This window comes from Pinus tabuliformis, chromosome Q, assembly GCF_031772625.1.
Source record: "Pinus tabuliformis cultivar Carrire ecotype Pingquan chromosome Q, CPIR1, whole genome shotgun sequence".
Classification (NCBI taxonomy): domain Eukaryota; kingdom Viridiplantae; phylum Streptophyta; class Pinopsida; order Pinales; family Pinaceae; genus Pinus; species Pinus tabuliformis.
Genome location: NC_142296.1, coordinates 846,867,328 through 847,011,506, shown reverse-complemented (window position 1 = coordinate 847,011,506; position 144,179 = coordinate 846,867,328).

Genomic DNA, 144,179 nt, shown 5'->3' with positions numbered 1-144,179 from the left:
CTAGATCTCTTTCTTTTTCAGATATTCAAGACTTTTCAGTGCACTTTCCTAATGATCTTCTTCTCCTTATATAGCCTTAGGCCCTTCACAATACCACGGTCCAAAACCATAGTAACACAATACCATCAACTTCAAAACTAGGGATCAACACGTCTGTCGAGATACCTTGGTCAAAAACATAGGCTCAAGTACCAAGGACTAACTACCACGGACCAAAGGGAAGCTTCTCGACATGTACGCTCTTTTCTGTTCATGAAACTGCGTGTATACGCGACTTCGTATATAGCGGGCCTGCTTATCCGCGACTTAGTATATAGCATACCAGCATGTATACGCAACTTGGGCTTAATGAACCTGCGTATATGAAATTTCTCTTCATTCTTGTAGTCTGGACTGAGATTTGTCATCAAAGAGAGTTGCCATCAAGGACAACACCTGAACCGTAGCGCCACACCTGTGCCAAAATGCCAACATAGTTTTGGTGTGATAACGATTTAGTGAGGGTGGAGGTGGTTTACCCTCTGGATTCCCTTGGTTGTTTTTGGATTGGTTTATTCATGAGATCCCACATTCATGCTTGGAATATGGAATGGGGGTGACTGGCTGAAAGAAATATTTGGCTCAACCATGTCTACAATTGGGTGGTACATGGAACACTCAAATGTGGTCAGATTTTCCTATGATTAATGTAAGATAATTTGTCTTGATTTTTGTACTTGTTTATATGTGGATTTAATGGTTTTTATATCTCTGTTATTTCCATGGTTTTATTTGGGTTATAAGCATGGTTAATTGACTGGGTCATGTCATGGTTATTTCATGTATTTAATTATAATGGTTAAATGATGGATGAAAGACCTAATTGATGTCATAACAGTTCAAGGGAGAAGGTGGTGATCCTTCTTGTCAAGCTTCTGAGAGTTTTCAGTCATTCATGCATTGTCTTGTATTCTAGACATGTAAATTGAATTGATACCAAGTGTTTGACATAATGCCAGTCTTGGTTGGGGATGGTCAGGCCTAGTCCTAAGGTTTATTTTTGGTTTATTAGCTTTGTTATCATGTGTTTGATGGATTTTGGAAGTTATAGGAAGTTCTGGGTGGTGGCGATAGTTCTAGGCTTGAAAAGTGCTTTAAATTCTACGGACACTGGTATAGGTCTACTGGGAAACGTCCCTCGACGTCAGGGAAAATTTTAAGAAGCCCCCCTAAATTTACATGTATAATAAATGGGCGAATCTCCATGGTATATAGGAAAAATGGAAGGCGATTTTATCAATAATATGATATGTATATATAATTTTTTGGCGAATCTCTCACCAGGCATGGCGAATATTTTACTCAATTATAAAATCTTGTGTTTATTGAATACACAAATGAAATCATTGCATTTCTTTAAAATATATTTTGAAATCAAAATTACCGATATTTGATATTTGATACCTTTCAGCGGTTAGTAGATCCAGAGTAAAGATGGATCTATGTTGGTTTAATTCCCCCATTTAAATAGGCTAAATTCCAGGTGAATACCATGGGTCAATACCATGTGCCATTTTGGTGAATACCATGGGTCAATACCATGTGCCATTTTTATTTTTATTAATACTAATATTAGGGTTAATAATGTTTTTTTGCATGGTATTTGTCCATGGTATTTGTCCCATAGTATTTTGCCCATAGGTTTCACCTAAATATAAAACATTTTTTGAGTGTTCATAAATATAAGGTGACTTATGGAGTAAATATAAAAAAATGTTTTATTTGTTTACCATACCTCTCGTTTATTTATATTTTTATTAATTTACCATACCTCTTTTACAAATATGGTATATGGCCCATAGGATTCACTTAAATAAAACCTCTTTCTTGATGCTTCATAAATAGAACGAGGGTTATGGATTAAATATAAAAAGAGGTTTTATTTATTTACCATGCATCTAGTTTATTTATATTTTTATTTATTTACCATACCTTTTGAGTAAGTATAAAAATGTTAATACATTTACTGCATAACATGAATAATTACTAAGAGGAATAAATATAAAAATAACCAGCAACAACCATAAACACATAAACACAAATGTTTATCCAGGAAAACCCCAAATCTGGTGAAAAACTCAACCTAATAAGATCTCATTAGCATTGGCCAAAACCCTGGCCAATCCGACCAAGTGATCCTTCGCCGCTCACCTCCAGGTCTTGCATTACAATAAGGCTCACCTCCAGGTCTTGCATTACATGCATTACAATAAGGCTCACCTCCAGGTCTTGCATTACAATGAAGTCCTTCCAGTCTTTTATAAGCTCCATTACATATAATACCACGGGCATAATACTATGGGTGCACAATACCATGTGCCCCAAAACCATCACTGTTTAACCTCGTCAACTTTGACTCTATCCCGAGTCAAGTTTACCTAACAAAAAAAAACATTTTATTTATTTACCATACCTCCACTTTACTTATATTTTTATTTGTTTACACCCTTGCATGTATATAAGGTGATTTATGGAGTAAATATAAATTTTATATTTATTTATTTACCATACTTCTCATTTATTTATATTTTTATTAATTTACCATACCTCTTTTATAAATATGGTATTTGGGCCTTTGGCCCATAGGATTCACTTAAATAAAACCTATTCTTGAAAATGGGCGAATGGATTCACTTAAATAAAACCTATTCTTGAAAATGGGCGAATGGAAGGTTGTAACTCCTAATTTCAAGGGCTAAACTTACCTTTTTTACCCTCTCCCTTAAAAGAAGGTGGGCTATTTGAGGTGATTTGTAAAAGTGTACTATGATACAAAATAATCGCCCACTAAAAATTTAAAACTCCTTAATTTCGCCAAAGGGCGAACATTCGCCCCTAAAATCACCCCTACTCGACGTAGGCAAGCAAGTGCGTGAGAGCTTCTAGAGGTCCTTGGACACTGGAATTCCCATAGCATGAGAGTGTCTGGAGGTCAAGAGTTTTAAAAAGTCAGTGGAACCCAGGGGCAGGATGCTTGAGTGGCTGGGATGCCTCCTCAGAGTATTGTTGCTAATGTGGAAGGTCTGGTTGATGTGTTTCTATCGATTCCATTTCCTTAAGGTCACCAAGGAGGTTGAATCATATCATAGTATCCTATCGTCACATGTTTACCCAGGTTGGTTGGTTACTTGGGTAGATGTGGGAGGAGGGTGGTTACACCTACTCACGCCAGATTTAATCCAAATTCCATTTCTTAGGGCATTATGTCAGTGAAAAAGGAAAATAAAAACCTCCCTTGACCTCTATACAGTTGTCGACATGAAAGGTATTGGCTGGTTGGATAAGTTGAGGTGGTGTTATCCAACATTAACATTCCTCTCTCCAAAAGGGATTTTTTCACCTCTCATGTTTTTCCTTTCCTAAGAAAGTGGACCGTTTCTCTAGCCATGACATCTTGGTGAAATGGTAGCCTCTCTAACTTGTGAGATGAATTTTCTTCATTGTAATAATCAAAATTGGAAAGTGTCACTTACATTTGTTCACTATAAGGGATTATCGAGAAAAAAGAGGGAAGAGTTTTATTCACCACTTAGAATAATTAGGTGCATGTCATCATGAAAAATGTGCAACCAACATCTAACATTGTAAAACTGCATTGTGTTGATTCCTATTCAACTTCTATATGTGTTATCTAGGATTTTAGAAATAATAAAAAGGCTTCACATTCCATACATCTTAGTTGGTAATAGAACCAATCTCTACAAAGTGTTTCTGGTCTGTTCTTATGTAAAAGGATCCCATTTTTTCTCCTGCGGGTGAAGGAATAATGCACATATGATGGCCTACATGACATTCATCTATGTTATCAAGGGTTGATAAATAATAAGAAGGTTTCATAGCATCTCCATCGCACTGGGTGCTAGAACTAAGATGTTCAATGATCTTTATTTTTTATTATTGAGAAGATCATTTCCCCTATAGTTGAAATAATAATGCACGCATAATGGCATGTACTACATATTTATAAGCATTAATGACCCAAGGAGACTCTTCTCCTAGTTTACTTTTTTCATTAGTAGTTTATTCTTCAACAGAAATCTCCTTTAACCATCAATATAAAAAATAATGCACATAATGGGACATCTTAACAAACAAAGTGGGTTGTCACCACAAGTGAAAGGTGGAACGACTGAAATTATACTATGTAAAGACACCTTAATAATTGCTATAATTAGCACAGAGGATATGACTTATCAATTTTTTACTTGGGCTTGGAATAAAACCCCTATTGTCTAAATTCAGAAGTTTATTTATTTTAATTGTGTTGAAGTTTACAAATACTCAAAATTACATCAACAATGAAAGTTTTGAGAAACTTCTATTAGAATCAGACAAAATGGGCAACTCAAATCTGAATGGGTGCAACAATTCTTATTCAATTTGCAAACCAATCGGTAGACAATGATCACAAACAATTCTTCTATAAATAGTGAAATTGTCTCCAAAAATAGATGGTGTCTTCTTACCATTCAAATTCAAACCCTTAACAAAATTCATATAGTAAATCACTATATAAATTAAGTGAGGGATACTTTTGAAGAGGTGATATAGGTTTAGTTTTTTTCTTTCTTTCTATTAATTTACTTCTCTCTTTTGAGATGGGGATCACGCTCAATTTTGACTTGGTTGTGTTAGCAGGTTAGGGTTTAACTACCTAGTTGAGTAACTTGATCTAACTAGTGGAAACAAACCAACTCAATCCCTCTTCTCACTAAGATTTTGGCAAGTCAATAACCAATTCAACCCCTTTCTTCACTGAGTTGTGTCAATCTACACCTTGAGTAGGAATTTTATTAGTATGAAATTGATCAATATGCACCTAATACTTCATGTGTTCAAATTCATAAAAAAAATGCAAGGTAAGGAAAAACCACTGGCTTGTAGGAAATTAAAAATATGGCAAAAGCTACCCTAGCTTTGTTGCCTCTTTTTGTTTCTTGATTACAATAGAGTGATAAGTATTGCAAATTGACAACACCAAGGTGGGTATTTGATTTAAGTACCATGAAATTGTATGTTCTATATTGTTCTTATAGCCATGGGATCAGGTTCCTCTACAAATACCACAATTTAGTAAAGCATGTTGATATCCCAAAGAAAAATTATGCTTGGAATGTTTCATACAAATGGTGTGATCCACAAATTAGACTTGGAAATACACTGGGAATAGTTAAATTACAATGAAATTATAATTTGGAGTATAGGGTATGGGATCTTTAAACAAAAACTCAACTTTCTTACCTAAGGTTGGGTTCCCAAATCTCCAAGACATAGAGAGAAGTGGTTTTAATGATTGTGTAAATACATGCGTCTTGAATAGAATGCCCCATAATTGGTTTGGATGAATCCTAAGAGATCATGAATGTTATGTATAGGTCCTGTTATCACCCCAAGAAACTCACCTAGGTTGCATATCAGTGATGCTCGGGAACATTACAAAATCAACAAAATGTTGAAAAATGGTGGATGAATGAAAAAATGCTACATATTCAAGCCAGATAACCACTTCTACTATCATTACCCCAGACATGGGTGAACACCCCTAGAATACAAGGCTTTTAACCACCAATTACTCACAGTTTGAGGATAAGGTGATAATGGAGAAGACTGACCACACCAGCAGATGCACAAGACCCTGTGATGGCCGGTTGCAACCAGTTAAAAGGTCTGTAAATCTATCTTCTAATGCTCAGACAGGATGATAGCTCTCTGGCATTAAAACAACAAGAACCTACATGCAATTTCAGTGAAACTAACTAGATTTTAACACAGAGGTGGGATGATAGCCCCTCTGATGCTAAACATTAGCAGCACATGGACAAATGCATACAAGCACAGCCTAGAACATAGAAGAAGTGACAAATGAGAAATTGACAGCAAAAGAAGCTTGTCTTAGTTGGAAATGAAGACCAGAAGCTGCAGGTTACAAAGTAGTTACAGTCTCCAGAAATTGAAGTTTACACCAGAATTACATTCATCAGCCTGGTTACACCGTTTTTCTGGATATATATAGAATTTTTTTACAAAATATCTCTGCTAGGCTATGTGTGTAATTGACCACCAACCGCATTGATAGTTAGATATGGGTCTTCTGCTACAATCTGATCATTTTAACGAACAAAATGGCTCTTTCTATACTTTGATGTCCTTTCTGAGCATGAGGAATGTAATGTGTACAAGGCTCCATGACTAATTTATACGGTTATCTTCTCGAGCCCTGTACTACTTGTCCTTCAGTCATTTTGCCTTTAAATGCAATAGATGAGATTTAACTGTGCAATATACAAAGAGTTGATGGCTTGATTTCTCCTTCGTGCGCGCGAAATAGGCCGAAAATATTGCAGAATACACTGAAAATGGACGATGGCCTCCGAAAGGATGTTGACCGTTGGATGTCAAAATGGACGGTCTAGATCTGTTTGGAGTGGTTTACCAGGAGTATACGGGAGTGGAGCATCGTGGATCATTAGATCATACATATGGACAGATGAGATTAGTTTATGGAGGCTATCGGAAGATGGACAATTGGGATAAATGAGGGTCATCAGATCATAATTGGGGAGATACGACCGTTGACGGGCGACAGAGATGCGAGCGCATTAATGAGCGTGCAGCCGGGTATGGTGGCGGGAAGTGGTTTCCCCACACTGCTTATGGGCAATGATGGTTTCTGTATATGGAAGAGCGATACAATGGAATGGTGACACGTGTCTGATGGGACGGTGGGGAAACCGCTTTCCCCGCTGCTTAATGGATGAGTAGTTCACGGGAGCAGGGGTTGCGAAAAGCATCAGATTATGAAGTGGGGGCGATCAGATGGTTGAGGTAATGAACCTGTGCTCCGGGGTTGAAGTGACAGGCAAGGGGCGGGCCCAGTTATGATTTTATTATGTGAGCAGTTAGAATGGCTTAACAAAGGTTTGTGTTGGGGATTAAATGAAAATACATTTGAACAAAGTTTTTTTAAAGGTTTACAAATGGGGTACGCCCAAAGCCGTAAAACATAGGTAAATGTGGGGCTCAAATGGTTTTTGGGCTTTTATAAAGGGTAACCGGGTTTAATGGGTTTTAATCAAAAAGAGGCCTGAGAACCCGAAAAGGGTTTATGAAGGGTTTTGAGGCCAAAACATGGATAACGAGTTTAGAGGGAAATAAGGAAAAAAGAAAGGGAAGGATGAAATGGAGGAATAAGGAGTTAAAATAGCATAATGCAAATGGAAGGGGAAAGATTGAATGAACTGCTGCTAGCCCCTCCTTTTTATAAAACCCCAAGGCCAGGCTGTCTTTGACCCTAAAAAATGCTCAAACATGTAGCAGTGCTAACAGGTCCAATTAATGTGTCAGTGTCTCATAGAGTCTCATAATAAAAGTGATAAGAGGCTTGGAAACACCATTATTACAAATATCTATTAGAGAAACCTTATCATAGGTACCGAGTTAAAGGAATTATTGAAGTCAACAAAACAACACTAGACATTAGAATATTGTTGCCTAGATTATTCAATGATTGTTTGGAGAGTGAAGACCAGAATATGTGGTACATAATCTGATAATATTTCCTAAATGTTTCTTTCCCCTTTCCTATGAAATGGCCCTTATCCAACAAATCAAATAGGAATTTTTTAGAGCTTAAAATGAATGGAACACTGGTGGTGGCTTAATATTCCGTCAACCTCACTAATGAATTTCCATCATGTTGGCTAGTATTATATGCTTTTTAAGTGGACAAAGTACTTCAACCTATGACTATGTTCTATCATTTGATATAATTTCATTTATAAAATGAGCCATTGTGTCATTTTCTATATGGTAAAACCATGAACTATGGCATCATATTTGTGGTACTAGATTGATTGCAACTCTTTTATAGAATCAAGTGGTGGTACAATATCATTATAGGGAAATTTGGGCTAGGAAAAATGGATAGCTACCATATATATGCTTTTAATGTCTACACTTCACCATACAAACACAATCACTCAACAACAAAACATTGTCACTTAATGTGATTATTGCCACCTGGAATCAAGAAGTGCATATGGTATTGAGAAATGGTACATGTTTAACAATCTCACTTACAAATTTCTATGAAACTCAGAAATGGCATGAAACAGTAATTAATGTGTAAATGAAAAGCTACTATAAATGCATTGCAAAGTAACTAGTTTGATAAAAGACTATAGGAATAACAAAAATTTTGAAAACAATATAGATATTATTGCCCACATTTACTATGGGAACATGTTTTGAATCAACTTTTTAATTACAAAATCCTCCACGTATATTGTAAGGACTTAGCCAACATGCAAAATTTTGGAGCCACAACCTCTTTTATTGTGTATTTCTAGGAATCTTCTTAGGATTGAGTAGGTATAGGGGTTTATGTTGTCTTGATAGAAAGCTATTTCCGTAGTATAGCACATGAGAGTCCATTAGGGCATAAATAATCTAGGCTTATTTTATTAAGCATATATATGGATGATCATCATTAACTCCAATTTGTCATTATTTCTGACATATAATTTTGGTACCCTGTGACTATGTTTGACATTTTCCTATTTGACTACTATTTACATAATCGTAGTCTTATTTTCTATGTGACTTCCATAATTTGGAAAATCCTTAATTTGATGATTTCTAGTTGGCCAGACAAAGGAGCTTTTCAAATCTTGTCACCTCTCTTTTATTTCATGCATTGTCTTTTCCCTTCTAAAACCATATTTGTTGGGTATTTTTATCTTTTAACATTGTTTCATAGATTATAGCTTTTATGCACATTTGTAAATCTCCTTTTAGTGGAAAATATACAAGAAATAATTACGAGTTTTTGAAGTCCCATGTGTAGCAGATCAGAGTGTTCGTATCTCTATCATTTTGCCTCAGTAAATTTTACAAGCAGTATAGGCTTTCATAATTCTAGTTAGTTTGCCTTTTCTTTTCAAATTCTAGCTTTTAGTTCGACCTTTTTTGGCATTTCTTAACTTCCCCCATGTCTTTCATCGTAGCAAATGTTCTAATATATAATACTTGGCATTGTCTTTCTTCCTTATTTTTGAGTCTTTATCACCTACATTTTTATCCTTATCATTAGATGGTTATTATGCCTTCAAATATTATATATTTTGTATGAAATATATAACATGATCGTAATTTTACTTGTAACCCACAAAGCATACACTAATGTGTTTGGCTAGTTTTTTTATTTCACCCTCTCATTGATGATATGCATAAAATATTTGTAATAGTGTTATTTTTGAAAAAAAAAAATCATTCTTTTTATTTGACTTATTTTGCTCCTCTACAAGGTTAATCTTGTAAATTTGTAATTCCCAAGAATTTTTTATTACAAATATACATGTCTATCAGAACTCTCAAAGGTCCTTGCAAGAAAAAATATAATCTCCATCTCGATCTCCCCTACTATGCTTGAAAAATGTAACATGTACTGAGGATTAGTGAAAATAATATATTCAATTAAATGTGTTGAGAATTAGTGAGAATCATATATTCAATTAACATACATGTATTTTATTTAACATGTAGTATTGATGTCTAGAAATATTTCCTCAGGAATTAGGGTCATTCCATTACCTAACCAATTTATAAGTATTGATTAGTAAATGTTGTATTTTGGTTGTATAGAGTGGAATTTCACTAAAAACGATATTGACACTCAGTGGATTGAAGTGTTTGAAATAATTAGTCATACTATTCTATTGACGATGCAATCAAAGCCCTCCAAAATTTCTCCTACACTTGAATTTTGGAGCCTATTGAGGATCTTATGATCTGTTGTTCTATGATAATTTCATTGTTGATTGATGTTGTGCTAAGTTTTTTAGTCTTCTTCCCGATTTATAACTATCAAAGTCACTTTCTAACACATGATCACTCCTTGATGCATTCGTAAGTGCACTTCCTTTATGCAAGCTTGAATAGGCATAACATCGTCCATCAAGATAGTGCTTGCGTTATGTTCAATCTATGTTGAAAGTTAGTGCACACTCACTATGTTATGAAACCAGCTCACAAAAAGATAGATCAATGATATAAAAATAAACCTCTTCGAGGGGGAAACCTCCTTTACATTACACAAATGAACAAGTCTTGGATGATACAAATGACAAGACCTCCTTTCTATATATAGGAGTCTAAGGGGTCCCAATAAAATCAGAGACTACATAACAATAATATTGTAGGGGCACAAAAATAACAATAGTGGGATTATATGGGGCATAATAATAACAACATGGGGACTATATGGGCACAATGATGTGGGAACCTCTAGTGAACATAATTGTGAAATTACGCTTCGTTGTTCTTTCTTTAGAAGCTTTGTCATGCTGTTAGAGATGATTATCTTTTCTGGTTTCCCTTAAATGCCCCTTAATCCAACTTCCTTTCCTTCCAAAAAAAAGTTCAATAAAAGTTATTAAAAATTAAAATCTATCGTACACGTAGGCCAAAAAATTCTCTGATGTGATTTCTATCGAAATACTTTATTTAATTCATTATGGATCACAAAATCTTGAATACAGAAAACAAAAGCTATCGTACCCAAAGATTGTAGCCATTGGACTCCTAGTACAACATCTGCACCACCCATTGGAATGGAAAGCATTGGACTATTCAAGACATATTCTCCCATGAATAGCTTGATATTTTGGCACTTTCCAGAGAAATTTATGGTTCCTCCATTTGCAACCATTACTTGACACTCTGGTGTTGGATATAGGAAGAAATTCAATTCCTTGGTTATCTTACAATGAATAAAATTATGGGTAATACCTGAATCAATCAACAATATTATCTTTTTCTTCTTCATATGCCCTTCTATCTCGAGAGTTTTAGGAGTGGTAATTCCTGTCAATGAATTACAAGATATGGTTAGATTCTTTTCTTCTTTCTCAGGGATTGGTTCCTGGTTTATATCCTTTTATTTTGATGTTTCTTGTTTCTTTTCTTGCTCCTCTTCCCTATATATGTAAATTAATTTCTTCTCAGTGCACTTATGACCTTTAGTGTATTTTCTATCACCATTGTAACAAAGCCCTTTTGCTCTTTTTTCTTCCAATTATTGTGGTGTCAATGTCGTAGGTGGTAAAAGGCTAGGAGAAATAACACTTCCATCTTTATAGCTGTGAGTGGTAGGCTTCCTTGTTGCCATAATTTTACTTTCCATTTTTGTTTCCAACCTGAATGCCTTCTCCAATTATCAGGTTCCCAAAGGAGAACCTCATGTTGGATGTTATTATTTAAAGTCCCTATGAAAACATCAATCCTATGCTCCTCTGGAATATCTTTTACCCTTATATTCAATTTTTCGAAGTCCTCAATGTGCTCCATCATTGAACCCTTTTGTTTGAGATTTATCAATTGGATAAAAAATGTGTTTCTTTTTGTATCCTCATAATGTGCTATCATTTCTTCCATAAAAATTTCCCAAGTGAAAATTTTTTTTATGAGAGCAAATCCATCAATACTATACAAACTAATTTGGTTCCAAATATAAAGTTTCAATGCAAACCTTTTGTGTGTTTTGCACATTATGGAGATCGAAATATTTATCCATCTGTAGTATCCATGTTATGGGATCCTTGCCATCAAACTTCCTCATATCGATCTTTGGAACATTTTGGGTCTTCAATCCAATGTTAGAGTCTATGAAATCATGATTAACATTTCTTTTGTTCTCGTCATGAGTTTCCTTTACTACCCTTTCACCATTAGTAAGAATTTCTTGTAGAAACTTTGTCAAATTTGTCTTCAAATATTCCATGATTCCTTTAATTTTTTCTTCTATACCATCCATCTTAGATTCCACGCCCTTTGAATTCCTTCAAACTAATTTTTCAACCAAAATTATGAAAAGCTTTAATAAAACTACACACCTTTTTTCAATTTGTAGGACCTCGACATTGAATCTATTGTACCTCTGTAATTTTATATCTCCAAGGTCTACAATTGTATCCTACACTAACCCTCTGAGTCCTCTTTCCAACGCCACAATTCTGATCAATATTGGAATTTCCAAGGAAGAGTTATGATAATTCTCTCGCAACGACCTGAATATAGACTCCTTCAGTAAAGAAAACTTGTATGAAGTGCCACATGTCATTGCTTCGACGTTAGGACCTGAAACCAATACCCAGAAAGCTACATGGCATCCTATTTCTGTAAATGTTTACCAAATTTCAATTTGATGCTTAGACAAAATGTTATGACAATTTTCCCTAGGTCACCTGTTTGGGATGTAATGCAGGAACCTGTGAAAACCCTAAATAACTTGGACCATATCTCAAAACGTATAGTGAAAAATGATTTAATATTTGGGCCCACTCTTCATCAAGATTTTAGCACAAATGGGTTTTAATTTAAGAGTCTGAACCTTATATAAAAAATCGTATAGCGAAAATTCCACGATGACCTGTTTGCGATGGAATTATGGAGCTTACAAAAACCCTAACTTCCTCAGATCATATCTCTGCAAATATAGCGAGATAAGATCTGAAATTCAGACCCGATGTTTAGAACGATTTTAGCTCAAAAGGGTTTTTTTTAGCTTCTAAAACTTTATAGAGAAAAAGTTATATCGAAAATTACACAATGACCCATTTGGAGTAGCAAAACCATAGAATCCAAAGCTCTGATACCAAATGTTATGAAACTAGATCACAAAAAGATAGAAAAGATAGATTAATGATTTAAAAATAAGCCTCTTTGATGGGGAAACCTCCTTTACGTTACAAAAATGAAAAATTCTTAGATGATACAAATGACAAGACCTCATTTCTATATATAGGAGTCTAGGGGGTCCCAATACAATCAAAGCCTACATAACAATAATATTATAGGGTCACAACAATAACAATAGTGGGCTTATATGGGGCATAATAATAAAAACATGGGGACTATATCGGCACAATAATACAATAAGGGGATTGCACTAATAACAATAATGGGTTACACTAGTAGTATAGGGACCTGTACAAATGGGGTTAAAATCCGACAGCTATTAATTAGATATTTGACTTATTGGTGTCGACAATTCAACAAATTGGTGTTTATCAAATCATCGTTGGAATTATGTTGAATACTTGATAGTTTAGTCATCGTTAGATATGAAATGGTACAAATGTTGATTGTCCGACACACAAAAAAGCTGAAATGGTCATTAAAAAGCCGATGTTTATAAGATGGTTTTACAATGCTACAAATTGTCAGATATCTAATGGTTATAAAGTCAAATATTCGGCAGGTCATGCACTAGTAAGCCGTCATATATTCAATGCATAGGCCATTCTATCTAATGGAACAAACCGACATTGTGGCATCGGGTAATAAATGACATAAGAAAATTGTGCAACATAAGTGTTTTCTCTCTAAAACTTCCAAACTGAAAGTGACGTATTACATATGCAACAAATAGTTGACACATAGGTCGGTTTCTCTGATGGAACAAATCAACGTTGATTTGTGAGGTAATCGATGGAATAGGTAAATTTTTCCACAGAAGTGTTTCACTCTGATGATTTCAAGTTGACGGCTAAGCCTTGGATAAGCGATGGATGATATTTTTTTCTAATGGGAGTGTTAAGGTATTGACTCTTGCGTTCATTAATTTGGTCGTTGAGTATCCGACGAGTACTCTGATTGATAGTTGTCGAATATTCGACGAACTACCTATGTATAAGGAACATAGATCGTGAGTTTTCTTAGTGACTCTGCTCCCTTATACATTTGATTCTTGCAACAAACGCAAGGATTTATCAGTGCCTTTTCTCCCCACATTAAATGGACTATATAGAGACATACATTACAAGAATTTCTATATCACATCAAAAATAACCAAGTATTGGTGATAATCCAACATCTAAGAAAAAAAAATAAGCCCAATCGAGATTGGTTTCATCAAATATGTTGTTCATGTACCAAAAGTGTACTATGAAACATTACAACCATAAATTAAAATCCATAAAAGATCACAATTTTTTACCATTTGTACTAAAAAAGTATTAAGATTCAAGAAATGGTTGGAATTAAAATGTGGAACATCACTTGTGTATACTAGTTTTTTCCACAAATACGATGAGTTGGTCAGAATGACCACACATGGATTCCAAACAAGTTTCTCCTTTGGTGGACAAGTAGCTTTGTCAATAGAAGATAGCCACAAATAAGCATTACTCTTTTAACACAGTGAAAAAAAATTAGCAAGCCTGCAAACATAGGTAGTGTCTGGGTGACTTTCATGAATGGAGGTACTCGTTTATGTACTCCAACTTTATTTTTTATCACATAACATGGTTCAAAATTCACTTGATTTCACTTGAAATGTTTTGTTACTCATGCAGTATTTTCATTTTTTCTAAAGATCCCATTCAAGTGGAGTCCTTTATCCTGTTACCATATCAACAAAAAAATGAACTACCACAAATATTATGTCAATCTAAAGCATAAAACTAAAATCATTTACTAAAACTAACACAATTTACAAAGACAAACATGCTGATTCAATGGCTATAAAAGAAAAATTAACATGACCAATTCTCACAATTTAAATTGTTAGACTAGAAATTGGAAGATGAACAACCCCTAAGGCATAGTGAGGAATTATAACATGTAAAATATATGCAATGAGAACAAGACTAATTATGGCCAACTTGTAATCCTAATGTGCCCTTTCTCGAACAATACTTTTTACAATTTCCATATGCACATCAATAATGATCCAACAACTAATATTACTTAGGTTTGATTGAAATTGGATCGTTAAACAATATGGATAATGATAGATTGGTTAGTCTCAACTTGACTAGGAAAATGGAACTTTAGCATGACCGAAACCAACTCACTCAAACCAAATCATGATACTAGAATTTGAACTACCCACAAGGCCTAGTGAAGTAATATAATGTGTATAATGTGCAACAAAAACAAGACTACATGTGCTAAACTTGAAATCCTAATGTACCGTCTCTAAAATTATGCTTGCTACAATTTCGAAATGCACATTAATACCTATCCAAGAACTACTATTGAGTAATATTGGACCATATTGACCAAAGTGGATGATGCAATTCTGTGCCTCAATTGTACTTGATGTGAATGTGAGGAGAATATGACTAACAAACCATTAAAAAAAATATAATACATAATTTTGTTCACTGACGATGGAGATATGCATTAAAAAATGTATATATAATACACAATACTATTTTGAAGACTAAGAATTCCATCACACATAACATCCTTCATTGTTGATCACCCAGAGTTGAGGCTAGAGGATATTGTGGCTTATAGAGTTATGGTTATAAACAATGATTAGAAGAGAGAGTATTTTGTGCGATGGAAATATACTCTAGAACAAAAGAATGTGTAAAAATGTTTTTTCCATAAAAGCCCATGTATATAAACCTAGTTATGTAAATTATGTTTTTGTGAAAATAAATTGATGACTTTCCTGAATGGAGGGACATATGAATCCAAATTTCTAAGAGGGAAAGTCTATTGTAGATCGTTGCATGGACATTGAATTCATGTTGCACATTGGTTGGTTTCCCTATGGCGTGTCATGAGAAGGCCCATACAAACCACCCTTAATTATCATAACTATCTACCTAATAAAGTACTTACCTACACTGACAAGCATTGAAGTCATAATGGGCAACCTCAGTGGGGGATGGCATCATACTGCACCCTCTCCTTATGAAATGTGGACAAAGAGAAAGAAAGCGGTGGAAAGAAAAGGCCCTAAGTGTGACGGAAGAAGGATTGAGAAACTTTAGTCTTCTGGCATTGTGGAGAGGATAATGGTCAAAGTGTGTAGAGAAGGCATAGATAAACTGGTACAAAAAGTTTACTATGCAGAGAGCACTTAAACTAGTTTAGTATGAGAAAAAATATTTATAATCATGCCTCAAATCATGAATTGGTCATTGAGTTTGGGTGAGCACCCCAAACCATGAATTATCATGTGTGATGAGTGGGTGTGTTTAGTTAAAAGCACACCCCAACCAACACTTCAGTGAATGGTTCTGTATATTGGATGGAGGAGATGCGTGATGGCCAAAAAGTTTTGGTGATTCAACTTACATAGGTGTCGTGTGTCAACCCCATAGGAATTTAAGGGATATGACCCTTTTCTCTACATACACCCCATATATATAGCCAAGAATGTGGAGAGGAGAAGGCATAAGAACTTGGTGGATCACATAAAATTTCACATTTGGTTCATGGTGAAGAAGGATGCCTATTGTCTTGTAACAAATTGAATTTTGTTGTGGCGATAGTTCGAGAGTTTTTGGGCATGTAATTAAAATCACTCTTCAACCTAAGGTGCATATTGGTTGGAGAAGGGGACCAATAGCAAGTATAAAACATGTGTTTTTTTAGTAGCTCTATGCTAGTGAGAGCTGTTGTTTAGTGGTGCATGTAGCTGAGTGGAAAATTAATTGGAGCACGACCCAAGTTTTATTTGTAGGTATTGCAGGTAGGTAAAGTGAGACCAGAGCCCTTGTTATTTTCATTGTTTTGTATTTATATGGAGTTTTAGGTTGTGAGATTATTCATATAATTTGTTTTTAAAAAATTCACATTAAGATACTATTAGTGTAGAAAACATCGTGGTCACATGGAGCCACCTAGGAATATCACACTGAAAGTGTGATGTGCTACATGCCATGTAAATGGACGTGGATACTGTTGTGTCAATAATGATGTGCAAAACCCACATAGGATGAACCCAAATAGAGTGTGACATGGAAACATAAATATCTATTGACATGTCACTTGTGATGTGGAATTTTGGGTAGGATTTGGTGTCATGGTGTGTTGTTGTGGCATGTTGACAACGAATTCAAAATTTCATAGATTTGACTCATTGATTGCAGTAAAATCTTGAAGATATGAGAAGAGTGAGTTGGAATAAAAATAAAACCATGCATCTAGATGGATTCAAAATTTTTGGAAATCTTAGATGTGATAAAGTGGAAATTTGGAAGATCGAATATCTATAAATTTTATAAATGGAATTTACATAAACTATGTGATATGAATGGATCAAATAGGATGAAATTTCTAACTAAATATGTAGCCTTATGAGGAAGCGACATGTGGGCAAGGAAGATGACACATGTTACCTAATGTGGCATTGTACTGTGTTGACACAGGGCCAAAGCATTGCCATGTGGATCTAGATGAGTTTATAGGAACTTGTCATAACTAATATCAAGATACCAGATAACTTGGATATGTTTTACAACATGATTTAATGAATAAAGTGAATACATTATTTATTAATAATATCATTTTTTATTGGGTTTCATGCAAAAATCATTTAAATCTGGAATAAAGGCATGTTATACATAATGTAAATCTACCATATGTACACATATTAGATATATTGTATTGTCCTAGTTTTTATGTTATATCTAGATCTAGATCTTGTAAGGAATGATTTACATGAAAACGTTCCCGATTATGATTATTTTCCCCTTTTTCTTCAATCCACATCCGGTGATATTATTAAAAGAATGCTTCATGTTCTTTAATATCATTGGATACAAGGTACATTTGCATAATATTACATTTGGACCTAGGTCAAAACAAAAATGATTACACATGTTTTAGTCTAGATACTTTTGAGTTCCAGATAACTATCAAGCTTCATATATTTACTTTACCATGGACTTTTGTCATTTTCTGACAAATATATGGAAGTATAGCTTTTTGAAAAGAAGGGTCTTTTAGAATTTCCTAGGATTTGAATATGATTTGTGAGAATGTGGCATGGTGATGGGAAACCTGGAAGTTCATATATTTGACTGATTGACTATAGTGAATACATTAGTGTGCCATGTAAGTCAAATTCGTACCTAGTTCCACGTCACTATGATATGCCATCATGCCACATAATCACCAGTTAACACAATCATGCCACATAGTCACTAGCTGCATTTTCTTATTCGAGATACCTATTTTGAGATCGTTTCTTCACATTTTATTCATGGTACACCAAGGGCGGTTCCGTTAAAACTAATAAGAACTCATTCATGCAAAGGAATTCCACATGATAACATTATAATACATACATGATTGCCATATAAATCTCGATATGGCTTTACAACTTTCCAAGCTTTTGTTTCATCTTTAAGTTCATTCTAAATTTTTTCCATAGCATTTATTACAAGCTTAATAAAGAAATATTTTGGAACCTCTCCATAAGTAAGAAATGCGATCAAAAATCTTGAAAGGGATGGTGTGCTCAACTTATAGCTCGTTCCACATATTTCCAAGGAGTTGATACTTGGGTAATGAACATAATTCGAATATATTTCAACTTTTATCATCGACTCTCAAAAATGGATTGTTTTACATGGAAATATTTTGTTAACAAAAAATGTTCCTTTGACTGCATAACCATTATAGAAAAGACAACACTAAATCAGAAAGGGGAAGGACTATGAAATCTAATTTCTTAAATGTTTTCCTTCAAATACATTTTTTGGGTAGTGTGACGCCAAATTTTTATTGAGTCAAAGTCAAAGTCATTTTTGTAAGACACCCTTCTTGTGATCCTTAAGGTCAAGAAATGAATCATGTTTTTGTGTCTAAATATCTCCTCCACCAAATCAATTCCTTCTCCCAAAAGTATTACCATTCATCCTTCAAATCTAGTATCCAAAGAGAAGATAATCAAGTTGACCTTCAATACAAGCCTACAAGTTGGGTTCAAGTCAAATTGTTCATTTCGGCTCAAATGTACAATGACCAATAAGTGTAAATAACCTACTATTTCACCATTTGAAGGAGAGAAGTGAGTCATTCATTCAATAAATAAGAGAAACTATTACATGATGAAGAAATGGAGAGGAAGCAGAGAAACTTAGAAGACTATTATTACAGAGAGGAAGCTAAAAATGTGAATTGTTAAAACAATTACAAGGAGACTAAAGTTCCTTGTTGCAGATATGATTACAAGAAGGGATGTGACTATTGCAGAATCAAGGCCAAGATTCTAAAGCATGAAGGCCAAGATTTCTAAAGTAGGATGGCTGAGACTATTGCAAAAGGAGGGTTGAAATTTTGAAGTTGAAATAGAAGGAGACAAGAACCATGATTGTAGGAGCAACTCGTATGGTGATTAGAGTAAGTCTATTTCTTTAGTCAAAGGGTGTTGGCTTGTTGGGGCCTAACCCAGGTTCAAAGTTAATTAGCCAAACAAATCCTTGTACTACTGGCCCTTTCGGCAAAAGTCCGTGGAGCACAGACTGAAGTCTCACACGAAGTAATATGGGGGGGTGCTGGAACCAGGTTTCTACACCCTTGAGATATCTGAGGGGTTGATTCAGTCCAACTGTCAGTCCCTACATGCAGGTTACTTCACACACTTCCCTGGCCTTTGTGCCCTAATATATTCACCTTCATGCAGTCCTATCTAAGGTTGTGGGGTTTTCACACTGTTGGAGTAGTGCTCTACACTATTTCCCTAAGTCACATCCACGATCTTATTTATTTTCTTACACCAGTTAGTTATCTTCACGTAAATGGATGCCTTATGCTATTTTATTTATACAGTACATTCATATGAGGTCACGCAACAAATAAACAGTACACTTGAAAATTATACCCAATAATACATAAAATAGGAAAAGATAGACAGAAATATGATAAAACTTCTCTTTATTAATTCTTACCATGGTTACGGACTTGACTTGCCCTGCGCACTCAGCTGCAGGGATCCATGCACTCAACTATAGATTACTAGGCCTCTACGCACACAACTGCAGAGCCCTCTCCTACTCCATGACCCAAAGACACCCTTTACACTTCGACTCAATCCCTTAGACTCATCATGCTTCTCTCTTTCTACTTTTCTTTTCTACACTTAGAGCCTCACTCTATTTATACAATCCCATGGTCTGCGAACCATGGTTAGATATTTCAAGCTGACATTACATTACAAAACCAAGGGCAAACAACCTGTGACTCTATTATGACTTCGAGCTCTCGCGGAGTATTTACAATGGACTTCGTAAAAACTTGGGCTTTACATCCCAAAACATGTCTTGAGCAAGGATAATTTTAGGGGCAAATGTTCTCCCTTTGGCGAAATTAAGGGGTTTTAAATTTTTAGTGGGCGAATATTTTATATCATAGTACATTTTTACAAATCACCTCAAATAGCCCACCTTATTTTAAGGGAGAGGGTAAAAAAGGTAAATTTAGCCCTTGAAATTAGGACTTACAACCTTCCATTCGCCCCATTTTCAAGAATAGGTTTTATTTAAGTGAATCCTATGGGCCAAATACCATATTTATAAAAGAGGTATGGTAAATTAATAAAAATATAAATAAATGAGGTATGGTAAATAAATAAAACATTTTTTATCTTTACTCCATAAGTCACCTTATATACATGTAAGGGTGTAAACAAATAAAAATATAAGTAAAGTGGAGGTATGGTAAATAAATAAAACGTCTTTTTATTCTTACTCAAAAGGTATGGTAAATAAATAAAAATATAAATAAACTAGACGTATCGTAAATAAATAAAACCTCTTTTTATATTTAGTCCATAACCCTCGTTCTATTTATGAAGGCTCAAGAAAGAGGTTTTATTTAAGTGAATCCTATGGGCCAAATATCATATTTGTAAAAGAGCTATGGTAAATTAATAAAAATATAAATAAACGAGAGGTATGGTAAACAAATAAAACATTTTTTTATATTTACTCCATAAGTCACCTTATATTTACGAACACTCAAAAAATGGGTTATATTTAGGTGAAACCTATGGCCAAAATACTATGGGACAAATACCATGGACTAGATTGTTATTAATACCATGCAAAAAACCATTATTAACCCTAATATTAGAATTAATAAAAATAAAAATGGCACATGGTATTGACCCATGGTATTCACCTGGAATGTAGCCTATTTAAATGGGGGAATTAAACCAGCATGTAGCCTATGCTAAGATTCACTAGGACTTTACAAATTTTTATTATTTAGTGAAAGACTCGCCAAGATCTTACAAGATTTTATAATTGAGTAAAATATTCGCCATGTCTGGTGAGAGATTTGCCAAAACATTATATATACATATTATATTATTGATAAAATCGCCTTCCATTTTTCCTATATACCATGGAGATTCGCCCATTTATTATATTTATAAATTTAGGGGGGGTTCTTAAAATTTTCCCTGGTCTTGAGGGGGATTCCATGCCCAACAGGCCCTAAACACAAACATCTTGACTCACCCTCGAGTCAGTCTATCGGTGCGGAGATCTTCACCCAAGTCCCTCCAACTCTGCTCGAACTGCTGCAAAGTCAGCAACACACTAAGCAGTTGCCTGCAGAATCTCTTGTACCCGTTGTTCTGAGATCACGGTGTCGGAACTACTTCCTCGAATCAGTTCCTGTGTCCCCTACACTTGTGTGAGCTTGTCTTCAATTGTTGATGTAATGGTGAAGGCCTCATCAATCCAAGGTTGAATGCGCGCCTTCAAAACTACTTTGTGTCGTGCTGCTTCCACTTGCTCTTTCAGCGCTTTGGCCTGTTGCATTTGTGTGAGCCTCTAGTGAGGGTCACTGTCTGCGTGGTTCCTTTGACGTTGGCATACTACTGCTGGAGCTCATATGCATCTCACTCTAATGGCTTCATGTTATGGTCCTCCTGCAGATTTGTGAGGACCTCAAATTACTCCTCCAACATTCTGGTGTAGTCCCTTACTGCACTGCCGATCTCTTCGAGCCCTGATGTAATAGTGCTGCCGCATTGTTCTCTTACTTCTAGAGGGATGGACGGTTGCACCTTCAACCACAGCTTGGATATCTAAAGGTTCAGCTCCAGCTGAACCTTGGTCACTTTGTCTCGTGCCTCATGCACCCCTACCGCTAGTTTGTGGATGTGCGCCTCTACTGATGCATTTGTTGGGATGGCCAACTTAGGGACCCTCTGACAGGCTTCTTCTAGTACCTGTACCATCTGCCTGTTATGTGACACCACTTCGTCACACTACAAGCTCAACTGCTCCATGTTGATCTTTTGCTCACTCAACACTTGCAGCGCGTGGCTCTCCCTAGCCCGTATTTCTGTGGTAATCCCATCCTATAAAACATATAGCGTCTCCCATGGGAGTGCGTCCATGTTTATCGTGATACCTTTCAGTGTGATAATCGTAGGCCTGTCAGCTTCACTTGTTGTAACGAGTGCCCCTTCTAGCAGCACTATTGTATTTGTTGTCCGAGCGCGCAACATTTGCTCTGCTGCAGTTCTCCCTATTGCGAGGTTGGTGGTGAGCACCAGTATTGCAGCAATAATGTTGCAACTCCTGGGGCTTCCTACTTTACTTTTATCAACCCGGTAGTTTGTAACAAACTTGGAAGCGACGATGTTGTATGCACAAGTACTAGTTCTTACTTCAGGCTACCACTTGGTCAGCTGGTGCAAGATCACTAGGAACTCAAGTCAACTTCTATGAATTCCAGAAGAAGCTTTAAATGTGATGAAATAAAGCTAACTCTACAAAGGCTATTCTACTTACAGAAAGAGAAAGAAGACTAGAATGTAAAGCAAAACCTAGCAAACTCTAATTTACCAACTAACCCTAATTTTTCAGAAAGAGAGGTGAAAACCTATGAAATGAATGTCATTACCTATTAAGGGAGTAAACTACATCTATTCAAGCTATTCCTAGAAGGAAATAAGAAAAAACATCCCTTTTGGATTTTTATGTATTTTATGAGAAATTTTTATGTATGTAATTGATTTTTTTGTGGATATGGCAACGATTAGGTGGTGATGGAGGGCGACTTTGGGATCTGAAGAGGTGTAGGAAGGTGTGGATGGGTTCTAGGAGGCCACTAGTAACCTTCTGGATGATTCCCTTGCAATCAGACTTAAAAAAGCCACGTACAGGAAATTCTACAGGAGGCTGTAGGGGATCTACAAGAGGATCTATAGGAGGATGCCGAGGGTTGTTCTTGGAGGTGTTAAAGGTGGAAAAATGGTGGAAAAGGGGAGCTGAAGACCAGAGGGATGTGTTAATGTGTCCAAAGTTCCCCGAGGAGGTTTAGGAATGAAAATGATAGTTGGATTTGTTCAAGAAACGAGAGGAAAGTTTATGAGAAAAGTGCAGAAATTAGGGAAGACTTGTGAAGGGTTGTGAATGACCTGTGAACATGTAGTAGAGGAGATGGTGATGGCTGATTTATTGATTTATTATGAGCAAAGATGTTCTATAAGAGAGCTGCAAGTCAAAATACTGAAACTGAGCAGGAAAAGAGCTAGCTATACCAAAATCGGAATTATATCTCATGTTAACCTAAATTCTGACCTAGGAACAAAAAATGTTGAACAACGCTATATGGAAAGGAAAGCATGTAAAGAGATTTATTGCAGAAACATAAATGAGTATGGAAAAATGGATCTGAAGCAAAACATTAACCTCTGAATCAAACTGTAACACTAGAAATTGCGTGGAGGAAGAAAAACTGTGTTTTTGTGGAAACAAGAGTGTCTTGACCTCAGCTCATGGTCCCAAAGGGAAGAAAGGAGGTAAAGGCTCTAATGATGGCCTTTTTGTATCTTTCTCCTATCACTATTTAACCTACTTCAGCAAACTGAAATAGAAACAACTATGTAACTCACCAAAAGCAACCTATTCTAACCAAGAAAAAACTATCTAACAACAACTTATTCATGAACTGAAACAAAAACATATGAATACAAACCAAGAGGTGCTGGGCAACTTGGGTTGGGCCCTAACCCAAGATCTTCAACCCTCTAGAAGAGCTCAGTGCTGGCTCAAAAAATATTTCATCTCTATTATCATAATAATAGTCACATTACATAAAACTATCCACAAAAATTAAGCTCAAAATGAGTTGAGAAAGAGCTGCAACAAAAGTGCAAAAATTTGACTAACATCCAAATAAAATACTAAGCACCTAAGCCCTCCTATTTATACAACTGGAGCCTCCAATAACTCTCCTAAAATCAAGGAGGCTTGGCTCCCAATACTAGAGATAGATAGTAGTTCTTCTTCACTTGCTCGGCTTCCCGTTTGATGCATTGATGTGGCTGCATGTGCTCCAAGTTTTCTGAAGGAGGATTTGAGGTAGGGGGACATAAATGAGGGGGACACCCTCCTACCAATCCTCTCCCTTGTTTTCCTCGAATATTGGCTACCAAATTCTCATTAAACCTTTGACTTTGTCTCAAAATTGACCAAAAATCTGCATAAAGCACACATTAGACTTCATGCCATAATGACTAACCAAATTCACTCTATTAGCATAAATATAATAAAAAATATGAAATAAAATAATGAGAATGGTGGATTAAGCTGAGTTAGGAGGCAAAATGAGCCCATATAATTACCCATTTATGGGGCTCATCATCACCCCCTATTGAATGTGTTGCTCATCCTTTGAGCAACTAGTCAATATCCTCATCTTTGATGGCCCTGATGGTCTCCCTGACATCCCATGCCTCTGATGTGAGATTATCTTCCCTATCATGGAATCTAGCCTTTCTGTCCACCTCTTCCCACTATTGTTTCTCTTCTTCCTCTTTTCTTCCCTCTAGCAGTCCTAGGCAGCAATGGGGGACTTAGTTTGAGGCCAATCCAATTGACCTTCAAACTCTGCATAGAGTGCTTGTATAGTGCCACTCTTCTTAATTCTTATTTCATCCTTGTTGGGGAGTGATATTCCCTGATCTGCAAGCTGTGTGGTAAGGTATTCCACCTCCTCATACAAGCATGAATACAGTTATCCCCAAGTAATCTTTCCATATCCTAAAAGTGTGCAATGGCCTATGCTTGATCATTTATATATCTAGGGGCAATTTGAGGATTATTTGCAAGCAGCTGGTGTGTTTGGTTGGTGATCAGGTTCTTGTGGCTCTGTAGCTTCCTCCTTCTGTCTCTTTTTTTTATCTTTGTTTGCTTTGTTTTTTCATTTTCTGTCTCTTCATCCTCCTCCTCTTCTATCTTATTTTCTTCCTCCTCCTTTTCTTGTCCGTCTAAGTCATTAGTTGCTTCACCTTCTCATAAACCCTCCTATCATTTTGTTTATGCTTCCTTGGAAAACCAACTATGGAAATGGAGAGAATTTTTTTTGAAGAAAAACAGAGAGACAGAGACTGTATTTTATTTTATTTTATTTTATTTTTTATTTTTTTTTTAACAATAAGCAACAATTTTTTTATGAATTTCCTCCACCCAATAGTTCTATTTTCTCCTAAAAAGCTAAACCATTGTTATCATATTTTGGTATTCAATTGAGGTATGCCAAGAACCTACCTTTGCAGCCCGAGAATTGTGCTAAATATCCAAAACAATTTACTGGCCCTCCTATAGAACTGGCTGTAGGTGCTCCCGTAGGACTTGTTAATACTCCTATAGAACAACGATATCAGAATGATGACTGAGAGGAATGGAGAATGATGGTTTTGAGGCTGTGGGGTGACAACGAGCTTATTGCAGCTAAGTGGATGAGGATGGAATGAAAGATAAGGTGGTGAGAGTGTTTTTAGGAGGAGTACTTATGGTTGTTTATGGATATTTCCGGTGATGGAGGGTGAGCTGGACAAGTGTACATTGGCCCCATTCGGACTGTTGGTCCCCACTATTGTGTCATCATGAATTCTCATGACTTTTTCCCACAATCACTTCCCATCATTTGCATCAGATTTTATACACCCGCCACTACCCGTCCTTTGGAATTTCTGTGAGCTGACTAGGCACACGTGTGGTGGTATCTCTGGATGAGCGCAGTTGACTGGATGAGTGTGGCCAGTTAACTGGCCACCTTTCTTGTCCAGCCCTAACCATATCATTCATTTATGCATTTTTTGAATTACACAAATGCAATAGAGGAGAGGGCTAGACACTTACCTACAAGTCGAATGGTCGTGCTGCGATGCTACTTGGTTCTTTTGCTACTGCATGCTCATATTCAGTTGTTGTATGCCTATATCCCTTATGCTGTAAGCTTTTTATTGTCTGATGTGTGGCTGTCTTTCTTGTGCAGGTATCTTCTGGCTGGATCTAAACTGCAGGAGTCTGCTTCAACCTTTAGATTTGCACCCTCATACTGCTGATGCTAGATTTTAATGGGATAGTGACTTGGTTTGTCCAAATCTCCCAAACGGTAGATTGGATTGACCTGAAATTTTCTGAGCATGTTTCCAACATCATTGTGCACCTCCCATAGAAAAATTTTGGTCAATTGATGCATAGATTCCGAGAAAAGTTGAAAATGGCTGAAGGTGATGGAGGTCGATTTCTTGGAAACTGTGCACTAGAATTGGCTGAAATTGCTTGGACATGTTACCATCATCCATATGCATCTCCCCATGAAACAATTTTTTAAATGGATGAACAGATATGGAGAAAATGAAAAAATGGCTGAAGGTGATGGAGGCCAATTTCTTGGTAACCGTGCACTGGAATTTGCTTAAATTGCTTGAACATGTTACCATCATCCATATGTAACTCCCCATGAAACAATATTTTTAAATGGCTACACATATGTTGAGAAAATGCAAAAATGGCTGAAGGTGATGGAGGCCAATTTCTTGGTAATTGTGCACTGGAATTTGCTGAAATTGCTTGAGCATGTTACCATCATCCATATGAAACTCCCCATGAAACAGTTTTTTTAAATGGATGCACGGTTTTCAAGTTAGAGAAAAAGCAAATTTCTGCTCTATGTATTTTTGCATCAGAGCATCCTGCAGTTTTTGGACAGTAAAAAAATGATCTTGGGCTATAATGTAGACTTGGAAATGATGGAAGAGAGGTTTGAAGACTACAGGAGGATTTATAAACCCTTGATGAAGCTTCCCTATTCCCCAAACTGCTTTTAAAGTCCATTTCTAGGTCTCTGTAATTTGTACAGGAGCCTCCTGTAGAAAACATAGTTTTTAGAGAATATGCACAATGAGGTGGAAAAAATGTCAAGAATGATGGAGAAAGGTGAGGGAAGGTAGGATAGGTGATGTTATTGGTTTCAGAGCTTTTTTGGCACTTGCTGATGCATCCTGAAGTTCTCTTGTAAACCTGCAATACAACTGGAAATTCATTTTTTTCTTTTTTTTTTCCTTTTTTTTTTTTGAAAACAACCAGGGCACCTCAAGGAGGTTTTCACCCTAATTGCCTACCTTAGGCACCTCCAAGGGAGGTTTTTACCCAGGGATCTTATTCTCTTTTTCTTTTCTCTTCTTTCCAACCCATTGACCGCCTCATGGAGGCTTTCAATCAATAAGCCAATTTGAGGCGCCTCCGAGGAGGTTTTCACCTTATATTTTTATTTTTACTCTTATTTTTCATTTTTCTTTTTTCTTTTTTCTCTACCCTACCCTACTTGAAAAACAAAATCATTTTCAAGTATAAGAATACTTCCAATGGAGCCATGTGCACATCGAGATGATAGAAAAAATGTTGTGGAGGCTTGAAATGATTGCTTTGACATGTATCCAGATTTCAGAGACCAAATGATTTGAATTTGAAGGGATCAAGCATAGTTGAGGAAGAGAGTACTGTTGCAACTTAATCACTATCTGGAACCATATTTGAATATAATTGTGATGTCCTTGGTCTGTTTTCTGATTTGGATCATTCTTCATGTCTTCTTCTATCATGACCTTCACATCTTCCTCTTCTTGCTGATTTTTCTCTTGAATACATGGACAATTTGATTGTAACCATGAGGGAGCTCTCTCGATCTCTGATTCTGATGTCTTGTCTTCATCAAGTGCAGCCTATGGTTCTTTGATCTTCTCTTTTTCATCTTCTTCAGCTGGCTGTGGTCCTTCAATGATATCAATATAATCTTTTTTTTGCAATACTCTTCCTGAGCTATGGTGAATATCATTGAGCTCAAAAGGAGTTGTTTGGAAGTGTTGTACCGAAGTATTGTAATTGGGTTGAGCTACTCCAATGTGTGGGTTTGGAAATGGTGGTTCCCCACTATATACTTGTTGGGCCTATCTGTTGTTAAGGTTCAGGTTCGGCTGGGCAAGCATTTGGGATCGCCTTGGTGGAGCAGGAGGCAATGGTTTTGGTTGAACAGGTGGTGGAGGCAAAAGAGCGGGAGGAGAGTTGTACTGGGGCCTCCACCCCTAATGAGATGCATTCCACTGAGCTTGCAGATGAGCATAGGGTTTGCATGAATGGGTGGCTGTTTGGGCATGATATGGAGATGTGAAGGACTAAGGAGGAGGCATGGACTAGGAAGGATGAGCACGGGGGCCCCAAGAAGGTATGGATGTGACTTGGTTGGGGTTGTAGTATGCCTTAGATGTCCCTTGCATCCACTGTTGGTATGGTCTAGGTCCATGTGGCCTCTTTTGGTTTATGTAATAGATCTGTTCAGTGACTCCTTCGGCCCCTTGGTATACAGCTTTAAGTCTGAGCAAGGATGGGCACTTGTTTGTAGAATGATTTTCTTGACAGATTGAACAAACCTTTATAGAGTTCAATGGGCATTCATTCCTAGGATGCCTCCTAGTGCATCTAGGGTAAAAAATGGCCAAAACCCTCTCTTCTTCCTCTTGTTTCCTTTTGATATGTAAGGCATCCATTTTCATGGCAAGAATCTACAACATCTCACTCTTGAGGTCTTCCAGCATGCTTCCAATTTTACTTTTAATGGATGAACTGGAAGAAAAAGTACTGCTCCCAACATTTCTATCTTTAGCCATTGGCTCTAGAGGAATGATTTCTTCTTCTTCTTCCCCTGTAGGTTCTTCAAATATTTCTGGTTGTTACCTAAGGGTTTTTCTTGATTACAGCCACTGAAGAAGAGAGAAGGTTGGTTGTGTGAAGCAGTGGGGGTGTTGGGAAAACATTTTCCCGAATTATCTCTATTCCTACGAGGCATGAAAGGAAATATTTTTGGTTAGTTTTTGTTTCTTTTTCCCCACACTGATAGTACCTGCAAAAATGAAATTGATTGAACAAAACAAATTGCAACTAATTGAAATGAAATTGCGGAACCGAAGAGGAGAGCAATTGAAATGAAATCAGTGAAATGACTAATCTACTTTTTCTGAAATAGAAATTGCAGAATTGAAATGGCTAATCTACTTTTGTTGGAATGGAAATTGTAGAATTGAAATGAAAGCAAGGAAATGCAGAAATTGAAAGAAACAACTACTCTACTTTTGTTGAAATGAACTACTTAGCATAATGTTGTAGTGGAAAATAGAAGAAAAACAGTAATCACAAAATACTCTGATGCTTTCCCGGCAACTGTGCCAAAATGTTGTGAGCACTAGTATTGCAACAATAATGCTGCAACTCCTGGGGCTTCCTACTTTACTTTTATCAACCTGGTAGTTTGTAACAAACTTGGAAGCAACGGTGCTATATGCACAAGTACTAGTTCTTACTGCAGGTTGTCACTTGGTCAGCTGGCTCAAGATCACTAGGAGCTTAATCCAACTTCTATGAATTCCAGAAGAAGCTTTAAATGTGATGAAAGAAAGCTAACTCTACAGAGGTTATTCTACTTGCAAAAAGAGAAAGAAGACTGGAATGTAAAGCAAAACCTAGCAAACCCTAATTTACCAACTAACCCTACTTTTGCAGAAAGAGAGGTGAAAACCTATGAAATGAATGCCATTACCTATTGAGGGAGTAAACTACATCTATTCAAGCTATTCCTATAAGGAAATAAGAAAAAACATCCCTTTTGGATTTTTATGTATTTTATGAGAAATTTTTATGTATGTAATTGATTTTTTTGTGGATGTGGCAGCGATTAGGTGGCGATGGAGGGTGACTTTGGGATTTGTGGAGGTGTATAAAGGTGTGGAGGGGTTCTAGGAGGCCTTTGGTAACCTTCTGGAGGCTTTCCCTACAATCGAACTTCAAAAAGCCACATATAGGAAATTCTACAGGAGGTTGCAGGGGGATCTACAGGAGGATCTAGAGGGGGATGCCGAGGGTTGTTTTTGGAGGTGTTAAACGTGGAAAAATGGTGGAAAAGGGGAGCTAAAGACTAGAGGGATGTGTTAACGTGTTTGAAGATCCCCAAGGAGGTTTAGGAAAGCAAATGATGGTTGGATATTTTCAAGAGACGAGAGGAAATTTTACGAGAAAAGTGCAGAAATTAGGGCAAATTTGCAAAGGCTTGTGCATGACCTATGAACATGTAGCAGAGGAGATGGTGATGGCTGACTTATTGATTTATTATGACCAAAGATGTTATTGTAATAGCGTTGCAAGTCAAAACACTGAAACTAAGCAGGAAAAGAACTAACTGTACCAAAAAAACATAATTATATCTCATGTTAACCTAAATTCTAACCTAGGAACATAAAATGTTGAACAACACTATATGGAAGGGAAAGCATGTAAAGATATTTATTGCACAAACATAAAAGAGTATGGAAAAATGGATCTGAAGCGAAACATTAACCTCTGAATCAAACTGTAACAGTAGAAATTGCATGGAGGAAGAAAAACTGTGTTTTTGTGGCAACAAGAGTGTCTTGACCTCAGCTCATGGTCCCAAAGGGAAGAAAGGAGGTCAAGGCTCTAATGGTGGCCTTTTTGTATCTTTATCCTATCACTATTTAACCTAATTCAGCAAACTAAAATAGAAACAACTATGTAACTCACCAAAAGCAACCTATTCTAACCAAGAAAACATTATCTAACAAAAACTAATTCATGAACTGAAACAAAAACATATGAATACAAAGAAAGAGGTGTTATGTTTCTTGGGTTGGGCCCTAACCCAAGAGCTTCAGCCCTCTAGAAGAACTTAGTGCTAGCTCAGAAAATATTTCATCTCCATTATCAAAATAATAGTCACATTACATAAAACTATCCACAAAAAGTAAGCTTGAAATGAGCTGAGCAAGAGCTGCAACAAAAGTGTGAAAACCTGACTAACATCCAGCTAAAATACTGAGCACCCAAACCCTCCTATTTATACGACTAGAGCCTCCAATAGCTCTCCTAAAATCAAGGAGTCTTGGCTCCCAAGACCAGAGATAGACAACAATTCTTCTTCACTTGCTTGGCTGCCCCTTTGATGCATTGATGTGGTTGCTTTTTCTCCAAGATTTTTAAAGAAGTATTTGAGGTAGGGGGTCATAAATGATGGGGAACACCCTCCTAAAAATCCTCTCCCTCATTTTCCTCAAATATTGGCTGCCAAATGCTCATTAAACCTTTGACTTTGTCTCAAAATTGACAAAAAATCTGCATAAAGTACACATTAGACTTCATGGCATAATGACTAACCCAATTCACTCTATTAGCATAAATATAATTAAAAACATGCAATAAACTAATGATAATGGTGGATTAAGCTGAGTTAGGAGGCCAAATGAGCCCATATAATTACCCATTTATGGGGCTCATCAACTGGTCGAAAGGGTACTAGCATGAGGAGTGCGCACCTGCAACTCTTGCAGCTGCGCTCTGAGGGCCCCCAACACAATCTGGTTCTCTTGCATGAAGCTCTAGAGGGCCTTGAAGGTGATGTCACACATTGCCTCACCAATGTCATGCAGATCACCCTTAGTAAGGGTGATCAGGTCGATAGACAACTTTGATGCCTTAACCTTCTTGCGTGGCCTTATCCGCTCACTCGGAAGCTAGCGCTTCAGTTGTGTTGACGTGGTTTGTGGGTCCACGCCACCCTCCTCTTCCTCTATTTCCTACCCATGCGAAGGCGACTTCTAGCCTTTGCGCACCTTCTCAGCTACCTCCTGTGCTGTTGTTGCTGCTGCCTTTTTCTGTTCTACTGTTGTCTGCGCAGCATCTCGCGCCTCCTGCGCTTTTGTTGCCATGGCTTCCTGCCTTCTCTTCTCTGCCAACTGCACCATGTACAGTTTGGCCTACTCTTTCTTCTTCTGCACCACAGAATTCTCTACCGCCGCAATTTCCAGGGCGCGCCACTCTAGCGGCCACATCTCTAGTACATAGAAAATTACGTCATCCATGGCTACGAAGGGTAGCTCGCTCCATTTCTTAGCTGGGTCCTTATGCGCTCTGATATATATGCTATGGAGATCCACTTTAAATTCTGAAAAACTTTGCAAGTTGTTGTAGAAAGTGGGTGATAACCCCGGCTTGTAGTTAATCCCCATTCTGATGTTCATTTCCATGAACACCTAGAATATCTTACTGTCGTGGATCTATTTCACGTCTTTCATGACCCACAACAAAGCATACTTCGCGGCCTCTAGTAGATCCCTGTCAACTGTGGGGAACTAACTATCCTATGGGAATTCCCTTGCCACGAGCACTATGGACAGCATAAGCCATGCATAGTGGAACATTTTGCCTTGTTCCTGGGCCTCGCGGAAATTTTCCAGGAACTCCTTACATAGGAACTGAGACGAGTTAAACTAGATCCCCTCCGCACACTTCTTAGCAAGTGCCACCATAGGCATGGGTACCTCATTTGTGCGGCACTTGCACATAACTTTACTCACCAATATTTGGGTTTCCACTTAACTTCTTTCTTGTTGATGTTGGATATGATGTAGCCCATTTTCTTCTTCTCCATCTTGTACTTCTTCTTCATGGCCAAGTCACCGCTCTTCCCCTCTGAGATGTCTGCGGGGTCCTCTCCTTTTCATGGAAGCCAAGTAATGCAATGGATTAAGTGGTACATGATGGGGATGGGCTCCTCCAGCCACAAACACCCACCATGCACCAAGAAAAGTAGCTGCCTGATGATGAATATTGTTATTGGGGCACAATGGAAATGCAGCACCTAGAGCAAGTTTAATAACCCTACCTTTTCTACCCTGCATAACCACTTTCGTGGCTCCAATTTGATAACCCCACCATGGTGTTCTGCTTGGGCTTCATGAGCTATGTGGTCTCTAGATTAGGGAACTTCTCGTGGTCAACGAGATACCAATCTTTAAATTTCAAGCTTGACACCTGTCCCAGGTGCGTGCCCTTAAAGATGATGTTGTCCAGGAGGAGTGGAGTCTGGAGAGAGCACTTTCTCTCATCGAGGTCCTTGGGCACTTTTTCCTTCCCCTTTCTTGGGGGGATATAGGCAGGCAACATTGTTGGAGGGTGTGCAAGCTTAGTTTCTTCCTCCATGCCTTTGTCTTCATCTTCTTCAATTATAAGGTCCTCAAGGTCTTCCTCCTCCTTGTTAGTTTCCAAATTAACTTCTTTCCCTTTCTCTTCCATCGTTAACTTGGTGTGCAACAGGTTTCTAGGGGACACATGTAAATGAATCATTGACTATTTGTATTTCTTTCTCCTCAGCGTACACGATGATTTAGGGATTTCTGCCACAATCCCAGTGCCTTCAGGGGAATCCCCCATAGTCAGGGCCTACGCAGCCTCTTCAGTAGTCATTTCTGCAATTTCCATAACTTCCTCAGTTGCTGCCATCTTGCTTGTCCCTAAACCTATCAATCGCGTAATCAGGGGCTCAATCAACACTCTGCATGGGTCAAACAAGTCGTTGTTCAAAATATGCGGGGTATACAACAACTCAATTCACAAATGACCAAGTGTTTTTTGTTGGGCAGCCCTTTGTAATTTATAGTGCCTTTTGAATTTGAATTCAACCATTCCCCCCAAATCTGATTCATTAATGCTCCCTTGGTGGCAGATTTTCCCAAATCCTGTCCATAAATTGCATCTTAAATTCTTGCCACCCACTCCATTTGGTCTCAAGTCGATCATGACATTGTGAATAGTGACTCCAATGGTTAATTTCGGTCAACCCGTGCGGCAGCGCAACCCCCCTTGTGCGGTCATGGACCTTGTGACACTTTTCTTCTGCGCATAGCGCCAACATCGCGTAGCTCCTAGGCAGAGTAGTTTATAGTCCCGTGGCTCCTTTCAACTACTTAGATCACTGAGACTGTGCTTCTCACGGCTAGTCAGGTGACCATGCCACCTGTATATGGTTTCATCCGATCATCCATCACTTTTCATGGAAAATACCCACCTTTTATTTGTTACTAGCTATGTCGCACACTTTATCATCGGCATCGCGCCACCATGGTTGATCCATTTAGTAATATGCAGTCTAATCCAAGGCATCAAGCTGATCAATTCTTGGCGATAGTCCCCCAATTCGTTGATGTGATCGTGTGCACCATTTTTTACCACCTTGGTCTTCTTATCGAGAAAATTTTCCTTTATCTCGTCCTCAAGATTCTTGACTTCGCTTCCACCAAAACACTTTTCTCCCTTAATCACACCCTTTCTTTCCTAAGTTCTTGGAGCCGAAGATCACCCTGTCAGATATCTTCCTCAGGTCCCAAGTGTTCTACTTCATTCAGCTATGTGATCCCTTATTCCAAGGCTCTACGAACCATCGTATCGACCGGTGCTGCTATGTGCAGACTAGGCATTTTATACTCTATGGGGATTATAGCGTTCAACCCATACTCTAGCCTCAGAGGCACCTGCATCGTTAGTTTCTTGCACATGGTCCTATAAGCCCATAGAACCGCTGGTATGCGTAGGTCCCAATCAATCCATTGTGCATTGTGTACCTTGTTTAGCGCTTCCAATACTTCGTTAAAGGCTTCGGTATGGATAAAATTCTACACACTTGGTCTTTCCATACTCTATTGTTCCAACTGAAGGGTTCATTCACGCCATTGCCTTACCCACACCTGCTTACTAACCATGTCTCCTGACGCGAAGGCTGTGTGCATCTGTGCAGGTTTCATACCATATGCCTATATCCATCTGGACAAGTGGGAGCACAGACCGTTTCGTCCAAAAATCTTGTATTTTAATCTCATCTGAGGCTTCCCAAACCATATGCACATCATTCTCCTGCATTCGCACTAGTCCCCAAAGCTTTCTTGGTGCGTGCCCCACCACCTCACGGGTGTACCGCGTAGCACCCATTTCAAAGCTTCAAAGCATTTCTATTCCGACACCTAACTTTCAAATCTGTTCAGGAAGTTATCTACCTCACTTAACCCATCATATGTAGGTAGATCCCTTACCTCCATTGATATGCAGCGCAACAATCTCATCATCATGTTACAGTTCAGTCTGGTTACCTTGTGTAACTGGTTCTGTCATCATTCTATCTCCTCTTCAGAATCCGATGTGCAGGGGATTTCGCACTCCCATGAGATTCATCCATCCATGGTTGGATTTACCCAGTTTTTCTCTCGCGTGGTTATCTTGTAGATGTAGTCCAAGTCATCATTGCTTTCATATTCACGCATTGGCTCTGTGTGGCGTGATCCTTCTGCAAGGTCCAAATGTGCAACTATGCGCAGAATTGTTTTCTCAAAATCATCTTGTGCTTCTTTAGATTTATCACCCCATTCATATTAGTGGCCCAATCTATTCCTAATAGCACAGGGTAGGGATTGCTATCATCAACAATATCTATCACTTCGAAATCTGATAGCGCGCTTGCTCCTTCGATATCCACTGTGATTTCATGCAATCTTCCCATAGGTAGTATCTTTTTTTGGTTTACCATTCGCAGTTGGATAGGATACCATTGCAGTGTAGGCCTTCCCATGCACTCCCATGTTTGCTTTGACAGAATGTTCGCATCTGATCCTAGGACCAGAATCACTTCGTCCATTTCATATTCCATGATCTGCGCAGTCAATTGCATCTCTCATCCTGTCCTCGTTGCATGCTTTCCGATCTTTTGGACTACGTGTGGTTCTCTTGGTGTGGTCCCAGCGCATCTATTTATGAGTTCCTGTAGCTCCTTTATAGCCTTGCTATTGCATAATAGCTTCATGCATGTTTCCAAGAACATTGTGAGCATCTATGGGTGCATTTTCGGCTCGAGTCTGTCTTTGCTTCCTAAAGTGGATGCATCAGCGAAGCTCTTCCTAGCTTCCATGCGGGTTTCCTTAGCATGCTCCAAATCAAAATCTGGCTCTTTCGTTGGAGCCTTGCAAATCCAAGTATTCTCTTCAGGTTGCTTGCCTTTGTCATCCCCTATTGTAATCCCATTTCGGAGCACAATATTCACATTAGGGTCTTCCTCGTGCAGCTCAGACCTCATCATTTGTAGGTTCTGAGTCAGGGGAGGTTGGAGCACTACCTTATCGCACAACCTCGCTATTAGTGTGGGACAATCCTCTGTCTCATGATCAAACAATGTACAATACAAGCATGAGGGACGCATTGGTTTCGTATAATACTGGGCATAATGTCTTAGCCCTCCACAATTGTAACATATCAGTTGTCTGCAACCTCTTCCAGGTCCTCCTCCACCTTGGCATCGCCTGTGCCCTTGAAATTTGATGCGCGCCATCCTGATGTTCTAGTCAAGGGGCCGCGTTTCAGCCTGAACTCTGGAGGTAGGAGTCCTATCCATCATCAACTCATAACTTCTACAAGTGTGCTCATCATCTTCCATTGATTTATAGAAGTTACAGAACAACTGCCACGAATTCTGTGTGTACTTCTGCAATAGATGGTAGTTGTCTGTAGCATACTTTCCTCCTATTTGACAAATCGCGCACCACAATGTAGGCACTATGCTAGATCCTTCGTATGCCTTTGGTCTTAGTGGCATTGGTCCTCCTCCCGTGAGGTAATTCGTGAACACCAAGCAGTGGTCCTTGTCATGTCCTTGACCCTTGCACTTTACACACCACACCTTGTCACACACTTCTGGGCGAGTTGTCCTGTCTTGTTTCAGACTCTGCATCTCAAGGCACAAGTTTTTCAACTTGTTGATGCCCCGAAATTCGTTGCAACAACATCGGGGAAACCACCCGGTCCGGAACTTAGTGCAGCTCCTTTTCCGTTTGGAATAGTGGCTCCGACTGGGGATAACGGGACCAGTTTCCCAAAGATTATAAGTGAACGGGATGGATGGATGATTTAAGATATGAAATGATAATAAACAAATAACTAAACTATAAAAGAAATACAAAAACTATAAGCTAATCCCGGGACTTATCAATTCAGACAGTACAGCGTTTGATAAACTATGCTTAATGACAGGCATATAGATGACACTAACAACAAGCATAGATGTTTAATCATTTGAGATTGCTCTGCGTAAGTAGTTACGCAGAGCTATAATAGCGAATTACTGCACTCAGTCATTTATATCATTGATACATACATGAGTGAAAGATAACAAATCACAAAACATTCAATAGTGATATGAAATGCAGACTTGTTGTTGTATTACATACATGTATTCAATAATAGCAAAGTAATAACACAGCAATTCATATAACTGAAAAGAGAACAGATACAGATAATAGTACCATGCAAGCTGTTTGATCAATCCAATATATTAATCGCTATGTCGCAGTCCTTCCTTCCAACCAGAAAGCATTCCAAGCAAACGACAATAGTGCACAATTTACTTAAACAGCATTCCAAGTAAAATTAAGGACCAGTGGTCGAGTTTCAAAAAAGAATATAGACCGAAGCACAATAGTGCAAACTTCAGCCTTTTAGTCTTTTACAAAATTTTACGACCCTTTCCAAAACAATGAAAGGGTCTATAAATACTATGCTAATCTAACTACTAAATATCTAAAAACTGTAAACTAAGAAATCGGCATCAACAAATATCATTTTGCATTTGGGTGATTCGGCAGTCGGCGACGATGCTTCAGTCAGCTGTCTCTTTGCCTTTACTCTTTCGCTGACATATCGCCAGCATTGGCTCTACTTCTGGTGGAGTATTGAGGCGAGAAGTCAGCTGTGCATCATATGTGGCATCTTGGAAATCGGCGATCAGGTATCGGAGGGCGTCGGTTAGGCAGTTAAGAGCCGACCTTTGAGAATGCGGTTTAATCAGGAAAAGCCAGTATGCATCGGAGGTCAAGGTATTCACTCCAGAGATTAACCGCCCTTGTTCTTCCAGCTTAAGATAATTCTTGTGCTCCAGCATATTCGCGGTTGTTATGTTTCCAGGTGTGCATTGTGAAATCATGTTAGCCAGATACAATGTATCATTGACTATATTGATCATGTTTTTGGAAATTGTTTTGCACCTGGATGCTGCCCTCTCTGCCTTCATTACCTGTGTTTCCCATTCCATGAAAAGTATGTTCTTGTATGTTTCACTGATTCGGGCTAAATTAGCAGCTTGCCCTTCTGGAGTATCTTGCCATTCAATATATTCTATTATTTCATCTTCGGCCTGATCCAAGTTAGTCCTGGCTTTCTCGATTTGCCCACATACTGCTGTAGATATATCACAAAGTGACTCAGCTTCAACTAGCTGTTGGCACAAAAGTCTGATCTGAGATATCAAAGCGCCATTTATCAGAGTTGCCTCTGCTCTGAAATCTTCAATACTCTTGGCACCTTTGATACCTTCAAGCTGTGCTGAGAGTTGAACTATTTGATCCTCTTTTGATTTCATTAACAGCTCATTTGATGCCTCCAACTGTGATAATGCCTCTGCCAATTCTCGTGCTTTAATGTCACTTTGGTCTATCCTTAGTGTTTCAATTTGCTGGGTTAACAAATGATTCTCTTGTTGTTGAGCCAGCAATTGTTCTTCTGCCTGTGTCGCCTTATTCTTTGCCTCTATCAATTCTGCTTGCAATGCATATACCTCATGCTCTTTAGTCTTCAAAAGAAGACTCACTTCGGATGCTTTATCAATGGTTGCTGCTGAATAAGCTCCCGCAAATTGCGACAGCTTTGTTAAGTCTTCAGAGGGACTTAATTCTCCCTTCCAGACGACATTGCCCGTGACTGTTTGCTCATTTGAGACAGAAGGTTGATCAAGCCTTCGCCTCTTCCTTGAGCGTCTTACAACGGCTTTATGCTTAGGGCTGTAGAAAATGTCTAGAGGAGGAATTTCCTCTACCTGAAGATCAACTAAATCAGATGGATTCTGAGTAACTTCTTCAACGTTCTGTACAGTGGGTGGGCCGCTGGTTCCTTCAAGAACCGGAGAAACAGTAGTATCGGGAGTCTTTAAGGCATCTGAGTCTTTAGAGGCTTCTTTACCACTTATAATGGAATCAAATTGATTCCATTCCTTAATCAATTCAGTATCAACAGAGATTTGCTTACTCTGTTCTTTTTCTTTTTCAATTCTCTGCTGTTCTTCGTTTGCCTCCCGCTGTTGCTCCTCTTGCACTCTCTGTTGCTGTTCTTCCAATTCCTTTTTCTGCATATCTTCCAGTTCTTTCCTTATTTTTTCTTCTTCCTCTCGTTTCCTCTGTTCTTCTATTTCTCTCTGTCTCTGTTCTTCTATCTCCCTTTGTCTTCTTTGCTCTTCTTGCTCCCTTTGCCTTCTTTGCTCTTGTTCAATTTGTGCTTTTTGCTGCCTTTCTATTTGTTCTCTTCTATGACTTTCTGCCTGCAGCTTTCTTTGACTTTCCTCTTGTTCTCTAATTGTAACGGGAGGTGAATTTATTTCTGGCTGATCAGGCTCGCTTGAGGATGAAGTTGGGGTTGTAGATAATAACTTTAGAGGCAAAGTTTGCAACCTTTGCTTTCTAAGTTTATTGAATTCAGTTAATTCCACATCTTCATATCTCATCGCAGCAAGTTGTTTGACTTGGCTTATTGAATCAGCACCCATGAACAGGTCGTCAAACTGGTCTTCTTGGTGAACAACCTTTGTCAGCTTAGCCTGTTCCAAGGCAATGAAAGCAGTCTTTTTCGGGTCATAGAGTCTGTTGGGAATAGAAACTAGAGATAGCATTTGGAGTTTTGCTGCTTCCTTTTCTGCATGCTTATAATTTAACAGCGTATAAACTCCAATTCTTAAAGGAAACGATGGCCATCCTCTCTTCTTCTCCTCTTTGAGAGTTTGGGTAACATCTTCAGACATGATCTGATAGGAGATTTCCCGGGCTAGCAATTTGTCTGGCATGTATAAGGGGAGAACATGTGGCCTGGCCTTGCTTCCAAAAACTCTGATATAAGAAAAACATTCTTCGCCGAACCAATGGGCTACGGCTGGTAGGTCAAAAGAGGCTTCATAGGAAATCCTAGGGATAGGCCTGTCAAAAATAGAATAGTGAACGGGAACCATAAAACCGTTGCAAATTTGGTACAAATGGTCTTTGTGAGAAGGTTTCCACAATTTACGATGATACAAATGAATAGGTGTTGGGTCATGGGTTGTCCATCTCCAACCAAGGACAGGAAACTCAGAATTAAAACAAAGGGCATCCATAATGTATGCAGAGTAATAAAATGGTGGGATTTTCCTTTCAGTGACTCTGGTTTTGGCCCTAAACTCACGAATAGCTAAGACCAACTTATCAGACAGGATAGTGGCCCAATCCATGATTATACTATTAACGGCCGCTTCCATTAAGGGAACCATATCAACATGGATATTTGCAGAATCATGAAATCCCCACAATCTACACATCATAATTCCAGCGTAGCAGTAAGGTGAAGCCAAAGAGACATTGGAGTACTTACCCGACATATCCTGCTTGTGTTTTGCTGGATTTTGCCTCCAATCTCGGAGAGGTTCGGCTGGTGATTCATTCTCTCTGGCGAATTTCTCCACAAATGCTCTGTTATAGACTTGCTCGGGATTGGGCAAATGATACATTCGTCTCAAGTCGTCAGGCTTGAAGGAGCCGAAAATCCTTCCATCCTTAGAAACGAAGGTTCTATTAGTGAGAGGAATTTCTTCAATTGCCCAACGTACCACATCAGTATAAGGCAAGACTTGTTCCCTGGCTGCTATTCTGTGCAGAAAAGAATCAGCCAAATCTTTAAGAGTTGCCTCAGACTTTCTTAGTTCATCCGCACTTGCCTCCATTACTGTCGCTTCTGGTTGTTCTCCTTCTAGCAAATTGTATGTCCCTTGCCATGTAGTACCAGTAAGACCAGTGCATGTAGTATCTGAGATTAAGCCTTTCCTTGAAGCTGTAGCAGCTTGGCCTGAGGCAGGTGTCGCAGTAGAACCTGCCACCTTCTTGAACTTCTTTCCCATCATATTCAGACTTTTCTCAGTAGTCGAATTCTACACAGTGCAAGAGAAATTGTAACAAAGAAATAACAATGACAATCCATAACGGGATAAATATATGATTTGAAGCGTGGCGAGATTATTCCTAAAAGAGGCTGCGGATCTAATGATTTGAGAAGGCACCGTAGATGAATAATGGTGATTTTACGGCCTGCAGCTTCATAAATGACCATTACTTAAGTTATTAAACCGAATGACCCCTTAAAGCGTGTAATAGATTTTTTCAAAGGTCTAATCGTAATTGCTCGTTAATTCGAAGGGGCAAAGCTTTAAATACGCATGCATTACCTTATCCCTTTACTTAACGTCATTTTGAAATCCGTGATTTTGTCAAATCGATTTTAAATATAACTTTAATGCTTTGAAATAATCACCTTTTGAAACTGAGGTCATCATTAAGCGTCATCATATCGCATCGGAAGTGTGTGTGTGGCGTTATCACTTGGGAAAGTTCTTTAGCGAACGCCGATTGCGATATCGCATTCGGCGCGCGAACATAACCCCTGAATGTGTATCAATTGCTTTTAGCGAATGCCGATAGCGATATCGCATCGGGGAAAGGATATAAACGTCTCATGAAAATGCGTAGAATTGTACCGATTGCCGATATGCGATATCGCATCGGGCCGGAGTGTTAAAACATTTTTCACAAGACATAGTGCCGTGCCGATAGCCGATTGCCGATATCGCGTCGCATCGGGGAAAAGGTATGTGCCCTTTTGTGTGTGCATTGGCTATTGCCGATGGCCGATAGCGATATCGCATCGGGAAAAACCAAGATGGCAACCGAACTTGTGATTACTTTTTTGGACTTAACCAAAAATTGCTTATCATTTGTTCAACAAGGGTTTTTTGCATAAATTCATTTGATTATCATACCTTATTTGAACAAGTTTATTGATGCCAATTAAAAATTTAAAAGGGACCCATTTCATATGTAAATTGTTTGTGATAAAAATGTTATGAAATGGGGGGTTGTTGTAGGGCACAACACAACTGCACATGAATCTTCTTAACTCCCAGGTTGGGATCCTGTATCGGGGTCTCATACAGCCTCATCGTGATCTCCAAGGCCTCGACTTGAGTTGTTAGCCTCTGTTGTGATAACACATTTCTTAAATGTGGCTTTAATGATGCTACAAACCATTCGCGGTGTTGTCCATCCATCAATGTCATGTTAGCTCCATAAATTGTGCACTTCAATCTCTGATCTAACTCCCAAGGAGTCTCACTTGGTAGCATTTTGATTTCATTGAACCTAACTATCCACTGTGCCTCTGACATTGGCATGCTAAATTCTTTGTTTAGCATACTTTGGATATCCATGATCCCTGCATTCGGATTGTCAGTGGAATGCTTAATGTACTAGGTCAGCACGTGGTCCTACAAAGCACTGACCAATTTTTCCTTCTTTATATTGTCATCTGTGACTCCCTGTGCTTCCCATACAACCTTTATCACAAACCAAAACTGGTCCAGATCTCCATTTCCTACTCCCTTGAACACTCACAACTTTATTGCGCTTGCCATATTGACTCGCGATGGTGGGGGAGGTGGTATGGGTGAAGACAGTGAAAATGGTGGTGGTGTGGATGGGGATGGTAGGAATCCTCTACCTTATCAAATTTATCACACTTCTTGGTGATAACTTTGCGAGATCTACCTTGTCCCCTCGCGGAGGTGAAATCAAGGGGCTAGTTTCTAGTTCTGCAATACCTTCGTGTCGCTCCAAACATCAATTTATTCTCATAACCTGCTTTTCACACAGTAGCATTTTAATCCAAGTGTTCAAAGACTTAACGTACTTACCTCATGGTCCTTTAAGGAAGCGCCGCTCTTTCTTGCTGTAGTTGACTGAAGATCTACCACGAATTCAGTGATGAATCCTTCTATAATTCAACCGAGACAGTGATTAACAACATGCATGATCTTATCCTCTGATGCTTCCAATCTGTGAACTAATTATGGTGTCCACACAATAGGTCTGTTGAGCTTGCACCTTCCTTGGCTATCTGCTAGCTTTGTGATCCACTCGTACAGCTCAGTAGGGAAAGATGTGAAGAAAATTTCATGGATCTCTATGTACTGGTAGCAGTCTAACGACTCTTCTTTTGATAGTCGTGGGTTCCTGTTCCCCTGCACTGCGAACTTGTGAATCTTCCTATCCAACCAATCTCCTATTCCTTTATTTTCTGGATTACAGTGATACGACATCAAACATATCTATGCAGATCCCACTCCAAGAAAAAGAACCATTTGTTGGCTTGTTGGGGCCTGACCCAGGTTCAAATTTAATTAACCAAACAAATCCCTGTACTATTGGCCCTTTTGGCAACAGTCCACGGAGCACGAACTGAGGTCTCACTCGAAGTAATATGGGGGGGTGTTGGAACCCGGTTTCCTCACCCTTGAGATGTCTAATGGGTTGATTCGGTTCAAATCTCAGTCCCTACATGTAGGTTACTTCGCGTACTTCCTTGGCCTTTGCGCCTTGATATATTCGCCTTTGCGTAGTACTATCCGAGGCTATGGGGTTTTAGCACTACTGAAGTAGTGCTATGAACTATTTCCCTAAGTCACACTCGCTATCTTACTTATTTTATACACCAATTAGTTATATTCACATATATAGATAAATTATGTTATTTTATTTATACAACACATTCATATGAGTTCGCACAACAAATAAATAGTACACTTGCAAATTATACCCAATAATACATAAAATAGGAAAAGATACACAAAAATATGATAAAACTTCTCTTTATTAATTCTTCCCATGGTTACAGACTCGACCTGCCTTGTGCACTCAGCTGCGGACTACTAGGCCTCTGCGCACATAGCTGCAGAGCCTTCTCCTACTATACAACCCAAAGACACCCTTTACACTTCGACTCAATCCCTTAGACTTATCATGCTTCTCTCTTTTTACTTTTCTTTTCTACACTTAGAGCCTCGCTTTATTTATACAATCCCATGGTCCGTGGACCATGGGTATATCTTTCAAGTCGACATTACATTACAAAAATAAGGGTGGACAACCCTGTGACTCTATTATGAATTCGCGCTCCACGCCCAAAAATCGCGGAGTCTTTACAATGGAATTGGTCAAAACTTGGGCTTTACGCCCCAAAACATGTCTTGGGGGGGATTCCATGCCCAACAAAGGGTCAAGTGTGGATGTGCACTTACATCTTGTGTTCTTGTCTTCGTGATCTTCATGTTGGAATTTATTTGATGAAAGGAACACTAACATAATCAACATATAATTTCACAAGTAAACATTAAGATAATAGAAATCAAATTGAATAATCTAACTCACACAATGCTCTCTATTTCTCAATAAAGGAGTGTTATTGGACCTCATTTGACTCATATAGGTAATTTGGTCTCTTCAAGACATTTGAGGAAAATTTAGAGCAAGAAAGAGGTGAAGGATAGTGAGGAAATAAACAAGGTCTATTTTTTTGGATTGTGCATCAATTCTTTGTTTGGAAATCTCACACATATGGGAAGAAAGTTATCTTTGTTTAGATTTTGAGCTAGAGAAGAGCAAAAAACTAAGTTATAGAGAGAATCATCGTTGTTTGGGTGGATGGCCTATCACTTGGTGAGTTTCCTTATTCAAATTTCTTGGAATTATTCCTTAAATTTTTATAAGAAGAGAAGTTTTTGGGTTTTCCCCCATGGAGGGGTTCTGTCATGGCCTGGATCCTATTTCTTGTGTTGTTGTTTGCATTATGATCTTATTTTTTGGCATTGTCTTGATGATGAAAACAAAATAATGATGATGATGAACTAACATTATATCACAAGAATTGTCAATATAATAAGAGAAAACATTATAAAAGAAACCCTAACTCCATTTTCCCTAGTTTTTCTCAACATCTATGGTCTTGGAAGATCTACAATGTAGAAATAAAAAATTTCTTGAAATTAAATGCAATACAAAAATAAATCACACAACTGGTAGCCAAGCACTTGGTGGGATAAAGTTTAGTAGTACTTCTATGAGTTTTTTTAGCATATATGACTCCAACCATAGTTAATATTTCAAATCCAGATATGCAAATGAAAGTACTTGCAAAGCAATGGAAGGATGAGAAGTTAGATGAGATAAATGATTAATAAAATAGAAGAAATATCATACCAATGCCTTATTCCCAATTAATAGAGTAAGTGTTGCTCCTAGTTCCCTACATGAAAAATCACAGTTTATGGTCTTTCACTCAAATAAAAGCACAAATTTCAAAGAAATACAAATACTACATGTTTTTTTTCATGGAAAAGTTCGTTAGTTATTTTAAAAATTTATGTAACTCCCACTTAGCCAAGAAATACAAGAAAAATATCAAACAAATTTTGTTGTCTCACCTAAACCCTTACCATTTTGATCTCTTTTCTTCAAATAATTATTCCACTTCAACATTCAAATTAAAACTAGTTCTCTAACACATATTCATGAGACCGATGAGGCAAAATTAGATTAAATTTGACCAAATGCTAAAATTAATTGCTTGAATAAATAATTAAAAATACTTGTGTGCATGAATACCTGAATTAGATCCTCTTGGTTTTGAGAATAAATTGTTTGAGTAGTTTAATCTTGGAGCAAACCTCCCTCCACTCGACAAAGTAGCAACGAAGTCAACATTGACTTTGTTGTTGCTTTGTTGGATTGAGGGTGTTTTATACAATATTATCGAAATCATAATGTATATTCTTTACTGAATAGGAAAACCACGTGAAGGTGGAATCTCTCATGGCCCCTTCCCCCCTACCACATCACTCTCAATTCCCCAGTACCCAATCTATCTACTATATAGGAAATAGTTGAAAGAAAAAAATTATGATACATAAAAAAACAAACAGAAAACATTCATTCATAAATTTATAGAATATGTTAGCACCTATATCTGCCTTAGGCTGAAGGAAGGCAAAATTCAGGTTAACCACAAACCACACTCAGTCTGGTAGCTAGCCCAACCAGAACAGGAGAAGGCTCTCTCCGGGTCACGCTCAGTGAAGAATAAGAAAATAGGGTCTGAGGATGACTTAAAATGAATATTGATTTTAGGCTAGTAAACAAATATGGATACAAGAAGCAATTTTTTATGAATGACTTAGTTTATGGGATGTTATGGGACCAACGGGCAGCAATGAGCAGAGAATTTAATACAAAGGCACAGATTACTTCGTGAGGCAAGGCAGGCTGAAAGTATAGCAATTTAGTTTGAAATAACGCGGAATGGAGGAATTTCTTCGGAGGGTGAAAAGGGCATAAGTACATGAATCCTTTTCAATAGAAGAAAAACACTGAACATGAAATTTTCCCACAGGCAGAGGAATAAAAATGAATTCTACCTTATCTAACTTAGAAAATTTCACTGGAAATGAATATGAAATGAACTGTGAAACATAACGAAATGCATATGAAACATAAGAGACACATTTGCTACACTCACAACCACATGAATCTCATGAAACAGGGCCACTGCCTTTCATTAATCCTCTGTCAAAATATACAATGAAGAACTGAGTTTCTCTCCCACAGTCTCCTAGAAATTACAAGCCAACCAACCTTTTGCAAATAGTTTGCATAAAATATATAGAATGTGCCATGAAGAGATAGAACGCCCAAGGGTTGGGGAGTTACTCGAATCATTACAAAATGGAGGTGGAAAGCCAACCATTAGTTACAAGTGCAGCGTTACAAACATGACAAATGGCTTGGGTGAATGTTTGCCTTCCTTCGCCACTTGGACAGAAGCCAATATGGAGTGAAAATAATTTAAACACCACCTTAGGTGCCGAAAAAGTGAAATGTAGATGAGCAAGCCCAATTGGAGAAGTTGTGAATCAAAATTTCGCGAAACGAAGGTTAAATTGGCCCTTTTCCCTATATGCGCCGCGCCATTTTCTATATGCGCCGTGACACTTTGGAGCCTATTTTGAGGCACTTGCAGGAGTCCAAAATGTGCCCAAGTGTGCTTGTTGGAAATACTGGCCTGTCTACTTTCCAATGAAAGTGGAATTTTTGAATTTGGTGCTCATTTGCCCCTCCAAATCTTCATTCTCCCAACCCTGCTTCCTGTGTGTCAAAATAAGGGCAGAGAGGTCATGTTTTGAGTGTTTTTGACCTCCTGGAGACTCAAATCATGCCCAAATTTCTTGTCCAAGCACCAGCAGTCATGATTTTGCATGTTGAATACAAAAATGCAAACCATTTGTGATTTGGAGGTACCAATCCTAAGCGCCACGTCATTGGGAGGAAAAACCTGTGTTGTGACCAAAAATTTGCCATGTGACCAAAATTTCCCCAAATTTCTTGAAATTTGGGCTGGAGGTTCTCTATGAAGTGATAACTGGGCGAAAGAGGCTTCGTCCAATATCTGAAGTCGATCAAGCTCCCTTTGTCTCTTTTGCTTCTTGATTTCCTTCCTCAAATTAGCCTTCAAATTCCTGATTCGGGCCTTGCATACTTTGTTTCGTGCCATGTGTCTCAGCAGTGCATGGTCCTTGTCGACCTTGTCCAGTAGCCTCTCCAAGTGCATGTTAACTCTCTCGAGGTTGGCCTCCTGATCCTCATTAATCTCTTGCTCCAATGACGTGAGCTCAACTCTTCTCCTTTGTACAGCTTGGCGATGCTCACGAATGTTTTGTAGCTCCATGATTGCTTGTTGATCCTCAAGTTGTTTGTTCCTTTGCTCTAGATATTTCATGTTCCACTTAGCCCTCTCCAAGTCAAGGGATAAGGCTTCGATCTCTGATTGCTACTCCTGGATGATCTCTTGAGTTGTGCACTTGTTGGTTCCGTATCTGTATCATCATCATGAAGGAGAACGAATTCGGTCTCTCGTTTAGCTGATGGCTCACCTGAAGGCCCCTCATCATGCATTGGCTCCTTACCTCTGTCCTGTACTTGTAGTGCTGATGTCGGAATCAAGGCCCCTTCCACCCTGGGTGGAGATAACACTCGCTTTGCTGCTTCAAACAAATGTCTACTGCCTCTTTGATAGGTGATGAATACTGGCATAGTAGTGGTCTCATGGTGCTCATACTGATGAGAAGGACCACCTATCTCATTTTCAACCTTTGACTCTACCTGTGAAGTGCTGAAGAGGTCACGGGAGATGAAGTAATCCCAAGTAATGCCCTGCAATCCCAACTGATGATCCACCAAAATATTAATAAAAGCAAAGTGATAAAAACTGTTAAGTTGCTGCTGAGGGGTCTTGTGCTGCATGAAGGTGTTCATCCTCTCTATGTTCCTGCAAATGAAAAATGGGATGTTCATCATCCGTACCCTGGTAAAGTGCATGAGCAACCTGATGTTATAGGCATATAGACGAGAGAACCTTCCCTCACAGCTGAAGTACTTCATGATCAACTTCATGAGTGGAGCATATTCATCTTTCAAATATCTGAATGGAAAGACTCTTGTGAGATACCTCAAGCAACTGGCCTTAATGTAAGGCTCATAATGTTGCCGATCAGCTTTCTATTTCTTGTGCCATGGTTCTCCAACATTCGGTATACCGATTGCTAATGAGATAGTTTCGGGTGACAGTGTGAAGGTGACCCCGGCCAAGATAGAGTGATCTCCATGTAGGTGAAGCACAAAAAGACGGGCCAACTCATGATGAACTCGAACATTAGCCACTCTTTGACAAAATTCAAAACATGATAGATGCTGGAAGCATGACATGGCAAGAGGGTAGGCCTGCAATTCAGTGAGGGTAGTGGGCTCATCCCTAACATGTTTGCCACTCTTGTGATGTCTCCTGGGAGCCTGCTCTTCCGAGGATGAGTCACTTTGTGTCTCCATCTCATACTATAATGAATGTTGTGATGCCATGACTACTGTGTGTACTGTATTTATGCTTCCCTTTGATGGTGGTGTGAAGCTGGGTCCTTTTGTGATATCTGCCACCAAGGGGAACAATGAAACAAAAGGGAGTATTAGGAGGGGAGTAATGTGATGGGAATAGGGGTTATGGGGAGAATTTTGTTTAGGGATATGTAGGGGGTTTGGGTATTTGATAGGGTAGCTTTTGGGGTGTTATGTTGACAAATAAGAGGAGAGGAAAGAGAATAGGGTTTGGTAGTGTTTTAGGGTAGGGATAATAGGAAAAATGAGAAAGGGAGGATAGGGAAAAATGGTAGGTGAGGAAAAAATGGTGGGTGAAAATGGAACCTTGGCCTCAATACCACAATTATGCAACCCTAGCAGCAATGGCCTTTGGTGTCTTCTTGTGGTTGATTTTATGAGTTTTTTTGCATTCAAACATAGCCATAAACCACCATATAATTTATAAACTTTGATGAACAAGTCATGTCATAGAGCCTACCTGTCAATTTGAGGGGCTTCACAAGAAATTTGAGGAAATTTGGCACAGTTTTTGCCCTTTGTGGGTGTGCGCCACGCGCAAAACCCAATGTGTCGTGCCCAGGGTGTGCGCTACGCCCATTGAAAAAATACACTGAGGGGTGGATCTGTGTGCGCCATGCCCTCTGTGTGTATGCGCCGCGCCCTGAAAACTTCCTCCAACCTTGCTCCAAACACGCACGATGCACACTTAAACACTTTGCAATGTTTCCCTATGCATTTGATTTGCACAATGACTTTGATTTTGGTGGAAACTTTTATATAAAGACTTGGAAGTCATGGGTTGAATTTTTGCTTCTTCAAAAACCCATTTTTGTAATGTTATGTTTTGACACTTTTTCACTGACTTAAAGCAACACTGATTTTCACTTTCCCTTTGAAATTTTAGCTCAAATGATGAAATTTTCAGCACTCTTTGCAGGGATTTCATGACAAGACATTTGGCCATGGAAACCATGCCCACATCTGAAGAAATCAACTGACAACTTTTTTGAAAATTTTATCACCAATGACACTGTTTGAATTTTTTTCATAACAGAGTTTTGAAGAACAGTCGAAGTTTATCAATATGACGATGAAACTCTCTGAATCATTACTTTGTAAGGGCCTCACTCTGGTCTGCATGGCTTTACTGGACATATTTAAAGACCAAATTGATTAATTCCTAGACCTAATTATCGAAAATGACTTTTGTCCATTAAAGGACCAGACCTTGACTGTCATGGACTTTGGTGATCATTGACAAAAGAGCTAAGCCAGCAGGAGCTAGACATGGGGGGAAATGACTAGCAATGACTTTTTCCATCAGATTATGGCGTGCTCCTAGTGGAATGCAGCTGAGTGAATGGAGCGGGACTCCTAAAAAATGAAATGCACAAAGAGTTTTGATCTCTGACGGAGGACTGACCAGACCGACTCTAATATTGGCTCCAATGGGGGATGGTAGCTCCTTGGAGGTGCCAAGAACAACAGATCTCTGGAAGATCTAGACAGTGCCTTCGTCCATTGGGCTATGGAGACATTTTTTCGACAAACAACACAAGACTCTGACTCATTTATGAAACTAAAATGACCAAAAAATTGACTCAAACTTAACATTGAAATGACTTGAAGACTAACTTGACAAACTCAAACCGAACTGAAATAAAAATGGTATTTACAATGAAAGTGGAAGCAACATTAATAACTCAGAAATGGTACAGCTTGAGCAGCCGACCATTGATCGGCCCTAATGGACAATCTTCCCTGTTCATTTCCTTTAGAAGAAAGACATTCTGACCCCGATATGCTGCAATTTTGAAAGGACCTTTCCAAAGATTCTCGAACTTACCGTGCTTACCTTTTTCCTCATTCCTTGCATCCCACTTCAGCACCACATCATCCAACTGAAATTTATCCGCCTTTGCTTTTCTGTCATAAATTTTCTTGATCTTCTCCTGCAATTTGGATGTGTTCTTGAAAACTTCTTCTCTAGTCTGCTGCAAATGGACCATTTCATTCAACCTTCTCTGCATGGGATCTTGTTCACTGCTGGCCTCCTGAAGAAGTTTGACTACCACGGCAGCAAGAGAGGTCGGAAATACTGTATCAACTCCATAAACAATCTCAAATGGTGACGTACCAATGGATTTCTTCTGGCCGACCCGATCTGCCCAAAGTGCATTGACCAACCTCTTATGCCAGCTCTTCTTATTTATTTCCAACAGCTTCTTGATGATGTTGACCATTGATTTGTTCAAAGACTCTGCCAATCCATTACCTTGCAGATGATAGGTAGTTGAGTGACCCAAAATGATGTGATATTTATGACAAAACTCTACCATCCTTTTTGATTTGAAAGCTTCTGCGTTATCAGTGATTAACTTATTCAGGCAACCAAAGCTAGACATGATGTTATTTTCAAGGAATGAAATGATTACCGCATCAGTAGCTTGTCTGGTGGGAATTGCTTTGATCCATTTCGTGAAATAATTTTTCGCTGTGAGGATCCATATATGCTGACCAGAAGAAGCGGCATGAATTTCACCAATGAAATCCAATCCCCATTGCTGAAAAGGGTCACTCACCTCAATAGGCTTAAGTGGCAAAGGCTGTAACTTCTGCTTTCCTTTGAAAATCTGACACTTATGACAGTGCTTGACCATCTTATATACATCAGCAAACAATCTCGGCCAATAGTACCCTGCTCTCAGAATTTTATTTGTTGTTGACTTCCAAAAAATGTGACCACCACAGTCTCCTTGGTGGCAGTCCTCCATGACCTGCTTTGCTTCTTCTTCCACCAAACAATTAAAAAGAATGCCACCGGAATCTTTCCAATAAAGTGCAGAATTAAGAATGCAAAACTTGGCAGCTTTCAACTTGTGTGTTCTTGCTTTGTTTCTAGTCATGCCGGGCAGTGGTGACAAATTTTTGAGCACATATATAATGTCTGAATAGCACGGAGAAAGAGCAAACATTTCCGATACCTGAATTGAGGATGCTTCCTCATTCTCATCAGACATAGCAACAATCAGATTTATGTCCAAGGCATGCAAGTTTGATTCGGCCATTAACTTTGCCAACCCCTGTCCTTTAACCAGCTTTGTGGGCTTTATTTCCACATCATATTCCAGCAAGGCTGCAATCCATTTGCCTCATCTTCCCTCCGGATCAGTCTGCACTAAAACATCTTTGACAGCAGCGTTAGGAACATAGGCCAAAATATGAGAATGTAGAATATATACCCGGAAATATTTCAATGCCTTCACCGGTGCAAGGGCTTGCTTCTCAATTATGTTGTATTTGAAGGCTACATCTCTTATAGCTCTGTTGAATAATGCGATGGGTCTTTCATGATCATCTCTTTTCTGCAATAACACAGCTGCCATAGTGTGCTCCGAAGCAAATGAAAACAATATGAAATCTTGAGTGTAGTCTAGGCTGACTAGAACGGGAGCTGAAGAAAGAGCCAATTTGACTAAATTGAAATATTTTACAACCTCTTCCGTCCACTTCACTTGGCTATCCTTCTTAAGCATGTTTGTCATCTCTCTTAGGTGCTCAACAAGATTAGGTACGAAGCGGCATAGAAAATTTATTTTACCATTGAAAGATTGTATCTATTTCTTATTTCGGGGTAGATCAACTTGTTGAATTGCTTACACACGTGTTGGGTCAATACGAATGCCATCTTTTCAGATAATGTGCCCGAGTAGTTTTCCTTCCTCCATGGCGAACAAGCTCTTTTTCAAATTCAGCGACAAGCCATATTTTAATGCACTTTTGAAAGAAAGTTTTTAGATGGTACATGTGCTCTTCATCAGATTTGGAAAACACTGTCAAATCGTCCAGGTACACAACCAAAAAGACATCCTTCTCATTTGCAAAATCCAAGTCCATTGCATGCTGAAATGTGGCACCCGCATTCTTTAAACCAAAAGGCATTTTAGCGTAATGAAAGGTTCCCCATGGAGTGGTGAACACTGTCTTGTCTCGGTCATCTTCATGGACAGAAACTTGGTTATATCCAGAATAACCATCAAGTAGTGACATACGAGATGCTCCCACTACTCGCTGAAGTATATGGTCCATTTTGGGCAGTGGATAATTATCTTTCAACGAAACTTTATTGAGATTTCTAAAATCAATGCATAAGCGAATCTCACCTGTCTTCTTTCGTACGGGCACCAAATTAGAGATCCAATCTGAAAATCTGATGGGAACAATGATCCCTGATTTGTACAACCTGTTTATCTCCTTTTCAATAGATGGCAGCAACTTTGGATTTAGCCTTCTCAACTTCTGTCTAAATGGCTTTTGATTGGGCTTGATGGGTATAGTGTGCTGAATTATATTGGTATCATATGTCTTTAAGTCAGAATAGTCCCAAGTGAACACATCTACAAATGAGGCCAGCAAACTAATGTATTTGTCCTTGATCTTTGGTGGAAATGCTTTAGACAGTGTTACCAATTTAGGATTAGTAGCTGTTCCGATGTTGACCTCTTCTACACCCTTCTCTGTTGGCTGCAATGTTGGCTTGCGGACTACATCATCTTGATCAAAAAGTTCTTCTAAAGGTATCAAGCCTTTAGGAATAATTTTATTCTTCAACTGAAACACGTCCATTTCATTGATCTGCACCTCATCTGTACCATTACCTTTACCATCATCATTTTCCACATCAATTGAGGTCTCTTTGAACTTGCCTTTTTTTTGCAGAAAATCATCAATCTCCTCATCATCTTGGAACACTTGCCAATATCTCTGATTGTCTGGAATGGTTGGACGATGCTTGACATGGACTTCAAATTTATTGCTAGATTTCATTGGGATCTTCAAACTACTTGCTGCCTTGGCAAGGGCATCAGAAATACTATTTTGTATACGAGGCACGCATGTCAAGGTGTATTCTGAAAATAATTTTAGGATGTCTAGAACTGCATTACGGTAAGCCCGCATCCTAGGATGCTTTGCTTGATACTCGCCTCTGACCTACTTAATTACGAATTCGGAGTCGCCATATACTGAAATCCTCTTAGCATTCAACTTTCTTAGAATCTTTAGGCCAGCAATCATAGCTTCATACTTAGCTTCATTGTTTGAACACTCAAAAGCCAACTTGTAAGAGCATACCCTCACGTTACTAGGCACTTTGTTCGGGGTGGAGAAAGGACTGCGTACCCAAATTCCAATTCTAGTGCCATCATTTCCCACTGCTCCATCGAAATCCATGGTCCACAAACCTTCTTCCTCCTCTTGCAAGTGCTGGAAATCTATTTGCTGTGCCTTGTCTACATGCTGTCCATTACTTTCAGCTGATTTCCCAACAATGTTCTGTTGTTCTTGTCCTTCTTTCTTTAAAATTTCTCTGAAATTTTTTGTTATTCCTGGAATATCATCTTCTTCCACTAACTGACTATCTATATCATTGAAACTATCTGAATACAAAACAAAAGACTCTAAATCTGTATGTACATAGTTAATTGGATGATTTATTGGTTTCTCCTTGCTTGTGATCATGTATTTCATTTTTTGTTCCCGATACAATTTCCTCATTTGTCCAAACACCAGAATCGTTGCATAGGAGAAATCTAGCGGTAGTGTCCCTTTCAATTTCGCTACCCAAGACCTGGAAAGAAGCATGCCAAACTTGGGAGAAATATCTGCTACAACAACATCCATCAAGACATTCTTCATTGGGAGCTGATCCAAACTCACAACCAAGTCTTTGATGAGTCCTATACATCTTACTATGCTGTAATCAAGCGAATAGAGATCATGGTATTGCCGGGTGATGTCCAGACCATGCTTATCCATGATAGCCTTGGGCATGAGATTGTGAGAAGCTCCGGAATCAAACATGGCATTATGTAACACAAAATCATGCAACCTTAAACTGATATAAAAAGGTGGTACATCACTATCAGGAGACTCACCATTCGATGCTGGCCCAAAAATCATTTCAGGTTGATCGTCTTCAACATTCACCATGTCAGACATTGGGTCCAAATTCAACATTTTAGATACTTTCCCTCTATAACTGTTGTTCCTCATTATTTCAGTCAAGGGGATGTATATCTTTAATTTAGAAATCTCATTTTCTAAATTAAAAGTGGGAATATTTTCTACCTCTTTGATTGGGATTTCTTTCTTTTCCTTTTCTTTTGATGCAACTTGCTGATGTGATTGTTCTGCTTATGGTGATTCGCTGCTCTCCAGACCAACCACCTCCTTTCCTTTCCTTTGTGTAACTGATGAATCATTCTTTGATGCCTCAACATCCTTCCTTTCTGAATTGGTTTGACCGGCACATCTCTGTTTCTAAGTGAATATCGCTGCTACTGGGCAAACAGAGCATTCATATAGCCTCTTTGGTACTCATCTGATTCTTCCTCCAAGGCGGTGTCATTTGCTAGAATTAAATCTACATCTTTGTGTGCAGCCGAACTTTGTGCATACTCCTCCTCCTCAGTGAGATAAATAGGCAAATCATCAGGAGTAAAGAGGTGGTTCTCTTCACCTATTATATTCCCGTCCTTATCTGACTCCGGTCCATGCACAAAATTTTGCTGCAAAGGTGTTTGTACTGGCTGTTGTTCTGTCTGATCTTGGGCTCGCTGATCTCTCTATCTTATTCTATATTTTGGTTGTTGCTGACCACGAAAGTTAGGATTTCTAACTTTTGGCTCTGGTTTGTCAAGTTTCACTTTTTCAAGCATCTTCTCTACCTTATTCAGTAATTGATCCATCGAGGAAGACTCTTCCTTGACTGTGACCTTATTTTCTGCTTTCGCTCTAGCTCTTTTGGACAGCAGATTTGCTTCAACGCTAACCGCTATCTTCTGCATGTCTTCCATTGTGGCCGGTTCTCTCTCTCTCTTAATTGATAAGTCATGTCAGCATCAAAACCATCCGAGAACTTCACCATGGCTAGTCCCACAGGTGGCCTTAGAAGATCTGGAATTTCGTTATAAACTGAATTGAATCTAACGCAATAGTCTTGGACCGACTCACCAGCGTTTCGTTTGATTTGCTCATATTCAGCCAGAATTTGAAGAGGATTCTTTTTCACTTCCCATCGGTTTAAAAATTGTCTTTGTAGGTCGGACAAGGTAGCGATACTTGCCACCAACAAAGCTTTGAACCATTTCCTCACATCACCTACAAATGTATGTACAAAGAGTCTCATTGCCACATTCTCCGCATTGATCTCATGAAGTTCATAAAAATCTGCCATTCTGTCCACATGTTGCTGAGCAGTAATGATGTTAGGAGTGCCATCGAAAAACGGGATTTTGCTTTGATAATCTGCTGGCATATCATCTAGAACTTGAGGCAGAACCAGGGGTGCAAAACGGGCAACCATCACTCTTGGTGGATTTGGCCTTGGAGGTGTTGGAGGAGTGTGCACAGTTTGTAAGGGGCTAACAATTGGAGTTTGAAGCTGTGTCGCAATATAATTATCAATTGACCGGTTAGCCCTTTCCGTTTCTAGGTCTACAAGAAATTTTGGATCAGGGACAATATAATGAACAACCCTTTCGGATTCGGTCTCGAACAGTGATATTTCAAACCTCTCATCAAACTCAAGCTCTTCAAGATACTCAAAAGTGTCAGGACATGAATGGGATTTGAACACGGGAGTTATAGTGCTCTCTTGATGAAGGAGTCTTGGAATCAAGTTGGGGTTTTCGTAAATATGAGGAGGATCCGGATCTGGATTGGCTCTAGTATATCGTCTCGAAGCCAACGTGCTATTGAGAAAAATCAGAAGGACAAGAACAACTTACTCAGCATATCAAATCCTAAACTTATCATCCGAAAGCTTAAAATTATCAAGAAGTAAGGGGATTAATTTCGTTCCCCAGTGGAGTTTCCACTATGTTAGCACCTAAATCTGCCTTAGGCTGAAGGAAGGAAAAATTCAGGGTAACCACAAACCACGCTCAGTCTGGTAGCTAGCCCTACCAGAATAGGAGAGGGCTCTCTCCGGGTCACACTCAATGAAGAATAAGCAAATAGGGTCTGAGGATGACTTAAAATGAATATTGATTTTATGCTAGTAAATAAATATGGATACAAGAAGCAATTTTTTATGAATGACATAGTTTCTAGGATGGTATGGGACCAACGGGCAGCAATGAGCAGAGAATTTAATACAAAGGCATAGATTACTTCGTGAGGCAAGGTAGGCTGAAAGTCTAGCAATTTAGTTTGAAATAATGCAGAATGGAGGAATTTCTTAGGAGGGTTAAAAGGGCATAAGTACATGAATCATTTTCAACAGAAGAAAAACACTGAACATGAAATTTTCCCACAGGTAGAGCAATAAAAATGAATTCTACCTTATCTAACTTAGAAAATCTCACTGGAAATGAATATGAAATTAACTGTGAAACATAACAAAATGCATATGAAACATAAGAGACACATTTTCTACACTCACAACCACATGAATCTCATGAAACAGAGCCGCTGCATTTCATTAATTCTCTGTCAAAATATACAATGAAGAACTGAGTTTCTCTCCCACAATCTCCCAGAAATTACAAGCCAACCAACCTTTTGCAAATAGTTTGCATACAGTATATAGAATGTGCCATGAAGAGATAGAATGACCAAGGAATCATTACAAAATGGAGGTGGAAAGCCAACCATTAGCTACAGGTGCAACGTTACAAACATGACAAATGGCTTGGGTGACTATTTGCCTTCCTTCGCCACTTGGATAGAAGCCAATCTGGAGTGAAAATACTTTAAATGCCACCTTAGCTGCCGAAAAAGTGAAATGTAGATGAGCGGGCCCACTTGGAGAAGTCGCGAATCGAAATTTCGCGAAACGGAGGTGAAATTGGCCTTTTTCCTTATATGTGTCGCGCCATTTTCTATATGTGCCGCGCCACTTTGGAGCTTGTTTTGAGGCACTTTCAGGAGTCCAAAATGTGCCCAAGTGTGCTTGTTGGAAATCCTATCCTATCTACTTTCCAACGCAAGTGGAATTTCTGAATTTGTTGCTCATTTTCCCCTCCAAATCTTCATTCTCCCAAGACTGCTTCCTGTGTGTCAAAATAGGGGTAGAGAGGTCATTTTTTGAGTGTTTTTGACCTCCTGGAGACTTAAATCATGCCCAAATTTCTTTTCCAAGCACCAATAGTCGTGATTTTTCATGTTGAATCCAAAAATACAAACCATTTGTGATTTGGAGATCCCAAGAAAAAACCTGTGTTGTGACCAAAAATTTGCCATGTGACCAAAATTGCCCCAAATTTATTCAAATTTGGGCTGGAGGTTCTCTATGAATTGCTATGCTAGGCCAAAGAGGCTTCGGCCAATATCTGAAGTCGATCGAGCTCCCTTTGACTCTTTTGCTTCTTGATTGCCTTCCTCAATTTAGCCTTCAAATTCCTGATTCGGGCCTTGCATACTTTGTTTCGCGCCATGTAGTGGAAAGCCATGTGTCTCAGCAGTGCATGGTCCTTCTTCGCCTTGTCCAATAGCCTCTCCAAGTGCATGTTAACTCTCTCGAGTTTGGCCTCCCGATCCTCATTAATCTCTTGCTCCAATGACGTGAGCTCAACTCTTCTCCTTTGTGCAGCTTGGCGATGCTCACAAATGTTTTGTAGCTCCATGATTGCTTATTGATCCTCAAGCTGTTTGTTTCTCTGCTCCAGATATTTCATGTTCCACTTAGCCCTCTCCAAGGCAAAGGATAAGGCTTCAATCTCTGATTTCTGCTCCTATATGATCTCTTTGAGCTGTGCACTTGTTGGTTCTGTATCTGTATCATCATCATGAAGGAGAACGAATTCAGTCTCTCGTTCAGCTGATGGCTCACCTGAAGGCCCCTCATCATGCATTGGCTCCTTACCTCTATCCTGTACCTGTAGTGCTGATGTCGAAAGCGAGGCCCCTTCCACCCCAGGTGGAGATAACACTTGCTTTGCTGCTGCAAACAAATGTCTACTGCCTCTCTGATAGGTGATGAATACTGGCATAGTAGTGTTCTCATGGTGCTCATACTGATGAGAAGGACCACCTATCTCATGTTCAACCTTTGACTCTACCTGTGAAGTGTTGAAGAGGTCACGGGAGATGAAATCATCCCAAGTAATGCCCTGCAATCCCAACTAATGATCCACCAAAATCTTAATAAGAGAAAAATGATAAACACTGTTAAGTTGCTACTGAGGGGTCTTGTGCCTCATGAAGGTGTTCATCAACTCTATGTTCCTGCAGATGAAAAATAGGATGTTCCTCATCCATACCTTGGTAAAGTGCATGAGCAACCTGATGTGATAGGCATATAGATGAGAGAACCTTCCCTCACAGCTGAAGTACTTCATGATCAACTTCATGAGTGGAGCATATTCATCTTTCAAATATCTGAATGGAAAGACTCTTGTGAGATACCTCAAGCAACTGGCCTTAATGTAAGGCTCATAATGCTGCCGATCAGCTTTCTATTTCTTGTGCCATGGTTCTCCAACATTCGGTATACCGATTTCTAATGAGATAGTTTTGGGTGTCAGTGTGAAGGTGACCCCGGCCAAGATAGAGTGATCTCCATGTAGGTGAAGCATAAAAAGACAGGCCAACTCATGATGAACTCGAACATTAGCCACTCTTTGAAAAAATTCAAAACATGATAGATTCTAGAAGCATGACATGGCAAGAGGGTAGGCCTGCAATTCAGTGAGGGTAGTGGGCTCATCCCTAACATGTTTACCACTCTTGTGATGTCTCCTAGGAGCCTGCTCTTCCAAGGATGAGTCACTTTGTCTCTCCATCTCATACTCTGATGAATGCTGTGATGCCATGACTGCTATGTGTACTGTATTTAGGCTGCCCTTTGATGGTGGTGTGAAGCTGGGTGCTTTTGTTATATCTGCCACCAAGGGGAACAATGAAGCAAAAGGGAGTATTAGGAGGGGAGTAATGTGATGGGAATAGGGGTTATGGGGAGAAGTTTGTTTAGGGATATGTAGGGGGTTTGGGTATTTGATAGGGTAGGTTTTGGGGTGTTATGTTGACATATAAGAGGAGAGGAAAGAGAATAGGGTTTGGTAGTGTTTTATGGTAGGGATAATAGGAAAAATGAGAAAGGGGGGATAGGGAAAAATGGTGGGTGAAAATGGAACCTTGGCCTCAATACCAAAATTATGCAACCCTAGCAACAATGGCCTTTGGTTTCTTCTTGTGGTTGATTTTATGAGTTTTGTTGCATTCAAACATAGCCATAAACCACCATATCATGTATAAACTTTGATGAACGAGTCATGTCATAGAGCTTACCTATCAATTTGAGGGGCTTCACAAGAAATTTGAGGAAATTGGGCATGGTTTTGGCACTTTGTGGGTGTGTGTCGCACGCAAAACCCAGTGTGTCGTGCCCTGGGTGTGCACCGTGCCTGTTGAAAAAATACACTGAGGGGTGGCTCTGTGTGCGCCGCGTCCTCTGTGTGTATGCACCGCGCCCTGAAAAACTGCCTCCAACCTTGCTCCAAACACGCACGATGCACACTCAAACACTTTTCAATGTTTCCCTATGCACTTGATTTGCACAATGACTTTGATTTTGGTGGAAACTTATATATAAAGACTTGGAAGTCATGGGTTGAATTTTTGCTTCTTCAAAAACCCATTTTTGTAATGTTATGTTTTGACACTTTTTCACTGACTTAAAGAAACACTGATTTTCACTTTCCCTTTGAAATTTTAGCTCAAATGATGAAATTTTCGGCACTCTTTGCAGGGATTGCATGACAGGACATTTGGCCACGGAAACCATGCCTGTATCTGAAGAAATCAAATCAATTGATGACTTTTTTGAAAATTTTATCACCAATGACACTGTTTGACTTTTCTTCAAAACAGAGTTTTGAAGAACAGTCGAAGTTTATCAATATGACGATGAAACTCTCTGAATCATTACTTTGTAAGGGCCTCACTCTGGCCTGCATTTTAAAGACCAAATTGATTAATTCCTAGACCTAATTATCGAAAATGACTTTTGTCCATTAAAGGACCAGATCTTGACTGTCATGGACTTTGGTGATCATTAACAAAAGAGCTAAGCCAGCAGGAGCCAGACATGGGGGGAAATGACTAGCAATGGATTTTTCCATCAGATTATGGCGTGCTCCTAGCGGAATTCAACTGAGTGAATGGAGCGGGACTCCTAAAAAATGAAATGCACAAAGAGTTTTGATCTCTAACGAAGGACTGACCAGAACGACTCTAACAGAATATTTCATCTCAATAAATTTTATCATAGAAAATATGTTTACATAATATGATACAACGTCATCTACATAAAGATAAATATAGTAATTATTCATTAACAATAACATTCATTCATTCATACATGAATCATAAACACAAAATACTTCATCTCAAAAAACTATATCATCAAAAATATGTTTTCATAATATGGTACATTATGTTTCTAATGATATAACTATTAAAATAATTTATTTTTCTTTTTCTTTATTTTTGATGGCTTAGTCATGTTCTCATGACATTGTCGAGGTTGCTGTAAGAGGGGTGGATCATTAGCTGTAACACAAAAGAAATGTTAAATTCATATTTTTTTTATTATTCATTAATAAAAATAGCATTAGAGTTTTATTTACCTTGTGCACTAGTTGACGCTATAATTTAAAAAATTAAACAAATACCACAATATCACAATTTTGTCGATACTTCTCATATAGAGCATCGATATTAGTCAAGACAACCAATATTGCCTCCCATATTCACCAGTAGCGTGTATGGCATATATGAAGGAGTATGTTTGGAATTCATAGATGCCCAAAATTCTACTAGTGAATATGGGAGGCAATATTGGCTCTCTTGATCAATATTTACGTTTTGTTTGAGAAGTATCTGTGGAATTGTACTTTACCATTTTAATATTGTGGTAATTGTTTCCTTTTTTAAAGTTTTGAATATCGGTTTTAGGTTTTGTTAACATCTATCATTTTTTTTTAAACATTAATCACTAATGGATTGTAGAGATGATACAACGTCTGAATGTTGTATTTCCCAAGAAGAGGACAACAAAGGAAATATGGAGATTCTAATATGGACAAATATGAAACAAAATTGTTCTAATATGGAGATTCTAATATTGACAATATGAATACCTAAATGAGATCCTCTTGGTTTTGAGAATAAATTATTGGAGTATTTTAATCTTGGTCAAGAAAAACTCCCTCCACTCAATGAAGCAACAATGAAGTCAATATTGACTTTGTTGTTGCTCTATTGGATTGAGGGTGTTTTTGTCCAAGATTATTCAAACCTATTTTATTGTCTATTGAACAGGACCAAGCACGTGAAGGTGGAAGCTCTCATGCCACCCTCGGCCCCCCAACCCCCAACATCACTCTCAATTCCCCAATACCCAGTTTATCTGATGGCCTTTACTATTGCATCAATGATGTTGCAACTCTCAAGATCCTCAACTTGAATTATTAACCGAGGGTTCATACAAACCTAGAGGTGACAATGCTATATGTACAATAGGCCAAGTTATACTCATGTCGCCCTTAGTCATTGGATCAGATCAAGGCATGCATAGACCACTCCTTCAGCTAAATAATAAGAGAACTTCCATGAAAATAAAAAAAAAAATACCCTAAGTGCAAGGAAATGAGAATTAGCCTAATTGCAGAAATGTGAGTGTCATACATCAAATGTAGAGACTAATTGTAACTACAATAAGGGGGAAGACTACACTAGTTTCAAAAATAAAACATGCTACTCTACTTGCAAACCAATCAAATCGGCATTCTACTTGCGAAATGTAAATCATTAATCTAATTGCAGATTATTGGAAATAAGAAATCTAGTCTACAAAACATAACTAGGAAATTAATAAAAACTAAGTCTAATTTATTTGCATTGAAGAGTTTCCCTTCATGTCATTGGGTGTACTATGACTTTATCCTTAACAATAGGGTCTTTATTCACTACATAAGAGAATAATCACTGTGATTCAAATGTGAAAAGCTACTTCCTAACTCTATTTGTTGTCTTGTGCTTCAAGTGGATGAAGGATGGGTCTAGAGTGGTCCTTGGGTCTCCCAATTAGGGATTTAAAGGTTGGGGGCCATTATTCAATCTAAAAATTAAAAAATCCAGATTCTAGAGAAAATATGGATGGGTTTGGGCTGTGCTACAAAACTGTCATAGGTTGCTATAAGAAACCCTATTTTTCTACAAGATTTCCCTATTTTTGTACAAGATTGAGTCTGAGAGCTTTTTGAGGGAAAGGAAGATATTATAAAGGTAGAGGAAGGTGGATGAGGGTGGATGAAGGATTTGTCAAAGCTTTTTCTAAGCTTAGAACCCCTCAAAGGCCCATATTTCAAAAAAAAGCATTCCCATGGTCTCTTTCATTGACCTTGAAAAGATGATCTTGGTGGCATATCTTGAGAGTAGTATGATGTTTCCAGGAGGAGGATAGTAATGAAAAAGTGGTTTTGGATGAGTGTGGAAATCCATAAAAGTAACTGGAAACCCCTACAAACTAACAATAAAGAACATACATCTAATGATCAATATTGTAGAAAAATTAATCAAAGTGGAAAGGATGAGTTGATTTTTATTTCTTCAAGATCTATTATGTCCTACAACATGCAACTAATCTATTTGCAAAATCATGATATTAACCTCTAATGTGCAGAAACCAAACATGCAAAATAATTTCAATCCAAAGCCTAGAAATTTCAAAGGAATCATAAATACATATTTTTGGTTTGTTGTTGTAGACTCTTCAACCACACTTCCCACAAGAGAGGTGGCGATTAGACCTGCAACTACAATTTTCCAATCTAATTCCTACTTAGACAAGGAAAGAAATATAAAAACGTAAACAAGAACAAAGGAAAAATGCATGAGAGGGACTAAATCCTATGTGTTGGGCCCTAACCCAAAGGTTCCAACCCTCCTAAGCTAACTCAAATGTAGACCAAGAAAAGACCTTTCATTAATAGATAATAAAGTGAAAATACATAATCTCATAATGGAGATACTAGTCTCAAGTACTCGGCCTTCAATAACTCTTTCTAGCTTAAATAGTTTGAATCCTAATGAGCCCTCAGGTGTGTTTATTTATACAAAAAGTGATTGAGGGGTAGCTCCCTTGAGAGGAGGACTAATTCCCTCCAAAATCTAAAAATTGGTAGATATAGTTCCCTTATATCTCCACATGTACTTGAGTTCCTCAACTCCAAGTGGACTTTGAGATTTTGATGAGGAATCGTGGGACTCAAGTTGAGTCGGAGAGTTAATGTAGTGGACAAGCCTCCTATATTATCTCTATATGCCTCTAACGAGTCCCTCCATATTAAATATATCGAAAAATTCCTATTTGTTGGGAATGGGTTCCCCCAAGGACAGTTTTGGGGCTAAAAGCCCATGTTTTGGGATAAATTTTGTAATAAAGTTGTAAAGTCTCTGCATTTTGTGGTCACGTAGCGTGAAGGTGTCAAGAGTCATAAAGGGTTGTCCACCCTTATTTTGTAAAATGTAAAGTCACCTGTAAAGATCCACCCAAGGTCTGCAAACCATCGGATTATATAAAAAGGAGCTAAGCAAGTAAGATCTAAGTATTTCATAGACAAGTTTTGGAGTCTTGGTATAGAAGTCTAAAGTGTTTTGGGTCTTAGTGTAGGTAGAGGCTCTACAACTGAGTGTACAAAGGCCTAGGGTGGAAGTCTGCAGTTGAGTGCACGGACCCCTACAGCTGTGTGCACAGGGAAGATAGAGGATGTATTAAACTAAAGATATCAATAAAGAGAAGTATTCTACAAATTTTGTGTATTTATTTCCTGTTACTGCATCTAGTTATATTGTGTTTTGGGTTTAATTTACAATGTTTATGTGATGCGCGAATATATGTGATTATATTGGTTAATTGAATGCAAGTAAGAATATTAGTTTACACGGCACTAATTGTGATTGTTTAGTAAGATAAATAAAACACTTAAGATAACTTGGGAACCTATACAATACGCTGTCATAGCAGCGCGAAAGTACCTGGATCATGGGTTAAGGTTGCGCGAAGGTCAATCGTACACCTTCGCGGAGGTACTTAAGGATAGAATAAAGGGGTAGACTGATAGAGCCCTAAATATTAGTGACCTACACGAAGGTAGGATTAGAGGGTATAAACCGACATCACGACCATCTCAAGGTGCGGAAAATTTGTTCCAGCATCCCCCCATACTGCTTTGAGTGAGACTTTGGTCCGCACTCCGTGGGTTGATTCTGAAAGGGCCAGTAGTGTAGGGATCTATTTGGCTAACTAACATTGAACCTGGGTCAGGCCCCACAAAGCCAACAAATGGTTCCATTGCTAGGACCAGAATATGTATGAGAGATGTGTGATGTCATATTACTGGAATCCCACTAAGAAAGAGGTTGAAGAATGGTTGGATAGGAAGATACATGAATTCGCGACGCAAGAGAACAGAAATCCATGGCTGACAAAGGAACAGAGGCTGGATAGGTACCTATATACAGAAATCCACGAGATCTTTTTCTGTTCCTTTCCAGTTGAGTTATACGAGTGGATCATGAAGCTAGCAGATAGCCAAGGAAAGTGGAGACTTGATCGCCTGTGCTATCAATCATTGGCTCAATTGCATCATAGGAGGATTTGTGATTGAATTCGTGGTCGATACCTCAGTTAGTTACAATGAGGCGGAGTGAAATTTTTTTAAAGGTCCACAAGTTAAGTACTTGAAGTCTTTAAATACCTAGATTAAGATGTTATTGTGCGAAAAACAGGTCATGCAACTACCTTGATGTTTGGAGCTACATGAACTGGAAATATTTACAGAAGCGAAGGAATAAAGGGTCCTGAATACAACCCATTGATCTCACCGTCATTGGGTGACGAAGAGGGAGTAGCGTAGTCTTCTCCGCGAAGCGTAGTTTAGTTAATAAGATATGGATTCCTGTGATTTCCACCTCCACCTACACCACCATCACCTGCGACTTCACCCATACCACCACCACCTCCACCACAGTTCAACATGGAAAATTTAGTGAAGATGCCTTTGTTTAAAGGTTTAGGAAATGAGGACCCGGACTAGTTTTTGTTCATCATGAAAGTTATATGGGAAGCTCAGGGCATCACAAATGATCACCTAAAGAAGGAAACATTGGTTAATGCTTTGCAGGATCCCGTGCTAACTTGGTACATCAAGTACTCTAATGATAACCCAAACGCTGGGTTGGCAAAGATCCAGACCACACTGAATAAAGATTTTAGTAGGCCTAAATCTGAGGCACAGTTGATTGTGGGGTTCAAGGAAATTGCGATGAAACTAGGTGAGACACTTTGGGAATTGGATCAGAGATTGAAGTGTAAAATCCATGAAGCCAATATGAGCTTAATAGATGGAAATCACCGCGAATGGTTCGTGGCTTTGCTCCTGCCTCACCTAAGAGTTGCACTTTCAAAATAGAAGATTACAACTCAGGAAAAGGTATTAGAGATTTCCATAAGACTACATGAAATGGCAATGCAAGACCCGAATCTGGGGATTCAGCAGATCCATGTGCAGTTGAAAAATCTTTGCCTTGAAATGCAAAGTTTGAAGCAGGATAGAATAGTTCGACTGGACATGCACGAAGAGATATGGTGCCTGAAATGTAAAGGTCAAGGGCATGACAAAGACCACTGTCCGATATTTGCAAACTATATTGTAAGAGGACGATGCCTTTGAGGTTGGAAGCCCAAGTAGGACCGAGTGTGGGGCCTGCACTGTGGTGTGCTATATGTCAGGTAGCAGGGAAACATACAACTGATAATTTTCATTTTCTAAAGAAGTTTGTACAAACACCACAACAACTCTTCTGCAACTTCTACAGGTCGGTAGGGCATGATGAGCACAACTGCAGAAGTTATGAATTGATGATGGACAGAACACCTGCCTATAGAGTTCAGGCAGAAATGCAGCCCCTTGACCAGGGCACTGGGATGGCGCGAATAGGCTTTCATGGGCATGGACGAGGCCGAGGTGGAGGAGAACCTGGCAGAGATCAAGGACAACTAATTTGCTACAACTATGGAGGACCACGACACTATGCTTGTGAATGTACTAACCTGACACTTCCATCATGCAAATATTGTACTCAGCTTAATCATGAGACAGAGGACTGTCCTACGCTGATAGCAAGGATACGTGACAAGGGGGTGCTTCGAACTGGAATTGCAATGGGCGATGATAAGGGGAAATAGCCCGAAGATTGCACACGGGTTTGCAAAGCTCCAGTGAAGGAGGATGAGTTTGGTTTGGAGCATGCACGCTAAATGTTCATGGAAGCAAAGAAGAGCTTCGCTGAGGCCTCTACCTCAGGGAGCAGGGATAATCCTGATCAGGAAATGGACCCTTTTGTGCTTATGACCTTTCTAGAAACCTGCGTGAAGCTGTTTCCCGATAGAAAGGCTATGAAGGGGTTAGAGGAACTTATAAATAGATCCACCAAAAACACTCTGGGTGAACCATGCATTGTACGAAAGATTGGTAAGCATAAAGCAAGGATAGGACAAGAGATGAGACTGACCACGCAGATAGGAGAATATGAAATGGATCAAGCTATTTTGGATCTGGGGTCAGATGTGAACATTTCACCAAAGCAGAATTGGGAGCCGATGGGAAGACCCGGCACTACAGTGGTCTCTGAGTCAGTTAAGGATGGCAAACCAGTAGAAGATCATCCCCATGGGACAACTACAAGAAGTAACTATAATTATTGAAGGTGTGAGTGCATTGGATGACTTTGAAGTAATAAAAATTATGGATGACATCAACCCCTACCCTGCGCTCCTTGGAATTTATTGGGCTACTAACATGAATGGGGTAATCAAACTAAAGAAGCAAAATATGATATTTGAAAAAAAATCGCTTCACGTAATTCTACCCCTAGATTCTGCTAAAGGATTGTGCTATACTGAACCAGTCTGCAATTACGAAAGCGATGATGATTTAGACTACATATATAAAATAACAGCGCGAGACCAATATTAGGTGAATTCGATAGTGGATGGATGAATTACATGGGATCATGAGAGTTCTTGCACTTCAGACTCTGGTGAAGAATTAGAGCACTGGAAGAATTGGCTACATGAAGTAACCACATTGAGCTATAACATGATGACCCAATCACTACGTTGTGTATCATAAAAGGTAAGAAGTCTGCCCAGTTACGATGGTTTGAATGATGTGGATGTGTTTAGGGATGCAATTGAGAGGGAATTACCAGAGAAGCAGCGCTTCCAGGCTTTGGACTGGGCACTATGCGCTATGCCTGCGAGATGGTGGGGTACGCACAAGGGTAGTTTTGATGATTGGTGTAAGTGTAGGAGGATGATGAGAACACACTTTGGGAATCCAAAAACACGAATGACAGAAAAATATGATGGGAAGGATGATCCATGTGCACGCTTGGCCAAATGGGCTAAGGATTATGGAGTGAAGCCCCAACCTGAATGGATGCACTTGTTTTGTCACACCTTGGATGTCATCTCGATGAACTGGTACTTGGAAACAGAGATTCACCATGGTACAGGTGAATGGGATATTCTCTGTGAAGGATTCATAATGACGTTTAGCTTCAAAGACATGTTTGACTATATTGACAAAGCACTACAAGAAGGTAAAGCAGCAATCTTTAGGATACTGCAAGATCCTTTGGATCTGATTCAACCCAATTGGACTACTCAGCTGAGCCACACACTGGAATGCTATAACATGACTATTGAAGAAGAAGATGAGGATCCACGAAAGATTAATATCCCTAAAACTGTGGGTCACCGCATGGTCGAGGGACTGCAGATTAAGAATCTTGATATAACCGCACCATTGAAAACAAAATAGGTAAATATTGGTATGGAGGCGGAGCCCAAATTCATGAAGATTAGAGATTACTCAGATGATGCGATAGTAGATAAGGTCGTCAAATTTCTCCACGAATACCAAGATTTGTTCCCTACCAAGTTTACGGAGCTAATGAGGATAATAGGAGACCTGGGCATTATGAAGATCATGTTAAAACCTAACGCATTAAGCAAAGACCTTACCGTCTCAATTCGAAGTATAAGGAGAAGGTTTGCTTAGAGCTAGACAAGATTCTTGCGGCAGAAATCAATGAGCCCGTAGAATAATTTGATTGGGTAAGCCCAATGGTGGTACAGGAAAAGAAGCAGAAGGATGAAATAAGGAGATGCGTAGATCTCAGGAAGTTGAATAACACTTGCGTACATGATCCTTTCCCGACTCCATTCATTGATTGAGGTATTAGATAATGTAGGTGGCCAAGAAGTGTACTCATTCATTGATGGGTTCTCTGGGTACCATCAAATTAAAATCATGCCTAAACATAGAAGCAAGATGACCTTCGCAACTGAATGGGGATGTTTTCATTGCACTGAATGCATTTCAGATTTAAGAATGCACCTGCGATTTTTTCGTGCGTAGTTATTGCTACATTCAAGGAATTTATTCATAAGTTTTTGGAGGTGTACTTTGATTACTAGACTATGCTTGGATTGGTAAAATGCCATGCGGAAAGTTTGCACCTGATGCTAGACACTCGTCGAAGGTACCAGATTGTGCTCAGCCTGAAGAAATGCCTTTTTTGTGTTCCTTTTGGGACTCTGCTGGGTCATGTTGTTTGTAGACAAGAACTAATGGTAGATCCCGAGTTGATCACAATGATACTTAACTTGGAGGCTTCAAGGAGTGTAAAACAGATGCGTGCAACCTTGGGACATACTGGGTACTATAGGAAATTTATCAAGGGCTATGCCTAGATCACCGCGCCTATGGAGAAGTTGTTGAAAAAGGATGTCATGTTCTATTGGAATGAGGACTGTCAGACGCGCTTGGATGTATTGAGAGGACAAATGGTCACCGTGCCGATTTTAGTCTTCCTGGATTGGAAGAAGGAGTTTCATGTACATGTAGACACGTCATGTATAGCACTGGGAGAAGTACTAACACAGGATGGTGGAGGCGAATTGGACCATCTTATAGCATTCACAAGAAAGAGGTTATCCAAGGCTGAGAAGAATTATTCCACCACCAAGCGTGAAGGGTTATCCATGGTATACGCGCTCTAGAAGTTTAGACACTACTTTCTAGGTGGACATTTTAAGATGTATACAGATCACTCTACGTTGAAATACCTGGTCAATAAGCCTGTGTTGGGGGGGAGAATCTGTAGGTGGTTGTTATTGTTATAGGAATATGATTTTGAGGTTATTATGAAGCCTGGATGACTGAACGTGGGACCATATCATATGTCATGCATCGAAACAGGGGATGAGCCCACTAATCTGGAAGAGGGATTATCTGATGCACAACTATTTGCAATGCACATTTCGGATGGTCACTTTGAAGAAATCATACACTTCCTAATGACAGGAACCACCCCGGAAGGCTAAACCATCCAACAGAAGAAGGAGTTAGTGGTATGCATGGTATACTTTTCTGTCATTGTTGAGCATCTATACAAAATGGGTTCTGATGAAGTATTGCGACGATACGTATCGGAGTTTGAATGGAGAAGTATCCTTGTGGATGCTCATGGGGGTGCTGCGGGAGGCCATTGTGTAGGAAGAGCAACCGTGTAGAAGATTCTAAGTACAGGGTTGTGGTGGTCAACCCTCCATCAAGAATGAAAATCTTACTACAAGGCATGTGATGTGTGTCAAAGGATGGTAGGCCATCACGAAGGGATGAGCTGCCTTTGAACCCACAGATGACGTTGCATCCTTTCGAGAAATGAGCGATAGATTTTGTGGAACCCATTTAGCCCGAAGGGAAGAAGATAGGAGCACGGTACATTATCACCGCGATTGAGTATTGGACTTGATGGTTGAAGGCACAACCTATGAAGGACTACATAGAAATGACCGCTGTGAAGTTTCTCTTTGAGTTTGTACTGACACAATTTGGGTGTCCAAAGATTTTGATGAGTGATCACGGTACACACTTTTTGAACGAGACAATTAGCGTGATGATGGAGGAATTTCAGTTATATCACCATAAAAACATGCCTTATCACCCACAGGCTAATGGGTTAGTGGAAGCATTCAATAAGGTGTTGGAAAACGCGCTGACCAATGTTTTCAATGCTTAGTGAAGTGATTGGGACCTGCATATACCCATAGTACTATCGTCCTATCGGACGACATGAAAAAAGTTGACTAGACAGACACCCTTTAGGTTGGTATATAGTTTTGAAGCAGTGATGCCCATGGAATACATTGTGCCTAGTTTCTGCATAGTGGCAATCACGGGTATGACAGATTGCAGAGCCCTGGAAGAGAGGCTTGTGTAGCTTGCTAAGCTTGAGGAAGAGAGATTTCTAGCTGGATTTCACCAACAGGTCCAAAAGCAGCGTGAAAAAGCATGGCATGATCAACACATTAAGCTATGCACCTTTAAGGTAATTGATCTAGTTTTGTTATATGACAGCAAGTTTGATAAATTTCCAGGGAAGTTTAGAATGCATTAGCTAGGGCCCTATGTCATTAAGGAGATTACCAACAGTAGAGAAGTTTAGTTGGTTAAATTGAATGGAGATCCCTTCCCAAGAAAGGTGAATGGCAGCCGATTGAAGCCATACATCGGTGATCTGTCCAGGTGACTATATGATGGTAGAATAGTCTTAGGACTACAGACAGCTGAAAGGAGGCGCAGGACTATAAACTACACTTCCCAAGTTGGGGAACTGCACGATTGGAGGATTGTGCAGGGCGAGGAAATGTCATAAGGTTCGTGATAACACGAAGGGAGCTATGCTACCCAGGGAGAAATCACGCAAGATAGCTGGAAAGTGATCGTTAAAGTCACTATTCATGATTTGATGGTAGGAATGTGTCCAAATGGAATGGGTGACCGACATTTAAGACAAAATTTATGGGTAAGATCCTTGGAAATTTTCTACCAATCCACCATTAATGAACCAATGTGGGGGGAATGATTGGATTTGAATTCAAAATGCCCTATAAATTATAGGTGGCTGCCCAGCCAAAAACACTTGGCATTTTGAGAATTGAGTTGTTGAGCTCTCAGGTGCACATGAACCGTGAAAACTTCGAAGCTTTGCTAGCCAGTTCAGTATTTGAGATGTTTCCAAAGGAGACACAAAATTTATTTCATAGCATCATGTCAACACCCATAGAAGCTATGGACAGCGAAGCAGTGACAGCAGAGAGGGTTGTGCCGGAAGTTGTTAGGGAGGCAGAGGGAGCTGCTCCAAAGGTTGCCGAGGTATTAGCTAAAGTTCCCAAATCACCACAGACACCTAGATCGAAGCTGACCCCAACCAAGGAGAGTGCGAAGGATAAGAAGGGAAAGCAGGCTATGATATTGGTACGTGTCTCACCAAGAAGAAACCCACCAAAGAGCATGCCCACCGCACAAGAAAATTGAAAAGCCATTAACCTGGAGCTGGAGGAGGAAGAAATTGAGGACATCTTGATGGATGATGAGGACATGGGGGTAGAAGTGGAGGAAGTTGAATTCCAAGGTGCTGACCCTATCACCAAGTTTCTTGAGTACATCCCTCCATGCAAGGGCAAGACCAAGGTGCCAAAGGACATTGACGAGAGCAAGGTCCCCTTGTAAACCCCTCTACTACCGGACAAGATTGTCTTTGAAGGACTGTGCTTGGGGTGGGTTCCTATATTAAAACTAGAAGATTGGGACTTAGCTGACCATGAGAAGTTCCTGCACTTAGCAATAGAGCATCTAATGTGCTGCATTATTGACACAACCACCGAGATGATTGCATTGGAACTATGGAAGTGGCTGAGGGGAGTAGACAATGTAGGTCTGCTCAATCTGCTATGGGTACCGCACTACAATTGCACCCTTATTACAACATTGGTCATCAAGTAGCTGCTATGCTTGGTGCACAATGGGTGTCTATGGCTGGAGGAGCCAATACCCATCATCGAAAGATTGATCCATAGGATCATGCGGCTGCCCTACACAGGGGAAAATCCAGCCATGATGTTTGGTGGAAAAGGTGGTGAGCAGGACCTCGTGGAGGCCATGAAGGAGAAATTCAAGCTCGTGAAGAAGTCATGAGGCTATGCCATCTCGAGTATCTGCAACCTTGGGGTTAAGGTGGCCACGTAGATTTTTATAGGAAAGGCTATGAGGAAATTTCACGCAGATGAAGTGTTGGTACCAGTCGTCGCTCTTGCAACCCAATGCACCGAAGGAGTCCAGTTTAATTAGGTGCGTTATCTCTGCGGTGAGTTCCTTTTGAATTTATGCAAGGCACATGAGCTCAAAAAGACCTTCCACTATGCATGTCTCTTGTTGCCTATTGTGCTAGTAGCCTGGGAACTGCCAGAAGACAGTTAGTTCCCCTCAGTCGCACCAGACCTGCTTGAAGTAGTGAAGTACGCTTCGCTATCAGCAACCAAGGATGCTTAACGCATCAAAGATAGTAAGATATCCTGAATCTTGATGGAAATGAACATCCGCATGGCTATCAATCGCAAACTGCGATTGTCACCTACTATGTTTGACAAACTGCAGGAGTATGCAAAGTTCAAGGCATACTTTCACCGGGTATCCATCAGGGCATGGAAGGAGCCTGAACTGACATGGTATAACTTGCCTTACTTGGAAACAGACAATGTAATTGATGCAGTACTTGATCGTTGGTCGATAGAGTGGCATACTACCTTAGACTTGGCGGTGGGGGTGACCAAGTCCACCGCGCAACGCAAAAAGGAGGAGTCTGAGCTCAAGATGGCACAACTGGACGAGAAGAGGGAGGAGTTTGTTGACAAGGCCCAGGCAAAGCATGATGCTGCCAAATAGATGGAAAAATAGATAGGCGAAACAGAGTGTGGCTCTAACAAAGGCATGAGGTCACCTTCACCCAAAACAAAGGAAGAAACGGATGAGCAAACAGAGTAGCATGGCATAGACCCACAGATGACATCAGACTATATCAAGCATCCATGGGAATAAGAGAAAGTGGGGTCAAGGAAGAAATCCAAGTCCACTAAGGCATCGCTAGACCCAATCACCCTCACAGAGGGTGATTTGCATGACATTGGAGACACGATGAGGGATGTCACCACGGAGGCACTACAACAATTCGATTAGTGTTAGGTAAACTTGACTCGGGATAGAGTCAAAGTTGACCAGGTTAAACAGTGATGGTTTTGGGGCACATGGTATTGTGCACCCATAATATTCTGCCTGTGGTATTATATGTAATGGAGCTTATAAAAGGCTGCAAGGACTTCATTGTAAAGCAAGGGCCTGGAGGTGAGCGGTGAAGGCTCACTTGGTCAGATTGCCCAAGGTTTTGGCCAATACTAATGAAATATCATTAGGTTGGTTTTCTCCCTAGATTTGGGGTTTTCTCGGCTAAACATGTGTGTTTATGTGTTTATGGTTGTTGTTGGTTAATTTTCATATTTGTTCCTCTCAGTAATTCTCAATATTAATTTATGTTCTCTGAATAATTTCTTAACAATTGGTATTGGATCCAGATATTGGCTTCAAATGGATTCTTTGATGCCAAGAGTTTATAGGGCCTAATGAGATCAATGCAGCCTTTTACAGATCTAGGTCTGGAAAATAATGGTACAAAATTTGTGTATGAAAGTATTATATAAATATATATATCTAAAGAATACGAAGGCAAGGCCATCGGAATTGATCTGGGCACCACATATAGCTACGTGGGAGTGTGGCAGTAGGATCGGGTGGAGAGAATTGCTAATGACCAAGGGAATCGAACCACTCCATCATATGTCGCATTTATGGACACAGAGAGGCTCGTTGGCAACACTTCTAAGAACCAGGTAGCCATGAATCTGACCAACACTGTATTCAATGCCAAAAGATTGATTGGCAGGAGATTCAACGATCGTTGGTGCAGGCGGACATGAAACAATGACCTTTCAAGCTAGTTTCGGGGCCTGGTGATAAGCCCATGATCAAGGTTAATTACAAGGGAGAGAGAAAACAGTTTGCACCGGAGGAGATTTCTTTGATGGTTCTCATCAAGATGAAGGAGATTGTGGAGGTGTATTTGGGACAGGTGGTGAAGAACGCCATAATTACTGTTCCTGCCTCGCAAAGGCAGGCTACCAAGGATGTTGGGATTCGACCTTCGGACGCCAAGGTGAAGTAAGAGGCCGAGGCGATGAAGGAGGAAAATGTATATAGGCCTGGAATTGATGTTACAAATGTTGAGCTTATTCCTCAGCTAAGTTGGAGAGAGGCGGTGATGCCCTGATGAACGATGCTTCCATCAAGCGGTTTGATAGAAGTTTTTGAGAAAATCTAATTGAGAGAGGATGGGTCAGAATAGCAGCAGCAATAAAAATAAAAAAAATTAATGAAGTAAAAATTATTGCATGTAAATGGGCATATTATTGTAAGACTTGGTAAGGAATGTGTACCCCTGGATAATCTCTAGTAATGTTTGGTTAGACCTAGGTGATAGGGGGGATGTTGGGTTAACAATACCCTGGGTAAAAACTCTAAGGGGGGTAAGGGCTAGAGTGAGCGGGATTGTCTCACTTAGCAAGTTTGGCTGGAGTTAGTCAAGGAACCCCAAGTAAACTTTAAGGGGGGAATTGTTAGGTAAACTTGACTCGGGATAGAATCAAAGTTGACTAGGTTAAACAGTGATGGTTTTGGGGCACATGGTATTGTGCACCCATAGTATTCTACCCATGGTATTATATGTAATGGAGCTTATAAAAGGCTGGAAGGACTTCATTGTAAAGGAAGGACCTAGAGGTGAGTGGTGAAGGCTCACTTGGTTGGATTGGCCATAGTTTTGACCAATGCTAATGAAATATCATTAGGTTGGGTTTTTCCCCAGATTTGGGTTTTTCCTAGATAAACAGGTGTGTTTATGTGTTTATGGTTGTTTCTGGTTAATTTTTATATTTTTTCCTCTCAATAACTCTCAATATTAATTTATGTTCTCTGAATAATTTCTTAACAAGTAGTAGCAGCAACCGCTATTGGGGGCCATCCAGACAGGTCTACAGGAGTTGCAGACCTGAGCATCACAGTCTAGCATAGTGTCCACCAACCTCACTATCGGTAATTCAAAAGCTGATAAGATGCTGCGAGCGATGGTCTCTCGAGTAATAATGCTGCCGAATGGAGCACTGACCATAGAAAATGAAGCTGATAGGTCCACTATCAGTGCCCTTAAGGGAGTGGGGTTAAACTTGGTAGCACTCCCTGGCAAGGCACTCCACCTATTGCAAGATGGAGTGATCGTGAAGCTGAGGGCCCGTGAACACCGCACTTTCCAGGTGATCAATGAGTAGAATATTAATAATGAATAGATGGCCCTATAGCAAGACTCTTCCATCACCACTGTGAGCGAGGTAACCGACTGAAACAAGCACATAGTTCATGTCGTGAAGGAGGCATGCTGAATAGTCCCAGAGTTGGCCATTCTTAAGGAAGAATCGGTCGAGGTGCATGTTCACAAACTTGCTATAAGGGTCCGCGATGCTCGCACAGAGTTGGCTAAGGTTTAGCTAGAGTTGAACCTACAGATTGTAGATTTATAGTTGAAGGCTCTACTGGAAATAATACTAAGAGGGGGGGTGAATCAATATTAGCAGATCACTAAATTTTTCATTTCCATAGTCAAATTCATAATCACTACTTCAATTAATGGAACCCACGCGTACACGCAACTGTGTTTAATGCAACTAGCATATATCCACTAAACTTATGATTCAGTTAATCCATTATATGTTGATCCTTAATCAGTGCATCAGAATTTCATTAACCATATAAACAATAAACAGGTGCAATAAAACAAAATAGATCATCACACATAAGAAACACACTTGAACACCATGATAGAAGGTGGAAACCCAATGCGGGACAAAAACCACCTACTGCCATCTTCCTTTAATATAAGAAAAACTTGTTTACAATCTTGTACTGGTGCAGACTCGTACCAGTACGTAGGCACCCACCTGCAGAAGGCTACAACCTTCTCTCGTTATCCAGCTTCTACTGGAAGAGAGCTACAACACCCTAGCTCTTGTACTAGCCAATATTTTTGCCAGTACGTAGGCGCCGGCCTACAGAATGCTACGACCTTCTCTCTTCCTCCAGGGACCACGTTTCATAAATTTTCATACTAGATACTCCTGAAGCACAACACCATAATCTGAAGGCCATGTTTCATCCAATTTTCATACTAGACCCATCAATTACATTGAAGCACAAAATTAATCACCACTGCAATACACCCATCAACTACACCTACATCATCAATCTCTGAATCACCCAACACTGTAACACTAAAACTTTGTCAACAAAACACAGTCACCAAAACACAGAGCAGACCATAGAATTCTGCAACAACGACCAAATCCAACTGCAACTTCAAATATCTTACTTCATACTATATACACTACTCTGATGAGCTGAACCAAAGTGTATACATGCTTTTACCAAAGTGAACCCGTGTACATATCTGCAAATATTTACTCATAACTTTGCAGCTATTCCAAACATTAGTCATACCCAGATCATAATATTTATACAATAAAACATGCGTCAATAGTTCATATCTAGTCTATCCATGATCAAACCACATAATGATAATACATTCCAAGCCTTATGATCCCGATCCATCATCCATCATCAACCGCATATGTGCATCCATGGTCCAGATCAAGAAACGCATCACAAACCCATAACCAGCATACTAGATCTCACACTTCATCAGATATTCATCACTTCCACACTTGCACTTTGGCATAATGATCTTATTCTCCTTATATAAGTTTAGGCCTCTCTCAATACCATGGTCCAAAACTACGTAGGAACAATACCTTGGACCCAATACCTAGGGTCAATACCTCAAACCAATACCAAAATACCATGGACCAAATACCACAGACCAAAACTTAGCTTTCCAACATGTATGCGCCTTTCCTTCTATGAAAGTGCGTGTGTACGATATATGTGCCTTTGTACATAGTGAACCTACGTGTATAACCGACTTGGTATATAGTTAACTTGCGTATACCTTACTTTCTTCATTCTTGCTGTTTACCTGTTATACTGTGATCTTCCATCTGAGAGATTTGCCATCAAGGACAACAATTGTGTCATGCCTGTATCATAATTCCAATAGGCTCAACCTTCAACTTCACCAGAAGTAAAGGAGCAACGTGCATCTACTATCATAGAGGCGATAACAGTGGTAGACAGTGTAGTAGCAAACTACACACAACTTTTTGAAGAGTCGTTCGACGTCCTAACGAGCCTGCAAAAGGACCGTCATGTACAATGCCTGGAGACAGAGGCATGAGAACTGTAGTAGCGCTATGATGAAGTAAAAGGTACAACACACACCATCACTCTCACACATAGACTGGCAAAGCTGCAGGAGGTCAAACAATTGAAATAACAGGTAGGTTTAATGCAACACAAGGAGGTAGTGCTAAAGGTGTGCTTAAAGACTTTGTTGGATGAGGCTTATTTGGTCACAGCCTCTATTGAAGGTAAGCTTGCTAATCTACAAGAAAATCAGCAAAACCTTCAGACTGACAATTAAGGACTAGCGAACAAGTAGTTGGTTGAGGAAGCGAAGTAGGCAGCCGCATAGTGCACTGTCGATGTTGCGATCATATAGGCCAAGCTGGGAGGTCTTCGGGCCAAGATCTCCATGCTCATAGAGTGACTCAAGGGTGAGTCACCATGTTATGAAACTAGCTCAAGAAAACATAGAAAAGATAGATCAATTCCTTAGAATTCAGCCTCTTCGAGGGGGAAACCTCCTTTACATTACATAAATGAATAATTCTTGGATGATTCAAATGAAAAAACCTGCTTTCTATATATAGGAGTCTAAGGAGTCACAATATAACCCAGCTGACCTAACAATAATAATATAAAGCCACAAAAATAGCAATAGAGGGATTCTATGGGGCACAGTAATAACAATATGGGCATAATAGGGGCACAACAATATTAATAAGGGATGCAACTACAATATTAATGGGGTAATCACTAGTATTATAGGGACCCAACATGCCCCTCTCCTTCAAAAAAGTGGTGTCCTCAACACTTGAGTAGTTCTGGATTCTTCTGTATAAAATTCTCATCCTCCCATGTGGAATCTTCAGTGGATAAGTTCTTCCACTTGATAAGATACTCCGAAATTGATCGATTTCGTAGCTGTCGATTGCTTGTTTCTGTGACTACTATTGGTTCCAATATAATTTTTCCTTCCTTGTCAAGTTCTAGAAATATTGTTTGAACTGGGACCTTGTCGCCTATAACCTTCTTTAAACATGAAACATGGAAAATTGGGTGCAATCGAGAAGCTGCAGGAAGCTCCAATTTGTATGCCATAGTACCAATCTTTTGCAACACCTTGTACGGACCATAATACTTTGGTGATAATTTATTATCCTTCTTAGCTTGCTTGAGGGACATTTGCTTATATGGTTATAGCCGTAGGAATACCCAATCACCTACATCAAAACTTCTTTCGTTGTGATGTTGATCTGCCTGTTGTTTCATTCTATTCTGTGCCAACACAAGGTTATCCTTTAAGAGTTGGAGGACTTGTTGTTTATGTTCGATGTGATGCTCCACTACTTGAACCTTAGAATTTTCTCTTAAATATGATGTGATGGATGGTGGCTGATATCCATAAAGTGCCATAAATGGGGTCGTTTTTGTTGCTGTATGGAAGGAAGTGTTATACCACCATTCAGCCAGAGGCAACCATTTGACCCATTGTGTCTGTTTATCAGATACAAAACAACGAAGATATCCTTCCAAACATTTGTTTATTATCTCAGTTTTCCCATCAGATTGAGGATGATAAGATGAGTTATGAGCTAACTGATTACCAAGAAAAGAAAATAGTTCTGTCCAAAAAATCCAGTGAAAATCGGATCTCTGTCACTTACAATAATCTTTGGGTTTCCATGTAGCTTTTGAATTGTTTCCATAAATGCAGTAGATACTATACTGGCTTTAAATGGATGTGATAATGCACAAAATTGTGCATACTTGGTAAGTCTATCAACTACCACCATGATGACACTCTTTCCCTCAGACTTGGGTAAACTTGTGATAAAATCCATTAAAACATCCTCCCAACATTGGCGTCGAATGGATAAAGGTTGTCATAGACCCATGGTTTTAATTGTTTCAACTTTCTTTTGTTGGCAAACCAAACATTCTACCACAAACTTTTGAATATCCGATTTAAGGCCATCCCAAAAAAATTCCTTCTTAACCTTGTGGTAAGTTTTTAAAAATCCTAAGTGCCCTCCTAAGGGAGAAGTGTTAAATTCCATAAGAATATTTTGTTTTAGTTGGGAATTCTTACAGAGGTATAAGCGATCTTTGTACCATAAAGAATCATTTTGCCAACTAAATGTATCAGACGTACTGGAATCTTGTTGTAACTTTCGAATAAGTGCCCACACTTCTTCTTCATTCTTCCATTCCTCCCTTACTTCTTTTATCCAATCTGGTTGGATAATAGAGATGGCGCACATTAATGCTTCCACATCCTCATCCTTTCTTGAGAGTGCATCTGCCACCAAATTTTGCTTCCCTTTTTTGTAGATGATTTCAAAGTCATAACCCAACATCTTTGTGACCCACTTTTGTTGCTCTTCAGAGGATAATCTTTATTCTAAAAAGTATTTAATGCTATCATGATCTGTTTTTACCTTGAAGTGTCTTCCCATTAGGTAGGGTCGCCATTTCTTAAGTGCATGGAGTATTGCCAACATTTCCTTCTCATAAATAGCTTTGTGTAAAAACTTTCTCTTGATTGGACGACTTTCAAAAGAAATGGGTCTTTCATCTTGCATTAAATAGCACCAATTCCATTTCCTAAAGCATCACATTCCACAATAAAGGTTTTTGTGAAGTCTAGTGTAGGTAAGACTAGTGTTTGGCACATTGCCTCTTTAAGATGTTCGAAGGCCTTTGTTGCTTCTGGAGTCCATGAAAATGCATCTTTCTTCAATAATGTTGTTAGAGGTGCTGCTATTATCCCATAATTCTTAACAAACTTGCGATAATACCCTGTCAACCCGAGAAATCCTCGCGGATGCTTTATGGATGTGGGGATTTTCCATTCCTTAATGGCTTTAATTTTGCTAAGGTCTACCTTAACTCCTTCATGAGATACAATATGACCCAGATATTCCACCTCTTGTACTCCAAAGAAACATTTGGATCTTTTTGCATATAATTGTTTCTCCTCCAATAGTTGTAGCACCCTATCAACATGTTCAAATGATCCTTCCAAGACTTGTTGTAGATTAGTATATCATCAAAAAATACTAACACAAATTTTCTAAGGAATGGTTTGAAAATGGAATTCATCAAACCTTGTAATGTTGAAGGTGCATTGGTAAGGCCAAAAGGCATGACCAAAAATTCATAATGACCCTCATGAGTTCTAAATGTTGTTTTCAGAATGTCTTCAATCTTCATTCTGATTTGATGATATCCTGAACAAAGATCCAACTTGGTGAAGTAAATTGATCCATGCAATTCATCCAGTAATTCATCAATGACAGGAATGGGAAACTTATCTTTAATAGTGAGCTTGTTGAGCTCCCTATAACCCAAACACATGTGCCATGATCCATCCTTCTTATGCACTAATACTACTGGATCAGAGAAAGAACTTTGACTCGGTTGAATTATACCAGCCTCTAGAATTTCTGCAACCATACGTTCAATTTCACTCTTTTGGGCATAGGGATATCTGTACGGCCTGATGTTTGGAGGAACACTTCCTGGAATCAGATGAATAGCATGATCATGATCAAAAATAGGTGGGAGACCTTTGGGAGTCTCAAATACCTTGGAATGATTATTCAAGGCATTTTGGAGATCTGGAGAAATAGATGGTCCCAATGTGGAAACATCTAGCAAACATAATTGTGCAATTACACCCCTTTGTTCCTTTCTTAGAAGCTTTGTCATACTGTTAGAGCTGATTATCTTTCCCGGTTTCCCTGTAATACCCTTTAATTCAACTTCCTTTCCTTCCACAGAAAATTTCATGAAAAGTTCTTGAAAATTAAAAGCTATAGTACCCAAGGATTGTAGCCATTGGACTCCTAGTACAACATCAACACCTCCCATTGGAATGGAAAGCATTGGGCTAGTCAATACATATTTTCCCATCGATAGCTTAATTTTATGGAACTTTTCAATTTATTGTTCCTCCATTTGCAACCATCACTTGACACTCTGGTGCTGGATATAAGAAGCAATTCAATTCTTTTGCTACCTTACAATCAATAAAATTGTGGGTACTTCCTGAATCAATCAACACAATTACCTTTTTCTTCTTGATTTGTCCTTCTATCTTGATTGTTTGAGGAGTGGTAATTCCAGCCAATGCATTACAAGATATGGTCAAATTCATTTATTCTTTATCTAGGCTTTGTTCCTGGAGTATATCCTCTTCTTTTAACCTTTCTTGCTCCTTTTCTTCCTCCTCCTTACAATCTATGTAGAATAATTTCTTCTTAGCACACTTATGACCTTTAGTGTATTTGTTATCACAACTGTAACAAAGCCCTTTTGCTCTTTTTTCTTCCAATTGTTGTGGTGTCAACCTTATAGGTTGTGGAAGACTAGGGGCAACAACACTTCCATCTTTATAGTTGTGAGTGGTATGCTTCCTGGTTGCCATAATTTTGCTTTCTATTTTTCTTGCTAACCTAAATGCCTTCTCTAATGAATCAGGTTCCCAAAGGTAAAAATCATGTTGGATATTTTATTTTAAAGACCCTATGAACAAATCATTCCTATGCTCCCCTGGAATATTTTTTACCCTTATGTTCAATTTTTGGAACTCCTCAATGTGCTCCATTATTGAACCCTTTTGTTTGAGACTTATCAATTGGATAAAAAAAGTGTTGCTTTTTGTATCCTCATAATGTGCTGTCAATTCTTCCATAAAAATTGTCCAAGTGATAATTTGTTTACGAGAGCAAAGCCATTGATACCATACAAATTGATTTGGTTCCAAATATAAAGTTCCAATACGTACCTTTTGTGGGTTTTGCACATTATTGAGATCGATAAATTGCTCCATCTGTAATATCCATGTTGTGGGATCCTTGCCATCAAACTTCATCATATCGATTTTTGGAATATGGTGGGTCTTTGATCCCACATTGGAGTCTATGAAATCATTATTAACATTTCTTTTGTTCGCATCATGAGTTTCCTTTACAACCTTTTCACCATTAGTAAGTATTTCTTGTAGAAAATTTGTCAAATCTGTCTTCAAATCTGCCATGTCTGTCTTCAAATCTGTCTTCAAATCTACCATGTCTCTCTTCAAATCTATCTTCAAATCTATCTTCAAATCATCCATATTAGCTTCCATGCCCTTTATCTTAGATTCCACGCCATTTATCTTAGCTTTTGTTAGCTTTTGTGAGCGTAACATTTGTTGCACTTGTTCTTGTAATTTTGATATATCATGTAGCATTTCTTCCTCTTCTTCATGAGTCATGCTAGGGCTTTTAGGTTGCTTACTAGGTGTTTGCATTTTCTTTCCTTGGGGCATCCATTACTGATAATAATGCTCTACTATGCCCTTTGAGTTCCTTCAAAATAAATTTTCAAACCAATCTTAAGCAAAAATTTAAAAGAATCTACACACCCTTTTTCACTTTGTAGGAGCTCGATATTACCTCTGATGTATCTCTGTACTTTCAAATCATTTAGTTCTGAAATTTCAACCTACAGTAGCCCTCTATGTTCTCTTTCCAATGCCACCAATCTAATCCAAATTGGATTCTCCAAGGAAGAGTTATGCAAAATCTCCCACAGTGACCTGATTATAGACTAGTTCAGTAGAGCGAACTTGTACGACGTGCCACAAGTCACTGTTTCGACCTTTGGCTCTGAACAATATATACAAGAAACTACAGTCTGTCCTCTTTCTATACCTTCTTACGAAATTTCAATCAGATGCTCAGAGAGAAATTTATGGCGATTTTCCCAAGGTCACCTATTTGGAATGAAATTCAGGAGTCTGCAAGAAGACCAACGTCCTCAGATCATATCTCCGCAAATATAGCACAAACAGCTCTGAAATTCAGACCAGAGATTCAGCGCGATTTCTTCTAAAATGGTTTTTTTTTAGCTTTTGAAATGTTGCAGAAAACAAGTTATAACGAAAATGCCACGATGACCTATTTGGAGCATCGAAACCCTAGAATCCAAAGCTCTAATACCAAATGTTATGAAACCAACTCAAGAAAAGATAGAAAAGATAGATCAATGCTTTATAATTCAGCCTCTCCGAGGGGGAAACCTCCTTTACATTACATAAATGAACAATTCTTGGATGATTCCAATGACAAAACATCCTTTCTATATATAGGAGTCTAAGGAGTCACAATATAACCCAGCCGACCTAACAATAATAATATAAAGCCACAAAAATAACAATAGAGGGATTCTATGGGGCACAGTAATAACAATATGGGGATAATAGGGGCACAAAAATATTAATAAGGGATGCAACTAAAATATTAATGGGGTAATCACTAGTATTATAGGGACCCAACACACCATGTTTGTGTTGGGGGCCTATTGGGAACAGGTTCCCCGAAGGACAGTTTTGGGGCTAAAAGCCCATGTTTTGGGACACATTTTGTAATAAAGTTGTAAAGTCTCTACATTTTGTGATCACGAAGAATGAAGGTGTCAAGAGACATAAAGGGTTATCCACCCTTATTTTGTAAAATGTAAATTCACCTGTAAAGATCCACCATGGTCCGCAGACCATGGGATTGTATAAAAAGGAGCTAAGTAAGTAAGCTCTAAGTAGTTCATATACAAGTTTTGGAGTCTTAGTAAAGAAGTCTAAGTGTTTTAGGTCTTAGCCTAGGTAGAGGCTCTATATCTGAGTGCGCAAAAGCCTAGGGTGGAAGTCTGCAGCTGATTGTGCGGACCCCTGCAGCTATGTGCGCAGGGTGGATAGAGTCTGTATTAAACTGAAGATATCAATAAAGAGAAGTATCCTGTGAATTATATGCATTTATTTCCTATTACTGCATTTGGTTATATTGTGTTTTAGGTTTAATTTAAAATGTTTATGTGACGTGTGAATATATGTGATTATATTGGTTAATAGAATGCAAGTAAGAATACTGGTTTACGCGACGCTAACTGTGATTGTTTAGTAAGATAAGTAAAACACTTAAGATAACTTGGAAACCTATACAATACATTTTCATAGCAGCACAAAAGTACCTGGATTGCGGGTTAATGCTACGCCAAGGTCAATCGTACACCTTCGTAGAGGTATTGAAGGGCAGAATAAAGGGGTAGACTAATAGAGCCCTAAAGCTTAGTGACCTATGTGAAAGTAGGAACAGAGGGTATAAACCAACATCACGACCATCTCTGGGTGCTGAAACTTGGTTCCATCATTCCCCCATACTGCTTCGGGTGAGACTTCGGTCCGCGCTCTGCAGGCTGATGCTGAAAGGGCCAGTAGTGTAGGGATTTTTTTGGCTAACTAACGCTGAACCTAGGTCAGGCCCCATAAAGCCAACACTATTTTACCTACATATTAACCACGTTAGGCCATGAAATATGAAAATCACCCTTTAGTCTTCTTACTAAGCACGTTATGGATAAGAAATGTAAATTAATGTGAGAAAAGGAGAATTTAAGGACTAGAGGATAACACAATGGGACTCAAAATATACCTATTGATGGGACCCATCATCACCCCCCCATTGAAGTTGTTTCTCACCCTCTAAGCCACTTTCTCACCGATGCAAAGTTCATTCATGGCCTCGGTGGCCTCTTTGACATCCCAAGGCATCTTGGATGGTGTGCCTTCTTGTGGATAGAACCCTGCATTTGCTCCTATGTCTACCAAATCCCTTTGTTCTTTTTCTTGATCTCTTCTCTCTTGTAGGCCCAACAAAAATGGAGCACTAATTTTGAGCCCTAACCAAATTATATTAATCCTTTGAATGATCATTTCATTGAGTGGGTTTCTCTTCAGTGCATTACTTAGTCTTTCAGGAGAGTGATACTCTTTTATTTTTAAATTGTAAGGTAGGGCATGCCAACTCTGTTGGAAGTCATGTAATCTCTCAATCCCCAACAACCTAAAGGTGTCATCGAAATGGAGGATAGCTTATTATTTTGTTTCAATGTACTAATGGGAGAATTGGGATCAATAGAGATGATGTTGTGGTTATTGATGACAGCCTTGGGGCTCATTAATTCTAATCTGATGTATAAGGGCTAACTTTCCTCTTTCATCATCACCCTCTTCACTTCCTTAGCCCTTGTCTCTTTATGGGTCAACCAAGAGGCTAGTGCCATCAGTTGCATGTCTCCCAATCTTGAGTCAGGGTCCCAAAAGTTCATGTCTGTGAGGATCATATTGTGTGTATAGAACTCAACCAATTTGTCTATATCCTCAATACTTGCCTTCTGGAAAAATTCAATGAACTTCATATAATATTGGAATGGTAGAGAGCCATATTATCCCAATGTTTTTATCTGGAATAGTAGCCACTGCTCCTTGAGGAAGATGGAATAGGACTTGGATGGTTTCTTGGATTGGATGGCTTCCATGGACAAGCTTGCCATGGTGTCAAGTTGTGCTTCTCTCTCGTGTAGTTGTTCTTTTAGTCTTTGATTCTAATTACAGTTATTTTCTCATGCTTGACTCTCTTAATGTTAGGTCAACCATTTCTTTGCCCATTTGTTCTAATTTCTCCTCCATAGGACCCATATCTTCAACTTTTTTTTTCAATCTACATACATCTGTGAGTTATGCCTCTCACTTTTTCCATTTTGAATAAGAGAAGAACTAAAAATTTCTCGGGTATCATCCTACCTACCTCCACAATTTTATAAAAGGACCCAAGGTCAAGTTGTGGTTTAGGCTCTTAGAGTTCTTGGAGACCTACTCCTTCATTTCGTGATGTGGCTAACCTTTCCTGTAGCACTTTATGTTGATCCTATAGTAGATATGTTCCTTCCTCTAACATCCCTGTCTTTTCCTATAGCTCCCCTACTTTCTCCTATAGAACCTTTGTCTTCTTCTGTAGCTCTTCTTCCTTCTCCTGTATCAGGGTAACTTGTGCTTTTATCTTCTTAGATGTGATTGCTTTAGTGGTGGGCATTCCTATGGGTAGTAAACGTTATTTACCCTTTTCTTTAGGGGAGGTGGCCACCTCAATTTTCCATTCACTGGGTCCTAATTCTCCTTCCTGGTTGGCTAACTCATCAATTATTATTAGGAGTATTGAAGGAGGTTGAGGTTTCCCTTGCTTGATCCTAGTGGTATTTCTACTCTTAAAGTACAAGGGGCCCTACTTGGGTTGCTTTGTCTTGGGCTTGAAAGGTGTTCTAAGTGTGGCCAAGGTAGCAACCACCTCTTGTGTTGTGTTCCCTGGTGAGAGGCTTATTGTTTCCCCTATTTTCCTTTTTTTTGAGATCTAGAGGGATCCTCAAGGGGGCTTATTCTTCTATTTTTTTGTTTTTCTCCTGCTTCTTCCTCTATATTTTCTCCTCCCTATTTCTCTTGTTCTTCCTCTCCTCGTTATTCCCTTCCTCCACCACTAGATTTTGGTGTCTCTTCTTGCTGTGTTGAGGTAAGGGCTTGTGTCTCAATGAAGGCCTCCCTATCTATGTCCACAAAGTCAGCCCACAACACAGGGCTTCTGAAATGGCTTAAGATGTCCATCACAATGAGACTGATGAGGCCATGATGAGAAAAGTATTGGTTCTTGCCTTCCCTAACTCTCTCGCTCATTTCAATTATATATTAGAGGAGGAAATGTGGAACAATAAGCCTGTTGGGGATGGGTAATTCTTCTTGGAACCTCATCTCATATATATCCCTAAATTTATAGGCATATATAACACTCAACCTCCCTTCACATGATATGTATTTAAGGATGTATTGTGGCCAGCAACAACCCCCCTTATTATTTAGTTTTATTACTAATACTAAATAAGTGGGGACCCTTATCTAAAAATAAAAATAAAAAAATAAATTAGAATTTGTATTCCCTTTTTGAATAAATGTTACTATCATAAACTTAGGAGAATACTCGCAAAAATCCAAAACGACTTAAGTTCTATGATAATTTTGAACAAAATGATTCTCAATAAAGCGTCACATCTCAAAAAGGTAATGGATGACATTATATAAGCAAACTACTAAGATTTCGAAATCATGATGCGAGATCGCACACTGAAGAAGCTCATCGCGCATCACAGTTTTCATATGCCTCAAGTTTCACTTAAGGTAAAATACCTCAAACCAGCGATATGCGATAATGCGTCTTGAAAATCACATCTCACAGAAACATGTGGTGAAAAATGATTGTTAAACGCAATGGATTAGCGATATTGTGATCTGCGATATTGCGAAGCAAATTGCAAAATCGCTTTATCACAGATCTGTAGGGCTCATCGTACAAAAAAGCTTTTTTCGTGATCCGATTCCAAGTTATGCACATTAATGTTAATTTAATGAGTTAGTTGATGACAATAAGGTTTGGATCTAAACGAAAGGGCATTTCACATAGGGTGATATATTTTATATGATTTTGGCATTTAAAGCTTTCCTGTAACCTTATTCCTTATCATTACTCTTTCCTTATTTGTAAATTGTAGGAGTGGAAAGCAGAAAGGTATATGTAGCAGTGTTCAAAGTATAATGGGAAAGAAGGGAAAACCTTCGATTTCTGAAGACAAATAAATGACGCCCTTATACACAGACACCACCTGTAATAGAGACGCCAGCATAACTACTTGGGAAGGCATGTACAGTCTACTCGAAGAAGAAAATCCTAGAGTAATAGAGGTTACAATAACTACAGACTCACGCGGGTCGTCTGAGGTGCCAATTACAGAACTTGCATATTCATTCTTGCACCGGATAGTGGCGAGACCCAGGATTCTTCCATACATGGGCATGGTCAAATGGGTACTGGATAGTGCCGACATAATAGATAGACAATTTAAGACTCAGAGCCATTGGGTTGTTCACTCCACAAAATTTAAGGTTTACATATCCTCTAACAAAAACGCGCAAGAGGCGAAAACTATCACCAGGGAAGCCCAGATCGATAAACAGAGGCAGTTTCTGAAGCGTCGCACATCATTGGGAAAAACCCCTTGAGAAGGAAAGCCTCTAATCACTCAGTCACCTGTAAGCCTAAAAAATTGTAGGAAAAAGTGCTAAAAGCTAAAGGAAAAACTCGAATTCTAAAAAAAAATGGTATTTACCAGGGATATCCTTAATTGGTATGTAAATTTATGATCATTTGATTTAGCATCTATAGACCAGTTAGAGACAAAAGGCTGAGGAAAGAGCAGAGTCTATCAATAGGTTAACCAAGTTGAATTGGGATTCTTACTGGTAGTACTTGGTTAAATCACACAGTCAATGCATGACTCTCAAATGCCTTACTAACTCTGCCAAGAAGATAGCACCAGCGCTTGTTGATTCTTTTTTCGCAAGGCAACTAAAATTGGCGATCAGCCAACCAACTCTCCTCAAGCTGATGCTAAATGCTTGCGACAACAGAGAACAGATACATAGATAGTTAATTTCAGATTCAGTTCTAGTTTTAGTTTTAATTTTCATTTATTTTTTCCTTAGATGAGGACAGTCATTTAAACATCCTCCTATATTCTTATAATAGACTATTTTTAGGATTTAGCTAGTAGTATTTCAACCCTTCTCAGGCATTTAGAGAAGGGTCCTAAAATTTGTCAAAAACATTTCCTCAGAACATGCACTTCTGCACCCTCAGAGGAGGTTTTGATGAAAGAATGGAACAAGATTTATTGATATCTATGTTTAATATCTACTACTAAAATGCACTTTTGTACTCTTAGTAGATGTTGAATTAGGAGGAGATAAATCATTATTGTTGAAGCTCGTGAGTAGAACTTTTTATCAATGGTACTTTTATCTCTTAATGATTTCTGCTTATGTGTTAAGGTGATATTTATGTTCAACTATTTATATATGAATGCTTGAATGTTTGAGTTATCATTTGGAACTATTGTACTATGGTGACTATTCTATTTATGCTTAACGTATGAATGACTTATTATGCAATATGTTTCTCACAATTGTTTTGGCTAACTTTTTATACGAAATGGTTCATTCCTATTGAATTCTTTTCTCATAGGAATTGAATGATCTTTATTACCAATTTCTATTAGAAATTATTTTAGATCGCATAACTAAAAGGTTAAATCCTGGGTTAGTTTTTAGAATTAGATATTTCTATTTATTAGAATACAATTGCATGTCGTTAAAATTAGATTTAGAATAAAAGCGTTTTACTTAGGAATTATTAGAAAGGAAATATCAATTCTCATCACACACACACAAATTGGGAAACTGGTACCATTATCCCCAGTCAGACCCACCATCCCAAATAGAAAAGGATCTTCTTTCAAGGTCCAGACCGGGTGGGTATCCCCCTTGTTGTAGACCCGATTTTCGAGGCTTCAACATATTTGGCGCTAGAAGGAGGGCCCAAACTGTAAATGGCTATTAAATCTAAATCTAAATACCATTATGAGAGTAAATCACCCTCAACATCTCCCCCGACTTCTCCATCGCACTTGGAATCTTTAAATCTTGAGTGAGAAGTCGATAAAATAAAAACCACTGCCACAAAACCAAACATTTCAAAGAAATCTACTATTGAACTTCTTGAAGTTGAGTCTTTGATCCATAAACTTCAAGGATTTTCTATATCACCCAAAAAATCTGAAATATCTCAAGGTAATGTAACTTCACAATATAACCCTTCTCATCCTCTTACCAGATTGTAGAGTGAAAAGTTTGGTATCGAACCAACTGAATTACATCTACCTAAAAGGAAAAGAGTAAGGAAAACACCTAAAGGGCATGATAGTGAGACTCTTTCATCATCATCATCCATCTTGACCTCTCCACTATGAAGTCAACCATCCACCCCTCCGCTTCAAATTGTTGTCCACCAGACTACTGGAACTTCAAAATCTACTTCTCAATCATCTGGAACTGTAATATCCTCATCTTCCAAACCGCAAGGAACATTTTCTATGCTTTCCTCTATTATTAGTTCAACGATGGCCCAAACCCCATGGAATAACCCAGGGGCAGTCTTAATGCCTACACCCTTGAGTCAATTGTTGGCATTATGATACATATGTTGTACTTGATGGCAACCCACTCATCTCAGATGATAAATTATAGTGCATAAAAGTTCACTTACTTTTATGCAGAGAAAAGTTTATTTCATGTAGAGAAAAGTTCACGCACTTTTATGTAGAGAAAAGTTTATTTCATGAAGAGAAACGTTCACGCACTTTTATGCAAAGAAACATTTATTTCATGTAGAGAAAAGTTCACGCACTTTTATGCAGAGAAAAGTTTATTTCATGTAGAGAAAAGTTCACGCACTTTTATGCAAAGAAAAGTTTATTTCATGGAGAGAAAAGTTCACGCACTTTTATGCAGAGAAAAGTTTATTTCATGTAGAGAAAAAGTTCATGCACTTTCATGCAGAGAAAAGTTCCTTTCATGAAGAGAAAATTTCACGCACTTTCATGGTTGGCTCATGGTATTAGTCCGACAGTTTTTGATCCTATGGTTTTGGTCCGTGGTATTGCATCCAAAAATGTTGATCTCACGCACTTTCATGGTTGGTTCATGGCATTAGTCCTATAGTTTTTGATCCTATGGTTTTGGCTCGTGGTATTGCATACAAAAGTATTGATCTCACACTCTTTCATGGTTGGTTCATGGTATTAGTCCAACAGTTTTTTGATCCTATGGTTTTGGACCGTGGTATTGTGGAAGGCCTAAGACTATAAAAGAGGAAGGAGATCATTTGGCAAAGAATCATTGAATGAATTGAATATCTAATAAGTGCTAGATCTGAAATATTTGTGATTGGGTTATGGTGCAGATCTGGATCTGAATGAAGGAGGAACCTTAGCGCATAAAGAAGGATAAGTTCTTTGATGGGTCATAATATTTATGCTTGAATAATAGTATCTTTGCATGATTTTGATCTGTTATATGAGGCGCATGCTTGATCTATAAATCTGACAATCTGGGTTAATTAGTGTCTCAATATTTGAAAGAAGGAATTATCTTTTATAGATCTTCACGCAGGTTTCAGGTTGTTGAAGTAGCGTATATCTTTAAATTATGATCTAGCTGCCTCTGTCTATTGCTGCAGTATTCTGGGTTCAGAATTTGGTGTGTGGTTACTGTTACTGTGTTCTGGGTACAACTGTCAGAGAAGTGTTATCTTGATTCAGTGCTAATTGGGAAAAGGAGATTGTTTGATGCAGATATACTTGATGATTGATTGATGTTCATGGATCCAGTCTGAAAATTTATGAAACATGGTCCCTGGAATAAAGAGAAGGTTGTAGCCTTCAGTAGGCCAGCACCTACGTACTAGTATCTTGGCTAGTACAAGAGCTAAGGGGGTTGTAGCTCCCTTCCAGGAGAAGCTGGAGAATGAGAGAGGGTTGTAGCTCTCTGCAGGTTGTAGCTTGTGTACTGGTAAAGGACTACACCAGTACAAAATCATTGTAAAAGGAGTTTCTAATCGAAAGAAGATAGAGACATATTGCAGCAGGTGGTTTTCACCCACATTGGGTTTCCACCTTATATCTAGTGTTCTTTTGTGTGACTATTTGCTTTTCTTGTTCCTGCTCATTATTTTATGATACTGACATACAAAGTAATGATCAATATTTGAAGAATTATTCAAAGTATAAATAAGGAAGATAGATTGATAAGAATTTGATAATACTGATTCACCCCCCCCCTCTCAATATTATTTCCAACAATTGGTATCAGAGCAGGTCCTTCTGAAGAAGCTTGATCGCTTGAAGGAAGATCTAACATCATGAGAAACCACGAGAGGGAAGCATCAATTAGGCGACCGTTTTTTGATGGAACAAACTTCGTATATTGGAAGGTAAGAGTTACTGCCTATCTTCAATCTTTGGGTACAGAAGTATGGGACATTATAGAAACAGGGTATACTTTTCCATCAGCTACTCCTACAGATTCAGCTGAGAAGAAGAAATATGAAACAAATGCAAAGGCGGTTAGTACTCTTCTAGGATGTCTATCTCAATCTGAATTTGTGAAGGTTATGCAATATAAATCCGCAAAAGAAATATGGGACAATATTGTTTTGAGCTACGAAGGAGATGAACAGGTAAAACGTGCAAAAATTCAAACCCTCAGGATTCAGTATGAGAATCTCAGAATGTATAATGATGAAGGTGTGGCTAACTATTTCCTTTGGGTAGACGAGATTGTTAATTGTATGAAAAACTTGGGTGAAGAAATAAAAGAGGCTGTTGTGGTTGAAAAAGTCCTAAGATCATTGTCCCCCAAGTTTGAATCTAAAGTGTCTACAATAGAAGAAAAGGAAAATCTACGAACTCTTACTATGTCTCAGCTATACGGAATTCTAATTGCTTATGAAATGAGAAAAGGGTGTCCATCAGACAGGAGAGAAGCTGCTTTTAAGGCTTTAGGCAAAGGAGACTACTATGAATGAAGTCACGTGCCAGAAGAAGAAGAAGAATCAAATTTCGTCAGAAATTTTCAACGGGGTACTGGAAGGTTCAGAGGTAAGCTACCTTTTAAATGTTTTGCTTGTGGAAGAGTAGGTCATTATGCTGCCAATTGTCCTCATAAGGATAAGATTGACAAAGGAAAGGAACCTGCCAGATGGAACAAGAAACAGAATGCAAATAAGAAAAGCTACTACACTCATGAATACAGTGATGGTCTATCAAATAGTGATGAAGATGAACGAGGTAATGACTATAAAATTTTAATGGCATTTGAAGATGATGATTACATGGATGCTATAGATGTGGATAATTTTTATGAAGAGATTTCTAGACTTAAGACATGTATAGAAGAAAAGAATATGATCATTGATACTCTACAATTTCAAATTGATGAAAAAGAAAAATATCTTGAAAAGTTAGAACGTGAAATTTGTTAGGATATTTCGACACATAGGAAATAGTTAAGTTCAACTTGGTCTAGTATAGAGTTAGGTATAGAGTTAGGTATAGAGTTAGGTAAAGTGTGTTTCTTTACCGTTGTACATTTTGTAACTTACAATCCGACGGTCACGATATGTAGTGATCCGACGGTTCACTCTCTCCTCGGTATTACCGACACTTGATCCGTGGCTTGACACCCGATTGGTCCATGAGTTCTATTTAAAGCACATGGAGGGTCATTGTTCGGGTAATCCATGCATGAGAGAAGCTTATGTAAATTTTCATTCTTTGATTAATAAATTGCCTGTAGTAGCCACGTTGGCGCAGGCCGTGGACTGTTTCCCTCTTTTAGGGTTTTAACCACGTCAAAAATACTGGTGTATTGATCTGTGATCTGGTTGTGAGCAGTGTCCTTCTGGTGTTCTTTCTGAGGAACTTACCCTGTAAATTCCTACATGGTATCAGAGCCATTTGAGGGCCGCGTCCGTTGGTGATCCAAATCTGAAGCCGATAGAACTGCATGCGGCTGTCGTTTCCTAGATCTACTGTTTCTGACTGCTTTCGGGCCGAGAGGACTGCTCTGTTGTGTTCGGAACATTTGTTCCAGTGAGGAACCCCTTTCGTTTCATGTGAAAAGGTTTCCGGTAGCCCTAGCTGCGTCATTTTTAAGATCTGGAGGTATATAGTCTTTATTTGCAGTTCACTGTTATTTTCTCTTTGCTTATTTCGGTTTCGGTTTATTTAGCTTTTTTTTAACCGGATCTATACCTTTCATTTCTGCGTATGCTCTTTTCCCTGCGACTCTGTGCGATCTGGGCAAATCAGAAACAGAAAGGAAGGATTTTTCTCATGCGTATGCTCTTTTCCCTGCACCTTAGTGTGATCTCGGAAAATCAGAAACATTGAGAAAAATATCTAGTTTTTCGGCTAAAGCTAACTTTGAGCCACAAGGTTCTTTTTTTAAAATATCTAGTTTTTTGGCTAAAGCTAACTTCGAGCCATAAGGTTCGTTTTATTTGCATGTCCGCGTTGGGTTTTGTGTTTTGTGTTTTGTAGGGAAAAAGAGCTTTCTCAAGGCAAGCACGCAAACCAAGGCCCCCCCCCCTCTCTCTCTCTCTCTCTCAAATTTTTTGTATAGATCAATTGGTTCAAAGCTATTTTAAGAGAGTAGAGGTCTTGGGTTCAAGTCTCTATTTTGTGGGGGCGGAGTTTTTCATTTCCGCATATTCGCGCACTTTGCCGACAACTTCAACATTTGTTTTCAAAAAGCCATAACTTCTTCATCCGGAAGCCTTTTTCAGAGCCGTTTTTTTTAAAACAGCCTAATTTTTCGAGATCTATCCATTGGAACACAAGCATACTTGGACTGGGAAAGGGAAATACCCTCCTTGGATTGCAAGACTTGAAGACTGAGAAAATAGTGTAAGTGTCCTAAGTCTGTCATTTCAAATTTCTTTTTAAGGCTGGACTTCACATGGTTTATAAGGTTGGGATCACTACCAGTAAGAATAAGATCATCAACATAAAGAACAAGGATGATAAGAGAGTTGCCCACTTTCTTGGTGTAGATAGTATTGTCAGAATAACACCTAGAAAAGCCAGATTCTAAAAGAAAGCTGTCCATTTTGGCATACCAAGCCCGAGGAGCTTGCTTGAGACCATAAAGAGATTCCTTAAGTCGACATACAAGGCTGGAGTCTATTTGGATGAAGCCAATGGGTTGTTCCATATAGATTTCTTCATGCAAGTCCCCATGCAAGAAGGCAGATTTAACATCCATCTGATGGACTTCCCATTTTAAAGAGGCAGCAAGGGAAAGAACAAGGCGGATAGAGTTCAGGAAGTTGTCACTAAGGGGGGATAGGCTCTAGTGCCTCCTTCCTTCTCCTATTGTGTCATATTTGTAAATCCTTCAATCCTATCCCAAGTTGTTCTGAAGGTGGGATGTTAGGATATTCCGACACATAGGAAATAGTTAAGTTCAACTTGGTCTAGTATAGAGTTAGGTAAAGTGTGTTTCTTTACCGTTGTACATTTTGTAACTTACAATCCGACGGTCACGATATGTAGTGATCCGACGGTTCACTCTCTCCTCGGTATTACCGACACTTGATCCGTGGCTTGACACCCTATTGGTCCATGAGTTCTATTTAAAGCGCATGGAGGGTCATTGTTCGGGTAATCCGTGCATGAGAGAAGCTTATGTAAATTTTCATTCTTTGATTAATAAATTGCTTGTAGTAGCCACTTTGGCGCAGGCCATGGACTGTTTCCCTCTTTGAGGGTTTTAACCACGTCAAAAATACTGGTGTATTGATCTGTGATCTGGTTGTGAGCGGTGTCCTTCTGGTGTTATTTCTGAGGAACTTACCCTGTAAATTCCTACAAAATTGTTGGCCTTAGAAAAGAAATTGAGAAAACAAAGGCTATTAATCTTAAGTTTGTCAAAGGATCTGAAACTCTGGATGAGATCATCAATGTACAACGTTCTCCGCTAAACAAGACAGGTCTGGGGTATAATGGAGAAACATCTCAAGCATCCACCTCAAAGAGTTATCTTGATGCCGCAAGAAGGAATGAGCAAAAGCACAATGGAGATGTTACACTAAAAAATGTCACCTTGACTACTTACAGTTAGTATGGCTCAAATCAACAGTCATGCTACCCTCTTAGGCAAGTCTCATGCCTCTGTTATCCATCTCAAACTTAAAGAAGAGAGAAAGTCTTGTAAAAATTATGTTTATCTCTGGGGTCGCAGGTTCTCTCTAGCCTTACCTGCGGGGACGCTGACCATGTTCACAAAATCTGCGTCCATGGACGCTCTGTATGTTAAGGGACAGGTGCGTCCCTCTGTAAAAGGCAAAATGCGCGAGTTTTATCTTGAAAAAGTTACTTGTGGTTACTTCTAGAACATTCTAGAGGTCGGTTTGATGAAATGGATGCGCCTCCAGTTGGTTCATGTATCTCTATTAAGGGGGAACTTATCCCATCAATAAGGGAGCTATCCCACCCATAGAGGGGGATGATCCCATTGATAGTGGACCTGAATAACCTCTTTACAGCACTATAAATAAAGGCATTGAGCCAAAAGGAGAGGAGGTTGGAGCTATACATTTTCTTTGGGTAAATGCTGCAGGATTTAGGTCTTCCATTAGAGCCTTTGTGAGGAGAGATTGTCTTCACTTGATTCTACTTGGGAGAGGGTGAGCTTTGTCAAAGTAGAGGAAAACCCTTGATGGACCCTTGGAGGAACTTGCACAACACCAAGGCCAGGTTGTAAGAGTTTCTTTGTTTCGTTATTAATACAAACTGGTTTATTTTTCTCAATAGCTTGTGTTAATGAGTTATTTCATGTGTTCCTTGGTCTGCATGTTGAATATATGTTTTATTATATGAAATGCAAGTGCTTGGTAATTGTTTGATTGTTTGTGGTTGCAGGAATTGACTTGAAGGAGGAGCTCATCCGGATCGTCAAGAACGGACTTCAACAACAGCGTTTTGGAATAAGGTAAGCCTAAACACTTGTAGTTTTCATGTTGTAAAAGGTGTATTTAGAGAAAGATCACTCCATTTTGTCTTGTTTGTCATTAGAATGTCCTAGACTTCTAGGAAGGTCAGTCGTGTCCGCACCCTTGACAGATTCCGTGTGACAAATTGGCGACTCCGCTGGGGAATCCATTAATGAGAGAGTCTTTTCCTTTATATGAACTTTGCTTTGAGAAAATCATTTTTATTTTCTGGTTTTTGACTGTGAGAATTAGTATTTGGGTGGCTTAGCTGTAGATTTAGTTGGCTTTAGTTTTTCTTCCTTTTTCCAGAAGGACGCAGTCTCTGTGTGCTGCACAGTGCGTCCTTGGACGCGCTGTTGTCGACTGCACAGTGCGGGGCCGCACCTGTGACAACGGGTGGCCTGCGTCTTCCTGTAAAAGTTAAGAAAATTCCATTTTTGCTTTAAATTACTTTTAGATTTTGTTTTTTCTTAGTGTTTTCTGCCCAGATCCTTTAGTACCCTGTCAAGAATTCTCACCTGAACTAGTTTTGTGAGCTTTGAGTGTTTTAGTGGTTTTCAACGAAGTTTAGACCTAGGGTTTGATTTTTGGAAAGGCTTTGTAGTGACTTTGATAGTAGAAAGTTGTCCAGCCTTAGATATCTCTGTTTGGTCAACCTTCTTAGAAGTTGAGCCTGTCGTAAAGTCTCCTTGTTTGAGCAACTTGTCATTTGAGTTGTTTTGGGTCAAATTTCGCTTTGCTTGTTTTTAAAGTATTGATTTCCATTTTACAAAAAGAACAAAAAGATTAGAGTTTTGTTTTGGCTAGTTTTTGATTCTGCAATAAGCTAGTCCTTGATTTGATTGTGATCAAGTAAAACACCTTAGAAATAATCATTGTTAGTTTTGGCCTCGTTAAGATTGCTTAGAGTAAATTTGCCTTTAGTTTGCTTATGAGTGCATTTTCATAGATTTTAAGAGTTGTTAAGATTGATTTTTGGTTATATTAGATTTACTTGCTTTATTAAAAGAAAAATACAAAAACATCTTCTTAAAAAGTCTTGTTTCAAGTAGCTTTTTGTTTTCAAAAGAAGAAAAGAGTTTTTTCGTGTATGTAAAGAGAAGTTATGTTTTTATGCTTGGGAAAGAAAAACGAATTGTTTCTTTGATTGTCTTCAATTAAGAAGTTGCTTTTATAAAGATTGCATTCTCTCAACATTTTAGTTAAGCAATTCATCGAAAAAGTAAAGTAGTGGATAAATCATTTTAGGTGCATTTTGTAGTGGTTTCGAGTCGAGTCAACACACCACTAGTTTCACTTCCATCACCTTTTGACTTAAGAAACAACCTTAAAAGTAACGCTTAAATTAAAATCAATCTAGTAATCTTTATTTTTCTAGGGCTCTGAAGCACCAACATAGCTTAGGCTAGGGTCTTGGAGTAGGTGAGTACTTAACTCTCCAAGACTACAAAACCAAACAGATAGTCTATCTTGAGTAGAACAAATCCAATTGTTTCAGTTAGATTCTGGGAAAGCTCCTCTTAAAGGAGAAACACGAGCTCGTGTCCGAACCAGTGAGGGGATCATTCCTCCCTCGTTGGGAACGACGCCAGGCAGTACGTATTACAAACGGTAAACCTCGGATTAACCATTGTCGAGGAGCCAGGGGTCACTTATCGGTAAACCTTGGATTGTTGTCAAGGAGCCGGTAAGGGGATTGGAGCTTGCTACTCTGCCCTTGCGTGCTGTCGGAGTTTAGACTGTTCCCCCAGGTGTAATTGTTGTGATTGGTAACCTTAGTGGCCATAATATCTAGGATTCTACCCAAGGTGACGGTGGAGGGAAGGTCCCACTGTACCTGGAGCAGACGTCGGTTATACTCACTTGGATTTTCTGGGGGGTTCGCTTCACTTCGAGACGGTTAAAGTGGAGGAACTTGGTCCAGTCTATTCATTAAGCAGGTTGCCGGGGTAACTGTTCCACCCACTATTTCTGTACTGAATCCTGCGAGGTTGGGCCTAATCACCAACTAGCGCTTTTGGTCCGGAAGACTACTGTTTGTGTGTGGTTTGACGCTCTAGATTATTTAGGCGTGTGCTTCAAATTTGATTGGTTCTTTAGAAGACTTTAGGTGGTTTGATTTGAATTTTTTTACTTTGATTTCGTGTGTTGTAGTTAAAATCTTTAATTGTGGCGGAATTACCGAGACAGTCCCGTAGACTTCGGGGCAAGTCTCCTGAGATTGTTACCGGAATAGATTTGTTAAGAAAACTCCGTAAATCGCGGGGTGAATCTCCTGAAGACATTCCGGGTCACTTAGAAGGGTTAAAGGTCCTTGTAACTCCTCCTAGTGGCAGTAGAGTAGGATCACCTGAAGAAGGAGAATCTTCCTTGGTAGTCCATCCAGATTACCAAAGATTAGAAACAGGTTACAACCCCGAAGCTGTTACAGTTTCCGAGCTTGCTGGTAGTTTTTCATCTGCCAGTGAAACAGGCGAAGAACCTGAAATTTCAGAACCTGTTACTCCAACTCCTAGTGTTCCTGATTCACCAAGAATAGAAAGAATTATCACCGAAAATCTTCCTGTTGGATTAATCGCCATAGAAGAACTTGTTCCAGAGGAAGAAATAGGCGTTTCTGATTCTGAAGATCTAATTACCCTTGATCTAAGGGAGCGTGAATCCATCTTTTACAGTCCTCCTAGAAGTGAATCTTGGTACCTTGCATTAACCAATTTTTTAGACAACTCAGTAGGTTTTTCTACACCTCGTACTCCGGTTCCACCCAGAGGAATTCATTCTCCTGTAAATATGTCTGGTCAGTCATCTGTGTTTTCACAAAGTCCTGAATCATTTTTACATGGCGGTCCTTCTGTTCCTACTGGGTATCAATCACTTTCTGGTACCTTTGCGGGAGCATCTCCTCAACCCATTGATCATGGGTTATTGGTTGGAAACAGTGGTAATGTACCATTGAGTATAGGTGAAGTTTATATGATGTCAGGTTCAACTCCCATTAACCAACCCCAAGGGGGCAACCTTCGTTAATGCCTGGGGGGCAACCTCAAGGTACTTCATTTGTGACTGGGGGGCAACCTCAAGGGTATCAACCCCAAGGGTATCAACCCCAGCCTCAATATGTACCCCAAAGTCAACCTCAGTATCAGTATCAACCTCAAGGATGGCAACCTCAAGGATGGCAACCTTAAGGATGGCAACCCCAAGGGTATCAACCCCAAGGGTATCAACCTCAAGGATACCAACCTCAAGGTCAAGGTCAACCCCAGTATTCGTATTTACCTCAAGGTTATCAACCTACGGGTCAATACCCTGGTCAAGGTTATCAACCACCTCAAGGGCAATCATATGGGACTACACCTTACAGTTATCAACCCTATCCTCAATACGGCTATGGATCTCAGTATCCTCAACCTGTTACGAGTCAATACCCTGGAATGTTAACATGGGATCCGTCACAAGGTCAACAGATGTCGCAACCAAGTATACAGTCGGTACCTCAAGCAGGACAACCTGCAGTTCCTGGTCCACCCCAGCAACCGCAACCTGTCCAGTCAAGTGTTCAGACCCCTGTAACTTCCGTAGTTACTCAGCCGCCAATTGCACCTAGTACTCCTCCTCACACGGCTGCAGCAACTACCGCTTCATCTACCATGCTTACTTCTGGAGTATCGGCAGCTCCGGTTTCTACTGTCCCTGTAACCGCTCCTCAGACATCTGTACCGTTGTCTGGACCCACGGTTCAAACCACAGTCCAGATGCCTGCAGGCCAACCTGGTACAAGTACGGTTGTTACTACTCAACCTCAATTTGTTCAACCTCCGTACCAGGGACAGTATCAACCTGGGCAAGCTGCCCAACAACCAGTTTACCAGTATCAACCGTATCCTGGGTACACTTATCAACCACCTCAGCAACCCCAGTACGGTCCGGTTAATCCTGGTTTTCCAGGAGGATATAATATCCCAAATGCGACTCCTGTTCCTAGTTATCCTGGATATCCTCCTCCTGGGGCTAGTATTGTGACTCAGAGTTTTAGAGATCCTAACCGGCAGTTACCGTTTATTGCGACTTTAGATTTACCCGACTTGACGCGCCTAACGAACGATCCAATTCAATATCTTCCGTTCTGGCCGCCAATGCCAAATAAGTTGCCCAGCGATATACCCAAGTTCGAAGGTAAGTCTGGAGAGGATCCGTCTAATCACGTGATGACTTACCACCTCTGGTGTGCATCAAATTCCATCTCAGATGATTCTATCCGCTTACGTCTTTTCCAGCGTACACTCATTGGTCTCGCAGCCAAGTGGTACATTGAGTTGCCACGGGCTTCTTTTTACAACTTTAGCCAGTTAGCTACTTCATTCTTAACTCATTTTCAGTTACCAGTCAGATACGATAATGGTACAGAATTATTAACTTCGCTAAAACAATCGACATCCACGTACATTTCTGATGACATCCATGAGTGGAGACGTCGAAGAAGATTAGTGAAAGTTTTTATCCCGGACCAAATTTTAGCTGAATGGTTTGTAAAATCATTATTACCAAGAATTACTGAAGATGTAGCTAAGGCCGGCGTAGTTACTGAGGAGCAAGTCATTGCTCAGGCACAATACCTTGACTTAGTTTACACTCAGTCGGGTACGTTACACGAGAAAATTCCGGATCTTCCAAAGTCAAACCAAATCGCTGCTGCTCCTTCGGGATCTCATGCCGCTGATGGTATGATCGGTATCGTGACTACGAAGAGTAAGAAGAAGTCTTCCAAGACCTCCAATACTCCAATTATCACTTTGCCTGATTCTCCGACAGGAGAGTCTTCTCCTCCTGAACTTACCGCCGACATTCACGCTGTAGAGTCATCTACGGCCAAATCCAAAAACGGTGGAAAGAAGAAAGGAAAGAAGAAGGCTAAAGCAGACAAGGCTCCAAAGGAGAAAACGGAAAAGTCGGAAACCAATGACGAAAAGCGCAAACCTCGTTATCCTTGTCTTATTTGTGAAGAAGATCATTTTACGAGAGACTGCCCTCATCGGGCTGAGGTAGTGAAAATAGTCAAAGGTTCTCCGACTCCTGCTGTGTTAAAAAATCCATTTCCCGAGCAGGAAAATAAGATGATAGGTTCTTCTTCGAATGCCAGTGAAGAACCCATTTTGATGATGTCTCATGTCAGGATTGCGACTCGATCGCAAGATTATGGTAGTAAGGCTCCTGTTGATGGTAAAGAAGCAGAATCTTCTCACTCTAACCCATCAACCTCAACTCCTGGTTCCGATCCACTACAGATCGAAAAACCTAACCCAGACTTAGTGATTAAGCCGCCCGCCAAGGGTGTACTTCGAAGGTCTGCTTTCAATCCACATGCGAGAGCAGCCCAGAATTACAACATTGTTGAAGACTTAGCTGTTTCACCTTCAGCAATGTCGGCACTCGAAGTGCTGCAATCATGTCCAGCGCAACGAAAATTGCTTTTGTCGGCTATTGGAGCTGTCGATGTTCAGGACCCGAACCTAATGATTTTTGATCTAGAAAGTAGTACACCGCGTCTCCCCCATCAAATGGCTTTCCAAATTCCAGTGATAGTCAAAAACAGGCCTATTCATCGGACTGTGATTGATGAGGGAGCTTCTACGTGTATTATGTCGATTCAATGTTGGAGATCGCTTGGTTCTCCTTCGTTGAACCAATCCCCCACCATCCTTAAGGCCTTTGATGGCCGTGGGTTCCGTCCATTTGGTATTCTACAAGAATTGCCTATAGGGGTCGAAGGTAAAACCGTTAGTCTGGATGTGGAAGTGGTTGATGCCCCTCTAGACTACAACCTTCTTTTGGGTCGAAGTTGGTCATATGCTATGACAGCGGTCGTTTCATCGGTCTTCAGAGTCATTAAGTTTCCACATAACGGTAAGATCGTGACTATTGATCAGCTGACATACTTTTCATCCGACCCAACCTCTTTAGAAACTATCCAGCATGTTGGTAAAACGACAATCCCTTATAGGGACATTGGTGTAGGTTTAGTTAAGGATTCCGGTTTACTGGGAACTTTTCCTCTCCCTCCACTCAATGCAGACCCTTCATTTGCAACAATTCATATGATCACGTCAGAAAACATTATTTATGATGATCCTTGGTATGTTCCCTCTGACTCTGAGCTAGACTCACTCGGTGATGTTATGCCGTTGAGTCCGTATGAGATTGCTTATGAAGCTCTTATGTCTTTTACCGACTTTCATTCAACCGACCAAATGAATGTGGTCAGTGAAGAGTCACTTTTCACCTCACCCTTAGAACGGATAACGTTTCCCGAAGAAGTGTCATCTGACGAACAACTTCGCGAAATCCTAAGTGTAGATAATCTACCATGGGAAGATCTCCATCACAGATCTTCGTTTTTACCTAAGGATGATGCATTTGAAAATGATTTTTCATCTATCTTTACCGCTGAATATGTCAAAGACGCTCAGGATCCAACGAAACATTCTGATTCAGAGCTGAATTTAGGGAATATTTCTCGTACTATTCCCATTGATATATCAGTGAAGCCCGGAATTAAGGAGAACATTCATATAGGTGCCGCATGTACTGACGAAGAAATTGAAACTTACAAGGCCCTATTCCAAGAATTCCGCGACGTGTTTGCCTGGTCCTACGAGGAAATGCCAGGAATCGATCCTGCCATTGTTGTTCATGAAATCAAAACCTACCCGGATGCTAAACCCATTCGGCAACGGTTGCGTCAGATTCACCCTCGAAAAGCAGCTGCAATCAAAGCCGAAGTCGAAAAGCTGTTGAAAGCAGGTTTCATTTATCCGATCCCGTTAACGGATTGGGTATCGAATATTGTTCCCGTCAATAAAAAACAAGGAACAATAAGAATCTGTATCGACTATAGGGATATCAATCGAGCTTGTCCAAAAGACAACTATCCTACGCCTTATATCGATCAAATATTGATGATTGTGCCGGAAGTGAGATGTTTTCCTTCATGGATGGTTTCTCGGTTATAATCAAATCAATATTCTACCTGCCAATCAACCAAAAACGGCATTCATTTGTCCATGGGGGACATTTGCTTATTGCAAATTACCTTTTGGCCTTAAGAATGCCGGTGCTACTTTTCAACGGGCCATGTCTTATGCATTTCATGACATCAAGCACATTGTGCAACCCTATCTCGATGATTTACCTGCTCATTCTTTACACCGAGCTGATCACCTTGTCCATTTACGAGCAATCTTTATGAGGTGTAGGCATTATCGAATTCGGTTGAATCCCCACAAGTGTGTTTTCTGTATAGAAACAGGTCGATTGCTGGGATTTGTTGTTTCCAAAACCGGCATTCGCGTCGATCCCTCGAAAGTCGAGGCTATCATCCAATTGCCTCCTCCTTCGAGTTTGCGCCAACTCCAAAGTTTGCAAGGGAAAGCGAACTTTTTACGCCGATTCATCCCTAACTACGCCGAGGTCACTAAAGGTTTTACACGGTTGTTGAAACAGAACGTACAATTCTTTTGGGACGAGATTGCTCAACAATCTTTTGATGCATTAAAACACGCGTTGACCCATGCACCGTTATTGCATCCTCCCAACTACAACCAGGACTACTTCTTATACCTCGCAGCTTCGCATTCCACCATTGGAATGGTGTTAGTTCAAGAAGATGAATTCAAGGCAGAGCATGTGATATATTACCTTAGCAGAACCTTAAATCCAACTGAGTTAAAATATTCACATGTGGAGAAATTGGCCCTGGCAGCCGTTCAAGCTGTCCAGCGTTTTCGTCACTACATTCTTCTCCGCAAAACTACTGTTATTTCGGATTGCAACCCTATGATTTATATCTTGACAAAACAACTGCTAGGGGGCAAGTACTCTAAATGGATCATCATCCTGCAAGAGTTCGACTTGGAGTTTGAGAAGTCCAAGTCTAAGAAATCTTTAGTCTTCGCGGAATTAATGTGTGATTTCCCGAGTGCTGACACAGAGACTGTGGCAGAGGAGTCCATTGCGGACGAATCTTTGTTTCTTATTAGCACTGTAGATCCGTGGTATGGGGATATAATCATCTATCTCCAAACCCAAACCTTTCGGCCTGAAGCTTCCAAGGAAAACCGTCGAAAAATTCGGTTTCAATCCCAGCAATACAGAATTATTGGAGATACACTTTATCGCCTGGGGGCAGACTTAGTTTTTCGACGTTGTTTAACTCACGATGAGGCTGAGAGAGTTTTGAATGATTGTCACTCTGGAGCATGTGGCGGTCATATGTCTGGGTATGCCACAGCTCAGAAGGTGTTGCGCGCTGGCTATTTCTGGCCGTCTATGTTTAAAGATTGTATCCTTGCTGTCAGAACATGCCACAACTGTCAAGTATTTTATCGAAAGATGCGCGCTCCACCTGCTCCTCTCCACCCTATAATTGTCGCTGGTCCATTCGCCAAATGGGGCATTGACTTTATTACTTGTAACCCTCACTCGGCCGGGGGGCATGCGTATATCATCCTTGCGGTTGATTATTTTACTAAGTGGGCCGAGGCGATGCCTACATTCGACGCAAGCGGCAAGACAGCTGCACTTTTCGTATTCAATCATATCATAACTAGGTTTGGTGTCCCACAAGCAATCATTACGGACCATGGAAGCCATTTTCGAAATGTCATGATGACTGAGCTTACAAGCCAGCTTGGTTTGCGCCACGATAGCTCTACACCTTATTATCCGCAAGCCAACGGTTTGGTTGAGTCAATCAACAAAGTTCTAGTCGTCATGATTCGACGGATCATTGGTATCCATCGAACGAATTGGCATAACATGTTATTTTCGGCGCTATGGGCATATCGAACTTCAGTGAAAAATTCAACAGGTTTCACCCCTTTTCAGCTAGTTTATGGCTTAGAAGCTTTGTTACCTATTGAGTGCGAAATCCCATCACTTCAAATGGCTGTCGAATTACTTCCAGCTACTTCCGAAGAGGAGAAACGGTTGTTATACTTGGCTAAATTAGATGAGACTCGACGTGACGCTACTTTAGCCATCGAGACTCACGCAAAACGAATGAAAGCCCAGTACGATAAAAATGTAACTCCTCGAAGTTTTTCAGAAGGAGACCTAGTACTATTATATGATCAAGCGAACGATAAGCTAGGTGCTGGAAAATTCGTTCCCATGTGGCATGGGCCCTACATTGTAAAGCGAAAGCTAGCAAAAGGGGCTTATGAGTTAGTTGATTTTGATGGGGACTCTTTGGGCAAACCCAGAAATGGACTTTACCTAAAGAGGTATTATGCTTAAAATGATGGATGGAGAAATTTTTAGATAGGTTAGATTTCCTTTCTAGCTAGCAAGTGTGTTAGTTTAGTCAGTGTGCTTAGCTTAGCAAGTGTGGTTTTTCGTCATTATTTTGGCTCATCTTGGTTTTACTCTTGATATTGTAGATGTCGACGCCTCTCCAAACATACATTGGATTTGCTGATGGTGCTTGTCGTAGTACACGGAATATCTCTTCCGCAGCTTGGGTTATCTATTCACCCTCTGACGAGTTAGTTTCTATGCATGGGGTAAGCCTCGGTCAAACAACGAATAACATTGCAGAATACAGTGCAGTGGTTGAATTATTATCCGAATCTATTTCATTTGGAATTCGACGTTTGATAGTGAGGTTAGATTCTGAACTTGTTGTATTACAGCTTAATAGAGTTTATGCCATTAGAAATCCTGTGTTATTAAGGTTGTTTTTGAGAGTGCGTCTCTTGGAACGTGAATTTGATTACATTGAATATCAACATATTCCAAGGTCTTTGAATACATTAGCAGATGCAATTGCTTCTCGAGTGTTGGACAGACATTTATAATAATCATGCAAGTAAATTTAAAGACATTTCATCATACATGTTAAACAAGATAAGCCGGTAATAGTGATATATAGATATAGATAGAAGTGTGTCCAAAAATATATACATCGTCTTCGATCATAGGTTTAACACACCTTATGATCGGCAAAATGATAGTACAAAAAGTCAAAAATGTCACATGTGACTACAAAAGTGACTAGTCAATCACTGGTGGTGCTCTCTGTACGACACCACTGCGCGGGCTACCTTACGCAAAAATCTCCTAAACGGTCCAGGGACCGCGACTACGAAGCGCTGAAGCCTCATAGGAATATCGTCCATAGTAGTCTCAGGTATATCTGCCGTGAGACGCTCTAGATCATGCTCCAAATCAGCTAGTACTTCTGCTGCCGCATCCTGTGGGGCCGGTGCCGGTGCAACTGGATGTCGTCTGTCGTAAGGCCGGAGATTGGCTGGACGCTGTGGTCCAACATCTGCATTTTTAAAATTTTACTGTTACTTTGAGACGATATATATGAAAAATAAAAAATACATAATTAGAAAACTTGTGAAAATGAAAGTACCTCTGTCATCCCATTGTTCTCCCTGTGGAAGAACCATGTCCGGATCACCTCTGAAATCCATTCCGGCATATGGAAAGTCTTGTATCACAAAAAGCTGGCCCTCTAGCCAGTCGAAGTAACTGTCGAGAATCGAACCACTGCAGCACCCTCGTCAGGATGCCGGGCCATCACCGCAACCCATCGAACAAGCTTTGGCTCTCGAGGACCCAAGTCATCAACAGTGAGTTGCTGAGGGATCAGCATAGGAACTCTCTCCAAGGCAAAGCTCACGACTATAGGCCCATATCCAAAAGTTTTTAGTCGTCCGTTCTTTGCCTTGGTTAGTTGGCTCTTCATATGAGCCGACACAGCTTCGCACCAGTTGAAGATGGTGCCTTGGTAACAGTCAACTGCCATCCGCATTTGGGATCCGGAGGCAATGTGCAAGGCGGCCGCGCCACAAATCCTGGTGACCGTAAATGCAATAACTCTAAGTTCCGCCAGAGCGATGTGCTTTATCTCCACGCCTTTTTTATGGCGAGTCCCTGGTCTGCACCACTCCTCGCGGAGATCATCAAGGGATTGGCCACCCGGCCTGGTCCCCGCAAGGTTGAGTTGCTCACCTCTGTTTGGCAAGCCAGTGAGAAAGTATACATCCGAGGGCTCTATCTCGAGCTGGTGCCCTCCAATGTAAAAACATTGATCTTGAACGTTCCATCGCTCAACCAGCCATTCCAAAAATCTTACCTGGCCCCTCATGCCCGGTATGGTCCAATATTTGTACAATCCACATGTTCTTAAGGCATCCAGAGAGGGTTGGTGGTTAATCGCAGCTTCATCGTCCTCTACGTGCTCTCTCTCTCTCCAGTCTAACATGTTTTAGGTCCTGCACATCAAAAGAGTCAATTAGAAATTAATTTGAGCAAATTTGGTGGTTTTTTGAGAGAGTTGGGGTTTTGAAATGCGCCCTTTGCGGAAGACGCACCCCGGCTTTGTAGCACAGGGCGTCCGGACGCAGCTCGCCTGAAGGCGGACTGCGTCCCCCGACCTTTTTCCCGTGTGAGAAAAAGTCGGGGGACGCAGGTCACCCGAAGGGCACCTGCGTCCGCCGAGGGGCGCATTTTGAACCCAAAACCCCCCCAAAAAATGAAACAGAGACCAAAAACAAAAAAAACTAAACGGATAAAAATGAAGAGTGGGATGTGTAAAATACCTCGGTGAAGCGGCGTTCGATTCCGACGGTCAGATTTTCCGCAGCAACCACGGGAAGTTTCTTGTCAAAAGCTCTTTTTTCAACCTCAACAGTGAAACGGTAAAAATGACATGGTAAAAGGTCTTTTTATAGGTTTTTTGGATGAATTAGTTCATTTTTTACCATGAAAAGATGTTTTTGAATGTATTTTTGCCTATTTTAAACAGGTATGAGTAATGTGTCGCTTTTGTGCAGGACAAAGGGATTTCGAGGGAAATTGTAATTTTTCACAAACAAAATTTCAGAGTCATCTTTTAAGCCCTTTTCTGACTCCTAAAACATGAAAAGATCGCCGAGTGTTTCTTTTTCACTCGTTAAAATGGAATTAAAAGACGGTCCCCTTTTAGCTCTTTTCTGACCGCAAAATCAGGAAAAGATTGCCGGGTTTTTGTCGTTTCAAACTCGATAAGGAAATAAAACGACGTGTCTTTGATCGCTTTTTACTTTTCAGGTCAACGACACTATTATGAAAGTACTCCTTGGTCGCAAGATCAAGCGGTTCCCCCAGGTATTATTTTATACTTTTTCGGGCTTGAGGGACACAAACTACGAAAAAGTTCAACGTGGAGTTTCCTTAAGTTTTTCAGACTCTCTAAAAATGAAAAACGCCGAGTTTCTCCTATACTGGGCTCGTTAAACTTTTACAGTAAAGGACCTGTTCAATTACAAATAGGAACGAACCACTCCTTCCTAGGGTTCGAATTTAAACTAGGTTGGACTCGTCCGAAGGATGAGCTTATAATCAAGCATATGTTATCCTCCTCAAGCTTGTTAAAAATAAAGAGGTACTTGCCAGAAATGGTGGGGGAAAAAAGAGAAGAATGAACCTATTTGTCACCTTTTGTCTCAAACGAAACTTTATTACCACTCTTGAACACGACACTTTTTCATTTCACCTGGGTTGGGAAATCTTTTACCTCACAGTTGACCAAATCACTTTGAAAATCTTTAACCGGGTTCAGGGATCAACTTTGAGTTATTCGTCACCAAACCATCTGTTGTGTCGTTATGTGTTCAAGAGGTCTGCAAGCAAAACTTTCATCTGCAAAATACTTGTCATCCATTTGACCATCCCTGAGTCAGTCCTTACAACAACATTTCTTCAACTTGAACAATGATTTCGTGTTGCGGGCTTGCCTGCAACGGGTCGCTTTCTATCGACATCGACACATTATCTAGAAAGATGACTTAGGAATCGACAGTACCTTGAAGTCTGCATGCATCAATGGCAGGTTTCTCGCCTTTGACGTCAGTTTACATCATTGACTTTCGATCAGAGGATTCTGTGAAGTGTTCGACATCAAAACATCTATTCACATTTCACGGGTTGTGCTTGGTACTTTGAGAACCATTGACATTACTGGTGGTTTCTCTCACACTTGTTAACAGTTTACATCATTGACTGGTAATCAAGTGGTTTCTACCATGTTCGACATCGAATCATTTAATCACATGGTTAGAATCGTACCAATTCGGGAAGTAGAAGTGAAGACCCTGGATCTAGTTTCTACCATCCAGGCTGCGAGGAGTTTTGTATTCATTGTCTATGTAGACTTATCATAAACAGATGGCTGCGTCCATACTGTATCTACAAAAGTCTATAAAAATAATGTACTGCAAGATCATTCCTGTATCAGAATAGTTAGTCCATTAGTTAAAGTTTTGAATCTGAGTATGGGAATGCCTACCTCAGTGATGATATAATCTTATCCATGTATTTTGTGTTGAAAATTGCAGGTTCCAACCAGGCCATCCACAAGGCAATCCTTGAAATGATAAAGCGCTTCACCCTTCCTAGAATTACAAAACCCTATTCTATTCCAGGCTTCGCACTTTAGGGGGCAATCTGTTACACTAAAAAATGTCACCTTGACTACTTACAGTTAGTATGGCTCAAATCAACAGTCATGCTACCCTCTTAGGCAAGTCTCATGCCTCTGTTATCCATCTCAAACTCAAAGAAGAGAGAAAGTCTTGTAAAAATTATGTTTATCTCTGGGGTCGCAGGTTCTCTCTAGCCTTACCTGCGAGGACGCTGACCATGTTCACAAAATCTGCGTCCATGGACGCTCTGTATGTTAAGGGACAGGTGCGTCCCTCTGTAAAAGGCAAAATGCGCGAGTTTTATCTTGAAAAAGTTACTTGTGGTTACTTCTAGAACATTCTAGAGGTTGGTTTGATGAAATGGATGCGCCTCCAGTTGGTTCATGTATCTCTATTAAGGGGGAACTTATCCCATCAATAAGGGAGCTATCCCACCCATAGAGGGGGATGATCCCATTGATAGTGGACCTGAATAACCTCTTTACAGCACTATAAATAAAGGCATTGAGCCAAAAGGAGAGGAGGTTGGAGCTATACATTTTCTTTGGGTAAATGCTGCAGGATTTAGGTCTTCCATTAGAGCCTTTGTGAGGAGAGATTGTCTTCACTTGATTCTACTTGGGAGAGGGTGAGCTTTGTCAAAGTAGAGGAAAACCCTTGATGGACCCTGGGAGGAACTTGCACAACACCAAGGCCAGGTTGTAAGAGTTTCTTTGTTTCGTTATTAATACAAACTGGTTTATTTTTCTCAATAGCTTGTGTTAATGAGTTATTTCATGTGTTCCTTGGTCTGCATGTTGAATATATGTTTTATTATATGAAATGCAAGTGCTTGGTAATTGTTTGATTGTTTGTGGTTGCAGGAATTGACTTGAAGGAGGAGCTCATCCGGATCGTCAAGAACGGACTTCAACAACAGCGTTTTGGAATAAGGTAAGCCTAAACACTTGTAGTTTTCATGTTGTAAAAGGTGTATTTAGAGAAAGATCACTCCATTTTGTCTTGTTTGTCATTAGAATGTCCTAGACTTCTAGGAAGGTCAGTCGTGTCCGCACCCTTGACAGATTCCGTGTGACAGGAGATCACCAGGTAAAGCAGGGACGAATTACACCAAGAATGAACAAAGACTATCAGGTAAACCAGGGGCAATCTGTCTTAAGGATGAACAAAAGCTACAACCATCCATAGGTAAAATCTTCTCAATTTGCTTCAAGAATGGATGACAATAGAAATTACAATCATTTGGCCGTAGATTTGATAATCGCAGAAGTTTCTTCAATGGGCAATGTTTCTCTTGCCATAACTTTGGTAACAAAGCAGCTCAATGTGTTGCATATAAAACAATCATGACTAGAGAAGCTCAAAAACAAAGAAGTATGATAGGGATTACAAAAAGGACATATAACAACTTTTCGGCTCTTGAAAATGAAGTTGAATGTTCTATTTGCAATAACTTTGGTCATGAAGATTCTGAACGCAGGAGCAGGTTTCAGCAGACAAAGGAACTAGCCTCAAGCACAAGAACATGGAGAATAAAGGAACCACAAATAGAAAGATTTGGGATAGCCTTTTATGCAGAGGGACAGGAAAATCTATGGTACATCGACAGTCGATGTTCAAAGCATATGACAGGTGATAAAGAAAAACTCGAATCATATTCTGCTTTAGAAAAGGGAAAGAAAGTTTCTTTTGGAAATGATACTCCAGCAGTTATAAAAGGAAAAGGCACAACTCAGTTAAAAGAAAAGGTCCAAGCTGGAAATGTTTTGTATGTTGATGGCTTGAAGCATAACCTTCTGAGTGTCAATCAGATGTGCGATCAAGGAACTGAGGTAATATTTCGATCAAATGGATGTAGCGTTCGCGATCTTGATACAGGGAAAACAGTGATCAAAGGTAGAAGAACTCTAAATAATCTATACATATTTGAAGAAGGACAACAACAATGCTATTTGAGCAAGGATGATGAACATTGGTTATGGCACCGGAGGTTGGGGCATCTAAGCTTTTCACAAATATGGAAGGCATGCAAATATCAGGCAATTTGTGGTCTTCCAGATATCAAAATTCCAGACAACACTATATGCAAATCATGTCAGTTTGGTAAGCAAACCAGAACCAACTTCCCGGAGAAGGAAGGATCAGCCAGCAGGACTCTTGAACTAGTCCATACAGATGTATGTGGTCCTTTTAGGACGAGGTCACCTCGAGGAGAAGAATACTTGATATTATTCATGGACGATTTCTCCAAGTTTGTTTGGTTAGGACTTTTGAAGCACAAAGACGAAGCATTCGAAAAATTCAAATCCCTCAAAGCCTTGGTTGAAAATGAATCAGGTTACAAAATTAAGTGCCTCAGGTCCGACAGAGGTGGGGAGTTTACCTCAAATGAATTTTTCTATTTCTGTGAAGAACATGAGATAAGAAGGGAATTCTCTACAGCTAGAACTCCTCAGCAAAATGGAGTGGTGGAAAGGATGAACAGAACAGTCCAACAAATGGCCCGTGCTATGCTTGATGAGTCCGGAACTCCCGCAAATTTCTGGGGTGAAGATGCATATGCTGCGGTTGTTATTCTCAATAAAACAAATGTCTGAGTGAACAGCACTCAAACTCCTCATGAACTCTGGTATGGTGAGACTCCTTCGGTAAAACACTTCAAAATCTTTGGGAGAAAATGCTATATTAAGAATACTGATGAGCAACCTGGCAAACTTGAACCTAGAGCAGATGAAGGCATTCTTCTTGGTTATTTTCCACACAGCAAAGCATATAAGTGTGACAATAAAAGACTTGGAAGAATTGTTGATAGCATTGATGTAGTGGTTGATGAAAAAGGATACATTCCTAGGCAAGTAAATCATGAAAATATCGAAGAAGATGAAGACTACCCTCAAAGATAGAATGTTGAAGAAGAAGAACCTCAAGAAGCACTAGAGGAACAGATAAGGGTAGAAGAGAAGACTCCATCCAGGTACGTTCAGAAGAATCATCCAGAATCTCAGATTTTGGGGCAAAAAGAATCAGGTGTACAAACAAGAAGAACAATTGCAGAAGCTTCAAGCTATTTGGCATTACTCTCATCCACTGAACCAAAAAATGTAAAAGAGGCATGCAAAGATGAATGTTGGGTCAAAGCAATGGATGAAGAACTTGAGCAGATCGAAAAGAACAACACTTGGAAGTTGGTTCCTAGACCAAAGGATAAGAATGTTATAGGGACAAAATGGGTCTTCAAAAATAAGTTGAATGAAAATGGGGAAGTAATTAGAAACAAGGCCAGACTTGTTTGTAAAGGGTATGCGAAGCAAGAAGGAATAGATTCTGAAGAAACTTTTGCTCCTGTTGCAAGACTTGAGGCCATCCGAATGTTCCTTGCTCTCTCAAGATTTCAAAAGTTCAAAGTATTTCAAATGGACGTGAAATCAGCCTTTCTGAATGGAGACTTAGAAGAAGAAGTATACATTGAGCAACCAGATGGTTTCATTCTTGGAAATGATCCAAATCTTGTATGCAGATTGAAAAAGGCTCTCTATGGTCTTAAACAATCTCCAAGGGCTTGGTACTATCGTTGGGACAAATATCTTCATCAACAAGGTTTTTCAAAAGGATCAGCAGATAGAAATCTTTATATAAAAATTGAAAATGACAAATTGTTGATATTTGTTGCGTATGTAGATGACATTATCTTTGGCAGCAATGAAGAATCTATGAGTCAAAGCTTTGCCTTGGTGATGCAGAAAGAATTCAAAATGTCCTTGCTTGGAGAATTGACATATTTTCTTGGCCTACAAATCCAACAAAAGGAAGGAGGGATCTTCTTGTTTCAAACCAAGTATCTCAAGCAGATTTTGAAGAAATATGGCATGGAAGATGCAAAACCAGTATGTACACCCATGGTCACAGGATGTAGCCTCAGTGCAAATGATGAATCAGCAGCAGTACATCAACCAACCTACAGATCTATGATTGGAAGTCTACTTTATTTGACAGGTACCCGACCAGACATCATGCATGCAGTGGGAATAGTTGGAAGATTTCAGGCAAATCCAAAGGAAACTCATCTTCAGGCAGTAAAGAGAATCTTCAAATATCTTCAAGGGACTCAAAATTATGGCTTATGGTATCCTAGAGATACAGATCTCACACTTCATGCTTATACTGATGCAGATTGGGCCAGAAGCGTGGATGACAGGAAGAGCACAAGTGGTGGTGCATTCTTTATGGGTTCCAGATTAGTATCTTGGTTCAGCAAGAAACATAGTTCGATTGCCTTGTCTACAGCTGAAGTAGAATATGTTGCTGCTGCATCTTGTTGCACTCAACTCCTTTGGATGATTCAGACCTTGCAGGATTTTCAAATCACTTGTACATCGCCCATATCCATCTTATGTGATAATACAAGTGCAATCATCATTTCAAAGAACCCAATCATGCATTCAAAAACCAAGCACATACCAATCAAGTATCACTTTCTCCGGGAACAAGTGCTTGAACAAAAGATCAAGTGGGAGTATGTTCCTTCTAAGGAACAGGTTGCTGATATACTCACCAAACCATTGCCTAGGGAGACCTTTGAATACCTCAGGCAAAAGCTGGGGGTTGTTGATGCATCATCTTGTTGTTGAATCTCTTCTGATTGTTGGTTGTACGCAAGGTTCATCTGAAGTATATGCGTACATGTGCTGGGTTGCGGATTGGTCAAAGATCGAATGACACAGGTTTAGGGGGAGCATATCATGCATTGTTGGCATTATGGAGGAAGTACAGAAGGAGATCATGGATGCTGGTCTGAATATTGCTGCAATACGTCTCTATCTCTTTCATGGTCATTTATGGTGTTTGATGGATTATGGTTCTTCTTTGCAGATCTGGTTTATAGTCAGGGGGAGCATAACCCTTTGCCCTTGATTTCAAAGGGGGAGAGTGATTGGTTGTTTTTGCCATCAAGACCAAAGGGGGAGATTGTTGGCATTATGATACATATGTTGTACTTGATGGCAACCCACTCATCTCAGATGATAAATTATAGTGCAGAAAAGTTCACGCACTTTTATGCAGAGAAAATTTTATTTCATGTAGAGAAAAGTTCACGCACTTTTATGTAGAGAAAAGTTTATTTCATGAAGAGAAAAGTTCACGCACTTTTATGCAGAGAAAAGTTTATTTCATGTAGAGAAAAGTTCACTCAATTTTATGCAGAGAAAATTTTATTTCATGTAGAGAAAAGTTCACGCACTTTTATGCAGAGAAAAGTTTATTTCATGGAGAGAAACGTTCACACACTTTTATGTAGAGAAAAGTTTATTTCATGTAGAGAAAAAGTTCATGCACTTTCATGCAGAGAAAAGTTCCTTTCATGAAGAGAAAATTTCACGCACTTTCATGGTTGGCTCATGGTATTAGTCCGACAGTTTTTGATCCTATGGTTTTGGTCCGTGGTATTGCATCCAAAAGTGTTGATCTCACGCACTTTCATGGTTGGTTCATGGTATTAGTCCTATAGTTTTTGATCCTATGGTTTTGGCTCATGGTATTGCATCCAAAAGTATTGATCTCACGCTCTTTCATGGTTGGTTCATGGTATTAGTCCAACAGTTTTTTGATCCTATGGTTTTGGACCGTGGTATTGTGGAAGGCCTGAGACTATAAAAGAGGAGGGAGATCATTTGGCAAAGAATCATTGAATGAATTGAATATCTAATAAGTGCTAGATCTGAAATATTTGTGATTGGGCTATGGTGCAGATCTGGATCTGAATGAAGGAGGAACCTTAGCGCATAAAGAAGGATAAGTTATTTTGATGGATCATAATCTTTATGCTTGAATAATAGTATCTTTGCATGATTTTGATCTGTTATATGAGGCGCATGCTTGATCTATAAATCTGACAATCTAGGTTAATTAGTGTCTAAATATTTGAAAGAAGGAATTATCTTTTATAGATCTACATGCAAGTTTCAGGTTGTTGAAGTAGCGTATATCTTTAAATTATGATCTAGCTGCCTCTGTCTATTGCTGCAGTATTCTGGGTTCAGAATTTGGTGTGTGGTTACTGTTACTGTGTTCTGGGTACAGCTGTCAGAGAAGTGTTTACTTGATTCAGTGATAATTGGGAAAAGGAGCTTGTTTGATGCAGATATACTTGATTGATGTTCATGGATCCAGTCTGAAAATTTATGAAACGTGGTCCCTGGAAGAAAGCGAAGGTTGTAGCCTTCAGTAGGCCAGCACCTACGTACTAGTATCTTGGCTAGTACAAGAGCTAAGGGGGTTGTAGCTCCCTTCCAGGAGAAGCTGGAGAATGAGAGAGGGTTGTATCTCTCTACAGGTTGTAGCCTGCGTACTGGTAAAGGACTGCACCAGTACAAAATCATTGTAAAAGGAGTTTCTAATTGAAAGAAGATAGAGACATATTGCAACAGGTGGTTTTCACCCACATTGGGTTTCCACCTTATATCTGGTGTTATTGTGTGTGACTATTTGCTTTTCTTGTTCCTGCTCATTATTTTATGATACTGACATACAAAGTAATGATCAATATTTGAAGAATTATTCAAAGTATAAATAAGGAAGATAGGTTGATAAGAATTTGATAATACTGATTCACCCCCCCCCCTCTCAGTATTATTTCCAACATCAATTACCAGCCCATCCTGAAAAATGGTTGCCTAAGTTTAATCCTAAAATGGGCATGCTAGCAGAAGAACACATAAACAACGTTATGTTATCTGTAAATATAAATGGAGTTACTAATGAAGATGCTATTGTCCGGCTCTTCCCTTACACTTTGCAAGGAGTAGCCAGATCCTTGTATTTTTCATTACCATCAGGATCTATCACTAGTTGGGATATTTTCCAAGAGCAATTCTTGACTAAGTTCGGTGATGATAGGTCTACTGCAACATTGATCACTGATCTGTCAAATCGTAAGACTGAATCAAGGGAACCTATCAAATATTTTAACTCGTGTTTCAATAAACTTTTGAATAAAATTCATACCACTTCCAAGCCTAGTGAAGAAATTCGAAGTGAATGTTATATATCTGCTCTACCATCAAACATAGTGATCTTCGTTGATAGGGCTGCCAAAACAACTTTGGCTGATAATATGAAGGAAGAAATAGTGGTAGAAAAACAAATCATAGCCTTAGAAAAGAAAAACACTATTGATGAACGAAAATCTAAGAAGGTCACTTTTAGAGAAGATCCCAAGACAAACAATCAAAAGACCCATTTGATTTAGAAGGATTGCAGAAGGTTTTGAAAACCATGTCTAACGAAATGGTAGACATTAAGAAACAAGTAGCAGAAACTTCTTATAAAAAGACTTACAAGCCTTATAGAAAAAAATCCTTCAACTGATTCAAAGCCTCCCAATGTTATTACAAATGCAGAATCAAAAGCAGAAGAAGAGGAAGTTTCTAATGAGGAACCTACTAATGAAGAAGAAGTTGTAGAAGTATAGGGAATGTGGGACTTCATTCTCACAGATGAAGAGGATCAAGAGGCATCACCAGTCAGTACCAGAAGTAGAAATCAACTTGATCCTCCACAACCTACTCCTAAATAGAAGAGCGCAAGCTTGATATCTAAAGATAAAGTCGCAAGTAAAAAATCATCACACAAAGCAACTCAAACAAGCCCAGTCCAATCCGATTCACCAACTCCATCTAAAACATTGATTGTTTCTAATGAGATGGAGTATAATATTGTTGAAGACATGAAGAAGACTAGGGATAACATTATTTTTCATGAATTGAGCAAATTAAAACATAAACAAAAGCTACTTTTGAAAGAGTTACACGCAATACCTTTTGCACCTCTACCTGCTGCTGTAATCTCGCAAGCTTCTCAAGGGATGGGAAGAAAGTTGATCCAAACGATATCACTTTAATTGGAGGAAGGTAAAGATCTCATACTCCCCTATTTCTTCTTACTTATGATGTTTTCAACAAAAACTTGCATAATTGTTTGGTAGACTTAGGAGCTTCATCTAATATCTTGCCTAAATCAATATGTGCAAAGTTGAATGTTCAACCTCAAAAATCTACAGTACAGATAGTTTAGCTGAACCGGTCGCAAGTTGAAGTGATCAGTGAACTAAATCAGGTTACCATAAGGCTGTCATCTAATCCAAAGGTATGTCAAGTTATTGATATCTTAGTCACAGACATTACAGAATTTTATGGCTTAATTCTTAGTAGGGATTGGTTTGAAAAGCTTCACGAATACTTTGCAACCGATTGGTCACATATGTGGCTCCCTTACAACGGTAAACCGAATCAGATAAAGATTGAGTGAGAAAGACATCAAAAATACATAGTAACAGAATTGGAAGGAGAAAATGAACCTGTAGCATACAACAACAATATAATTTAAGTATGGGGGATTTTCGCAGTGCATTATATTAGATATCATTTTTGGGATTCAACTGCGTTAAGTAAGTCATTCAAAGTATGACCATTTCCATGAGAGGTAGTCGTAAAGTGACTAATTTCTCATGATTTTTGAATAGTTCACTTAGCACTCATTGCATCGGGTGATGCTCACAGGGGTGAAGAAGTGGGATTGAAACTAGTGAAATGTGGAGAACGAATCACATAGCATCAATCATCACTTCCGGGGCTTGCACCCGGTAACCAGGACTTCCCAGGAGGTCACCCATCCCAGAACTCCTCTGGCTCAAGCGCGCTTAACTGTGGAGTTTTTCCCACAATCAAGCCCACTTAGCTTGCTACCCCATTTGCAAAACCTTAGCAAGTATTGTGCCTCATGAACCATTCAGGTAGAGATCCCTTGACTCTTTTTGAATTTAAGTATGGGGGATTTTCGCAGTGCATTATATTAGATATCATTTTTGGGATTCAACTGCGTTAAGTAAGTCATTCAAAGTATGACCATTTCCATGAGAGGTAGTCGTAAAGTGACTAATTTCTCATGATTTTTGAATAGTTCACTTAGCACTCATTGCATCGGGTGATGCTCACAGGGGTGAAGAAGTGGGATTGAAACTAGTGAAATGTGGAGAACGAATCACATAGCATCAATCATCACTTCCGGGGCTTGCACCCGGTAACCAGGACTTCCCAGGAGGTCACCCATCCCAGAACTCCTCTGGCTCAAGCGCGCTTAACTGTGGAGTTTTTCCCACAATCAAGCCCACTTAGCTTGCTACCCCATTTGCAAAACCTTAGCAAGTATTGTGCCTCATGAACCATTCAGGTAGAGATCCCTTGACTCTTTTTGAATTTAAGTATGGGGGATTTTCGCAGTGCATTATATTAGATATCATTTTTGGGATTCAACTGCGTTAAGTAAGTCATTCAAAGTATGACCATTTCCATGAGAGGTAGTCGTAAAGTGACTAATTTCTCATGATTTTTGAATAGTTCACTTAGCACTAATTGGAAACTATTCTGTTGACTCTTTCTTAAGAAATTTTAATGCTCATACTTCGACTTACTTAGAACATTCTGTTTTCTCTCAAGTAGAAAAATTTTCTCAAATAGATAGTTCTAAATGTGTTAATTTTATAGATAGTCCTGTAAATAAATATTTATTTTGGAAGTTATTTTTTTATGGTTCTAAGTCTAAAGATAGAGCAGGAGCAGGATGTGTATTAGTTACTCCAGAGGGAAACAAAACTATGCTAACTTGTACACTTGAGTTTGATTGCACCAATAACACTGCCGAATATGAGGCTTTAGTCCAAGGATTATACAAGGCAATCATATTAGATATCGAGTATCTACAAGTCTTCGGAGATTTGGAAATTGTTATTAGACAGGTACAAAATACGATATATTGTCTACCAGGTCATTTAAAGCATTATCAATCTTTAGTGCAACATCTGACTGAACATTTTATAGCATTCAATATTTCACCAATTCCAAGACTCCAAAATGCTAGTGCTAACCTGTTGGAAAATGTAGCTTCCAAGCTCATTCCATCAGAAGACTATAGCCCAGACAGAGTCTCGATCGAATTGATCGTTAGACCCTCGATTCCTGATAATGTTACGAATTGGATAATTTTCAACGATGATCCTAATATTGTAAGCTTCCTCACATCAGAGGGATCTTACACTAATCAGATAATTGATGAGCACCAACATGATGAACAGTTACAAAACGAAAGCACTAATAATGCTATGCCAAAATCAGTAGTCAAGTTGGAAGAGCTATATGATTTAAAAGACCGATTCAAGAGATCTACCAATTCAAAACTACAGAGTTCAACTCTGAACTATGAATTAGTAAATCTAGGAACTGATACCAAGCCACAGAATATCAACCTAGGTCTTGGCCTAGCCCCTAAAGAAAGATTAGCTTATGTTCATCTCCTGAAACAATACAAAAGTTTCTTTGCTTGGAACTACGATGGCCTTAAAAATTACGAAACTTCTATCATTCAGCATACTATCCCAATGATAACCGATGAAAAACCTGTCCAGCAAAAGCTAAGGAAGATCCATCCTAATCTGGAAAGCCAGATTAAGTCTGAGCTCAACAAATTATTGAAAGCCAAAATTAATTTTCCCGTTCGACATTCTAGATGGGTTTCCAACTTGGTTCCTGTCAGGAATAAAAACAGAGACATTAGAATTTGTACTGACTTTCGAAACCTTAACAAAGCCTGCCAAAAGAATAACTTTCCCTTGCCTCCAATGGAGCAAATATTGCAAGCAGTTGTAGGATCAGAATTAATGTCCATTTTAGATGGTTTCTCCAGCTACAACCAAGTTTTGGTCCATCCTGATGATCAACTAAAGACCATGTTCAGAACCAAATGGGGTATTTACGCATATCAAAAGATGCCTTTTGGTCTGATTAACGCTGACACCACATTTCAAAGGGCCATGGACATCGCATTTAAGGGATTAGTAAACAAATCAGTAGTAATTTAGTTGGATGATATAACTGTATATTCTAAAAAACGTGGTAATCATATTAGAGACTTAAAGCAAATCTTCCAACGTTGCCAAAGGTATGGGATTTCACTTAATCCAAAAAAGTCTTTTTTTGCATTAAGTGAAGGAAAACTTCTTGGATTTATAGTGTCAAAATATGGAATCCTTATTGATCCCAATATAATTAAGGAGATTTCTGAAATACCCTTGCCTCACAACAAGAAAGCCATGCAGTCCTTCCTTGGCTAGATTAATTTTGTTAAGAGATTTGTTCCAGAATTCTCAAGGATTGTATCTCCCTTACAAGCAATAATTAAAAAGAATTCACTCTTCAAATCGGCCCAAGACGAATATGAAGCATTCAATCTGATTAAGCAAGCGATTGTAAACACCCCATCCTTAGCAACTCCAAATTTTTCTAATCCTTTCATTTTGTATACATTTGGCTCTGATAGATCATATGCTATGATACTCACTCAAGCAAATCAAGACAAAGTGGAAGCCCCAATTGCCTTTTTCAGTTCAAATCTACAAGGGGTAGAATTAAATTATTATGACGTCGAGAAAGAAGCTTATGTTGTTTTCAAAGAGATCAAGCACATCGGACCCTTCCTTCTTAAAACCCATACAAAAATCATAGTACCATTTCCAGCGGTAAGAAATCTCTTAGTACAGAAAGATGTGGGTGAGAAAAGAGCAAATTTGGTTACTGCCTTACAATAATACGACGCTGAAATTAAACCAGAAAATATTGTAAAAGGTCAAGGCTTTTGCAAAATGTTGGCTGGAGCATCACTTATTTCCGAAATACCATCTTCAGAAGTACAAATGTATGAGGTAAGCCTAAATGATATTGAATCATTATATGCTGATATCATATTTTATCTAAAGAATGGATATGCTCCTTCAAACCTAGATTATACAAATAAAAGAGCCCTAAGATTGAAGGCTAAGCAATATCAACTCGTAAACGATGTACTTCTTAGGATGAATTATGATTTTGTTCTCCTTTGATGTCTTGAGAAATTTGAAGCTGAAAAATTGTTGCAGGAACTCCATGATGGACCAGCAGGTGGACATTATGTTGGAGATGCTACAGCACATAAAACATTGTACGTAGGGTACTATTGGCCTACACTATTTAAATATGCACATAGCTATGTAAGGAAATGTCAAGTTTGTCAAACTATTGCTGGAAGACAAAAGAAACCGTCATTGCCTTTGCAAGTAGTCAATATCGATCAACCCTTTGATCAATGGGGATTGGATATAATAGGTGAGATCATTCCTCACTCTTCTAATCAGCATGGGTATATCCTTATAGCTACAAATTATTTTACTAAATGGGTAGAAGCAATTCCTCTCAAGACAGCTAATGCTGAACATATCATTGATTTCATAGATCAGTTCATAATCACCAGGTTTGGTTACCCTCTACTTTAATGTTTGATAATGCATCATATTTTTCTGGCGATGCTATGATTGAATTTGCGCTCAAACAAGGTTTTAAGCGTAAATACTCTACTAATTATTACCCACAGGGGAACAGGTTGGCCGAATCAACAAATAAAAACTTAATCAGAATCATGAAGTGAACCATCGGTCAAAATCATAAGAATTGGCACAAATATTTGATATATTCTCTGTGGGCAGACCGAATAATGAAAAAAACCTCCATTGGAACTTCTCCATTTAATTTAGTTTATGGGAAAGAAGTGGTTCTTCCAACTCATCTAGCAATTCCCTCTTTGGACTTAGTTCAATTTATTGACGAAACACCAACTTCATCCTTAGAGTTAAGACAACTTCAAATCCTTAAGCTATAAGAACAACGCGAATAGGCTAAAATAACACACGCTCATCATCAAACATTTGTAAAGGATTCTTTTGATTCAAACATGGTATCCAGAAAGGACTTTCAAATTTGAGATTTAGTTTTATAATGGGATAAGGCTCACGAAGAAAAAGGAAAACATACAAAATTCCAATGAATGTGGCTTGGCCCATTCCAAATTGCAGAAATCATAGGTCCATCCACTTTTATGTTGCAATATTTAGTAGGGAAAAGATAATCTTTACCTGTTAATGGGCAGATCCTTAAAAAATACTTTCCATAGAAGATCATTTCTTCTATTTTTTGTTAATTAGTTTTTCCTTTATTTTGACAATAAAACCAGTTGTAAATGGTTATGTTTGGAATTCACGAAAAAAACTAGTATTTCTTTTAGATTTTGTTTTTCTCTTGTATAAATAGAGCTGATTTGGATAATTGGTCATTATTATTGAAAGATACAGTGAAGGGCTATAAGCCTGGAAATGATACTAGTTTCAACCTTACGAATTTTGATAAAAGGCAACCTTCAGTAAGAATTTGTTTTATATTAGTCGATGAAAAGCATCAATAAAAAAAAACGAAGATTCTCTGTAAAAAATATCATTCCAAAAACTCTACCATTGTCATCCAGAGCTATTCTTAAGGAACCAATGACTTCCTCCCCACCTAGAGAATTACGACCTTCAAGGAATAATCTAGTGATACACTTTAAACTTAAAGAATAAGAGGTCTCATCACAAGCCGACTTATCATGATCATAGATATCATAGCTTGCTGACTTTGCCAAAATTGCATACCACAACAGGGAAATGACTCAAGATTGTTGCAATCAGTAGACAAGGGGTCTCATCACGAGCCATCTTGTTTAGAAAAGTTATAAATCAAGTGATTGGCATTGTAATAATTTGGCTACCAAACCAAGACATTGTTCTTTAAGAATTAAAAGAAAATAAAAGCAATATGTGTGGATATGGATTTCCCTTTAAAAATCATATATTTCTCCAAGTAGGATACATGATCATTGTTGGGTAACAGGTAACCCTGTCAGGGCTATAAACACCTACTGGCAGCAGAGGCTCTACCTACGACAAATGAGCATATTTAAAACTGATTTACAGAGAAGACTTTGTTTTTATCTTTATAAACCAAGTAGTGGCTGATGTAAATACGATGACTAGCTTTAGGAAGTAAATAATCAAAGTTAACAAAGAAGAAACAAACTATCATTAATAGCTGAAAGCATTATGTACTTTATCTTTCTGTAATAAAGTTTTATTCTCCAAAAAACCCTTCTATTTTGGAAGCTTATAGAATTCAAAATAAAATCAGAGATAATTGGTTCTTCCAAGTGAATTGCCAAATGTTGTGGCCAACAACGACCCCCCTTCTTATTTAGTTTTATTACTAATACTAAATAAGTGGGGACCCTTATCTAAAAAATAAAATAAAAAAATAAATTAGAATTTGTATTCCCTTTTTGAATAAATATTACTATCATAAACTCAGGAGAATACCCGCAAAAATCCAAAAGGACTTAAGTTCTATGATAAGTTCGAACAAAATCGTTCTCTCAATAAAGTGTCGCATCATGAAAAGGTAATGGATGACATTATATAAGCAAACTACTAAGATTGTGAAATCGCAATGCACGATCGCACAGTGAAGAAGCTCATCGCGCATCGCAGTTTTCATATGCCTCAAGTATCACTTAAGGTAAAATACCTCAAACCACCGATATGCAATAATGCATCTCACAAATCACATCTCGCAGAAACATGTGGTGAAAAATGATTGTTAAGCACACCGGATTAGCGGTATTGCGATGTGTGGTATTGTGAAGCAAATTGCAAAATCGCTTTATCGCAGATCTGTAGGGCTCATCGTTAAAAAATGTATTTTTCATGATCCGATGCCAAGTTATGCACATTAATGTTAATTTATTGAGTTAGTTGATGATAATGAATGAAATAAGGTTTGGATCTCAACACAAGGTCATTTCACGTAGGGTGATATATTTTATATGATTTCGGCATTTAAAGCTTTCCCGTCACCTTATTTCTTATCATTACGCTTTCCTTATTTGTAAATTGCAGGAGTAGAAAGTAGAAATGTACATGTAGCAGTGTTCAGAGTATAATGTGAAAGAAGGGAAAAGCTCTTATTTCTAAAGACAAAGAAATGACGCCCTTATACACAAACACCATTTGTAACAGAGACGTTGGCATAACTACTTGGGAAGGCATGTATAGTCTAGTCAAAGAAAAAAATCCCAGAGTAATGGAGGTTACAACAACTGCAGACTCATGCAGGTCGTCTTAGGTGTCAATTACAGAACTTGCATATTCATTCTTGCACCGGATAGCGGCGAGACCTAGGATTCTTCCATACATGGACATGGTCAAATGCGTATTGGATAGTTCCAAAATAACAAATAGACAATTTAAGACTTAGAGCCAAGAACTCATTGGGTCCTACACTCCACAAAATTTAAGGTTTATATATCCTCTAACAAAAACACGCAAGAGGCGAAAACTATCACCAGGGAAGCCCAGATCGAGAAACGAAGGCAGTTTCCGATGCATGATTAGCACATCGCTAGGAAAAACCACTTGAGAAGGAAAGCCTCTGATCACTCAATTGCGTATAAGCCCGAAAAATTGTAGGAAAAAGTGATAAAAGCTAAAGGAAAAACCCGAACTCTAAAAACAAAGGGTATTTACCAGGGATATCCTTAAGTGGTATGTAAATTTCTGATCATTTGATTTAGCATCTATAGACCAGCTAGAGACAAAAGGCTGAGGAAAGAGCAGAGTCTATCAAGAGGTTAACCAAGTTGAATTGAGATTCTTACTGGCAGTACTTGGTTAAACCGCACAGTCAATGCATGACTCTCAAATGCCTTACTAACTCTACTGAGAAGATAGTGCCAGTGCTTGTCAATTCTGTTTTTGCAGGGCAACTAAAATCAGAGGTCAGCCAACCAACTCTCCTCAAGCTGATGCTGAATGCTTGCGACCACAAAGAACAGATACATAGATAGTTAATTTCAGATTTAGTTTTAGTTTTAGTTTTAGTTTTATTTTTAATTTATTTTTGCCTTAGATGAGGACGGTAATTTAAACCTACTCCTATATTTTTCTAATAGACTATTTTTAGGATTTATCTAGTAGTATTTCAATCTTTCTCAGGCATTTAGAGAAGGGTCTTGAAATTTGTCAAAAACGTTTCCTCAAAACATGCACTTCTGCACCCTCGGAGGAGGTTTTGATGAATGAATGGAACAAGATTTATTGATATCCGTGTTTAATGTTTGCTACTGAAATGCACTTTTGTACTCTTAGTAGATGTTGAATTAGGAGATAAATCATTATTGTTGAAGCTCATGAGTAAAACTTGTTATCAATGGTACTTTTATCTCATAATGATTTTTTCTTATGTGTTAAGGTGATATTAATGTTCAGTTATTTATATATGAATGCTTGAATGTTTGAGTTATCATTTGGCACTTTTGTACAATGGTGACTATTGTATTTATGCTTAATGTATGAATGACTTATTATGTGATATGTTTCTCACAATTGTTTTGGCTAAATTTTTATATGAAACAGTTCATTCTTATTGAATTCTTTTCTCATAGCAATTGAAATATCTTTAGTACCAATTGTTGTTAGAAATTATTTTAGATTGCATAACTGAAAGGTTAAATCCTGGGTTAGTTTTTAGAATTAGATATTTCTATTTATTAGAATACAATTGCATGTCGTTAAAAATAGATTTAGAATAAAAGCGTTTTACTTAGGAATTATTAGAAAGGAAATATCAATTCTCATCACACACACACAAATTGGGAAACTGGTCCCATTATCCCCAGTCAGACCCACCATCCCAAACAGAAAAGGAGTTGCTTTCAAGGTCCAGACCGGGTGGGTATCCCCCTTGTTGTAGACCCGGTTTTCGGGGCTTCAACAGGATGTTATAGGCTACTTCATCCTAAGGATAGGGAATAATTTCTTTTCTCACTCCATTTTTGTCTTCAACAAGTTTCTCTTCAAGGAGGAAAAGTTTTTCTTGGTTTTGGCAGCTACATTCTATTCTATTTGCCCCATCGAAACCCTAAGGGTATGCTAGTTAGTCTGCTAATGAGATCTACATTTAGATGGATGGAATGTCCCCTAACAATAGTGGTAACACTATTCTCTCACTCTGACTTGGAGGCCATTGCAAACTCATGTGTTACTTCATCATCATACCCCCTCAATTGTTCAAAAAACCCCATCCACTGGTGTCTCAAAAAAATGTCTCTCATAGGAGGATTTTTATTTATTCTATTGATGTCTGTGGGATCTCTTTGATTGAAACCTCTTCTCATAGCCTCTACTTCTATTATCTTAATGTATTTCTCAATATTTTCTCTAAGTAGTCTAGGGTGCAGATATAGAGATTGGGTAGTTGATTCTTTTTTCTTTAGTTAGAGAAGGATAAGAATGATACCCCTTACTTGAGTGAGAGACTTCTTCTTCTCTTTCCTTTCCTTTATTATATGGGAAAATAAATTCTTTGAAGGAATTTACCTCTATAGGGGTTTTCTACAAGATGCCTGTAGCAGACAAAATTCACTTCACAATTGTATGGAAAGTGAGGAGGGAGGATGCCACTTACCCTTATTAAGATGACTTCTTTATTTTGATGGGGTCTTAGAGGAAAATTCTCGATGGTTTAGACTCCTTTTCACCTCTCAGCCCAATCCTGTAGCACCTCCTTTATGTTCCTGTAGAAATCCTAGTATTCCTGTAGCACCTCCTTTATGTTCTTGTAGCAATCCTAGTATTCCTGTAGCAATCCTAGTATTCCTGTAGCAGTGGATTCTAGTCCTGTAGAACTTGCAAACCAACTCTATAGCTCTTTTGTAACACCCTAGGAAGCCTCTAGTAGCATCTATCTTTACCTTTGATATCTTGATGGGCCTATCTAACCATTTTTTGGAATGAGCTTAGTGCACTTGATGACCTAGCCTCTACACGTATTTACTCTTTTAGTTGTTTCCCCACTCCTCATAATTATCACTCCCCCTACTTTTACTTTTCCACATTGCATGGTTGGCTAAGTAGACTGCAGTTTGCTAATCAAAGGTTGAAAATTTTACTGGCCACCTCTAGCCCATAAAAACTCCATTCTCACTCATTAAACACAATTTTTACCATTACGCACATAGGGAAGAGGTGAGGGGTGTCATACCTAAGCCTACCTATGATGTCAAGTTGCTCGAGATGCATGCATACTATTGTTGAACTCAATGATTGATTAACTACTCTCTACAAGTTCTATCTTCCATTGTCTTGCTTATGCACATGTCCTCTTTAAACAGAATAATATGATGATGTATTTAACTAATGACATTTCTCTTCCATGTAGGTCTTTTCCAATGTTCGATGTGTAATTGTTGGAGTGGATTTTTGACCTTACAGTTACTCCTCAAGGATGGTGTGACTTCTATAAGCCTTAGGGATGGCCTCTTGATGCTTTAACATGGCCAAATATTCATTCTGGAGCTACAATAGTCCTTTATCTATGGTTTTGGTGGATTTTTGTAGGTTGCTACAAGTTTGATCTCGTTTGTTTAGTAGTCAACAGTTCCTTCTCAAAACCTCATACTGCATTCAGAGACTTGGATAAATCATAGTAAGCCTGGGGATAGGGACAAAGTCTTTTTATGGTGGTGAAAGTTTGTGGAAAAAGAGTGAAGGAGAACTCCTTTTTTTCTGTGTTTTTTTATGGTCATAGGGGGAATATTGAGGATGGAATTAGCTAAATGGAGTGGATGAGAGGTAAAGGAAGTTGGGTGGACCTCTCCTAACATTTCCCAAGGAAAAATATGACTTAATTCTAAGAAGATCTCAATCTTGTAGATTTTCCAGTTGATCTTGTAGTAGTTGAGGACAATCCTCAACCAGTTCAAGACATCTTGTAGCACTTCGACGTTGAGCACAAATTGGGTGAAGTTTCTTGCTAGGTGATGGAGAGATGTAGGGCTATCAATAAATTATGATCGAAATGCAGTGGTGAGGCTAAGGGAATGGATAAATGGACTGTGGATGATGTTCCTTCAACTATTGTCCCATTAACTATCTGGAGTCCTGCAAAAGAAAAATGTTAACAGAATTGATGTAAGGACTCCTCCTTGTGTTTTTATTTTATTTATTTATTGATTCTTTTTATTCTTTTTGAGATATGTAGACTACCTATGGAGAGGTTTTCAATCTGCATGCTTGCCTAGGTGCCAACGAGGAGGTTTTCACTTGGGGAACTTTTCATCTTATTTATTTTATTATTTTATTTTATTTCTCTTAGGTTGACTCATACATGTTTTCAACCCTATATTTGGCCTTAGATGCCTCATGGAGGTTTTCACCTAGGCCCTTTCTTGCACTAGCATTATTATTATTATTATTATTATTATTATTACTACTACAACTACTACTTTTGCTGGGCAGAAGCTTGGTGACTAAGGGTTGTGAGCCTGCTAATCACATTCAACTTCTTGCTAATTGAATTAATAAAATCCTCTTTGGACAAAGGTATTTTGTGCACTTTCAATCGATAACCATTGACAAGAAAGGGGATACCTTCCTCATCAATTGTTTTTATTTGGACAGACCCATTTGTTGGATATCAAATCACTACTAAGAGGGAGGGTGAGTTAATAGTGATGTATTTTTAGATATTTTTCATAATTTTAACTTATGCAGTCATATATCGATTCTTCATGAAAACAAACATTAATTCATTAGTAAATAAGCATCTATATTCTACAAAAGAAAATCAAAATAATCACATATTCATGCAAAATGGAAACAAGGATCTCTAGTGGAGAACCCCCTCTGGGTCAAAAACTACCCTTTGTTTTTTTTGTTGCTCTGCTTCAGATTTTATTAATCAAGCAAATCATTTCACATTATCATATATGTTTATGTCTAACAAGGAAGTTTCTCACTCTGAATCGACTTTGTGAACACCTATCTAGTGGAAGCCTCTACCCGCAACAAGCCTCACCCAACACCCATAAGACTATGAGAATGTTACATCCTCTACGGACTCTACTGACAGCCATCGGTAAGGAACAACCATCCCTTCTTCACTAAGCTATCTCAATCTGTTGATCATGTAGAGACACATTTCAGAATATTTCAAACTTGACCACTTCACAAAGAAACAACAACCTCTACATTAACACAATCAATATATGGCCACCTGCATCACAATATCCGCAACTCAACTTCAATCACTTCATCAACATTAACTCATAAAACCAATTCTCAAGCATCAACTCAAACAATCAACAACTCAACTAATGACAATAACCAACAATAACACCTCTACACATCAAACATATATTAATTCAACATATTCAGCTATAAGCATATTGAATTCAAGGCGCAACATATACACTAACTCAAAACCCTATATGAAATCATGACAAACTTCTCACATAAGGGCTACAACAAAAAATAATCTCAGCAAACACAAGTATCAGTGACATGACCATTAAACTATATTATGCTCTGACAATCTTTGGTCCATGTTCTCCATACATATTAGATAACCTCTGCAATAGACTCTACAAACTATGTCTTTGACAGCAAATCAAACTCTTCCTCTTTAATCAGTGGAAATTGGCCTCTCCATGCACCTCACAGTTTTATAATCTTAGTATATAATTTCTGTGCGTGCACATCTCTAGAAATTTGACTTTTGTATCATTATCCGTTGTAGGAGGTTGCCCTCTTCTCTCTACACAAATATTTTCTCATATTACCAACAATACAATGGTCTATCTACTCATATTTTTAGCTAATTTGTGCCATTATCTCCACTACTCACTCCATCAATGCATTCACACAACAAAATTCATTCAAACATATAGATTTAGTCAATTAGAAACTTCAAAGGTACCAAATAAGAAACATCATAAAAACATTTAAATCACCTAAGGTTCATAAGGAATCTAGAGAATATTGACTTACAGACATAGCGGCAAGCACAAAAATATCAAATTTCGACTAGAAGGCTCTCAATCACATGCATAGGCATTTCTTCTAGTGACTGGAGCCTCTCAGCCATAAGAATGAGATTAACTCCATGCGATTAGAGCAGAGGATGGCCAAATTCAAACTTAGCTCAAAGTCGACCCAAACTTTCTCCACTTCTTAACAAGCTTCTGTAAGACCTCAGGGACCCATTTTAGCCACTGTAACACTCCAAAAACCCATTGTCAAAACTCAATCATCATCATCAGTAAACCTAGGTTTACTTGAATGTCATCCATCAACTACACCAACGCTTAAGCCATCAAGTTGCTCCACAACTACTCCAACACCTGCATAACCTTCAAATCATCAATTATAGACCCTATAACTGATCATACATGCTAAAAACCATTCATACACACACCGGGTACCATAAACATAACTTGACAATCTCCATCACTATCAACTAGGTGTAGCAACTCCACATCCTACCATGGTATCAACATATAGGCCAAATACCTACACCGCCATTTGCAATCACTAAACTAAGGTCTGCAACCAATACACAACCAAATACTTTTGTATCACATGGTACCAATAACTCATGCTATCAATTTTACATCAATGCCAACCATCAACACTACGTCACAACATCAATGCCAACAATCCCCCCCTTTGGCATTGATGGTAACCCTAATTGAACCATCCAAACAACCTCTCAAGAACTAAACAAAAATTGAATAAATCTTCACTTTCTCCCCCTTTGAAATCAATGTCAAAGGGAAAAATTCAAGCCATCTACACTCTACTGAACAACCAAGGGCTACATAGTTGATCAAGAAACAAACACTCTTACTCCTCTATGAGTGCATGACAAAAGGCAGCATCAATTACTCACTTTCTCTGGAAGTAGGAGCAACAATCTCAATGAATAGCACCATCTAGACCTACAATACTTAGATCCAAATAACATCAATATAGTATGTCTCTCAGTGACGAAAATATAGAGTAAACAACAACAGTAAAATCCACATCAATATCACTCGTAACCAAAGTAGTGACAACATGAACATCAACACGAGAAACACTTTCTCCATCAACATCACCACCACCAACAACAACAAAACAAATATGATCACTATCATAAAGCAGGACTAGGCTACATCCATCAATAATAACATAGTGCAGGAAATAGAAAAAACATCCTCCCATACAACAACATACCATAAGTAGAAAAAATAACAGTAAGCATGTGATGTACATCAACATCAATAGAAATAAGACATATGATGACCATCATCAACAATATAGTGTGAGCATAAACAAATCAAAAACCATATCGTGTCCTCCATGTGACAAGCAAGAGGCTAATCCAAGAGAACCAAGGATAATGACTCAAAAATATTTGCAATGAAAGTACAAGGCTTCATAGGCCTATTAGAATGTGATTGTACAATGCTTTCTCAAGGCCAAAATATAACTCCTCAATTATACATGAACATCACTCATATGACTACCAATGACCCAAAAGTAATACACAATATTATATGGCAACATAATGAATGTGAAAGCCCACACATGGCTACGAGACATAACATATACTAGCTGAAAGGAAGACTGAAATGATTCTCAAACCTCTCTCAGAAAAGTTTTGTCTCATGACCCCACATACAATATGACCCATGATCCACAATATGGGAGTAAAAATATATAAGTCAGAAGTATATTGTTATGACAATCTAAACAACAAGTCATGCTCAAGATTTAGAAATAAATAACTGCATTCCAAAAGGAGTGTGCACAACTCTCTCCAAAAAATTTCCAGTACATGTCTTGAACTAACAATTTGCAACATCGATAGTTAGCACTACCAACATCACAAGCCCCCAAGAATCAACGAAAACAACAACTATCCATCAACATGTAGCAATAAGCAGCAAAACACTATCAACCAACCGCATGGGTCAATAAACACTATAACCTCTAGCTGAAGATAAAATAGCATCAAGTCTCTAAACATCAAGCTACTATCATATGCAAAAACATATACACATACACACACACACACACACACACACATATATATGTATGTATATATGTTTTCGCATGTGATAGTTGTTAGTTGTCTAGAGACTTGCTTCCATGTAGCAATAAGCAACATAAGCAGCAAAATATTAACAACCAACCACATGGGTCAATCAACACTATAACCTCTAGCTGAAGAGAAAATAGCAGCAAGTCTCTAAAAATCATTCAACTATCATATGACAAAACATTTATATATATTTGTGTGTGTGTGTGTGTATGTGTGTGAGTTTGTATGTGTGTGTGTGTGTGTTCCATCAACACAACCTTATGCCAAGATAAGGAATATGCAATACAAACTTCTTCCACAATCCCTGGATATCATATGTGCACCAGCAAGCACAATCCTCATCACAGAAAACAAGTACATGTGGAGATCCCCAAGATAAGATCTTCATAAGAAAAATTTAAACATAAATCCTTGAACTAAATTGCATGGCATGACAAAATATATGGCAGCTACCTGTCTTCAAGGCAATATGATGTGCGGTATGACATATAGATTCATGAATATACAATGTGAAGGACATCAATTATGGGAGAACACATGCAATGTGTAATACTTCGGCCATTAGTACCAATATAAAGTGCAAGAACAATGCAACAATACCCCTCAAAAATTCACAAAACCAACTAGCAACTCTACATGCAAACATCAAGGATTCTTCCTTATGAGCACAATGAGTGATGGTTTCAATGGAGTAATACCATTCACTCAAATCATCACCAATATTTCCAACAAAGTATATTTCATGATATAAGTTTTATATCTACAAATTATAAATCCATATCAAACCCCCCCTAAGCCTATGCCATTTCTCTGTCAACAATTGTTGCTTGCTGCATAAACTTTATTAGTTTTCATAGATAGAAAAATTATCTTGTTATAACCTGGCTGCAAAGACCTTAATCATGATATAATAAAAATAGAAACAACATCTAATTCATCAAAATTTGTAGAAGTCCCCCTGGACTTATGAATTCTCCTTCCTTGCCTCAAACTAATCTTGTGGACCTAAAATGATAGATGCATGAAGCTAGAATGTATTCCTCTTATTTATATGCACCTATCAAGTTTGGCTTCTCCTGAATCCATATCCTATTGGGCATAAGAAAAATATCTATTCTCGTAAGTAGATTATATTTTTTTAAACAAAACATCCTTCCTTGAAATCCTTTGAAGAGCTAGATATTTGTAACTCATGTTTTCTCCTCCATTCCTTCTTTGTCTTTAATGGTGGGCTTGTTATTTTTGTAGGCTTGATCATTTCATATATGAAAGCTAGAGCTTAATGGCCATGTTTTCCACACTTGAAACAGTGATTATCCAACAATATTTGTTTTCTTGCAAAATATTTACATTCTCTACCACAATGACCATAATGATTGCAAGAAAACAATACCCATAAAATAAACTTGGACACCTTGTGTTTTGATTTTTTGGACCATGAACATTTTGTTGCTTCCTTACTTTTTTGAATTGTTGCATGTTGTGGTTGTGATATTCTTTTCTTTGATTCTACTAACACTCTCTTTTCCTCTTTCTCTTCCTTTGATGATGATTCTTCCTAGTGCCTTTATTGATTTCAATGGTGGTGGACTTGTGGTTTTCTTCTACATGGTTGTCGTCCACTTTCTCCTTTTCCTTGACAAGGCATGATTCTCCTTCAAAGCCCAATACAATTTTGATAATTAGATATCTTTGACTGATGAGGAATTAATCCAAAATTTTGGTTCTTTTATCCAACTTTCAATAATAGGATAGTCTATTATTTGTCTTTTCAAGCTCACATATCAAAGAGACTAATTCCTCTTGTAGTCTTCCACAACAAGCTTCCCACTCTTGCAGCTAATTTGAAAAATTATCGTTTTACTTGATAAGTTCCTTATGTTGTATCTTTAAATCACTGATTTTCATGTCATTAATGTCATAGCTACTCTCACTATCTTCTTGAGTGAAACTTGGATCTGCTACTACTACGAATGTGGAATCTTTTTTATCATTCTCTTTCTCTTCAAGAATGTAATGGGGATTTTCAACAATGTTTGAATCTTGAACCCTTTCTCTTCCATACAAACTATGATGCTTGTCCATGATTTCTTGCCTCACTTTATCGAAATCATGATCTAATAATCCCTTTAAAAATATCTTCATGCCTTCCTCACTAAATTCATCCTATGTACCATATTCAATTGTGAGTGAAATATTCACGTAAGAGTTAAAATATATGCTTCAAATATCACCTTCCAAATCACATAATATGGTCCATGTAGAAGAGGAACTCCATATCCTACAAGTTTCCCTGGTAACCCATGATCTACCTTCCAACGATGCAACTGCACTAGAAGGAACCATGGCTCTGATACCAATAGTTAGATATTATATCACTACTGAGAGGGGTAGGGGGCGAATCATTAGTGATTCCTTCTTCGATTTTTTTCACAATTTTAACTCATGAATTCATATATCGATTCTTCATGCAAACACACATTAATGTTTTAGTAAATAAACATTTATCTCCTACAAAATAAAATCAAAACAATCACATATTTGTGCACAACTACCACAAGGATATTTGGTGGAAAACCCCCTCTGGGTCAACCATCCTTTTTTGCTGCTACTACTTTGCTTCAAATTTTATTAATCAAACAAATCATTTTACATCATCATAGCTGGCTATTTCCAGCAAGGAAATTTCTCACTCTAAATTGACTTTGTGAACACCCATCCACTAAAATCCTCTACTCCCAACAAATCTCGCTCGATGCCCATTAGATAATGAGAATGTTACTTCCTCTACTAAATCTACCAACCACCATCGGCAAGGAACACCCATCCCTTCTTCACCAAGCTATCTCAATTTGTTGATCATCTAGGGCCACATTTTAAAATATTTCAAACTAGGCCCCTTGGAAAAGCAACAAAAACCTCTACATTCAAATAATCAATACATGTTCCACCTTCATCACAATCCCTGCAACTCAAATTCAATCAATTCATCAACATCAACTAATCAAACTAATTCTCAAGCATCAACTCAAACAATAAAAAATTCAACAATTAACAAAAACAAATAACAACACCTATACACATCAAACATATATTAATTCAACACATTCAGCCATAAGCATACTAAATTCACATGACAACATATGTATTGACTCAAAACGCTACAAAAAATCATGACAACCTTCTCACATAAGGGTTATAACAACAAATAATCTCAGAAAACATAAATATCAATGACATGATCATCAAAATATATTGTTCTTCAATAATCTTTGATCCATGTGCTCCATACATACTGGATAACCATTGTGATATACTCTACAAACTCTGTCTTTAACTGCAGATCAAACTCTTCCTCTTCAATTAGTGAAAACTAGCCTCTCCATGCACCTCACTATTTTCTAATATTAGTAGATTATTTAAGTGTGTGCACATCTCTCTAAATTTGACCTTTATATAATTATATGTTGTAGTAGGTAACCCTATGCTCTTTGAACAAATCTCTTCTCATATTAACAACAATACAATGGTCGATATGTTCCTCTTTCTAACCAATTTTTGCCACTATTTCCACTACTCACTCCATCAATACATTCACACTTCAAAATTCATTAAAGCATATAGATTTAGCCAATTAGAAACTTATATGAAAATTACCAAACAAGAAACATCATAGAAACATTTAAATCACCCGAGGTGTGCAAGGAATCCAAAGAATATTGACTTACGGACACAGTCGCGGGAATAACACTGTAAAATTTCGATTGGAAGGCTCTCAGTCGTATGCATAGGCTTGTATTCCAATGAATGGAGCCTCTTAGTCACATGCATGATCTTAACTCCATGCAACCAAGGTAGAGGATGGCCAAAATAAAATTTCCTTAGCTCAAAATTTGCCTAAGCTTTCTCCATTGCTTAACAACCTTCTGTAAGACCTCAGGGACTCATTGTATCTATTGAAACACTTCAAAAAACAATTATCACAACTCCATCATCATCACAAGTCAAGCTAGGTTGAATTAAATGCCATCCATCAACTACACTAACACTTAATCCATCAACCTACTCCACAACAATTCCAACACCTTCATAACTTAAAATCATCAATGATAGGCCCAACAACTTATCATATAGGCTAAAAACCATCCATACACATACCAGGTACCATAAACATAACTTGACAGTCTCCATCGTTGTCAACTAAGTGTATTAACTCCACATCCTACCAAGGTATCATTATACAAGCCAAATACCTACACCGTCATTTGCAACTACTGAACTAAGGTCTATAATAAATGCACAACCAAATACTTCTGCATCACATGGTATGGAAAAATCATGTTATCAGGTTGACATCAATTCCAACCATCAATACGGCATCACAAAATCAATGCTAACACCATTATCATGACATTTTTCCACTAGATAAGGGCCCAACCATCTTGTCATTATTTTTCCTTATAAATCCTTGAATCTTGAATCATACAGCAGGGCCAAATCACCTCCTTGAAAATCTTTTTCCCTAATTTTCTAGTCATGCCAAATATTCCTTTATAGTTGGACCACCTCAGTGTGTAGGAGAGCTTACAATTTTAATTCATCTAAGACATTGAGCTAGAGAAGCCTCTCTTGTTATGTTGCGGTGAGGGCTAAGTCTAACTGTGTTTCCATCCTCAAGGTATTGTATTCAAATTTGATGGACAACAGGGTCTTCTTTCCATAGACTAATTCAAATGGGCTAAATCTAGTGGTGGTCTTCGAAGTGGTATTGTAGGCCCAAGTGGCTTCTATACAGCTGTCTGCTGAATACTTTCTGTTGTTGCTAAAACCCTTGGTCAAAAGTTTCTCCAAGGCTTTGTTTGTGACTTCCACTTTTACATTTTCCTGAGGGTGATAGGAAGTGGATGTATTGTGCTTGATGTGGTGCTACTTCTTAATGTCGTCCATTATATTTGAGGTGAATTGCTTCCCTTGATCAGTGATCAAATCCCTTGTAAAACAAAACTTGTAGAAGATGTTCTCCCTTGGAAATTCAGCCACCTTCTTTTTAGTTACTTCCTTTACTTCCTTTTTTTCAACCCATTTAGTCATGTAACCAGTGCACACAACAATATACTTCTTCTATCCTTATGGGAGATTAATGGACCCAATGAATTCAATACCCCATTTCTAAAATGGCCCCAGAGTCACTTGAGGTTCCAGGGGAATTTCATCCTTAGGTATGGGCTTTCCCATCCTTTGTAACTGATCACATCTAGTAGTTGTTGGTAGAAAATGATGAATGGGTTGAGATCCTAGGTTCAGGAACAATGCCCAATAAAGCCTCTGTGATAGTCTAGCGTAACACTGACATTTTCCACATATTCAGGAAGAATAAGGCATCTCACCCAAGGTGGCCCACGATTTTACTTAGTTAAGTGGTTGGAATCCAATATTAGGAGAAACCACATGAAGGCTATCAACACCATGTAAACCCAGAACTAGAAAACCAAAGGTGAAATCATGGTAGCTCAAGCATTCAAGAAGAAAATATATTGTGCATATGCAGTCATAATAAATTTTTTTAAAAACCACATCAAGTCACACACGAAGATTCTCATATAGCCCTGTAACTCCTTCTTCCATTAGTTTCAACAACATTACAACAATGCATCAGGCTTGAAGGCCTCATTGACAGAACATAAACTAACATAACAAGATATTACATGAGAAAGATAAGATGGAACTGTTGGGTGTGGAGCCTGATTATCTTCTATAGTACCGGCATATTGGACCCCAGTTCAAAATGGGGCGGCAACGCCGCCCGTAAAATAATCACTGCCGTGGGGGGTCCAGGGGGGGCAGCAGCGACTTTTGGGAGCCCCCCCCCCTGGCGGGGGGTTTCGGGGGCAGCGCCCCGAAGCTAAAAACAGCTGTAAAATTGCCTTGTAAAAGTATTGTAATTTCTAGTCAATCTGGGCCGTTCATTAGGCAGATGATCTGACGGTAGAACTTATGTTTACTTTAGGGTTTTTTGCCCTAGAAGGCAACCCCTCTCTTTATATGAGGGCATTGTATTTGAGGCTATGAGATAGATGTGTATTCGGTGAGCGAGAAACATAGAGGTGAGACTGTGAGAGAAAACAGAGGATACTACAGCGGTTTTGCTGTAGGTTGTATCTCTTCATTTTGCTGGATAATAGAAAGGAAGGACTGGCTGTTCGGGGTGGACGTAGCCCAAACTGGGTGAACCACGTATATCTGTGTCTCTCTTGTTTTGTGCGTTTTCTGTGTTTATATTTCTGCAATATTATATGTGTTCCATTGCTCCATAATATATAATTTTCTAACAACTGGTATCAGAGCCGAAGGTCTATTTGGCTGATAAACTCGCAGGAAAGAAGGGTTCCTGGTTCGAGTGGGAGCAATGGCGGAAGATGGTAAGTTTAGGGTCGAGAAATTTAACGACCAAAACTTCTCGTTGTGGAAGATGCAGATGGAATATTATCTGTATCAGAAAGATCTATACCTACCATTGGGCGGAAAAACAAAGATGCCGACGGGTATGAAAGACGAAGAATGGAACCTTCTCGATAGAAAGGCACTCGGAACAATACGGTTGTGCCTTGCTGCATCAGTCGCCTTCAACATTTCGAAGGAAACCATGACAGAGGGTTTGATGCAGACGTTGTCGAAACTATATGAAAAACCCTCGGCCTCAAACAAGGTATTTCTTATGAAACGGTTATTTAATATGAATATGTCGGAAGGTGGATCTGTTGCAAACCATTTAAATGATTTTAATATAGTTACAAGCCAGTTAAGTTCTGTAGGGGTAAACTTTGATGATGAAGTTAGAGCTCTGTTATTCTTGTGCTCATTACCAGAAAGTTGGAATGGTTTGGTAATGGCCATTAGTAACTCCGTTTCTGGATCTAGTACTTTAAAGTTTGATGATGTTGTCGGTGCTATCCTTAGTGAGGAAATGCGACGGAAAAGCTCCTGTGAGACATCGGAAATGCTTTGAGTGCAGAGTCTAGAGGAAGAAAAATGGAAAGAGGAAAGAGCTCAGGATATCGCAGTAAATCAAGGAAAGGCAGATCCAAGTCCAGATCGGGGATAGTGTGCTGGAAATGTGGAAAGAAAGGACACCTAAAGAAAGACTGTAGATCTCGGAAGGGAAAAGAAGGAGATGCACAGCAAGAAAACAATCATGAAGCAAATGTGACAGGTGAGGTGTTACAAGATGCTTTGATTCTTTCTTTTGAAAATATTACTGATTCCTGGGTGGTAGATTCAGGGGCTTCATTCCATGCCACACCTGATAAGAAATACTTTCATGACTATGTTCAAGGAGATTTTGGACAAGTTCATTTGGGTGATGATAAACCCTGTAAAATCGTTGGAATGGGTAAGGTTCTTGTAAAACAGCAGAATGGAAACCAATGGCTATTAAAGGAGGTAAGGCATGTTCCAGATCTAAAGAAAAATCTGATTTCAACAGGGCAGTTAGGCGGTGAAGGTTGTGTGACAACTTTCACAGATAAAGCTTGGAAGGTCACTAAAGGAGCCCTGGTAATAGCAAAAGGCGAAAAGGTTGGTACATTGTATTTATGCAATGGTATTTCTAACTCTGTCAATGCTTTAACTTCCAGAGGAGCAGATGCAGCATTATGGCATCATAGGCTCAGACACATGAGTGAAAAGGGGATGAAGATTCTTCACTCAAGGAATTTTTTGCTGGGTTTGAAGAATGTTGATTTGGACTTCTGTGAGAACTGCATTTATGGAAAACAGAAGAGAGTCAGATTTCTTAGAGTTGGGAAAGAAAAGAAGAACGAAAAATTAGAGCTTGTGCATACAGACGTATGGGGACCTGCTCAGGTATCATCTCTCGGTGGCTCTCGTTATTATGTTACTTTTATTGATGATGCAACTAGAAAAACTTGGATTTATTGTATTAAGAATAAATCTGATGTATTTGATACTTTCAAGAAATGGAAAGCTTTGGTTGAGATTGAGACAGGAAAGAAATTGAAGTGTCTTAGATCAGACAATGGAGGTGAATATTGCAGCAAAGAGTTTGATAGGTACTGTTCAGAGCATGGAATTCACAGAGAGAAGACAGTTCCAAGAACACCACAAGAAAATGGTGTGTCAGAAAGGATGAACAGAACAATCATGGAGCGTGCAAGGTGCATGAGATTGCATGCAGGATTGCCTTTACAGTTTTGGGCAGATGCTGTAGATACTGTTGTTTATTTAATAAACAAAGGACCTTCAAGTTCCTTGGATGGTGGTGTTCCAGAGGAAGCATGGACAGGGAAAAAGGTAAACTACTCTATTTTAAAACCTTTTGGTTGTGAGGCCTTTGTCCATATTGATAAAGAAAATAGAACAAAGCTTGAGGCAAAGTCAAAGAAATGTACCTTTATTGGATATGGTGTTAATGATTTTGGTTATCGCTTAAATGATTATGAAAATCACAAAATCATTAGGAGCAGAGATGTAATATTCAATGAAAAGGTCTTGTATAAGAATCAGTTGCAGGAAAAGAAACAAGAAAAAGGAAACAAGGAATACGCAGTTCTTGATGAAATTACTGAAAAAGTAAAGGTGCCTGAAAATAATAATAATCAACAACCACAACAACAACAACCATTACAACAACAACAGGCACCCCAAACACCTGAAAGTGGTGTTAGAAGATCTACCAGGACAAGTAGACCTCCTGAACGATACTCTCCTTCATTATATTATTTATTGTTGACTAATTCCGGTGAACCTGAATGTTATGAAGAAGCAATGCAGGTTGAAAGCAAGAAGAAGTGGGAGGTAGCCATGGAAGAAGAGATAGACTCCTTAATGCATAACCAGACTTGGGATTTAGTCAGGTTGCCTGCAGGAAAAACTACATTGAAGAATAAATTGGTTTACAGGCTGAAGGAAGAAGATGGAGGAAAGCAAAGGTACAAAGCTAGACTTGTGGTGAAGGGGTTTGCACAGAAGAAAGGTATTGATTTTGATGAAATATTTTCTCCGGTTGTTAAAATGACTTCAATCAGAACTATTTTAAGTCTTGTAGCAGCTGAAGATTTGCATCTTGAGTAGTTAGATGTAAAGACAGCCTTTCTCCATGGGGATTTGGAGGAAGAGATATATATGCAGCAGCCACAAGGATATGAGGTGAAAGGGAAGGAGACACTTGTGTGCAGGTTGAAGAAGAGCTTGTATGGTTTAAAATAGGCTCCAAGGCAGTGGTATCTAAAATTTGACAAGTTTATGTCTGAACAAGGTTATACTAGATGTCACTCTGATCATCGTGTTTATCTGAAAAAGCAAAATGATGGTAGCTATATTATATTGTTATTGTATGTAGATGACATGCTTGTTGCAGGATCTAACATGCAGGAAATAAATGTGCTCAAAAGAAAATTGGCAAATTCATTTGCAATGAAGGATTTGGGTGCTACAAAACAAATCCTTGGTATGAGAATAACTAGAGACAGGAAAAATAGAAAATTAACATTGTCTCAGAATGAGTACATACAAAAGGTGTTGAAAAGATTTAACATGCAAAATGCAAAACCAGTTAGTACACCTTTTGCTAGCCATTTCAAACTTAGCAAAGAAATGTGCCCAAAGACCCAAGAAGACATGGATTATATGTCTAAAGTTCCATATGCATCAGCAGTTGGAAGTTTAATGTATGCAATGGTCTGCACAAGGCCTGATATTGCACATGCAGTGGGAGTTGTAAGCAGGTACATGAACAATCCAGGAAAGGAACATTGGATGGCAGTGAAATGGATTCTCAGATATTTGAGAGGTACCACAAATCAGGCATTATGCTTTGGTGGTTCAAACATATCCCTACAAGGATATGTTGATGCAGATATGGCAGGTGACAGAGATAATAGGAGGAGCACTATAGGATATGTATTTACTGTCGGAGGAACAGCTGTCAGTTGGGTTTCAAAAATCCAAAGTGTTGTTGCACTTTCAACAACAGAAGCAGAGTATGTTGCTGCTACAGAGGCTAGTAAAGAAATGATTTGGTTACAAAGGTTTATGGGTGAATTGGGTAAGGAGCATGATATGGGCACGTTATACAGTGATAGTCAAAGTTCCATTCATCTTGCAAAGAACTCAGCATTTCATTCCAGGACAAAACACATACAGCTCAAGTACCATTTCATACGATTAGTGTTGGAGATGGAGAGTTGAAGCTGGAAAATATACACACTAGCCAGAACCCTGCAGATATGCTAACAAAAGTTGTAACCAGGGAGAAACTGAGAATATGCTCAGTTTCAATTGGTCTTCAAGGATGACGATGAAGATGAGAAACAGCCAGGTTCAAAGAGGAGTCATTGTCCAGC